Here is a 121174-nt window from a genome sequence, read left to right as displayed (position 1 = left end):
TCTACCAATCCAAATAGATATCAGAACTTTTCTTTCCTCTGACTTGAGCACATTCCAACAACAAATATACAGCACCTGTTTTTAATACACATTTCGTGTGAATATCCTTTTTCCCCCACAGCACCTTATAAGCAGTGGTGGGATTCAGCAGGTTCGCACCACTTCGGCAGAACTGGTTGTTAAAATGGTGCTTGCAAGTTAAATTATTTTAATCCCACCACTGCTTATAAGCCCTTAGCTCCGTGGTGGCGAACCTTTGGCACTCCAGATGTTATGGACTACAATTCCCATCAGCCCCATGCCAGCATGGCCAATAACATCTGGAGTGCCAAAGGTTCGCCACCATAGTATTAAGCTGCAAATCAGATCCTTTCATGACAACTATTTATGAAGAAAAATTTGGCTGGAACTCTCAGTGTCTTTTCTGGTTTGGCCTTGCGAGTCCCCCAATTCATGTGTATTTTGCACAGTGACATGAAAGGGTGAAATGCATTGATGTAAATCTGCTCACATATTTGACTCTGTGTCCCCTTGTGCTTCCAGGTAAGCAGTGGGCTCAAGTGGTCTTTTCAGCTCCATAAAAATTTCTGTCTGCAAAATGCTCTTTCTGGAAAGAATTGGAAAACTTCAAACGGAGATCTGCTGAAGCTTTCCCTTCTAGACTCACCTGAAGATGCTATTTGCATGTATCTTTCTGTACTCATCAAAAACAGACCGATGAAGCAATAAACAGAAGGAGAGCAACAGTCAAAATACTTGAAGAAAATATTTGGGGAAACAGGGTGTTGGGTGACATAATAACCATCATCTCTACCTTTGGAACATTAAAGTGGTTTATTAGTATTTAGTTTGTACACAGAGCTGTGTGCATTCTCTGATTCCGTTCAAAAGGTGGGCAAGACATCACACCACCCTTCAAACCTCAATTTAATTTTTGATGCAAGTTTCTAGTCCTTGAAGGAAATGCCAGGAATTAGAGGTGTGGCTGAATATTGTTGATGTTGCCAGGCATTGATTTGGTGTCCCATATGTTTTCCTTCCTCCCAATGACTAGCAGGCAATGAATAAAACATGCAAAGTTGAAATATGCTAATCTTCTCAATTTGCATAATTTATACAGGTTATAGCATTCAGATTTTCTTTGCTCAGAATACTGAATACCTCTTTTTAAAAACCCAGGTTGCTCACAGTCCTGTTTATAAAGAAGGCCATAGAACTGGAAGTAAGGAGATTTTGAACCTCTTTTTTTTTTTAAATTAAATTTATCCCCTGCTCTAGTTTTCATAGTATGCTACCTTGGGCTGGTCTTTGGGGGCCCAGGATTACGTCAGAAAAGGAAATTTAACCAAATGAGATGAAATCATATTCTGTTATCTGAAAACATGAAGTTGCTTCACTCAGAGTCAGACGATGATTGTGTCTGGTTTACACCATAACTCCTTTAAGCCCTATGGAGGGTTTTCCTTCATTGTGTGTGTGCGGGGGGGGGGGGGGGGGAGTTTTTGCTCCCCGTGTCACCAGAAAGCCCTCTTGGAGGAAGCAGAGCAGTGCTGCATCCTGCTTCCAAGAGCTTTGAATGGGGCTGTTAGTATTGTCTGCTCTGACTGGCAGCAGTTCTCCAGGGTGTCTGGGAGAGAAAGCCTTTCTCAACACCTCCAACTAGAGATACTTTTAATGAAGACGACAGGGTTTGAATTTGGGACTTTCTGCCTATAACATTTGTTGTCTTTTGCGGAGTTACAGCTTTGTACACACGTTTAAATGGTTGGTACTAGGCTTGAGCAAAAATCAAAAAAAGTCTGTAACATTCAGGTTTAGGTTATTTTAGCTTTAAACTGATCAGTGAAGCCGAAAAACCCAAATGCCTTTATCAGGAAACCTGAAATATTCAAGTTTCCCAATCCGTCCTCCACAAACAAATTCAGTTCCATTTGACTCTATGGGTTGGTGGTCTACTAAGATTTACATTGACCAGTTTTATAATGCTCTGACAATCCTTCCCTCTCGAGGTATACTGAATGATGCCAGAAAACCTTATGTGAAGCCGGAACCCAATTGGCTGATCTTTATGGTGTTCGGTAAATTCCGCGCTTAAATTGGCTCAGCCGTGCCATCAAACACCACAAACTTGGCTGGCTTCAGCATTCTGAATCTCTATTGCACTAAGAGTCAATTAAGGGAGAGTTTCTGGGATGCTTCTGCATGGATTTTTTTTTCCTTCCAATTTTGCGCCTAAACTGGAACAGTGGGTTTTCACCTAGCTTTCCATTTGTATGTTGTAAATTATAAGAATTGATTGTTTTAATGCTGAATTGTTTAGTCATGATCTGGGTTTATAATAGTTTGTTTTAACTCTGACTTTACTGTATTTATTATATGCTGGAAGCTGCCCTGAGCCATTAAGGGGAAGGGCAGCATACAAATTGAATTTAAAAACCTCCCAAACCTAGTTTGGTATGATCTTTTGGGGGGAAATCCACTCAAAGTTCCTTGGAACACTGTGTGAACAGGAAGGTGCACATTTTGGCCTCATCAGCACCATTTGGCCACATCAGCACCATGAGAGCCAGCATGGTGTAGTGGTTAAGAGTAACTGGATTTTAATCTGGAGAACTGGGTTTGATTTCCCACTCCTCCACCTGTGGCAGAGGCTTATCTGGTGAACCAGATGTATTTCCGCACTCCTACATTCCTGCTGGGTGACCTTCGGCTAGTCACAGTTCTTCGGAACTCTCTCATCCCCACCTACCTCACAAGGTGTTTGTTGTGGGGAGAGGAAGGGAAAGGAGCTGGTAAGCCACCTTGAGTCTCCTTATAGGAGAGAAAAGTGGGATAAAAATCCAAACTCCTCCTCTTCCTCCTCCTCCATTATTTTACTAGCCTTGGTCCCCACAGCCAACATTTCCCCCTGTACCATGCCATCATAAGCAGTGGTGTACAAAGTGACACCTGAGACAAACCCCAGGTGCTGTGCCCAGCTCCTGCTGAATTCCCCCCACTGACCTTCCGCATGACTGTCCCCGCCCTGGCAACCTCCCCCCCGCAAAAAAAACTTTTCTTCTGTTCCAGCAGAACTGTGCCAGCTGGTAACACACTGGGAGAGGGCCTTATCCCTGCTGCCCAGTGTGTTGCTGGCCAATGAAGCTCAGAGGAAGAAAAAATTGGGGGGGGGGTTGTGGTTGCTGCAGTGGTACAGCGGCAGGGGGGTGGCAGGGGGGTGGCAGGGACTGGAGGAGGGCTGACTGGGGGAAGGGGGCCAAAATGTACCCCCTGTGTGACCCAGGCACATGGTCAAATGACTCCCCTCCCCCTGCATAAATATGCCCATAAGACTTTGAGGGGCTTTTCAAAACTTGGTAGTTGAGACATTGAAACGGTGGCTGGAAAGTGCTACGATCCCATAGGGTTTTCAAGGCAAGAAATAAGTAGAAGTCACATGGTCTGCTTCTGGATGGCAACCCTGGATTTCCCTGGTGGTCTCCCGTTTAAAAGTCAACAAGGATTGATCCTGCCTAGTTTCTGAGAGCTGATGAGATCAGGCTAGCTTGCACTGTTCCAGCCAGGGCAATATATTGCTATCACTTAGCACTAGAGAGATCTGTCCATTAGTGTGTTTTTTTAAAAGCCTGAAAAAGTCCTCCAGTGGCAAGGGGGATGCTGGATCAGGGAAAGTGCAGGGAAAACAGCTGTGCAAATGCTCTGTGGCTCAGCAATAAAAGTAGCACAGAAAAACGTTGCTTTCCAGGGAAAGACCTCCACAGCGTTGAAATGAGTGATGGAGGAAGAGGCCGAAGACTGGAATTCTCCACTTCTCCCTCTCCTCCCTCTTTGGACACCAGTTTGAGAGAAAGCTTTATGTTATGGATGCTGTCCAGAGCTGAACTTAATCCTGCTCTCAACAGGGTGACAGAGAGTGCTTTTAACTCTTTTCTCTTCATAATGTGAGGAACGATTTAGCTCCCACTGAAGACTTTCCCATTCTCTCTTTTATGAAATATGCACTGCAAGATGTATACGTCGGTTGGAAAATAGTGCAATGTGAAAGCTGCACTTGAACAATAGGTACTGTTATCAAGTGAAATCCCCCCCCCACCACCACCAACTTCATCTGATAGCTTTGTTTTCTTAGGTCAACACTTGACCAAGATAGCAGTAGCTGAATCATTATACTAGTGAATCTGCAATTTCAGCAACAAGACAGTACCAATAATAACTGCTATTTTAACACCCTGGGCTGCTTCAGTGCAGAGACAATTCTCCATGTAGCCTCATTGCCACTGAGACCGCAGAGGCATTCAACGGCACATTCACATTATAGCAGTCTATTGTAATGATGTAATCATCCCCAACTTAAAAAAAAAATCAAGGACCTAGCAGGTTTTTTTAGTGGAGTTGCAAGAAAAAAACATGCAGTCAATACCTTTTCCCTTATAGCTCTGCAACAAAAAGGTTAGAGAGTTAATTTTTTAAAAGACAAAGCTGGGAACTAATAAATACATTGTTGCACTAGATCATTATAATGTTATCATGATTTAGCAATTCCTTATTTTTTAAAAAAAGTTCAAAAGTTGCTTTTGTATTTTTTGTTTTTGTATTTTTTTGGTATTTTTTGTATTTTTTTTTAAAGTTCAAAAATAGTTCCCAATTTGTGGGAACATCATGATGCCCGCAGAGGCCAAGGCGAAAATGACACAAATTTTGGCAAGACATTTTTAAAAATGCCCACGTTCTCAAACACACAGTACCCAAAGGCACTTTGACTGCAGTCTTTCACAAAAAAGATTGTACCAAACTAGGTTTGGGAAACATTGGAACAAAGGAGGGGAAATTGTGGCAGATGGACAAGCAGAAGACATCATTGTGCCAATGATCCTGAAAACAGCACTGCTCAAAGAAAGCCAAAGTGAAAAGAAACACCTAGGTGGAAATAGACCTGGACAGAATCTAGATGAGAAAAACTGAGAGTCGTAAGAATGAGATCTTTTGGGGTCCAAAATCAGATGGGGTGTTGGGAGACCCATAGCCAGAGTGCGGTGGATCCTCCTCCACCTTACCACTCCACTGAGCAAAGTTAGAAGCCTTCTTCCAACACAAAGAAAATTTCCTTGAATTAAATAGCTCTCTTGTTAAAGGAAGGGTTTCTTAAGTTGGAGGAGATTGAAGAATGGTTGGATCCAGCCCGCAGAGGAACTGATTCTGCCGCAAGAACAGGTCAAGATTTGCCCTTTCCCCAATTTTCCTGATCTCAGCTGGGCATCTGCATGCTTGAGAATTGCACTTTTTAAAAAGTCTGGGAGATCGGGCCATGTTGCTCCCAGCATCTGGTCTGGCTTGGCTTCCAGAAAAAAAGATGATCAGGGTTGATTTGTGTGCATGTGTAAAGTGCCGTCAAGTCACAGCTGTCTTATTGCAACTTCTGCAAAAGGCTTTCAAGTCAAGCGAGAAGCAGAAGCGATCGGCTGTTGCCTTCCTCTGCAGCGTCTTCCTTGATGGTCTGCTGTCCAAATTTAACAACCCTGCTCAGTTTCCAAGATCTGATGTGATAGGTTGTACCATGCTGTGTTACCTCCCCATTATTGGTTAGCCTCACTGAGAAAAAAAATGCACAGCTCCTTTTGTTTGCTCAAGATGAGTGAGTGACCACTGACACCAATTTCCCCTTTATGGTAAATGTGTTTTGCCGAGTTTAGCATACCTTGATACAAATGTTAACCAAAGATGGCGCTGGAACAAAATGATTCATTGGAAGTGATGCTTCTTTCAAACTACTTTCAATTGTGTGTAAAAAAAAAATCACTACTAGTTGGCCGATTAGGCAGGAGGCCCCCACGGCGTCTTGGCAACTGAACCCCAGTGCGGCAAACTTCCTTGTACCAACGTAAAAGGAAGTTGCCGTGGGGCCTACTGCTCTTGCTCTGGGCTTTCCCCACGGAAAACAAGAGCACTTCAGGTGCACGCCTGATGCCGTGGCGGGGCAGTGAAGAGGTCAGCTCCCCCATCCATAATCGGCCAAAGATGGATAAGCCATGTTGATCTGCTGTAAATAACGAGATTCCAATCAGTAATACCTTAGAGACCATCAGGTTTTTTGAGATATGCTCTTTCGAGGGTTGTATCTGACAAAAGGAACTTTGACTCTCCAGAGCTCATTCCCCAAAATCTTGTGGGTCTCTAAGGTCCTGCTGGACTTGAATCCACCTCACAGTGTTGCCAACTTTCAGGTGAACCCCAGAGATATTGTGGAATTACAACCAATCTCCAGATGGCAGAGACTAGCTCCCCTGGAGAAAATGGCTGCTTTGGAAGGTAGACTTTATGGCACTACGACCTGCTGGGCTCCTTCCCCAAACCCTGTCCTCCCCAGGGTCTACTCCCCAAAATCTCTAGGAATTTCCAAACCTGGAGTTAGTAAGGTTGTTTCCAGGTGCTGGTTTTAGGAATTCAGTGTGTGAGAAACACAAAAAGTCAGCAAGTTGAATGTTCTTAAATGTGCCATGTCATTGGAATTTTGAATGAAGGGTCCGGCCAGACAGCTGCTGGGAGACCAGCTTTTGTAAAGCTGATGGCTTGCTAATAATCAGAAATGACAGGCTGGAATTATCTCAGTGGGAGCTAATGGTTAGGAGGGTTTTTTGTTTTGAGGGGTGCTCCCTTGATGGGTCAACTAACTGCTAGTGATGGCATCTGAGAACCTTGCATAAGCAGAGGTGTTGGGAGGTTCAGGCAGTTTGGCTTTTACCGAGAGACAGGGCTGAGTGTTTCTAGTTGGCTGAAACTGGGCCAGAGCCTAGGGCCTTTGTACGAGCTGCAAACATGTAAAGGGATACAAGATTACGCACTGTGCTATCTCCATGCACAAGTACGCTGGCCTCTGTAACATTTCCTACCCGAGCATCTATCAGGCTGTGCTCACTCCCAGCTCATGCAACCAGACAAGCAGGCAAGCGGACCCCGTAACTTCGCTCAGAAGCCAGGGGGGAACCTGTTTTGCCAGAGGAAACCCTCTGCTCAAATCCACAGACTTATCTGATGTAACTCCGTCGGTCCTGACTTTTATTTCTATACGAAGCCTACTGCTTGGAAAGTCGCTCCCTGCCCATCCATTTTGTTGGGCCCTCTGAATGAGAATGAAGGAAGGGCATAATAGCTTGTATCGACCTTACACTGCACATTGTTTATGGCATTTCCATAACCCAGTTGCATAATTTGTGCCATAATGCACTATTGAGAAGGGACTGAGTCTCAACAAGAAAGGTGGACTCTAAACAAAGTGCGTAAATAAATGCATGGGGATTTCTTCAGTGAGCAGGAAATAGAATTGGGGTAGCTCTGTAGCCCACATCCAAACTCTCTGGAAAACTGGTCTAACTCTTATGGCTTCCTGTTCAACAACTGTAGGCATTAGCATTTTTGGAAGGCATCTCAGAAGACTTTGTGAATGCCTTGAGGTCCTTTGCAAAACAACTGCCTGCATGGGGGACTGTGCTCGTTTAACTAGTCTGGAACTAGCATAAGTTTGTATTGCAAGCATGCCCCTAGATACTTTGCAATAAATTGCTTTTTCTATATATCTAATTGCTTTGCTCTGGAAGATCCAGGCTAACCGATCTCAGAAGCTAGGCAGAGTCAGCCCTGGTTAATACTTGGACAATAAACTTCTGGATCTGATGTTTGACTAGTAGATTGGGTGCCCTGTCAGAGCATTATGGATATGGACAGAAATATAAGGGAACAGTTGCTGGACTCATCCAGAAAGATAGTAGAGAAAAGTGCGGCACACATAAACAGGGCAAACCTGACCTCTCAGGAAAGCATGCTAAGAAAGGAGTCTAGAGACCCAGTAGAATGGCCTTGAAGAGCAGTAAGAAGAGAACAAAGCAGTAACATGATTATGTGGCCTCATATAGATTAAAACTCATTATCAATAGATAGATATTGAGGACCAGGTGCAGAAGCATCTGTGAATTACAAGAATATCTAGTTTCAGTAAAGTGAAGATATATGTTTCAATGATGGGGTATTGGTTGAGGGCCAAAAGATATTAATATATATGAGAAACTTGTAATCATACTTTTAAAACAGACTTTGATAAGATAAACATTTGCAAGATTGAACTAAGATTTCTAATACATTCTAAGAAGATATTCTAAGTATAGATAATGTTATACAGTGTTGAAGTTATAAGATAACGAGTTACCCAAAATGTGTACCATTTTCAAGTGGGACAGTTAATTATTGTTAGGAGATTATTATTAGGAGATTATTTTAAAATTCTATAAATATGGGAAATTTTATTGAGCGAGAAATTATTTTCAAAAGTGTCTCCTTGCCTGTGATCTGCTTACTTTTGGAGTAAGGAACGTTTATGGACTCATGGAATTCCTCTTCTTTAGTTGTCTCTGTAACAATGATGGATAGGTGATACAATATTCTGTGGGTTTAGTTTATGTTAAGAACCCAGAATGAATTTGTAGCATTACTGAGGTGCACCCAGTGTGGCATTGTGGTTAAGAGCAGGTAAACTCTAATGTGGAGACCTGGATTTGATTCCCCACTCCTCCACATGAGCGACCCCTATTATTGGCAGGAGAAAGAGAATTTGCCCACCAAACTCTATAGCCGGCATGGTATAGTGCTTAAGGACAGTGGACTCTAATCTGGAGAACCTGGTTTGTTTCCCCACTCCTCCACATGAAGTCTGCTGGGTAACCTTGCGCTAGACACAGTTCTCTCAGAACTCTCTCAGCCCCACGTACCTCACAAGGTGTCTGTTGAGGGAAGGGAAAAGAGCTTGTTAGCCCCTTTAAGTCTCCTTATGAGAGAGAAATCCAAATCCAAACTCCACCTCTTTTTCTCTGGCTAGGAGTTAAATAAGTGCATGCCTATATTTGAATCAGTCCTGACCAGACTCATCCACAACAGGAGTGCCTCTGCGTTCTACTTATAAGTTTGTAAATATGACAGAAAAATAAGTCTCCAGTCCCTCTTCCAAAAGGAAATAAACCAGGTGAGCACCATCCAGTGGCGAAGCCCCAAGGGGGCCGGGGAGAGGGGGCGCCGTGCACCAGGAGCATGCCTGGGGGTGCGCAGAAATCGCCCCCAGGCCCCTCCCCCTTTCTCCCTCCCCCCTCTGCGCCCCCCACGGTGCGCCACCGCCCCCCTTCCCCCCCTTACCTTAGTTCCTTTCCTTTTTGAGAACTTTTTCAGGCTGCAAAAGGCCTGTTCGCAGTAAAAACATCCTGAGGAACTACATGTAACCTACTTATCCTTGGCCAAATAAATGTTCATTGGAGACCTAGGAAATAATATATGACAGCACCCTGTGGCTTAACAAACAAATATGAAATTGCTTGAACAAATCAACAAACCTTTAATCTTTAACACAACTTTCTATCATTTAAGGATAAATAATAGTGAACATATAGTGAACATATATATATGCAGCACAACTCAATTGAACAAAATCTTCAGAACAGTTGCCACCACTAACAGTGTCCAATAATGAAAGAATAGCAAGAAAGTCCAAACTATTAATCAAGCAGGACTTCTTTCTCTCATCTGGCCTTCTGCATCTGATGTAGCTGCTGCAGGTCTTTCCTCAATTTGGGCCTGTAAAAATATAAGCAATTCTCTCAATTGAGCTGTAGACCTTAGTTCTACTGCAGGCCAGATCAACTGAGGAGGGTGGACATCTTGCAGTTGGTAATAAGCAAGCTTACCAACTGCACATGCTCAGTGAGCTCTTATCCCCGGGGCCTAAGATCCAAACAAAACAAAAAGACTAAAATGGCATGGGTTACATACAGTTCCCAGGAGACTTTGGGGCTCACAAGGTCTCTTGGGAAGTATAGTTCCCATCAGGCCGTCTTTGCTGAGAACAGGCCTTTGCAGCCTGAAAAAGTTCTCAAAAAGGAAAGGAACTAAGGTAAGTGTGGGAAGGGGGCGCTGCAGGGAGGGGGGCGGAAAATATAAAATGTGCACCAGGCGCAGTTTGGCCCATCTACACCTCTGGCACCAGCCCCTGGAACTTCTTTCTGCTTGCACATAGCTATAATGATCCTTAACAATTTATCATGACAAAGAAAGTCAGCACAGTGTTGTGGTTAGAGTGCCTCATTAGGATCTAGAATCCCAATTCTGCCATGGAATCTTGCTGGGTAACTTTAGACATGTCCCACACTCACAACCTACCTCACAGGGTTGTTGTGAGGATAAAATAGAGGAAAGCTATAGGTCCCCATCTGTGGTTTGTGAATGAAGCAAATAATTTTTCCTGACCTAAGCTCAGCCAGCAGGTTATTTTGAACTAAGGTCATATTGGAAATGAGTCAGCTTTATATCGTAATACTATACACTGATATTTAACACAGATCTATATATGACATGATCAGTCTTGGATGATGACACAGAAGGAGCCAGCTCTGCAGAATGTTACATGAGGGACATAAATAAAACCTCCAAAATAATACATCACCTTGCCATGTTCCAAAACGACTCCTTCTCCCCTATGCAAATTCTCTATCCCTCGTTCTCTGCTTGCCTTTTGCACAAATCCCTGACACGTTCAGTCAGTCTGGAGGCCTCTCTACCCTTCCTTCTGTTCCTCTCAGAACTAGTAGGACTTCCACAATGGAGCAATACCATTCTAGGTTTTTCCTGACCTTGGTCAGGAAATTGTGGGAGATAAATCGGAAGAAAAGAAATAAGGTGATGCAAATCTTTTCATGCCTCTGATCTGATGCTGGTTTTTCTAACTGCCAGAGTCCTATTTACGCTTGTCCAGCAAAGCTACACAGCATGGTATAGTGGTTGAGAGCAAGTGGACTCTAATAAGGAGAACCGGGTTTTAGTCCCCACTCCTCCAACTGAGCATTGGTCTCTTATCTGGTGAACTGGATTTGTTTCCCCACTCCTATACATGAAGCCTGCTGCGTGTCCTTGGGCCAGTGACAGTTCTCTCAGAACTCTCTCAGCCTCACCTACCTCACAAGGTGTCTGTGGTGGGGAAAGAAAGGGAAAGGAGTTTGTAAGCCCCTTTGAGTCTCCTTCTTCTTTTAACGCTGGACTTAAAAAAATCTTATCTAAGGCCTGAGATTCCATTGCAGAACTGAAAACTGCATCTCCCCAATCAATTTATTTTCTATTCTCTCTCACTCACAAAGTGCATTTTACAAAGCATGATGCTGCACTTTGCTGGAAGTTTGGTTTGTATTTCCATATTTCATAATACATTTCAATATTTTATTAAAAGCACTTCTGCCTAAGTGTTATGACACAGTGCCAGATCCATTCTTGCTATACCTTCGTTAATACCATATTGGCTCTGGGAATATACCTTTTCAAGTTTTTGGATTGCCAAATAAGGTAATACTCCTAGAGCTACTGAAGTGGTTTGGCAGAGGCTGGCAATGAGTGCAGGGTGAGAAGAGTTTCATTCAGGGTAGCTTGGTAAACTTGCTAGAATTGCCTGAACATTAATGTTAAAACTCTGAAGAAAGAGGAAGGACATGGACCCTATTGGAATAGTGGAGGGAATAGCTCAGTGGCAAAACACTTTTTTTTGCATGCAGAAAGTCACAAATTCTGTCTCTGGCATCTCCAATTGAAAGAATCAGGTAGTAGTTGTGATGTGAATTTCCCCTCATCTGAGGCCCTTTCCCCACTTACCTTAAGCCCCGCGCTACTCTCCTAAAGTAGCGCGGGGTCCAGCTGTACTCCCCACTTCAGGGGTGGCGAGAACGCAGCAGCCCCGACGCTGCCTCTCTCACGCCCCCTCAGCGCGCGTAATTCCTGGTGCCTTTTCAAATGGCGCCTTTTGATGACCCTGCGCAGAAGCCGGGGCGCACGCCAGGAATTGCGTGTGCTGGGAATTGCGCGCAGCAACCCTCCGACAAGGGTAAGTGGGGAAAGGGCCTGAGACTCTAGAAAGCCACTGCCAGTGGGAAATACTGACCTTGATAGACCTATGGTCTGGCTGAGCAGAAGACAGCTTGTTAGTTCATGTAGGTTTAGTGGTGCCCTTGCAACACCTGCTGCCCCACCAATAACAGTTGCCCCAATCATATATTGCCACTTTCAAAATTTGCTACTGGCAGCGGGGCTGGAAGATGGAGACTGAAAATCCACCCTCCATGGGATAGAAATGCAACCTAAACAGATTATCACTACCCAGGAGTAAGTGCAGTTGAAATGGGTTGATTTACTTTTGAGTAAACGTGGAATTGGTTTATACAGCACTTCATCAAGTTTGCAGAGAAAGAGAAAGAGTGGGTATAGGGAGGAACCCTTCTCAACTGTGAGAATCAAATTGCAATTTCACCTGCCTCTTGCTCCAGGGCAGGATTTGGGCCCTCTGTTCTCTAGCGATCCTTGTCAGTTGGCGTGGGACGAATCTCAGCTTGCCTGACTCCCGGCTACATCACTGTTCCAGTGCCCCTGGCTTGGGTTGCAACTGCATTTCCCAACACCGCATGACCACATGAAAATAATAGCCGATGCATTTTCTTTGCTGTTTGTTAGCATGCTTGAGAAAATGCAGAGATCAACCCACACAAAATGGAATTATAGCAGTCATTAGAAAGAAACAATTAAGAAGAACGACAAGATGAGTGAGGATGGAATGATGCAACATCAGTGAAGATAAACTTTTCAGTTTGGTTACGGCATTCAAAAGGTAGACAAAAGAAAACCAGAGAGCAATCCCTAGCAGGTCTCTCTTGGATGGAAATCCAATTATATTCAATGGAACTTACTGCTAGGAAAGTGTCCTTCGAATTGCAGGCTTAAGCTGGTTCAGCACAAATTCTTTATGTGGTTTCCATCACTGCAGCACTATCAGCACAGAGGCACTGGTGATAGAGCTCCCACACAACACCTTCTGGCATACCTGCCTCCAACTTAAAAACACAAACAACCTTTCCATCTACACTTGCTCCACAATGACTCTGAATTGGCTCAAGTGGCATAATCACAATGGCTACCATGGTGATGAGATACCCTTATGAGATACATTATAGTGCAGTACTGAGACGAGATACACTATAGTGCAGTACTGGCATACAAATAGTATGCCCTCTTGCTGTCTTGCAGTTTCCCCCTCTCTGTTCCTTTGCAGGGACTTGTGGGAAAGTGCCTGCACCTTTCCCCTTACGTCTCTGCACTGAAAAGACAGACTTTATATTAAAAAAAACCCAAAGTCTTGGAATTCATATGAATTCAAATTTGAAATTGTGATAGATTTTTATTGTTTGCAATAGCAAATACTTAAAAAAAATTTAATCCTGCAAAAAGCCCTTATGGTGGCACGACAAGAGGGGGGAAGTATTTGGGAAATGACACATGTGAGTGGTCGACAGCACGGAAATAGCACTTATGCAGCAGGAGAATGCACACCATTTCTCCCACATAACATGCTGATAGGCTTGGAGTGCATTCTTTCTTTAACAAATAAGAATAAAGGCAGGTTTGATAAAATATCAAAATCAGGAAAAACTTGGAGAGAACTTGGTGTTCCTCCCCCCCTCAAAAAAAACCCCTCCAGCCGGATGCAATTTTATTGTTCCTTTCATAGTTGTGGGTGGTTATCTTCATGCAACACATGAGTGGGGGGAAGCTGGCTTCATATAAAGAAGCAACCAAATCCTTTTGACTTGCTATTATCGTCTAGTTTTATTGTCTGTTTTAGATAGCAGTGAATTCAATGTGAATGGCACTTTAGACAGCCCAAGCTGCAAAAAAATAGCAAATGCAATTGTAGGTTGTATTGACGGGTACATAATATCCAAGTCAGGATTCCACTCTACACTAGTCAGTCCTTTTCTCAAGTTCTGTCTCTTGTTTTGGGTGCCACACTTTAAGGAAGGTGACCAATTGCAGCTGTGATCTGGATGGCTCAGGCTAGCTAGCTCAATCTTGAAAGCTAAGCAAGGTTGGCTCTTGTTAAGAAGAAAAGTTTGGATTTATACCCCCACCTTTCTCTTCTTACAAGTTCTTTTTCTCTTCCTCTCCCCACAATAGACACCTTGTGAGGTAGGTGGGGCTGAGAGAGTTCTGAGAGAAGGTCATCCAGCAGGCTTCATGCATGGGAACAGGGAAAAATTCCAGTTCACCAGATAAGAGTGGAGGAGTGGGGAATCAAATCTGGTTCTTCAGATCTGAGTACCTGCTCTTTACGCTACATTGGCTCTCCACACTGGTTAGCATTTGGATGGGAGACCACTAAGAAAATCAAGGGTTGCTAAGTAGAGGCAGGCAAAGGCAAACTATCTGAACGTTTCTTCCCTTGAAAACCCAATGAGGCCACCACAAATCAGCTGCGACTTGATGTTACTTTCCACCACAGTCACCAGACCAACTGGAATGGGTTCACAGGGGTAAGGTGATACTTGAAGAGCTATTCATTGAAAGAAGCCAAAGTTTAGTTCTCTGCTGCTCTGTGGGGTAAGCTACAGGTAGATGTACTTGGTTGAACAGCCCCATCCAAAGTGGGAGGCAGGGCCGAATCCGCTGCTGGAGGTGGCACAGGGCTATACCAGCAGATGTTCTCTCTCCAGGGCACTTGCCCTGGTAGAGAAGTGGACCCATCAGTGGTCGAACAGTGCAAAGCACCACACCAGCATCTCTGCACCCCCCCACCACCACTGGTGTAGCAGAAATGGCCTGGAGGCGTAGCTGGGAGAAGAGCCAATGATACTTGGCTTCTATCTGGCCTTTGCTTCAACAATGCCCAGGGTTTTGGACTTACACCACATTTTGGGTGGTGTAAATCCATTAAGCCCAATTGGGGTTTTCTGGCACCAGGGTAGCTTTTTGGTGTATTTTGCCTCCCCACGCTGCTGGAAAGTCCTCTTGGCAACAGTGGGGTGGAGCAGCTGTGGCACTGTGTCCAGGCGCCCAGCCCTTTGGATGGCGATGTAAGAGAGATTTCCTAATAGTGAGAGCAGTTCAGCAATGGAACAAGCCACCTAGATGTGTGGTGGGCTCTTCCTTTTTGGAGGCTTTCAAACAGAGGCTGAACCACCATCTGTTGGGGACAGTCTAGCTTGAGACCTTCTACACTGAGCAGGGGTTGGACTAGATGGCCTCCAAGGTTCCTCTTGATTCGTATTAAAACAGACAATTGGATAATTTTGGTCTGAAGATGAAAAAAGCACTGCACTGATAGGAAACTACCTCCACAATATATGTGAATATCTAATTATTCCTCCTTTGGGTTTTAATTTTTAACTTCCTTGTTAACCTGGCCTTTTCAAGGAAACTTGCTGGGAGAGCAGGGAATGTATTTTGGCATGGAATGGTACTGTAAGTCCAGGACATGGTTCGGTGAATGCAGATATATAACATGAGTCAGCAGTGTGATGCGGCGGCCAAAAAACCCAATGTGATTATAGGCTGTATCAATAGGAGTATAGTGTCAAGATCAAGAGATGTAATTGTACCTCTCTATTCTGCATTGGTTAGATCTCACCTGGAATATTGTGTACAGTTCTGGGTACCTCAATTCAAGAAGGATATTGACAAGCTGGAACAAGTCCAGAGGAGGGCAACAAAAATGGTAAAAGGTCTGGAGTCCATGCCCTACAAAGAGAGGCTTAGGGAGCTGGGGATGTTTAGTCTAGAGAAGTGAAGGTTAAGGGGGGACATGAAAGCTATGTTTAAATATTTGAAGGGATGCCATATCAAAGAGGGAGCAAGCTTGTTTTCTGCTGCCTCACAGACTAGGACATGGAGTAATGGATTCAAGGTGAAGGAAAAGACATTCCACCTGAAGATTAGGAAGAACTTCCTGACTGTCAGGGCGGTTCAACACTAGAATTCACTGCCTTGGAGAGTTGTGGAGTCTTCTTCTTTGGAGGTTTTTAAACAGAGGCTGGATGAACATATGTCGGGAGTGCTTTGATTGTGTGTTCCTGCATGGCGAGGGGTTGTCCTTGATGGCTCTTGTGGTCTCTTCCAACTCTATGATTCTATGAATTTGACCTCCCCCCAAAAAAGTGGAGCTGTGGCTCTCTGGTACAACATCTGCTTTGCATGCAGAAGGCCCCAAGTTAAATCCCCGAGATCTCCAATTAAAAGAACCAGGTGGCAGGGGATGGCCTAGGCTAGCTCTGTTTCATCAGCTCTCAGAAGATAAGCAGGGTCAGCTCTAGTTAATACTTGAGTGGGAGACCACCAAGGAAGTCCAAGGTCATACAAAGTGTCAGGCAATGGCAAACTGCAACTTGACAGCATTTTCCACCATCACCAGCATGGTGTCTGAAACCCCAGAGAGATGCTATTCAGAGTAGACAAAGCCGACTTTGCTGGACTGGTGATCTTACTGAGCATAAGGCAACTTCATATGTTCAACCATAATGGTCCTTTAACAGCTGTGGACAGTTTCTAAAATAAGCAGAAAAAATTTTTTTTTTCTGTTGTCTGTGTATGAGAAACCAGACTTGAAGCCCAGGTGGAGATGGACTCAGGAATTCTAGCTGGAGAACTACAGGCTAAGCCTTGTGCCGTGTGCCTGTTGTGGATATGCCACCTATGATAGGAGTGCCAGCTTGCCATTGCTTTTGCATTGTTTACATATTTGCAAATAAAATATTTTCAAAGACACTATAAACAAAGGAAACAAAACAGGCTGGAAGTAACTGGAATTTCTCACCAGTGGGGGAAGTGCATAACATGATAATCAGCTCTGAATTATTACAAGCATGGTTGGAATTATAAATGCCATAAATGCAGTAGCTGACTAGTCTCATGCATGGTGTTATACAGGGTAAATAAGACAGGTCTCAGCCCTGAGGAGCATACAGCCTAGATTTTGAAAACTGTGGAGACAGCAGAGCAGGGGCAGAGGAAAGAACTATAAGCAAGAGTCACAAGGGATGGGTGTGAATGAATACACATGGGCTTTAGCTTTGTTCAGCTGGAACTGAGCTGAGAGCTCCAAAGGATTACAACCATAAACTTTGCTGCTGCAGACAGCAGAGCATAAACCGCTGTCCAGGCACTTCCCAAAATCTCTTCCGTTCCTGCCTGCATAAAACAGGAGCACTTGCTGTACGGGTTTTCTTTTTCCACAGACACTCCACCTCAGCCCCTTTGTGTTTCAGAGAGGCATGAATAATAGATACACAACTGTCTCTGGCAGACTCCCAAAGGAGGAGGGATGAAGAGAGAAAATCATGCTGGTGTGTTGGGAGCAAACTGTTGGCTCATTAAAAAAAAAAGGAGAGAGAAATCTCCTAGTGCTGTAAAGATATCAACTTATATTAGCACGTGGGCCATTTATTGTCACAACTCTTGGATGCCTTGGCAAGCTGTAGTAACACCAATGATTATTTACTTTGGAGTTGTTACAGAGGCAGCTGTTGCCAGCCTACTATGCCAAATCCATCATCACTCGGGAAGCAGGAAGGAAGCGTGGGAGCTGCAGCCATTTAAGCCTAGCTGGACTTCAAGTGGGGAATAAGTCCTTGCAGCTTTGTTTCTTTACCATGCGACTTTTATACCGCCCTTCCCTTTTCAGGCTCTGGGCAGTTTCCAGCATTCATAAAATAGTATAATAAACACAGCATGAATAATTTAAAACCTTAAGGTTAAAATCTAATTAAAAATGAATTTTAAAATCTAGCAGCGTTTCTTGAATTTGTCTGAACTCAATCATCTCATCTTCCTGATGGTAGCTGCAATTTAATTCGGATGGGGCATTTGCGGAGGAAGACAGTAGGAAGGGAACAGGACCATGGGTAGGGAAGAGCTGAGGGGAAAGGGGGGGAATGGAATGGAAAACAGAAAAGGGAAAGGAATCAGGGAGCAGGAAGAGTGAGGGAGAAAGGGGGAAAAGAGGGGACGGGTGAGGGGCCTGATTATATGTATTGTCGAAGGCTTTCACGGCTGGATTCAACTGAGGTGGTGGGAGTTCTAGGCCAGGCTGTAGTCAGAATAGACCTATTTTCTAATTCGCTATGCATCTGTGGTTGGTATCTTGGGAGGTGGCCCACAGAGAGAAGTCTGTGATACTTCTCTCTGTGATACACCTCTGAAAATGCCAGCCACAGATGCAGGCGAAACATTAGGAACAAGGTCTACCAAACCATGGCTGGGCCACACAGCTCCAGAAAAGCCCAAGCAAACAAACCGGGCTTTGATGTGGTGCAATTCCGATTATCATAGCCGCCCTCCAACTCGCTTCTCTTTGGTGGAACAGCTCTGTCTTACAGGCCCTGTGGAATTGCACTAAATTGAAGTTAGCAGGATCTCTCTCAGGCCAAAGGTGTTTGTTTTTTTCTGATGAAGTTTTTCTAGTCACCTGTAGACTGAAAAAGAGGTGTGAAGACTGCCTTTCTCATTGGACCATTTAAGGACACCTGACCCACAAAAGTTTTCATCTCAATAAATCAGCCAGCCTTTAAGGGGCCAGGATTCTTTGCTGTCTTATTTTATTTTATTTGCTTTATTTATAATTGGACTTTCTCATCAGACTTTCTCACTCAAGGCAGATTACAAGGTGTAAGTCAATGCAGTCAATAGAATGAAACTCCTAATAAACTATGCTGTTGGACAAGAAATCTATAAATAAACCCATAATAGTGACTAGCCCTCACCTTTTCTCCTAGGCTGCCTGGCTACATATATCTCCTGTAGTACGAATTTGCAGCTCACCAATGACCTCAGAGAATAATAAGAGGTGGATTTTGTACTCTGTGTTTTCTTCTACCTTTTAAGGAGGCTCAGAGTGGCTTATGGTCGCTTTCCCTCCCCCTCCACATAATAGATCCTTTATGAGGTAGATGGGGCTGAGAGAGTTCTGAGAGAACTGTGACTAGCCCAAGGTCACCCAGTAGGCTTAATGTGGAGGAGTGGGGAATCAAACTCAGTTCTCCAGATTAGAGTCCACCACTCTTAACTATGACGCCCCCTCTGACTCTCAGCTCTCTTCAAATTCATGAAAATTTCTTCTCCAGGTCACCTGGTGGGTGATTTTTACTTGCCGTAGGTGACCAGGTAAATGCCTGTTTAGAAGTCTAGATGGGCTCCTTTAATTTTTTTTGTTATTTTCTTTAGATTGTGGCATTCATCTTAAATCTGCAGAGGCATCCTTGTTTGAAACTGTCAGTGCAGACTAAAACTTGATGTCACTGGTACATAGTAGACTCACTGGGTTGTGTGGATTTCTTCTACAGGAAGGAATGTTCCACAGAAACATTGTTATAGTGGAGCAAGACATAATACTGGAAAGAAAACGACCACGTTCCTTTCTACACATGAAGTACTACTGTTTTCCAACTAGAAGGTTATTTGTTCACAAGTGATCTGTCACCCAAATAACTGGAGATTTTTTTAAATTTAAGGAACTGAAGCTTAGAACAAGCAGGGAACCTATAAACGCTCCCAAATGCTCATTTCCCGTTCCACTTCCTCTCCATCTTTAGCTTCCTCCTTTTTACCTTTTTTTGCTCCCCCCACTTTTACCTTTCCTCCTATCTTTTATCTATTTTACTCTGTCTCTCTTCCTTCCCTCCCCTGTCTGCCGCTGACTTGGAATTCTCAACAATGTTGTCTGGAAGTTTCCTGGCTGCCCCTCACAGATGCCTGCAGGATTTCACAATAGTCTCAAAAGATCTTGTCAATATACTTCAATTCAAGAAGCAGATATTGTGTCTATGATTTTAGAGGGTTAAAAAGTACAGTGTATTTTTTTTACAGTTCATATTTTTCCCCTGCGAACACCCTGTCTGTGCATGATTCCGCTGTGTTGATTTTTTCGACCCACGCTATAACATCATTGTTTGGAATTAGATATAATATCATGGATTAGGAACTGAACCATCCATTTTGAGGGTTGATTCACACATGCAAGAGAATGAGGTTCTGGAATGCTGAAACAGAAGAATGAACTGCATTTCAAACCGTAGGTAGGGAATTCCAGCTTCGAATGTTCCTTGCATTAAATAATTAATTGAAATAGAAAAACAGTGGGAAGACAAGTTCTATCCTTTGTCTTAATTATCCATTTCCAGGTAGTTTATAAAATATGACAGCACCCCAGCTTATGATTTTCAATCACCTTTCACCTGTAGTCTGAAGTGGCACAGTTCCTTTCTACCACACCAGGTTTGGGCCACCTCTTCCTGTGTCATTTGGGTCAAAGAGCATGCCAGTGAGGTTAACAAAGTTAAGGAGGCAGGGTAGCAAACCAAAGAAAGAATGTTTCCTTCCCCAAATGAAAACAACAGGAAGAATTACAGGCTCTGGCAAACAAAAACAAGGTAACAATAAGGCAAGTGGACCGGAATGTAAGGGAAATATTGTAAAAAAAAGAGGAAGACAAACAATAAACATGTATTTAAATGTATTAGAAATAGGAACCTGCTGGGATCATTAGACAACAAAGGTGAGAAAGGATTGGTAAGGGAGGATAGGGAGACTGCAGAGGTGATTGATGGATTTACATTGATCTTCACTGTGAAAAATGTTGGATAAACTCCAGGGAGTTTGAAAGTATTGAGAAGAGGAAGAGTTTGGATTTATACTCCACTTTTTTCAACCATAAGGAGTCTCAAAGTGGCTTACAATCACGTTCTCTTACTCTCCCCTTGTGAGGTAGATTGACAGGGTTCTCAGAGAACTTTGACTAGCCCAAGGTCACCCAGCAGGCTTCATGTGGAGGAGCAGGGAAGCAAACTTGGTTCACCGGATTAGAGTCCACTGCTCATTTGGAGGAGCAGGGAATCAAACCCTTTTCTCCAGATTAGAGTCCACTGCCCCCCGCCTCTACACCCCAGCCACTAAATCAGCTAAAGGGGGAAAGAGATTAATAGCTAACTGATATATCAGAAACAAAAAAGTTTCCAGGACTGCATACGCCCAATGTGGGAATTGTTGAGCACCTAACAAAAATATGTAGCTTGTGAGCCTCTTTACCAGGGAGGATTAGAAAAAAGCAAACATAAATGCCGATTGTTTAACACATCAGGAAATTACAAATGATTGTCTGACATCTGTCTGAAGAACATTAGTGAAAACAGTTACAATTGTTAAGCAACTAAAGTTTGCGAATAATGCACCATTTTTTCAGATAGGTAAGAACAAACTTGATTGTGAAGAGCTCCAAGAGGAACTCTCCAAACTGGGTGAGTGAAGTTCAGGCTGATTCCGCACGGGCCAAAAAAAGCAGTGTGAAACCGGTGTGAAAATGGTGTAAAAGGGTTTAAAACGGTGTAAAAGGGTTTATACTGTTTTCACACCGTTTTCACACTGCTGTTTTTGGCCCATGCGGAATCAGCCTCAGTGAACTAAATGTAAAATAAGACACCTGAACCTGACTTTACACTGATAGGATTCATTCTGGTGACTAACCAGGAAGGAACTCCTGAGATCATGGTAAACAGTACTATGAAACCAGTGACTCAGTGTTGTTCAGGAGGGCATTATTGTAGGAACAAACTGTGGAGTAAACATTTACCTCAGGAGATTATTTTAGTAGGATTAAGTCTTTTCTGCACTGATTATCTTTATTTTAACACATTCTGTCCCCACCCCCATTCTACAGTCCCAGCCCAAATGCATTATTTTGTCTTACTTGGAATATTTGCTGTTAGATTCAAATTTTATTACAACTTGTTATATCTTATTATCTGCCATTCAATCTTATAATCTTGTTATGTCTGCCACTCAAAAGATCTGACCCTCTTTGCTCTCCCTTTCAACTAAACCTCTTGTTTATTCCTACATTTGAAATCAAAGGCCGTTTCTGCACGGGCATTTAATGGCGGCCTGGAGACGGCAAAAACGCCGTCTCCAGGCCGCCATTCGCACAGGGGGCGCAGCTGCATCGCAGCCCGCCCGTCGCGAAGCCGGCGTTTCCCCAGAGCGCTTGGAAGCGCTCTTTTTGGGGAAACGCCGCCTCGAAGCCGCTGCCGAGCGAACGGCAGCAGCTTCGCGACGCCTCCCCCACCTGGCACTTACCTTGTCCCCGGGCCTCCGGCGACGTGCCGGAGGCCCGGGGACACGCCGGGTTGGCCGGGCGCCCGGCTCTTTCCAGGACTGTCCGTGCGGACGGTCCCAGCGTCGTCGGGTCGGTGCGAAATGCACCGACCTAGCCGCTTCCGCCTCCGTGTGGAAACGGCCAAATGCATTTTCGTGATCATTTCTATTTCTATATTTGGTACGACTGCACTCACTGTTCCAAACTGGCTCAACTTTTGTATCTTGTTGCTGGTCCTGGGCACCACTAAGTACTACCTAATAGTGCCATCCTAAACAGAGTTGTATCCTTCTAAGCCCATTATAATGCTGCTTAGGATTTCACCCAGTCCATCTTCCTCCTGTTGGGCTCCATCCCTGTGTCATGGCACTGTCATTCATCATACCTGATCCAACCATGGTTTAATCAATTCAGTATAAAGACAGTAGAAGTCCCTCTTTATTATAAGCCTTTTCCCTTTAGGTATTTATATTTGCTTCATTTATAGTATACCATGCCTTTCTTCCCAGTGGGGACCAAAAATGGCTTACATTGCTCCTCTCCTCCGTTTTACCCTCATAAGAGCCCTGTGAGGTGGTTAAGCTGAGTGTGTGTGATTGGTACAGGATCACCCAACAAGCTTCCATGGGAGAATGGGGATCCAGATCTTGGCCTCACATATCCTAGTTGGAAATCCTAACGACTACTAGAGATGTGCCAAACTGAAAAAAGGCAATAATCTGGAGAGAACTGAAAAGCTGGATTTTTTTTTGCTTTTCCATAGCCTATAGTAAGGGCTTGGGGGGGGGGGGGGGGGGGGGGGGGGGGAAGTAGAAGTAGATAGAAATGAAAAGCCTTAGACATATAGATATATAAAAAAGAAAAGGAAATAAAGATAAAATAGTATAGAAAGAGCCCCACCCCCCCCCCCCCCCACCCCCCCCCCCCCCCACCCCCCCCCCCCCCCACCCCCCCCCCCCCCCACCCCCCCCCCCCCCCACCCCCCCCCCCCCCCAATAGATAGATAGATAGATAGATAGATAGATAGATAGATAGATAGATAAAGCCCAATTCATGAGGCTGGCTATTGGGTTTTAAATTTTAACTCCCCTTTAAACTTCCCTTAGTTGGTGCTCTCCTGGGCTTCCAGGTGGGTTCTGCTGGTTTGGCAAAGTTGTCCCTCACCTTTTTGCTGGATCACTATTGAAATATCCTGTTGCTCTTTTCCTCCCCTTTGGCTGGTTGCCAGGGCAATATGAGGGAGGGCAAAGGCATCTTCTAGGGACAAACGGGAGGCTCACTGGAGTTTTCTTAATTTTAGCTACCTTTTGCTAGGCTCCCGCAGTCCTAATGTGGATTACAACAACCTATAGAGAGGGAAGGGTGAAACTGGGGAGGGGGTATAAAGTTAAGAGTGGCCAGTAGGATTTTAGGTTAGGGACAACACTACTCTTTGGCTAATCGCATAAGGGTTTTTTGCCTGGATTTCTTTGAAATTTTTCTGTGCATGGCCAAAGAGCATAAAAGGGAGGCCTGCAAAGCTTGGCTTTAGCTGCTACTCCTTCCTCTGAGTTTTTGGTGCTTTGACTGCTGCATCCCTTGAATTACTGTCTGCCTGCATCACTGCCTTGAATTACTGTCTGCCTTCTGCCTGCCTGCTGCTTGGAGCAGAAGATGTTGAACAGTTTGAAATAACTGGATTATTTTTAAATAATTTGGGGTTTTTTTGTGAAGTGCAAGTGTTGTACCTTTTAGGCTTTGGCCTGTTGGTGAGTTGGAGGGGGGGTGTCACTCAAGTTTGGTTAAGTTTGGCTAAGAGGGTCCAATTCTCTGAGCCTCCATATGGAGGAAAACAGGGTGTCCATAGAATTGGACCACCTGACCAGCAATATATCCTTCCTTTCTTTTGCTGTAGCAGTTATATAACCCATATCCCACTGATTTCCCCCATTCCATTAGGTTTCTGAAATATTCATAGGTGTGCTCTTGTGTAGCACTAAGCATTCCTGTTCATCTGTCCTAACTCAGACACTTCTAGCATTTGCATACTATCTCCCATCTTATTTCCTTCTTCAAGAGTCATTGGCAGAGGCATTTCCCCCATGTTGTTTTTGTCTTCTTCAAATGCCTATCATTTCCCTCCAATCTTTTCCAAGCTGCAGCCTGTCCTTGTTTAGATCACCTGAAACAACCTTATCACAAAACTCTTCAAACCATCCTGAACCAAGTGGTTCTCCAGCTTCTGTCAGCTTTTCCTTAAAGGTTTAAAATGCTGCTTTGTCATCTTTTTGCTACTAAGTGCCAGCCGTAGTTCCAGTGTGGTTCTGAGAGGAGACCATCTCTTTGGTACCGGGTGGCCTTGCCCCAAAGCATTCCCCAAAGGTGAGTCCAACAAATCTTCCTTCCTTCCTTCCGCTGCTGCTATCTCATTAATTCACTTTCTGTGCCATCCCAAATAGTGCTACACTCTTCTAAGCCCACTGAAGTCAACAGGCTTAGAAGGGCTGACCTCTGTCTTATGAAGACACCAGAAGATGGAAATGTGTTTACCTGGGGCTTAGAACAGAATGTACTCTTTCGGAAGTGTGAAAACAAGTGTCTAGTAAACTGGGATTATCAACCACTTACATGAATGGCAAATGGAATTGTAATATCAACTCTGCTGCGTTCTTTTCTCTATTGCAATGAGTCCTCAAAACTAGGAGGTCTAATAACATAGGAGGTCTAACAACATAACTAGACACACAAGCAAATGTATTTGGAATGGAAAAGCAGGATAATGCACAACACTATGATTGGAACATTGAAATGACTCTACAGTTGCTAGGTATGGCCTACAGGCAAGAATTTGCAATTCTAAGCACCGAGACTATGGTTCATTAAATTTTTTGCTGCCTTTTAAAAAAAGAGTTACGGGCAAAGATTGTTCTCTCCATCCATGACAAATTTCCAGCTCATTCAGATAAGGCTTCTTTAGAAAAAAATGTTAGATGATGAAAACCTCAATATCTCGAGGCATGTGACAAATTTCTGCGCCTCTGTAATTAAAACTTGCAGCAACCTTGGTCATGTTTTATTGGTCAACTGTTTTATTGTTTTAATCCATCTATTGGAATTTTACATATATTATCTTGTTGTTGTGGCCGCCCAGAGCCTCTCGGGGAACGGGCGGGGTAAAAATAAATAAATAAATATTGCATTTTAAAACAAAATATTATACTTTTTTTTGGATTTGAATAATACTACCCTTACATTTTAATGCCTAATTACATTTACTGTTTTATTTTATAACAAATTATAATTTGTGAATGATTTCATTGGCTTTCTTGAATGGTCCTTTATTTGGTTATTCTGGAACCTGAATTGTTTTATTCTATGTTTTATTTTTGAACCGTGACCATAAAATAAATAAATCAAATCCTAAGATATGTACTTAGGAGTATCCCATCAGGTTCAATGTCCTATGTGTTCAAGTAACCATGCATAAAGTGCACAGGTGTGTTCCTCAATGTACTTGTTGGGGAGTAAGGTCCAGCTAGTTTTTTTCAATTACACTGGTTTGGATTCTCCCTTTTCAGGACCAGTTCTACACAAGTTCTGAATCTACTTATTCCAGACTGGTCCCTCTAGGGCTAATGACATCTTTTTAGTTGTTAGCTGCCTTAAGGTTTCCAACTGGGTAGAGGGGTGGAATAAAAATGTCATAAAGTGAATGAAAATAAATAAATGAAAGACTGGACGATCCCAAGTTCAGTTCAGATTTTAAACTGATATACTGAAGGACCAGATGCCTTTAAAAATTGTCAAGAGAATTTCAGCAAGCTCTTCCTATCATGAAAAGGAGAGAGCTGGCCAAAAGTCACTCTTCTTTGTGGAGACGACCTAGCAGTCCTGTCTTTTAACTGAGACATTCACTGCTCTATCCGATGGCTTAAAATAGAGAGGTCTAGTTTAAACTTGCTCCTAGTCAGCATAACCTGAACGGCAGTCAGTTCTTGAAGCAGAAAAAGAGATTGCCCATATGAGTATTACATCAAAGCACTGATGCTAAATATATATAGGTGGACTGTACTTCCAAGAAAACAGGCTTGGCTTATATGGTATCTTCTTTTTTATCCTGTCTAAATAGGCTCCCTGAGCCACTCAAGTCACATGTTTTATGATTCACATGGCATTTTGCTTTACCCAAAGTAAGCCTAAACTCTTCCTAGAAGCTGAAATGACTAAACTGAGGCTTTTGTACTTTGGCCACAGTATGAGAGAACAAGAGTCACTAGAAAAGACAACAATGCTAGGAAAAGTTGAAGGCAGCAGGAAATGATGAAGATTCAGCATGAGAAGGATTAAGATAGCCACGGCACTCAGTTTGTAAGGCCTGAACGATAGGATATCTTGAAGTTCATTAAGTCATATGGTCACTATAGTTGGAGGCAACTTGGCGTCACTTAACTCACATACTATATAAGCATACTAATTCAGAGGGAGGACAGAAGAGGTGAACAGAGACACTGCTAGTGAAGGATATCCTTTCAGTTACACAATTACTTCACACAGGTATGAGACAAACCCTCAGCAGATGTTATACAGGCATTCTGGAAGTCTGCCAGCCATGCAGATTGGGAACATGCAGGTTATAAAGGATAGTCCTGCTGGATCAGACCAGAGGTCCATCTAATTCAATGGCCATCCAGGTAGTCTGGAGGGCCAGTTACAGGGAACAGGGGTGAAGACCTTTCCCTGATGTTTCCTCCTGGGATTGGTATTCAGAGATTTACTGCCTCTAAACGTGGTGGCTCCCTTAGTTACCATGGCCAGTAGCCATTGAGAGACCTATCTTTCATGAATTTATCTGATCCTCTTTTAAAGCCATCTGTGCCTGTGGCCACCACTACATCTTCTGGCAGTGATTTCCACATTTTAATCAGCCAGCATGGTGTAATAGTTAAGAGTGGTGGCCTCTAATCTGGAGAATTGGGTTTGATTCCACATGAGCAGCGGACTCGAATCTGGTGAACCAAATTTGTTTCCCCACTCTTCCACATGGAGTCTGCTGGGTGACCTTGGGCTAGTCAAACTTCTCTCAGAACTATCTCAGTCCCACCTACCACAGGCATCTATTGTTGTGTGTGTGGGGGGTGGGGGTGTCGGTCACTGTAAGCTGCTTTGAGACTCCTTAAAGGTAGAAAAAAGTGGGGTATAAAAACCAATTCTTAATTCTTCTTCATTGTGTAAAGTATTTCTTTCTTCCCTTCCTGAATTTACGGCACATTCACGTCATCGGTTGCCCTCAAGTTTGCATCAATTTGGTCCTGGTGAGGAACCCAGTACAGTGATTTCTGTGAACTGGGCAATGCATGGATTTTCCATGAGTGTACAGCTTCCACTCAAGGAGCAGCAGTGGCGTAGGAGGTTAAGAGCTCGTGTATCTAATCTGGAGGAACTGGGTTTGATTCCCAGCTCTGCCACCTGAGCCGTGGAGGCTTATCTGGGGAATTCAGATTAGCCTGTACACTCCCACACACACCAGGTGGGTGACCTTGGGCTAGTCACAGCTTCTTGGAGCTCTCAGCCCCACCTACCTCACAGGGTGTTTGTTGTGAGGGGGTAGGGCAAGGAGATTGTAAGCCCCTTTGAGTCTCCTGCAGGAGAGAAAGGGGGGATATAAATCCAAACTCTTCTTCTTCTTCTTCTTCTTCTTCTTCTTCTTCTTTCTTCTTCTTTCTTTCTTCTCTCTTCTTCAGCTAGCTAGCCTGGCCCTGGCTAGCTGTGCTTCTGTGAAGCAGAATGGGAATTTCTGCAGGCCGGGGGTGAGCAGGAAGCTCAACTGGCTGTACAACCTAAAGCTACAGATGGGGTCACTCCCCAAGCAACAAAAAGTAGCTCTCCGTCTCTCCTCCGGTGCCAATGGACTTGATTTCTTATCCTTCCTTTTAAAGCTACTGCAGCAGCTTCTCTCTTTCATGAGGAGGCACATGCATGCACTCAAGTACCATTGCTCTGGAGGGAAAAATAACCCCATCAGCACTGTTTCCCCATTTCCATCCACCTCTCCTCCAGCTTCATGCATGCACACACATATACCCTTGCTCTAGATGGGAAAGGAACATGCTATCGACTCTTTCCCACTGTGTGAAAACTGTTTTTTCACCTCTTCCAGGGAATCCACAGAGCAGTTAACAGGATCTGGTAGTAGGTGATGTAAGAGCTTTGCCCAAGACCTTGGGAGCCCCTGCCAGTCTGAGTCACTGATGCTAATGTCTGACTCAGTGTCCTGACTCAGCAGAAAGGTAACTTCTTATTTTGTGACTAATAGCTCTTGAGTAGCTCCCAGGAAGTCTTGAGTTATAGCCCATTCACACAACACAGTGTAAATCTTTCTTCCCAGTTACCTCCCTGGTCCTTTGTGTGCTGTGAGTGGATGGAGAGGCTTTAAGGTGTGGATCTGACTCCAGAGTTCCATCTTCTCTCCCCATTGCTTTGGGTCTACCAAGCACATTTTGCATGTTTCAAGGGACCCAACTGCTCTTCGCCCAAAATCATTTTTGTACATTCTTTCCTCCCCATAGACAGATGGGGTTTTTGGGAAGAGTTAAAGGTGATTTGAAAGAGGGGACCTCCTGCTTGGGCACATTCATCCAGCATCACCTCTGGCAAACAGGTCTGGTTAGCTGCTGTACTTATTCAAAAATCTATTTGAAATCCCAACATTGTGTTTATTTACTTCATTTATATCTTGCTTTTCCCCTCAACGGGGACCCAAAGCAGTTTATAGCACACTCTTCAACTCCATTTTATCCTCCCAGCAACACTGTGAGGTAGGTTAATTGGTTGCAAGGTTGAATGGCAATTTGAACCAGGATCTCCCAGATTCTGGTCCAACACTGTAACCAATACACCACACTGGTTCTCATAGTGTCTGTGTGTGTACTTGAAGAATGGAAATATTTGCCATGCACAGGGGCAGGGGTTACTTGAAAACAGGGTGAATAAACATCAACTCTCTCCTCTTATCAATTAGGATTTTCCCTTCAGATCAGAGGATGTTGCTAACAAATCAGCTTAAACTCCTGGCTCCAGGCTACTGAAACTGAGGATTTCCCAAAATGTGACCTCTTCTGAGTTCAAGGTTATGATCTTGTTCTTGCTTATTCTCAGAGCTACTCCATTTTTCCTTAGTGTCTTCCAGGGCTGAATTGTGCCATCAAATCATAGCTGACTGATGGCAACCTTGTAGGGTTTTCAAGGCAGGAGAAATCCAGGGGAGGTTCACCATTGCCTGCCACCACATCTTACCTCTTCAGTTCCTTGAAAGTCTCCCGGCAAGTACTTGCCAGGGTCAAGGCTGAGTGTGACAGGCCCAAGGTCACCCAGCAAGTTCCCATGGCAGAGTGTGGATTTGAACCTGGGTTTCCCAGATCCTAGTCTGACACTTTAACTACTACACCATGCTGTCTCTCCTAATCACTATACAAGATACAGTTACATAGTCAGTGGGGATTCAAACCTGAGATGCCCAGGACCTAGTCCAGCACTTTAAACCCTACACCACACTGGCTCAATAAAATAAGCTTAGGCTCACATTAAGGCTTTTCCATTTCTTTGAAATTTCATGTTCAACCAGCAGAAAGATTATTGTTCATTCACACATGCAAGCTTTTAAAGTTAGAATTGAATAGTGGACAATGTGCTGTGCAGTGGCTAAAGTGACAGAACCAGGAAGATCTGGGTTCAAATCCCAGCTTGCCCTGAAACCCTCCAGGATGACCATGGGCCAGAATAAAAGGAAGGTGGGCCAAACTGCGTACAAAGACTGGGATTTTAAAAACTGAACAACTAATTATAAGTTACCTGCCAGGCCATTTTCTCTGACCTCTGATGTGCACCCAACACTCTCTTCCCTAAACCTACCAGAATTCCATAAGTGACAACCTTAGTTTAAGGGGCCCTGGGTTTGGGGGATGCAGCCAGTGTTGGATTTAGATGGAGGGAGGCCCCAGACTATTGCACTTGTGAGCCCCTCCCAATCCCCACCCCAGAGGAAGATGCAAAATTGAGTGACGTTTAAAATTCTGCAATTCACAGTCAATACAGAAATCAATGCTAGTGTCGAGTTATAGACTTTAGCCAGCAATATTCTGAAGTGGAATGCAAGGAAAATTACCGAAGGGTTGTTTAGAGACAACAGGGCGTTATAATAGTGTGTGTCAGAAAGGCCTAGGTAAGTGTCAAAAATACACACCTTGGCCAGAGGAGACCCCCTAGATATTTAGGCCCTGGGCTTCAGCCTGCCAAGCCTATAGGTAAATCCGGCACGGGATGCAGCTATTCAAGGGGAAGGGGCAATAGAGAGAAACGTCTTTGCGCGTGGCTTCCATTCATTTCAATGGCGCTTGAGTCGTACCGGTACTTATCCATTTCCTCAAGGACTGAAATCCTGAGGAGCCGGCAGACGCACCCAGGAGTATTCTCCTCCGCATTGAAAAGGGCGGGCTCTCAAGAAGCTTATCTGTGGCGGGATCGAGACCCCGGGAAGACCCCCTTCCTCCGGGAATCGGCTGCCGCAGAAAGAACTCCCTTCCCGCCCTCTCCAATCCAGCAAACGCGGCCTTTCAAGGTCTCCCTCCAGCACAGCGGACAAGGGGCATGCCGGGCGAAACGGGGCGAGCCCAGGTCAGGGCGGGGGTCCTCGGGCGGCGGCGACTGCTCGGGCCCCGGGGAAGCGAGGCGGCCTCCAGGCTGGCGCGCCCTCCCCTGCTCCAAGGGCGGCTCCGGCCCGGCGTGCGTTTCCGTGCGAGGGGGCGGCGTCACCGCGGCCGTCTCGGCCACGCCTGTGCGAGGGAGAGCGCCGGCGCCGCCTCCTCCGCGGACTGGGAGCGACTGCCCGGGAGGAGCGGGCGAGGACGAGGATGCTCCGCCGGGCGCGGCAAAGGCGAAGGCGCAGGAGACGGGACCTGCCCGCGGCAGCCATGCCTTTCTGCAGCCTCGCTTAGCAGGAGGAGGCCAGCCGCGGCTCCCTCCATGGCGAGCGAGGCGCCCGAGCCCCTGGCGACGATTGCGCGGCCCGGCCCGGCTTGCAGGAGGCAGCCCGGCGGCAGCGGTCCCCGGGCGCCTCCTCCTGCTTCTGGCTTGCGCGCGCCCTAGGGCCGGCGGCGGCGCCATGGCCGAGACGGAGCGCCCCGAAGAGGCGGCCCGGTTGTGGCGAGACGCCGCCCTGCGCGCCAGGAAGCTGCGGGGCAGCCCGCTGGAGCCGGACGCTCAGGAGGGGAGCGGCCCGGAGGCTGAGCCGGAGCCGAAGTCGCCGCCGCCGCCGCCGCCGCCCACCCCCATCGCGCCGCTGGAGACGCTGAACCTGAGCGGGCGCGGCCTGGAGGAGCTGCCCGAGGGGCTGTGTGCCGCGGTGGGCGCCAGCCTGCGCGTGCTCTCGGTGCGCAGGAACCGGCTGGCGCGGCTGCCCTCGGCCGCCGCCCTCCGCCACCTGGGCCGCCTGGCCGAGCTGGACCTCAGCCGCAACCGGCTGCGCTGCCTCCGCGACGACGGCCAGGCGCTGGCGCTGCTCCGCGGGCTCCGCAAGCTCAACCTCAGCCACAACCAGCTGGGCGCCGACGGCGGCGGGACGCTCCCTGCCGGCCTGGCCGAGCAGCGGCAGCTGGAGGAGCTGGACTTGAGCTTCAACCGCCTCAGCCGCCTGCCCGAGCAGGCCCTGGCCGGCCTGCAGCAGCTGCGCGCCCTGGACGTGGACCACAACCAGCTGCCCGCCTTCCCGCCGGTGCTGCTGGAGCTGGGTGCCCTGGAGGAGCTGGACTGCTCCGGCAACCGGCTCCTGCAGGCCGTGCCCGAGGGTATCGCTTCCCTGCAGCGCCTGAAGATCCTCTGGCTCAGCGGCACGGGCCTGACCTCCCTGCCGGAGGGCTTGTGCCAGCTGGGCACCTTGGAGAACCTTATGGTGGATGGGAACGGCCTGCGAGCCCTGCCTGCCGGCTTCGGTCGGCTGCAGCACCTCAAGATGCTGAACCTCTCCTCCAACCTGCTGGCCGACTTCCCCGTGGCTGTGCTGGCCCTGCCTGGCTTGGAGGAGCTGTACTTGAGCCGCAATCAGCTGACCCTGCTGCCCAAAGACCTGTGCCACCTCAGCCGCCTCCGCACCCTCTGGCTGGACAACAATCGCATCCGCTACCTGCCGGACTCCATCGTTCAGCTTTGCCACCTGGAGGAATTGGTGTTGCAGGGCAACCAGATTGCCATCCTGCCCGAGGGCTTTGGTCAGCTCAGCCGCATCAGCCTCTGGAAGATCAAGGACAATCCGCTGATCCAGCCCCCTTACGAGGTCTGCATGAAGGGCATCCCGTACATTGCGGCCTACCAGCAGGAGCTGGCCCATTCCCAGCCTGCTCTGAAACCCCGGCTCAAGCTGGTCCTCATGGGCCTGAAAAACGCAGGCAAAACTCTTCTAAGGAAGTGCCTCATGGAGGAAGAGGAAGATGAACTGGGACAGAGAGAATCCTCTTCAGCTGCAGTCCACAAGGACTCTGGGAAGATCCAACTGAAAGGGTGCTGCATGCAGCCTCTGAGCGAGTTGCCTCGGCCCCAGTCCCTGAAAGCACACCGAAATCATCTCCCTATCGTTGAGCAACCAGAAGCTTCGTCCCTTAAATGTTCCCGTGTAGGAAGCACCTCATGGGAGCGGCAATGTGTCCTCCTCAATCTGTCCTCCAAAGCTGCTGGGCAGACCCAGCTTGGATATTCTGCTGCTGAGCCGCAGGATGACACCCTGTTGGTTCCACCCCTGAAAGCAAATGGGGAGATGCGCTTAGGGTGCTATTCCCCGCCACAGGACGCCGTGCTACTAGCTGCAACCGCTGCAGGATTGCCATGCAGCAGTAGAGGCATAGAGGTGGCAGACTGGACTGCTGATGCAGAGAGGAGCTTAACTTTCATTGTGTATGAGCTGGCAGGTGACCCGAGCTACGACGTGATCCAGCCCTTCTTCCTTTCTCCTGGAGCCCTCTACGTACTGGTGGTGAACCTGAGCACCTACTTGCCGCAATATTTCTACTCCTCTGTGGGACACTTCCTTCATTGGCTGGGGGCGAAAGTGCCACACGCTGTGGTGTGCATGGTAGGCACCCATGCAGACCTGTGTGCCGAGTGGGAGGTGGAGGAGAAGTGCTTAGACATCCATCGGCAGATTGCCTGGCAGGAGAAACGGGACTACGAAGGCCTCCAGAACTTGGCTCAGCAAGTCGATGAAGCCCTGGGGCAAGATTTTGACCTGCGGTGCTCCAGCCCGCACGTCACTTTCTATGGCGTGTCAGATAAGAACCTGCGGCGCAAGAAAGCTCAGTTTCAGTATCTACTCAACCACCGGCTGCAAATTCTCTCTCCAGTCTTGCCGATCAGCTGCTGGGATTGTTGCCAGGTCCACCGGTTGAGAGAGAAGCTGCTCTCGGTGGCCGAGCACAGAGACATCTTCCCAAACTTGCACCGCGTGCTACCCAGGTCCTGGCAGGTCCTGGAGGAATTACACTTCCAGCCGCAGGCTCGGCAGCTGTGGCTCAGCTGGTGGGACTCCGCTCGGCTAGGCCTGCAGGCGGGACTGACTGAGGATCGTCTCCAGAGCGCCCTTTCCTACTTGCACGAAAGTGGCAAGCTGCTGTACTTTGAGGAGCACCTGACTCTGCGTGAATACGTTTTCCACAACCTGCCCAGGCTCATTGACATCCTCAATGTCTTCTGCCAGCGGGACACGGCGGTCTTGCTCCAGAAACTACTTGGAAACGGACCTGCCGACGAGCTGAAGGTCACACAGCTCCACCACTATGTGGAAGGGTTCTTGCTGCACGGGCTTCTCCCCACTCACATTATCCGCCTGCTCCTCAAGCCCCATGTCCAGAGCCGAGAGGACTTGCAGCTCATCTTAGAGCTGTTGGAAAAGATAGGACTCTGCTACTGCGTCAATAAACCCAAATCCAAACCCTTGAATGGGGCCACTGCTTGGTACAAGTTTCCCTGCTACGTGAAGAATGAGATGCCCCATGCAGAAGCATGGATCAATGGGACCAACGTGGGCGGACAGTCCTTTGTTGCCGAGCAGCTGCAGATTGAGTACAGCTTCCCCTTTATTTTTCCGCCTGGCCTGTTTGCCCGCTACAGCGTCCAGATTAACAGCCATGTGGTCCAAAGGTCGGACGGGAAATATCAGATCTACGCCTATAGAGGGAAGGTTCCTGTAGTCATCAGTTACAGGCCTGCCAAAGGTGCCCAGCAACCAGATACTCTGTCCATTGCTAGTCACGCATCCCTACCAAATATATGGACGGCTTGGCAAGCCATAACCCCGCTTGTGGAAGAACTGAATGTACTGCTTCAAGAATGGCCAGGCTTGTACTACACTGTGCATGTCCTCTGTTCCAAGTGCCTTAAAAGAGGGTCGCCCCACCCGCATACATTTCCAGGTAAGAGATTGCCAGTTGAGCATAGCTCCTTGTGATAGTGTGTGAATGTTGATGGCCAGTTGTAAAGTTTGAACGTGCTGCTTGGTAACCTGATTGGGTGGCTGAATGTAGGTGACAGTTTGCCACACATCTGATGGGTGATAAATCCTGCATACTCCTTTGTAGAATGAAGTGGATAAGCAGATGGCCCAGTGGCGGGAGACAGTTTGTCCCATGGCAAGGCTGGGCATCTGTGTAGGCTCAGAAGAAAATGTCCTCAAATGCAAAAAAGGTTAAAACAACCATCCAGGCTGTGACAGTCATGAGGTCCCCCCCCCCCTTTCCCCAGAGAACCAAAGGCAGTTTGAATTGTCCCATTCTAAGTGGTAAGAATTTTAGTGCTGCCCTGTTGCCTCCCTTGATTTCTGAACAGCCGGCTGAAAAACGTGATAGGAATTTCAAATGGCTGTTTTATCACACACCACCAACTGATTTGTGAGGTGAAATGGTCACTTGATAAGTTGGCACATGTGAACCCATGTATGCTACCAGTCTACTTCAGAGTGAACTCCTCTGCACTCTAGTGTAGCTTGGGTGTCTCTATTGTCTTGTCAAATGGTAAGGAGGCATCTTCCTCGTTTCAGGCATGGACACGTTGGTTAAGTGTGTGGTAAGACTGGGGGACTTGCATCTTCTCTGAATGGCCAAGATTTCTCAACATATTTTGGTTGTCTTCCATGAGCTCCCTCAGCCAAGCTTGTTGTGCTGCTGTATGCCCACTGTGTTTTGTTGCTATTACTCTTCATAGCCATAAGGCTGCTGAGTTCTGAGAGAATTCCCCTCTTTGTAGCATATGATGTTGACATCCTTGTGACTCCTGTATGGTTTGCCTGTGCAGTGAATTTCACTCAGTGTACGAAAGCTCTGCTTCTTCCTCTTATCCCCCTTTCTTCACGCAATCTGTTCTGTGCTGAGATACACAGTTGCTCTGAATCTGGTTCAGCTTATGTAGCCCAGCAGTGGTGTGTTGTGGGTTGCTGGGTTCTTGATAATTCCCTGCCCCCTACACACACGTTTGGTGTGGACTTGAGAGCCCTCCCTTTCAAAAAAAGAATGGTGGGTTGTGGAGCTATTGGCAGATTGCAGTATACCAGTCTGCGTGTCCTTAGTTTAGGGAGTTGCAAATTTTGATGAGTCATGTGTAAAAGTATTTTCATGCTTTGCCATAACGGTCTTCACAAAGGAAAAAAAATACTCTTAAGTGGAAAATACTGAAACCATTATAGGGACTGGAGACAGACGATAGGACTGCTTTTTTTTCCTCAGAGAGCTGGAGGTAGGTTGGAATGAAGACAGCAACTGGTTGTGTGTACACTTACCCTGCTTTTGCCTCTGGTAAACTGGTTTTGCATGGTATCAGTACAAATGTAGGCCAGAGGTGACTGGAACAGAATAAAGAAAGGTGTGCTGTGGGGAGAATTGCATCTGTATATAGTCTTGATAGCTGTTTTTGGGGTTCATATGGTGTCAGCACAAATATAGGCCATAGGTGATTATGGAACAGAATAAAAAGGGATGTGCTGTGGGGAGAAATTGCATCTCTAAATGATTTTCAGGTTTTGACTAGCAATCCTTGAGCTGTGTAGTCAGATGGAGTCGCACTTCTGTTAGTAGAGGGGCACTGTATTTAAATGGCATTAGGGTTTCTGTACTCAAATTATGAAATGCAGGGTGCTCTTCTCAAACACAGATAGAGAGAGTTCTTAATTCTCTGGACAGAAGCTTCAGGAGGGATTCTCCCATCCTTGCACAAATTGTACTTGTGTACTGGCCTAAAAACTATCCTGAGGCCTGAACAGGAGCAGTCCAGTTAACTGGGTTCAAATCCAGACCAGTCTTTCTCTGTCCATCTACTGACATTGATTCAGGGGGAACAGGTCTGGAAAAAGGACCCCACTTCCAGGTCACCCTTGCCCTGCCCCTCGAGCAGGAAGGGATAGCATGGCCAGCCAGCCTTGAGCAGGCCATACCTGTCATTGTGTCAAGGCCAGGGCTAGGCCCTCGCTGGGCAGGTAATGTCGAAGCTGGGTGCCTCCTTTCTGCGGCCCCATCTTGCAGCAGAGGGAACTCATGGCCATCCTTGTTTTTGGGCTGGGTTGACCCCAGCAGTAGGGAAGATTGACCTACCTAGAATTTTCCTGGCAATTTTAATGGTCAATTTGCCCTTCCTGTCTGCCTCCAAGTGTAAAATGTTTTGAGGTTAAAGTGGGGAGTAGAGAGCCACATATGCTGCATCGGGGAAGTAAATACCAGGATAAAAACATGATAGCAGAAAGAGATAGCACACCTTTTCCTTATCTTGAAGTTATGTGGCTACCCACATAACTTAATTGTCCTACCAGTAGGTGCCTTAATTGTCCTACCAGTAGGTAGAATTTTTCAGGTCTGGATGGGTAGGTGTAATGCTCATCGGTGTGGGCAATTTGTGTGTGGAATTGCACCAGTTTATTCTGTCAGCTAAACTAAAGTTTGTGGCCACTCCCTTGGGAATAAAGACAGACATTCACATATATGGAAGAAAGTGTAACGGAGAAGTGTGTTCTGATAAACTGTTGAGTGGGGTCTGAACCAGTTCTTTGTCTCTCTTGATCCTTGAACAGCAGATTTGGGTTTTCGAGGGAGCTACTGGGAAACTTAGCTGTGCTTCTTGACACAACCCTGCCTGTTCCTGGTGCGATGCTAAGCTGCACAGCTAGAGTTGTGGTGAACGTTTGGGGATTATATAAATTCGCAAATGTTCCATAGAAAAGGAAAGAGTGCAATTAAAAAAACCAAAACAAATAACAGTGATTAGTTGAATTCTGCTGACCTCGTTTCATCATAACATCAGTAACGCCAATAACATAGGCCCTTCTCTGTAATGCTTAAGTGTGATTCAAAGTCACTGCTATGGAGACCTTCAAATTACAGTTGAGGAAGGAAAAACCCATTTCTCCCCCTCCAGAAGGTCAGGTGTATGGGAAAGAACAAACGACCAAGCCCAGATGTTGGTTGCGGGGCTGACTCACTTTAGGTGGATTGCTCAAGACTATTCTGATAACGGTTTGTTTTGGATTCTTCGCTGGCATGCAGCTGCTTGATGCTTTCCTGCCTTGCTGATGCCGACTTGAGTCAGAACGCCAGATGAATATTTTTGGCAAGCAGAACATACGCTGGCATAAAATCAAGTCAAACTCCTGACCTTAATAAGCAGTGCGTTATGGGACTTTTCTTCCAACCATCAAAGTACTTCGGTGTATGTTTATAAAGATGATTGTGGGGGGACGGGGAGGGAAGGCGAGGGCAGATTTTATTTCAGTTCGAATGCCATATTAATGCTTGGCTCATTAGACCTTTCCATGGATGGTGGTCTTCTGGCTCCTCTGCTTACCACAGCTTTTTTATTCATCTAATGGTGCAATCCTAAACATCTGTCATGATGAAAAGTGCCATAAAGTCACAGCCAACTCCTGGAGACCACTCTGGGTTTTCAAGGCAAGGGAGGTTCAGAGGTGGTTTGTCCTCGCTGACCTCTGTGTATCAATCCTGGACTTCCCTGGTGGTCTCCAATCAAAGTAATAACCCTGCTTAGCTTCCAAATTCTCATGAGATCAGCTAGTCTGGACCCTCCAGGTCATGGCATGTATACTCTGAATCCACTGGATTCAGTAAGCCTTAATCCTGGGAAAATATTCTTAGGATTGTACTGGAAATTAGTTAAATGTCATATAAGAATATTGGCAGGAGGGGCAATTGTGAAAGGCCAAAAGGTGGTATATATTAATCGGCCTTGTTATTTGTCAAACCAGAATGAGATTCTTGCTTGATGTTTTCTGCTGTAGACATGAATGGTAGTATTTCTTGGAGGTAGCTGATATTCCTGTTTTTATAGATGCGGAGGCCTTTCCTTACAGTAGGCCCCAGGGTCATTACTGATCCATTGTATGATGTCACATAACAATTCCTAGGCAGATGGGGTGGTTTGCCATTGCCTTCCCCAGTCATCTACACTTCCCCCCCCCCCCCAGCAAGGTGGGTATTCATTTGCTGACCTTGGAAGGATGCAAGGCTGAGTCAACTTTAAGCTGGTTACCTGAAATCAACTTCCATTGGGATTGAACTCAGATCGTGAGCAGAACCTTTGAGTTCAACACTGCAGCATATCACTCCGTACCGCGGGGCACCTTTTCCTTTACTGTAGGGTTTTCCGTTTGTTCAAAGGAGATCTTTCTGCCTGGTAGTTGCATAAGCTACAGCTAAGGGTTTGTAATTTTTGGTATGAGATGATTTTTTTAAAGAGTGGAATTGGGATATTTCCCAGTTCCCTCAACTATTTGGCAGTTTCACAACTCTAGGCACTTAATGAACATTTATTACTCAGGGGAACTCAAGGTGGCTTGCAAAATTCTCCCCTCCTCCATTTTATCGGCCTTGTAGGCTAGGCTGATCGTGTGCCCGGCCCAAGGTCACCCAGCAGGTTTCCATGGCAAAGCGGGGGGGGGACTGAACCTAGGCCTCTGGGATCCTAGTTCATCTAATCATGATACCAAATCTGTGTTAAGTGTACAAAAATGGAGAAGGGGGAGATATGGTAAAGCCAGTTCAGGTTCCCCACCAGGGAAAAAAGAGAGGCATAAATGAAGAAAATATCTGAAACTGAATTACAAACTGTATTTTATAAGAGAGAAATCACTGCAGGAGTGGTGCTGGAGAGAGCTCCCAGTACCTATGACGTTTACTTGCTTTTCTCTGGGCCTTTAATTGTAAGAATAAGTAACTGTTCATTGGTGCCCAGCACTATCTGTGTTATGCTTCTCATCATAACATGAAAAAAAGAGACAGATCCTTGTCCCAAGGAGCTTACAGTGAAGAAGACAGAAAAAAAGAAGCGAGAGGAAAATGCTGTTCCACATACACACAGCCCAGTCCCTGCTCCATAACATTTGATCAGAGAGGCCATTGTGTCCTGAATCCAGCCACTCCTTAGAACTGTCAGTTTCAAAATCATCTGGCCTCGAAGAGCCCATTTCAGACAGGTTTGTTCATTGAGTAAGTGTGTGTGTGTGGGTTGCCCATGTAATTCCATCCCAAGTTGCAAAGATGTCTGGGACAAGCTCTAAGATATAATTCCTATTGTGCAGGGCTCCTCCTGAGCATACCTGTTCTTTGACGCTATTTCTCTGAGGGAATGTAGAACACAGACACCATTTTCTAGCTGTTGAACATTGCGAGCAAAAAGTTAGAAATATTGACCAAGTTATCCTGGGGTTGGTTGGCCACTAATAATTCGTCTAAAGAATGCTGATAAATGTCTGAGAATCCCCTGTGGCGTTCTTAGAGTGTGGGGTTTTTTTTAAAGTAGAAGCCTATTTTTAAAGAGTTGCTGCTGTTTATTTCTGCGCATTATTTTGATGATGCTGGGGCAATTTATTTCATTTGAATGGGCCTTTTCATTTTGAGTGGTGAAGCAAAACATGACTTGTGACGCTAATATGTTCTTCTACTACTGAAACCAGTGCTGGAGGTAATGTAAAAACGAGGCTTGTGTGAGTAATCCTGGCATACTATTTATTTTATTCGCTTTTATTTTATGCAGTGCTGCATTTGTTTATCCTTTGCTTAGATAATTAGTTCTGGTCTTGAGTTTGCTTTCTCTGCCACAAGAAAAAAGTGTTGGAGGGAATGGGAGCCTAGGCCTCATTCCTGAGAAGGGAATATCAGAAGAAACTTTTACTTAATTTATTATTGTGTTTCTGTTCTCTTCTTCCTTCCAGGGGCTCAGAATGAAGTTTGGGGCTTGAGATTTCTCATATCCAACTCCAGATCTTTGATTGCTATCATGAGAAGGAGTTGTTGGTTGAATTTATCCCCCATCTTTCTCTCCCCTTTAAGGAGATGCAATGTGGTTTATAAACTTCTTTCCCTTCCTCTCCCCACAACAGACACCTTTTATTTATTTATTAATTTTTGAGACTTTTAGACCGCCCCATCCCCGGAGGGCTCTGAGCGGTGTACAACAGATAAAAACAACAATACAGAGTTATTAAAACATTAAAAGCAGCAACAGTTAAATAATAGTTATCAAAAAAAATAAGGATATGAGTGGGTCCAGCATCCTAATTTTAAAATTCCCTCCCCTCCCCCCCAGAGGGAGGCATGGTGGCCTCGTTAGCTGACAGATGCCCCAGATGTCGGGGTCAGATGAGGACCAAACCGGGAGGGGGCACCACATCACCACATCAGGCCCGGCTGAACAGCTCCGCACTTTACAGGCCCTGCGTGAATCACCTCCTGCGTCCCTGAGGGGCTCCAGTCAGCTGGAGGAAGAGCTGCTCTACGAAAGCCGGGAAAGCCAGGAGTTTCCGTGAAAGCTGCCCTGGCCCGTCTGCGAGGCCAGCTCGCATTCTCATTGAGGTAGTTGGGGCTGAGAGAGTTCTGAGAGAACTGTGTCTGGCCCAAGGTCACCCAGCAGGCTTCATGTGTAGGAGCTGGGAAACAAATCCAGTTCACCAGATTATTAGAGCTGGCCGGTCATTTTGAGGAGAGAAATGGGAAAATCAAACCTGTTCTCCGTGGGCATTTGAGTCTACCACTCTTAAATTACCTATATCATGGACAATGCTGGCTCTTCTGAGCACCATTCCCCAGTGAGGCACTGACCTCAAGCTTTAGGGAAGTAAAGAAGGGCCTTGTTTGGTGAGACTTGTGGTTGGCAGGGGGTTCCCATCTTGAACCAGCCACTGCCAGATGAATGGGTAAGCTACGAGTCTTCCTGGGGTACAGCAGGCCTCCTTATACCTGGCATGGAAGTAAATGTGGCTCTTCTGGTTGATGGTATTTGTAGATATGGCTCTCTGAACTGTGAAGAGAATACCACTTCTGTAATGTATTTCTGTTTATGCACTCTCCCATTTGACTGCCCAGCTGTGGCTAATGTGTAATTGGTATAGATCACATTCACATAAAGCAGTTCAGTTTCCTTGTCCAGGTTTTTGATCTCATTTACTTCTTAGGTGTCTTGTTAATTCCATTTGAAGTAATATTTTACATATACGCTGTTCGAAGATTGTAGCCAGAGTCCTTCTTTGTATTTTAGACTCTTTTATAAATAATTAGGATTGAACCCCATGCTGTTCATTCAAGCTGTAGCAAATTAATTATCATCATTTGAATTCCTCCTAAAAGATAGCAAGTGAGATCTTGCGGGGGGAGGGGGAGCTACTTCATAATTCAGGCAGAATTACACACGACAAAGATGTGGCAGCTTCCAGATGTCTTGTTGACAGACAGGTCCTGGGAGTTTTATGCCTGGAACTTAACTCCAAGGCATGTGGAGTATGACTTGTATCAGAACAGTAATGGATGGGAAGAGAGGCAGGCCTTCATCTTTATCCAGTGTCATCTTCCCAATCCAAAACAGACTTGGGGAGCTGTTATTAGCTTCCTTTACTAACAGGGCAAATAGCGAGTTGTTGGGTCTGTTCCGCACTGGGAGAACAGCGTAAGAGTCACAGCCCCATTCCAAATCTTGCTCCTTGGAATCAAGTTCTGCAGCTTGAACTCCCGGAGCACCGGTGATCAACATGATCAGGAGGGATGTGGAGTTGTTGTGCATGAATCACGCATGCAAAACATGTTCCGTGGCATCATGTAATGGCTGTTCTGCTTTAATAGCACCGCCCTCTCTTCGCTCAGCTGCACATGTCCTGAATTTGAACCTGGGATCTCTTACACTTCAAATATGAATCATACCTCTGTCCTTGCTAGGCAGGGTTGAAAGCACAAGGCAATAAATTAAGCCCCTGATGGAGAGCCTTGGGGCTTAGAGGGTTTTGCAGTTGCCCTTTGGCTGCAATTTATTTTTTAATGAAAAAAAATCTTTGAACGGTGCACGTATGCCACGTGCTTGTGTGTGTAATTTGAGCAATACAGTAGATATACATATGTATGAGTCTTCCCGAGGACAGCTTGGGTGAACTCTACTTCTAGCAATATAACAATCAGCATTTAATCATTGTCGTCAGTGTTTGAAAGCCTCCTGCAGATGTTTTTTTTGGTAATCCTTGCAAAGGCAGGCAAGAGGGGCTCGGAGGACAGTAGCTTTCCTAAGGACACGTGAAGCTGCTCTGTACTAAATCATACCATCGGTCCCTCAAGGTCAGTACTATGTATTGTGAAGGCTTTGATAGCTGGAATCACTAGGATGTTGTGGGTTTTCTGCCAGCCACTGATGCAGGTCAAATGTCAGGAGAAAATACTACTGGAACACGGCCGTACAACCAAGAAAACCCACAACGTCCAAGGTTAGTACTGTCTGCTTGGCGGCTCTCTCACACATCACCTCATGCCTGACCCTCTAACTAGAGACTCTGGGAATTGAACCAGGGGTCTTCTACATGCCAAGTAGGGTCTCTCCCTCTGACCCACAGCCCCTAGGACAGGGATCTGCAACCTGCGGCTCTCCAGATGTTCATGGACTACAATTCCCATCAGCCCCTGCCAATTTGCCATGAACATATGGAGAGCCACAGGTTGCAGACATCTGCCCTAGGAGGTTTTCACAAAGGGTCTTCCTGCCTTCCAGTTTATCCCAGGAGCCTCACAAGAGACAGTGTCGTACATGTGTAGGCATACAGGTTGTGTCTGTCCGCTTAGACCTGTTGACATGGTGGTGTGGGACTACATCACAAGTTAAGAGCTGAGAGGGTGAAGTGCAGCAGCCTTTGCCAAGCCCAACCCCAGCTATCATGGCCATCAGTTGTCTTCCTTTCCCACCTCGCAAGCTATGAAGTCGTCTTAAGGGACGAGCAGGTCACGTGCCCTCATTCCTTCTCTCCCTCCCGCAGCTCATTTTATCCTTTTCTCAGCATGGTGGCAGGGTCTGGGCTACCCGTGTGAGGTGAGCACTGCAATGGAAGGCAGGCTGAATGAAGGTGGTGAACCACACAGGCTTCTGTGCACTTGAGGAGGAATGCCCATTGCATGCCAGCAACAAGTCTAGGACTAGCCAAACACACAGGACACTTATAAGAAACCAGCAAAACCACACCTGATTAGCTCCTCAGGCGCTACTACTTTTCAGGTAAAGGTAGTCCCCTTTGCAACCACAGAGTTGTTGCTGACCTGTGGGGTGCCATCACATTACTAGACAGACAGATGGGTGGTTTGCCCTTGCCTTCCCCAGTTGTCTACACTTTACCCCCTGTAAGCTGGGTTCTCCTTTTTCCGATGGAAAGCTGAGTCAACTCTGAGCTTGCTATCTGAAACTGACTTCTGCTGGGATTGAACTCAGGTTGTGAGTAGAGTTTTGATTGCAGTTCTTTAGCTTACCCCTCTGTATTCATGGGGCTCATGACTAATACTTTCTAATACACTTTTTATCTTGCACTTGCTTCTAAAGAAGTCAAGGTTACATACATGGTTCTCCTTTCCCTGCTCGAGCCTTCATAGTGGAGCAGGGATGTGGGTATACCAGCTCCTGATGTTTCTCCCCAACCACTCTGGGCTCTCCAGACCAACTCTCGCAAACAGTCATCCGTGTGCCATTGATGCAACTGCAGAAGCATGTGTCTGTTACAGAGAATGAATTTACGGGAGTATGTAAATGTTCTTATGAGGAATTTTCATACGGTGTGAATCTGTGCGGAAGAAGGCAAGAGGAAGAAAGTAGAAAGAAATGATCAAGTGTGGCAGCTGGCAGACATCCCTGCTTGAAGTCCTTTCTCCTGTTCCAGTGTTTGTACTGTATTCCCATTCAAGGCACTAGCCAGAAGGAAATGATTAATTGTTTGTAAGCAAAGTCAGTAGTGCTCTCAAAGTTAATGTTAGGAATTGAGGCCCTGTCTTATTTATTTTGCACTCGCATTTAAAATCTGAATCTGAGACATTCTTATTTTGCACCTGACTTATCAGCAGATTTTGGGAGGAAGTTCAGTATAAAGAAACTGCCTGGGGAAAAAGTGCAGAAGGGATGTGGAGTGAGCTGTGATACCTTTCAAGGTCAAAGTAAACCTTCAGGATACTGATTAAAGGTGCTGCTATTTTCAGGCTGCCTTCATCACTGGATTACAGAAAGGGAGAATTCCCTGTTAGTAAGAGATTCGTAGAGTCCTATAAAAATCATTACAGGTATGTTGTGGTCCCAGACTGAATGGCTTTGCTGTTGATAACTGTAAACAAAGAAGAGAAGGAGTGGATTTCAGGGCACGTTGGGACAGGGCTGGATCCAGCTCAAAGGCACACCATACATTATGTGGCAGGGACTCTGTAACAAATCTTATTAGCTGTTTTGTTTTTCAAGTGTCACTTTAGTACTTGGGCACTTTGGAGTGGCAGTGGGTTGTGGGTACTTGACACTCATGTGTCTGGGGCTATTGTTGTTAATACATACACGTGCAGTGTTTCCCTCCCACACGGTTCCGTCTGTTTTGCAAATATACAACTGGAACCCTGACCAGAAAGTTTTCAAGAGAGACAAGGTAACAGAACAGTGGTGGGTGAAAAATGGTTGAACCCCCTTCCCCCCCCCCCACACTCATGTCATTTCAGCCTCTTGACATTTCCTCTTGATAAGGTCCTCTTTGTTTTAAATATGACCATTGTGGCCTGACTTCACACATCTGCATGTAGTGTACAAGGAGTCCCATATATGCGCACAAGAATGTGCGCATATATATGCACATGAATGTGATTGTACAACATTGCCTTTTTAATTTTATTTTTGTCACTGGCGTTATGGAACGATAAGCAATTTGTAAGCACATTTTGGAACATGCACCACTCTCCTGTTCTCGCTCCCTGTTTCTAATATTAGACAGGGTTTCACATTAGACATGCATTAAAAGCAAAGCAGGTTCTCTAGAAGTGTGAACCAAAAGCATGAACCTCTTCAAGGTGTAACTCTTTTAGAAGAAAATTAGTTTGTATTAATTGTCTTTGCTCTGGTGTACATTGGCTTATGGGGGGGGCGGGGACTGGCCAGGAGAGAGTGTGCAGTTCTCACGTTGGCTTCTGCTGTGAGAAGCTGGGACAACTTGATGTGGGAAATCCTTCCCATCCTTATTATTGGATGTTTCTAGAGATACACATAGGCAGATCTGGAATGAAAAACCAGCACACTGGGAACAGACTTAATCAGGTCTGATCAGAAGCCTCGGAGGGGCTTGTTCTCAGGAAATGGCCCTTAGAACTTCAGCCGCAGTTGCATATGTCTGCAGTGTGTGGGAAGATCATGTATGGTTTGGAATTTTAACATACTTGTGCCAGAGCGTGAGCCTGAACATGATAAAGGCCACAAAATGAATTTGACTCAAGGCTGTGTGGGGATTTGTGCAGAATTCTAAATCTTGATTATGCATGTACATTGTTAGTTTAGCTGGTTTAACTGGTTTGACTTGAAATGCCTGATATCTTCAGGTCCCTGCTCCAAGTGCCCCGCCATCTGTGGGGAGACGGGTACATCCCAAGGACAGTTTTTTTCTCACCAATGGCACAAAACTCTCCATTGGGTGAAAACTTTTCCATTTCATGTGGCATTTTCTCACGGACCCTTCTTCCCGTTCTGTGTGTTTTTGTTTCATTGTTTATAATTGATGTATGGATTCATTTTTAAAGTTGCCTTGAATGTTTTTGATCCTTTGCTGCCGTGGCTGAGGGATAAAGCGCCTGCTTGGCCCGTGGAAGGTCCCAGGTTCAATCCCCAGAGTCTCCAGTTAAACGGACCGGGTAGTGGGTGATGCAAAAGACCTTCAGGTTGAGACTCAGGGGGGAGCTGCTGCCAGTCAGAGTAGAGAACACTGACCTTGATGGACCGAGGTTCTGATTCGGTAGAAGGCAGCTTCACGTGCTTCCCCAGGTGAATCGGAGTGTGGCCTACTTCAAAGAGTCTCTTGCAAAAAATACAGATTAATGAAAAACGTTCAGCATGCTATACCCACTTTTGTATGCTGAGCACAGGGGTGGAGGGAATCCCCAAGTCTGTTTCCTCCCCCGCCTTGCCCGTATGAAGACTGCTGCGAAGGCTGTGTCCTTGCACCAGTTCTTTTTAATCTTTATTTAAATGACCTAGCAAGCAAACTTAAATCTGTAAACTCACACTGTCCAAACTTAGATGGACATCCAATCCCCCTATTGCTATATGCCGACGACGCAGTTTTGCTGTCGTACACCAAAATCGGCATGAAGCGACTCCTAGCAACCTGCAACGAATACTGTACAACCAATGGCCTGACACTCAACTCTCAAAAATCGAAGGTTGTAGTGTTTTCAAAATCCTGGAAGCCATCTCGTTGGGTACTAGGAAGATACAAATTGGAACAGGTCAAATGTTTTAAATATTTAGGAGTGCACCTCCATTATAGAGGGGGTTGGGCCAGCCACAGAGACCATGCTGTTACAAACTCCATGGTCAGTGTATCAGCAATCCTACGTTTTTTCCATAACAAGGGCCATCAATTTGTGCCTGCAGCATTAAAAGTCTTTAACACCAAGGTGGCCCAGCAACTATTATATGGAGTCCCACTTTGGATAGGCTCCTGGTCCACAGTAGCTGAGCGAGTACAATCTCGCTTCTTATTTAAACTTTTGGCATGCCTCACTGCGTGCCTTACGCCACCCTGTGCCTCGAAACCGGCAACATCTCTTAGGAGACAAGAGCATGGCTTGCCACGCTCAAATATTGGCTATCTGTTTCAACCGCGATGCAGCCTCCTTGTCATATAAAGCCCTCAAGACTTCTTGTCACTCGGAATGGTGGGGCATTATAGAAACAAAAAATCAACAAATTAGGCTACTCTTTGGATTATCTGGCCATGCTACCTTCTAAAGAGACTTTCCAGCTTCTGAGGAGAAGGTTGTTTGACCAGGAACGTCAGACCCTATTCGAAAAGGCTTCCAGGACTTGCTCTCCTTTAGCTCTAGGCATCACCTACACTGGTAATAAGGGGGCTCAATACCTGCACCAGATAACCGTGCCCAGGCTCCGTAGAGCAATGATGCTGGCCCGTTGCAATGCCCTTCCATCAGCCGTATCGACAGGGAGATACATTAAAACCCCTTACCACCTAAGGCTATGCATATGCAATGGGAACTGTGTAGACTCTATAGATCATATTCTACTTTATTGTCCACTTTACACAGGACCTAGAGTCAAACACCTGTCACCTCTGCTACTCAAAAAAGAGTATGCATCTGACTTGCAAAAGATCACCTTTCTGTTGGACAGCTCCAGTAGTGATGTAAACGATGCAGTCACCAAATTTTTGGACCTGTATATAAAACAACGCTTTAGGAGCAGATCCTGAACATCAGCCTTCTCTACCTGTCCATTTATTTTAGCTTCCCTCTATTGGGTTAAGTGGATCTATGTATATAATGTTGTAATGCCATTAAAGGTTCTTTGCCTTGCTTTGACTGCTGCGCTTAAGGAATTCATTCTAGTGAGTTGCATAGTTTTGGGAAAGTTCCTTCCACTTTATAGTCTCATTGAATGAGAGATGAAACAAAACTGAGGGGTAATTGGTACTCAATGTACTGATTTGGGTTCATGTCATGTGACCTTGCTGAATGACCCCTTGGAAATGCACAGCCCAAGAACCACCAGTTCTGCATGCGTGCAAGAATTCCATCAGGGAGGAGTTGTGGCTCATTGGGAGAGCATCCGTTTGGCATGCCAAAGGTCCCCGGTTCTGTCCCCATCATCTCTAGCTAAAATGATCAGTAGGTGATATAAAAGACCTCTGCCTGAGACAATAGAGAGCTGCTGCCAGTCTGAATAAACCAGGGGTCTGCAACCTGTGGCTCTCCAGATGTTCATGGACTACAATTTCCATCAGCCCCTGCCAGCATGGCAGACCCCTGGAATAGACAATACTGACAATACTGAATAGACAATACTGATAAACCAATGGACTGATTTCGTATGTGCGTTCATAGCAATATTATCATTCCTTTGAGGGTGTACCTCTCGATTGCAGATGGCGGGGAGAGAGTCTATGTTGATGTCCTCTCCTATATAAACATTTCTTTAAAAACTCCGCAATTATCAAAACAGGTCATAGTTTGGGCTACTTAGTACTATTTTTTCACAAGGATGTTGATAATTCAGAGCCCAAAGTCCCTGATGGTGACTGTGATGTTTCAGAATCACAGCTCTGTGCTCATCAAGCTCTGGACAATAGTAGTTTTTGTGAAGCTGCTTTATTTGTTAGATTTTTCCCCTTTTCAAAATGAGCTGCATCTTTATGGGAAGCTCCTTTCTGTTCCGTTCTCAACAATGCGATAAATCAGGGATGTTTGTTTATGGGTTTTGTACTAAGAGCTCATCTCATCTTGATGGAGCTAATTATGAAATGGAATAAAAACATATCCTTCGAAAAGTTTTGTTCCTGCTCGTGGAAGGCACATCTGAGGGGTGGTGATGGAAGAACAGAATCACTTATAAAGGCTTGCATAATGAGCAATTGGTCATTATGAACTAAAGGAGAAAAACCCCAGTGGTACATAATCTATTCAGCTGGCAGATGGGATATTCTAAAATAAAAATGATGCTGAGTCAGTCCATTATGTTAAGGATGCTCACAGAGTGGCCCTTTCAGAAGGCTTTGCCAAAGCACAGATATAGCATTTAGTTTTCAAGGCTCTCGTCTTCCAAATGTAGCTGATAGATTGCTTGATTGAGTGCTCCCATATTAAGGGAAAAGAAACAACCCCCCATCTAATTGTAGGTATACTCTGTCTCAGATAAAGATGTTATGCAGTGCCTTTGTCAAAATCATTATTTTGTGTGTTACTGAACATGGTACTTTGATACAAGAGCCTTTGTAGTTCATTGAATGGCTATCAAACTTTCAAATGGATGGTGCGGAGTGGGGGGGGGGGAAGCAGGGCTAGGTAGGCACTAGGACCCAGGCGGAGCATTCTACAACAAAGAAGGCCCGGCATGTTGAGTTCTGTGGCGGAGGAATATACAATCTACTAACATCTTCTTGTGAGACAGATGTGGGAATGTATCTTGTTAGGGCACTCTTCTATCTCTTTAGTGCTGTTCCAGCTTAAAAATCCAAGAAAGGGATAAGCTTTCAAGAGTCAAAGCATTCTTCATCAGATATCTGACAAAGGGAGCATTGATTTTTTGAAAGCTTATACCCTGAAAATCTTGCTGGTTTTTAAGGGAGAACTGGACTCGAATTCTGTTCTTCTGCTTCAGAACAACTCTGCTACCCACCTGAAGCTTTTTTGTGAGTGTTAAATTATCAATTTTTAAGCAATGTCAATGTCTGCCAATTGGCTGGATGCTGTTGCCAAACCCCAGAAGAGTGACACTTTTGTCTCTGTGGATCTCTAGCTCTGGAGGATTTACCCTATCAAATCTTTGATTGTCAACTGTACGTGGAACCCAGGGCTATTTTTTTTTGTTGGGATAGTCTCTGGTTTAAACCTCAAGTCTGACAGTGAGAAATTAATATTTTTTGTTATCAGATTCCAAACAAGTACGTTTATTTTGTATGCCCTGGCAGCAAAGAAAATAAGGTCCAATATGGTTACTAAGAGAGTAGTTTTTTAGAGTTGATTTTATTGGTTATGTTGTATGGATATATTGTATATTTTACTGAATGTTGTATATTTTATTTTGCTATGTACTCTTATAATACTTTTGATATAATTGTTGATGTTTTTGTAATGATCTGTGGCTACATAACACATAAATTTATTCATTTGTGTTAAATTGTCATAATTGTGCTGTGGAAAAGCACACAGTGACATTCATGGGATTGAGAGCATCTACGTCCCGTTTTTGAAGCTAGTTCTGCAGAGATGCCAAACTTCAGCACAACAGACGAAAGTGGGCAAGAATTTTGACCAGCTACTCATCATCTCAGCTATATTTCTGTCCCCTTAGGATGTGCAAATATAAAATAGGCTGCGAGTAAACACCAAAGGCTGGCCTATAGCTGGTAGCCTGTGGCTACTGGGTGAGCTAGTTGCTGCTTTTAAAAACAAAACATTTTTGTGGTTTATTCACTGTATGTTCCTTCTCTATATATTGTTGTTTATTTACATTGGGTGTTTTGGGGAGTGTGTTGTGTTTATTTATTTATATCTGATATTTTCTCCCAACTTGGGAATCAAATCTGCATAAAACATCTTCCTCCCCTCCTTCATTTTGTCACAATGGCAACCCTGTGAGGTGGCCAGGCTGAGAGTTTGTGACGGGCCCAAGGTCACTTTGTGAGCTTCCATGATAGAAATGAGGACTCGAACCTGGGTCTCCTGGGACCCTGGTCCTCTATGGCACGCCATGCTTTAGGTCCCATAGGACTGTTACAATCTGGTGAAATGAATTCTTCGGTGCTCAAAACCTTACAAAGGGATTTGTCATAATTATTCCAGATCCTCATATCTTGTCTTTTGGGGTCTGTGTAAGGCTTTTGTTCACAGCACGAACAGCCCTTTAGAAATGAATAATTTGGCCTCCACCAGCCTCTCCTTTCATGGCATATATCCCACCCTGAGTTTAAAGCTTTTCTCTGGCTTTAAGTGGCTCTTCTGGCAGTGGAAGAACCACTTTCATGAGAAGAAGCCTCCTTAGGCCAAAAGACGGCTACCAGCTTTGCTAAGTAGAGTGGGTAAAAAGACATGTCAAGGAATTCCTTTGCATATTTGCATAACTTAATGAGCTCCTATTAGCTTTCCTACCGCAGAAATATCGAATGGGGAGCTGTGCAATGCGTCCAGTGACAGAACAGCATCTGTTCTGGGCTGGTGGCTGGTTACAGTAACCTTGTTGACAGATTGTGATTTGGAACAGGATCCAGAAAGACCCCCCAATTTCAGTGTTAATTCCCTCTGGGTAGCTTTTCTGGCGAGGGCTTCAGCCTCCCCCTCCTCCCTTGGTTGCTGAAGCATTTCATTTTCTGGGCTGTAAGCAAAGGCAACAGAAAGTGTTGGCACTGATTAAATGTACAAAGGATAGTGGCAGAGAGGTAGCCCTGTCAAAGAGCAAGATTCAAGTCCAATAGCTCCTTAGGAACTAACAAGATTTTCAGGGCATAAGCTTTCGAGAGTCAAATCTGCCTTAGTAAGGAGTTCTTTTTGGATGTTGTGGCATTTTTATTTTGGGTTCCCCCCACCCCCCTCGTCTTTATATGATTAGATAATCCTGTTGCGAGGTATGAACTCTGATCATTCAACTATTTAGCAATACCTTCCATCTATTTGCTGAGAGAGAGAGAGAGAGAGATTCTTCACTAGTAATAGAAGGAGAATTCCATAATTCTTACGTTCCATAATTCGGTCTCTTTACAGCCCAGTCCTATGTTAAGCTACTCTACTCTATGCCTATTTATATGAATGGTTTTAGACTGGGGTAATTCTGCATAGGATTGTACTATTGTTCTGCTTGCTATGCATGGTGGAATTTGCTTTTTAAAAGAAAAGCTTAGGCTTTTAGGGAGGTGAATTATGTGGCCACAGAAACTTTCTGAGTATAGTGTCTAGTATTCTACTTCTAGTGGAACCACAAAAGATGTACAGCTTTGAATATAAGGAACCAAGGATTCTGAGGTCATAGTTCCCTACATCTCTTCCTGATGTTTTCCTGTTCCTGTCAGGGCAAATGAAAGTGGATTGGAAGTTTACTTTCAGAATTTTTTCCACGTCAGGCAGGTAAAAGTACGAAGTTTGGTAGTTCTCCCTGTTAGGGAGACCATGCATTGTTTTGACTATGGTGTGTCCAGGATGTCAACCCTTGTACTAGATGGTCTGTGGTCATAATGTACTTAATATCAACCAGATCTTGTACTGTATCCAGGTCTTGTTACTGATGAGGCAAGTTAATTCAACTGCAAAAAAAGACACTGAACCAGTTTCTTGTAAAAGATGCACCCTCTTGTCTCTTGACTTAGAGAACCTGGCCAACTGGATCCATGCTAAGGTTATCTCAAGAGAAGATTATTGTAATGCACTGTATATTAATCTGCTCTTAAAGACAACTTGGAAAGTCCAGTGAGTGCAGAACACTGCAGCCCAGTTACTGTCAGGCACCCATTACATGTCAGACCTATTGTGCAGTTTCTCCCATTAGTTAACAGTCAATTAATGAGTTCAATTCAAGGTTCTGGTTGATACTTTGAAAGCCCTGAATGGCCTTGGACTCACATGCCTGCTTATCTAGCTATGCTCTGCTGCAAGTTTTGCTCCCTTGAAGATGTTGTCCTGCACATAAGGTGATGCTGCCCACGGCTTGTTTATATGCATTCTCAGAGGTGGTTCCCACCTTGTCAAACGGCCTGCTTGAGGAGGCCAGGAAGGCTCTCCCACTTCGGTCATTCTTCAGAATGTGCAAAACAGTTATGTTCAAGCGGGCATTTTAAAAAAGAAACCTGTCACAGAATGGAATGACCCAGGTGAACACCTTCCTCGTGCAATAGGACTCTAATGACAATTGCAGGTATTGCTGCCTTTGTTTCATGTCTTCTACCTTGTAACCCATTTTCAGCATTGTTTACAATATGTAGTTGCCGTCAAGTCACAGCCGACTCACCGTGACCACATAGAGCTTTCAAGACTAAAGGTGTTCAGAAGTGGTATGGCATTGCCTGCCTCTGTGCAGCCATCTTGGGCTTCATCTGTTGTCTAAAAATTTATGAATGGAAACGTGTGTCTCAAAGAGAGTGTCAAAAAACGGACCGACATCCATTAAGAGTGTAACAAGATTTAGAATGACAAGGATAATGGCAAATATGGAGCACTGAAGAAGGCATCGAAAAGCTTTAGTTACTCGACTAGCTTCTGCTTGCTGAATTTTTTGCTTGCTGAATCTTTCTCCGCATTGCAACAAGGCTCCTTTAAATGGACTCCAGAAGGAGATCACGTAAGATTTCAGCCACGTATCCAGAATAACAACATACTCTTGAAGAACAAGAACTTTGTAAATGTCAGGATAATATCCTATGACTATGGTTTTGGATACAAATATATGAAGAGCAGGACTAATACGTTGGACTGGTTTGAGTGTGCACTAAACTGAGAGTGAACTGTTTGAGCACGCGTGAGAAAATCACTGCGCTCCTTCCAAGGAAGTCTATTTGGAATAGAAATACAAATAAGCATTGTTGCACTTTTATTTTATGTATGATTAGAAATATAAGAGGATAATACATTGAATGCCACTTTAGCAGCATACGTGTGTCTTGTATAATTCGCTTCATCTGTTGTCTCCCGTCAGAGTGCTAACCAAGCTGACCCTGCTGAGCTTCTGAGATCTGGCAAGACTGAACTAGCCCAGGCCATCAAGATCAGGGCTTTTATAGTGTATCTTGCCTTAAATAGCTTGTTCTCTAATTCTGTAATCTTAGTTTTATCACATTGTTCATTAATTATCTTATGCTGTTTGATTGCTTGGTTTCCTGTCATGTGTCTTGAGTCTCAGTGGGAAAGGCAGATTAAAAAGTAAATCAATAAATAACCATGCACTCATATTATTGTGTTACTCACCTAAAAGAGTTATGCAGCAGTTACAATAGCAGTAAGAGCGTTAGGACTGTAGTACACTCTACTCACCCATTCCGTTTGCCACTGAACTTCCCTCAAGGAAGAATTCCTTTTGTGGAACGGGACCGTTCTCCCACAGCTCTCTTTTCCAAGGAAGAAGTTTGAATATTCCAACTTCCTCTAAATCTGTGACTCAGCAGCCAGACTTTTCCCCCTGGAATGTGCAGGGCTAGCTGACAAATACCACAACTCTCAGCTCTGTAGCTGGGATTTTAAAAAGCCGTACAAGTAAAGGCAAGGATAAGTATTTATCATGTATCGATGCCTTAGGGCCCCACTGTTGTGCAAACTAATTGAGAGAACAGGGAGGTCCTTTTAAAAGGACTAGCGTGTGAGGGATCGATTGTGATTTGGTTGTGATTTGATGGCACTTTCCATTCCCACCAGTGAAATATGTTCACTCCTCACAGTGAAATGTGTTCTCTCCTCACGGTGGAGCACGATGTGGCCATCCTTTTCTAATTTACACAGAAGTTGACAAAATGCTTGCTAATAAGCCTCAAGGTTTTACTGTTTACTTGTTAACTCCTCGTTATTTCATTTAAAAGAAATGCTTACGATCCTACCAGGGCAGATCCAGAATTGGTGAAGAGAGTTCTAGAAGACTTAAAGGGTAATTCGTAATGGTTGCTCTGTTAAGCATATTTCAGATTCATTAAAAACTGTAATGGGTTACTTGATATTTTGTTATTAAACTGAGATCTGTTTTCTAAATGGGAATTAATAAAATATGGTGATAGATCACAAGTAATTTAAAATTGGAGCTAGCACCACAGGGCTTCTGCCTCTTGATGTTTGCTTTGTTGAAAAGTAAGGCTTTAGTACTTGACAGAATTGGTGAGTGAGGATATTTAGGGAAGATAGGGGAGGTAGAAATACTGATTGCACAAGGATATACCAAGTTCACCTGGGGAATTAAAATTGAGCGGTTGACTTCTAGGGATACCTTGTATGATTCCAATTAAGTGCCTCCTTTATATCTGTGGACCTGTCATCAGGTTTAACTGCTGTGACATAGGTGCACAATTACTGCCTTTTCAAGATCAGACATATTGTGTAAAAGGTGCTTTTCAGATGTTTGGGCTATTTGAAGGAAAAGCAGTCAGAGGCTGATTGTCATCTTGAAACAGCTTTTGATTCAGTTTCTGTTCTGCTGCAATTGTGCAGTGCATGACATCATTAATTCAGTTATTGTTACCATCAATTCAATACACATGTAATTGAATGAATTTTAAACCAGTTTTCTCTTTCTGCGGAGCATCTCTTCCTTGCTTTCCTCCACAAAACATCTCAGAGAGGCGATCTGGGAGTGGTGAGGGTGAACTGATTGCTTGCTTCATGTGTGAAATAACCAGTCATTGATTTGAGCGACAGGTTGGCATCCTAGATTTCCTGGTTTGGTGTCCTAACTTGTAATACTAGAAACTACAAATGTCTAGAGGAATATTTTTGTGCAAGGTGATTGATGGCTGTTTGCAAAACTATGTGGAAGTGGTTTGGGTTCTGTTTATACCTGTTAGGAGAAATGGGAAGTTTGCTCATTCAGTATCATTCCTCTTTGGTCCAGTTTATTATTTATATCATATCTTGGTGGGAAGAGCCCCGTGACGCAGACTGGTAAATTGCAGTGCTGTTGTCAAAGCTGTTCTCCCAACCTGAGTTCAATCCTCACGGAAGTCAGTTTCAGGTATCCAGCTCAATGTTGACTCAGCCTTCCATTCTTCTGAGGCTGGTAAAACAAGTACCCAGCTTGATGAGGATAAAATGCAGGTGACTGGGGAAAGCCATGGCAAACCACCCTGTAAACACAGTCTGCCTGGTAAACATCGTGATGTGACATCACCCCATGGGCCTGGTGCTTCCACAGGGGACTGTCTCTATCTTTATATTTTGGTATGCACATTGTTGCACTCTGTCGCTCTGGTATGACGCTCCTGTGAGGATGCAAAACATTGGTGTGGACATTGACTGCAATGCAATGCCTAGGATAGCGGCAATACAAAGCTCTGACCCAACATACAGAAGAAACTTGTCTCCTCCCATCTTTACTGCTGTGACCGCTTCAGCCTGCCGAGGGCTCCTTCCAGGAAGGTGCCCTTGATGGATTCAGCAAAAATTATTGAGAGTACATCAGGGTTCTTAGCAACTGCAATGTAGCTTTTGACTCCCTTTCTCTGGAAGTTAGCCAAAGTCTGGTCTTGCCATTTTCTGGAAATGATGTAAAGCTTTTTAATTTTAGCCAGCCTTTTAGTAGCACAGGAATAAGGATGTTGTATATGAGAGAACCTGTATTTTAAAATGGCTGCTGCTCACCTTGTCTCTAACGGACAGCGTCAGAAATCTAGTAAAGATACAGATAATAGTAACAGAATTATGAAGAGTCAGATTACCAATATGAATCATTTGTAAAGTGCATTTTAAGCATTCAAATACCTTCCTGAACAGGAAGTCAGTACTGTTTACAACAAAACCCAAGGCTAGCTCCTATATTCAGCAAAACACAAAATTGCCTTATACACAATCACACCATTGGTTCATCAAGGTCAGTAGTGTTTAGTTAGACTGGCGGTAGCTTAGATAGAGGTCTTTCACACCACCTGTTGCCTGATCCTTTAAACTGGAGATAGAGGGGGTTGCACTTGAAACCTTCTGCATCCAAAGCAGATACTCTGCCACTGAAACCACAGCCCCTAGCCATATTGCAGCAGGTGTTAAAAAGTGGGAACCAACTATACTCTGTCTTACAAAAAGGTGTTTGTAGATTGTATATTCTTCTACTACAGAACTCAACGTGCTGGACCTTCTTTGTTGCAGAATGCTTTTCCTGGGTCATACTGCCTATCTAGCCCTTCTACCCCCATCCGTTTGGAAGTTTGATTATAGTTGTTCAATGAACTATAAATGCTCTTGTATCAAAATACCATGTTCAGTAACACACAAAATAATGGTTTTGACAAAGACAGTGTGTAAAAATGAATGATAATTCTCATATTTGTTCTGGATTGTATTTTCATGAGGGAGCATACCATTTTCTCAACTGCTACACTTCAACTGACCGTACTAACATGTTTATCTGAGACAGGGTATACCACCCACAACCATTAATGGGTAATAATAACCTTGTTCCATTTCATGAAACATCGGGTGGGTGCCACATTGGGGAAGAGCCATGGATAACATGTCAAAATCTACATGTGGCACTCAAGCCAATGCGTATCACTGGTTAATATTTTAATGTGTTTTAGGGTTGGTTTTTTGCATTGGGTTATTGTCTTTGCAAGATAGTTGCTACATTGTGCACTACCTTAAACCCAGGGAGGTAAGGTGTTCTAAATGAAAGAAAGAAGCATTACCGTTGGGAATGGGAGTGAGTCCAGAGTCTGGAGAGGTTGAAGACCACTGGGATAAATGACTCGGTGGATGGACATGGGAGACTTTTCTCTGAATTAGGTTCATAAGGAATATTGTTGTTGTTTTTTTACAGCAGCATGATGCTAAGATTCTCCACAGCCACATGCGCATTGTGCTTTGGGAAAATATAATGTGCCAGCGCTCAGTTTTGTTCCATTTAGTGTCATTTCAGGAACTCTTGCTACTGAGCATTCTTCCAATGTAAACAGACCTAATCTTTTTAAATCTCTCTTAAACCTCTGTGTTTCCAATCATTTTACTGTCATGTTTAGACTCTCCCCCCCCCCCCCATTTTCATTACTTTTGCTAGTAGGGAGGGGGTTAGCACAGTATCCAAGCCAGTGATGCATCTCATTACTGAGAGATTGTAATATTTGTTTCGATGCCTCACATACTCTAATATTGCAGGGTTTTTTTTATTTTTCATTCGTCTCGTCTGCTCCTCTTTAATACCGTCTTCTTCTTCTTCTTCTTCTGGCTGTGGCTTCCTTGAGCCCATCTGTGGAAGCATCAGCAGCATATAAAATTATTGTTCCATGTCTTATCATAAAGGCAGAAATAAAACACCTGATTAAGTTGCATATTCAAGTGAGAATCCCACTTTTGAGGGGTTCCTAATCCATTGTGGGGCATTGCTTTGTTTTTGCATGTCCTCTATTTATTCATGTCTGCCCTGCTGTTCCCTTTGAATGGCTCAGAGTACTGGGCATATTGATCTGGGTGGTATCTCATCCAGACAAGTTAATGGATCAGGCCTGCTTAGCTTCAGCAGCAAAACTGCGTTTAGATGTCTTTGCATGTTCCCTGGGCCTCTCTGCCGCTTTTAATGTCCCCTGACAGATACTGAGATCCGCAAATAACAATCTACTTGTGGCCCCTGGGCTGAAAGTTGTCTGGCTGCCCTTTCCCAATCCTAGCCTCTACCTTGTGTAACACTAGGTCTAGTGAGACTTTGGGCCCTGATGAAATTCGGCAGGGGCTGTGAGACAGAGCTGTTCCACCAGGCTTATGATTGAGGCAACTACGGTTCTACCATCTGAATGGCCTCCCTCTTCCCCTCTACTATTTTTATTGGCTGAGTTATTTAACTGTGTTATTTTAATGGAATCTGATTTTATTTCCCATCTGGATTTTAATTGTTATTATTCAAAGTTTTATGCTTTGCTTGTATTTTAAATGTTGGAAGCTGCCTTGAGCCCACAAAGAAAAGGGTGACATATAAATATAGTAAAATAAAATTTATAGGAGAATCCCAAAACAGTCTCCCATCACCAGAATTTAAAAGCTACAAACAATAAAGCTATGCAGGTATTAACTGGAATTTTGGGAATCTTCTGTCATAATAAACTGGGTATAGTTCTGTCAGATTTCATGGCCCAGTTGGAAGGATGTGAGCAAAGGGCTTACTGGGCAGCATGGATGTCAGATTCATCCCCTCTCACTTTACAAATCAATCGTTTGAGTCTCCTCCTATGGCAGGGCCAGAATAGGTTGGTGGTATTAAACAATGAGTGCCTGCACTAAGTAGTGAATGTCTCTCCTTCCTATTAACTGTGGGGTTTTTGGCGTCAGTTTACAGCTGACTTATAGTAACCCCACTGTTAACCAGGATGGAGACGCAATCTCAATAATGTGGGGAAAATTAGCTCAGAGCAGATTGCTTATTAATATTACAAGAGGCTGCGTAGGGAATCTTTAATACCAATGTATACAAAGATCAGCTCTTGAAGGAAAATCCACAGAGAGGAATATAATGCAAATTTGACAATCTTGATTGTAGGGATAAGAGGTTTACAAGCACTTGATTTAATGCAATAAACACACACAGAGTTCCTAAGATATAAATAGGAATAGGTTTGGAATAGAAAGGGGTATGGGATATATATATCAGGTCGTATTACCCATATATATATATAAGCAGGCTTGACCCCTATGTTGCTCACCATTCAGTGTTGCTTGCATAGACAATGGATTCCATTATGGGAAATAGTATTGACTTTTTGCTTGGATGTTGCCGACTGGAGACAGATAATCATTTTGAGAGAGTTGAGAGTGGTTTGGCCAAAATGTTGCTTCTTCCCACAATGGGTACATACATTAGTCTTACTCCACAGTCAGTTTCAGTCAACACTTGCATTGAAGTGATTAAAAAACCCTGCCCATTGTGTTTACTGGAAAGGAAGGTGGGATGAATGCACACATCATAGGCAGACGTCATCCTTTCGAGCTGCTTTCAGATGTTTATGGCGGGGGGGGGGTGGCGGAAGTGGGGGATCTTGTTTCCTTTCAATTTTGAGTAGAAATCGGGGAGAAAAAGCATTCAGGATCAAAGTTTTTTGCTGCATCCTTCTACAAAGTTTTAAATATCAATAAGAGAAATCTGTGGCTTTAATCTGAAGCCAGCTCATAAAGATTTGCTGCACTGTTCTGCTTTAAGAAACATGAAATGAATTAAGTAGCCAATGTAATAAAATATTTATAACCAAGTATTATACCAATCTAGTTTATCCAAATTCATAAAAGCAGAATGGGGGTTAAACTGCTCTGTTTTGCTTCCTGTGAACATTACTGCCCACCCTCGCCACCCCCTGGAAGCATGCATTTTGTATGATTGTGTAGCCAATATCCCCGAGATCCACATTTTAATGCAATTTGTCAATTATTGTAGTGGCTTTTTTATTACAAAAATTTGAGCTTCAGGGAATGCTTTCCATACTGACTTACCTGCCAAAGAACTCATGATATGAAACCCCTTGAGTGTTTCCCTTAATTTGGAGGATTCTGGGGTGGATCCTAGGAGCAGCACATGGCACAGCTCAAACCTGTGGCAACATTGAATGGTGAGGAAGTTTTAGAGGATGCTAGTCATGGTGTCTTTTGGAGAAACTTGCCTGACAGTATTTTTCTCACAGACACACCTTTGGTTGGCTTCCTAGATAAACCGAATTTTTTCAGAAAAGTTGGAGAATGTATCCCACCTCTTGTCTTGTATCTAATAGTAGCCAGCATAGTTGAGAGCCAAAAGATCTCCATGCTGTAGGTGTTATCTATAGGCAGTGTGAAATGAGTGTGTCAGAATAGTATTGCTTTCATGGCAGCTTCTCAAAAGAGAAGATCTTAAAGACTGTGCCAGCTTCTATAAAAAGTTTATTTAAACTTACCCTTAAAAAAAAAACCTGACCCATAAAACCTTTGTAGCTTCAACAATACTCATAAAATGGATGAATAATGGAAGCAATTAAGCATCACAGCTTAAAATATGCTCTGAGTATATTTAAAAGCTTATTTGAAACAAAAATGTTTCCTGTCATCTCTAACAAGCAAGGGAAAGCAATAATAAGCTTCTCTGAGAAGGGGAGTTTTACAGCTGGGGTCACCACTGTAAAGATCCTGGCCCTCCTGCCCTCCCCTGGCAGGTGGAGGGATTTTTTGTCAGCAGTGCAGGAGTTCCTCATGTTTCTCCCTCCTGCTGCATCCCCAAATTCCCCCTGAAATACTACTTCTGTGGAGGAAAGGGGGCCTCTGAGAATAACATAAAGGGAGTATTCAGTGGAAATCACCCCCAACATTTCCCACTGAATGCAAACCTGTATTCATTGAACTGTACATTCTTAAATGTAAGCCTTTTGTTTAAAAAATTACATGTAAAAGAGAAATTATGCCCATGGTAACACCCTCACAACCTCCCTGTGCCTGACCTCCATGCATTGGTGGGAACGTCTGCTTTAGGGTGCTTCTGTCTAGGCAGATTCCAGCTGTGAATTTTGTACCCCATTCAGAAAGGAAAGAAAGTAATGTAAAAATCATTTTACTTGAAGCTGTGCACAAGAACCACAAAGCAGATGTTCTGATCAATGCAAGGAGGAAATGGGCCTGCCGCCGTAATTGCAGTTCCTTCCCTTTGCATGTGCAGTACAGTGACGGTCACTGGAAAAACTATTGCCTCTGCAGTGATGTGAAAGATCTATTTCTGGCTATTGATCTGCGACTCATTTATGTTTGGAAGTTTTCTGTTGGTGCAACAGGGACCAAGTGCTGAATGGGCATCTGTGATCCAGGCCAAGAGGCCAGCCATGGATCTATAGCTCTTTCCCAGTTTGCGTATTTATAGTTGAGTCACTTCTCTTGCCTGGAGGCTCCTAAGGTGACACACAGTGGTTGAAAAGGAACACTGCAGTTAAATTTTTTCTTGTTTCAGTCAGCTCCTCCTGTTTGTTTTAGAACAAAACATTTCCTGGGAAAGCTTTCTTGTCTCTTGTCCTTATTTTCGTACAAGGCTTTGCCGTCAAGAGGGGGGAGAGTTTCCCATCATATGCATGACATGCCTCTGAAGGAATGTACTGTCTAAACACAGACAGGTTGCAAAAGGCCTAGCCATTCAGTAAAAGACAGAGAGTGGCTGGTTTCTCCTGTCCTCTTTCTCCCCGTTGTTTTAGGGTGAGGAGGAGGAGCCAGGAGCAACCTGGATTTAGATTTGTAAATCTGTTACCAACTCTTGGGTTGGGAAATACCGGGAGAGTTTAGAGGTAGAGCCTAGGGAGGGAGGGTTTGAGAAAGGGTAGGGCTTCAGTTGGGGACAATGCCAGAGTCCATCCTCCAAAGCAGCCCCCCCCCCCCCGGGAACTGATCTCAAAGTATTAGCTGCCTGAAAATTTTTTTGATCTGAGTGCAGAATGAGCAAGCAGTGAGCAGCCTGAGGCTCTGTACCGGATAAAGCAAGCGTGAGAGAGAAGCCGCCCTGGGATAACAGCCTCCTAGACGGTCAATTTTTAATGATGGTAGAAAGTGGCTGCTTGTGGTTTATCCAAAAGGTGCGTTTCTCTTGCATTCTTGCCACTAGATTTTCATCGACCCTTTTCACAGGGGGATAATTTTTGCACCTTAAGCGTTTTCCATTTGAGGAAACCGACATCCTTACAGCGGGAGGAATGTGGAGTATGCAGCCTTATCAAAAGTTGCCAGCAACTATGTGGAAAGCTGTTCCCAGGATCATAGTGTACGGAGAGTTTGCGAGGAATATCGTGCAATGCTTCGTGAGGATCTGTTCAGGCTTCTCAACTGGTCAGCGTCTCCTTTAATCCATAAATGATGATGTGATTCTCATATCTGCAAATGGCACAAAGTTGAAATGAAGGGTGAATGTTGCAAAAGATGAGAGGCATGTTTTAAACAACTACCGCAATACACTAACATTTAGCATCCATGCCTGTGACTTGCTGCACAGTCTAAAGAAAACAAGGAGAAATCTGGAATGGGTAGGGATGGGTAAGGAGCCCCATGGTGCAGAGTGGACGCCTGCAGTACTGCAGTCTAAGGTCTGCTCATGCCGTGAGTTGGATCCTGGCTGAGGAATTTCCAGATAGCCAGCTCAAGGTGTCTCAGCCTTCCAAGGTCGGTAAAATGAGTACCCAGCTTGCTGGGGGTGAAACGTAGACAACTGGGAAAAGGAGTCGGTAATGATCCGGTGCTTACACAAGAGACTACCTTTACCATTACCTTTAAGGATGTGAAACAAGCCTGGTTGCATCACTTCCAAGATCCTGTATCCTGGTTCTAAGAATGGCAAGGTGGATGTCTCTGGAAAGTCCACAAAGTGGGCACAAGAGCTGCACCCCATTGTTAGTCCCATTCTGATTGTGATGGGTTCTCTGCTCCAAGAGTTGGCTTCTGCATGTTTTGGAGAATCAAAAATGGCACAACAGCAGTTGTCAGAGGACAAGTTGGACACAGAATTTGGAAGCTGATGTGCAAGGGCAACCTATAGATGGAGAATATATTTAAGACTGATGTTTGGGAAGTATCTTCACACCTCTGAAATGGGTGCTGCAAAGGAGAGAGCAGTTATGGACATGGCCAAACTTTGGAGAAACTTCTTCTGTTGGTTATTGTGGGTTTCCTGGGTTGTGGGGCCATGGTCTGGTAGTGTGCCATGATCACACAGCCCCATGAAAATCTTTGACAAGACATCCTCCTTCTGAGCATGGCCCTTTAGCAAAGCCTGCTTCCCTAATTGAAACTACAGAGTGTGTGTGCGTGCGTGTTATCGCACTGCAGTTGCCCACATCAAACTTACTTTATTAGATTTCTTATCCCATTCTTCCTCCACAAAACTCACAGCAGTGCTTTGTGGTCCTTTTCTCCCACCTCATTCTCACTATTATCCTCAAACAAGTCCTGTATACTTGGGGAAACAGTGTGGTGGTGCCTGATGCAAGGTCACCAAATGCATTTCATGGCATGGGATTGTGCATCCCTCCCTCCCCTCTGATCTTCCCACACTAATGAAATTTAAGTGTCTTGAGGCAAGGATTTATAATCTGGGATCTAGGCTGAAAATAAAATTGGCTGGGCAAGGGGGACCTTTCCTTCTGTGGCAGGTTTTAATGGAGCATTGCCTGTATTTAGAGCATTACGCCATAGGAGAGGGTGAGATGAGGTGACCCCGCAAAGGGGCCTCTCCTCCCCCACCTTCCCCATTTGGTTTAAGCTAATAAATACTGCCGTGTATCTAGACGGCTCCTGCCAGTGCCCTTAATGGTAGCTATAGTTCAAATCATTTATGGGGGCCTTTGTTGAAAGGCCACTAGGATAAATCTCCAGCTGCATTGGCCCCTGAATCCTAATTACAAAGGCTCGCCTTCTCTGCCCTTTTCCTTATTAGACTCTGGGAGCGTACATGTTAATCTTGATAAAGATCTCTAGAGCCTGTCTGTGATGATGTAGGAGGAGGGGGGATGCTGTGACAGATGTTTGCTTTTGTCAAGGGCGGTTTATAATCCTTTAGCTGTTGAGTTTGTACAAATGAGAATTGTGTTGAGTAACAGACTCGGCATAATGTTATGTCTCTCCAAATGCATGATGGAGACTTGAGTTGCAGCTGTCTCCTGTCTTTGAGGAAACCGTCTTATCTTGTGAATTTAAGGATGTGTCACTGTCTCTCCAATCTGACCAACCTTTAACCTGTTTCTCCCAGGAGAACTGCTGAGTCAGCCCAGGCCAGAGGGAGTGACTGAGATCATCTGCCCCAAGAATGGAAATGAGAGAGTGAACGTGGCTTTGGTATATCCACCCACACCAACAGTGATCAGCCCTTGCTCCAAGTGACCTCCGGAAATCGCCTGTTTCTGCCCCTATATAAAGACACCCCAATACCCCTTAATCAAATAACCCCTTGCTAAGCCTTTTTGGAGACACGCAGCCCAGAGATGATTCTGATTTGTTTCAGGGGGCCTGGACATCGCAGCTTGGGAACTAAAGGTACAGTGAAATCAATATGTCCTCTTGTGAGTAGAGAATGTTTGCACTGGTGGTCTTGTGCTGTCCAGCACTGAAGCTAAATGTTTCTGGATTGGCAGCATTTCCTGAAGGTTCTTCTCTTTTAAAGACACTTCAAGGTAGGTTGTCTCTCTAAGGGCTACAAATGTATGCTTGTACTTTTTGTGACAAAACATCTGTGCCCAACGTAATCGCAAATGCTTTGGAATCTGTCTGCAACAGCTGTTCTGGGCAAACAGTGACAGCGTGGCATGACCCCAAATGACCACTAGTTCAAAAGTTTCACGCATGTCATAGCCAACATACATTGGTATTCTAAGCAGAGTTGTGCCCTTCTAAACACATTTACTTCAGGAGACTTAAAAGGTGCAGCTTTGCTTAGGACGGCTCATATTGTGTCCTCATACATATCTTAGTAGAATGCCTCAGAAAAAAAGATTAACTGAGAATGTGTACATAAAGGAACCACGGCTGTAATAACCTGAACTGTGATGTAGAATCACTAAATGAACAATGCACGGTGTTCCCTTGTAACGTTTGCCTTAGAACACTGAACAAATAGCTTGCAAATAGCCTCAAAAGTATATGTAGTTTTTTCAATCTACCTATATATAGGAAGTACTTATTCATTTCCGTGAAATACCTCGTTTCTTTAAATTGAACTTAGTGTTGATGTTGTCATTTTCCCCAGTCACTAGATCTGACCCATTCCAGCACTCAGTAACAAAAGAAAAGTTCTGTCTGGTTATCAGCAGTTGGGGGATTGAGTCTGGATGAAAGAGTCTGGATGACGTAATGGGAATCAATGGTTCATACACTGGAAGTAATTAAAGCAGCTCCAAATGAACTAGGGATTCTTCTGCATAAGAAGATGTGATGAAAATCAAATAAGTATCTTCTATCACTGAAGAAAAAGGACTGTTCTAACCTAACACTGTCTAGAAATTTTTTAGGATATTGAGCCATTAAGGAAAGACTTCATTGCAAGCTTGGCCTAATATATATAAAGTCACAGAGCTCTCCTGATTTTCTTTTGTTCTTTTACAGCTTTCACCAAAATTTATAGAACTGTATTAGCCACAATAGACATAAACAGAGGCTGAATACAAGTAGAGCATCACCATCATGCCCTTATATGGCATTGCTCTGGGGCCATTTATGCATACGCCGTTTACCCTGTGACTGTTTGTCTTGTAGTGGGTTTTTGCTAGGTTTTTTTGTTTGCACAGGAATTCTCCTCCTGTGAAGTGTCTCTAGCCGAGCTGATCCACCATTTTGCACACACACCCCAACTTCCTCATTGTTTTCATGCAACCTCAATTTGGGGAGGTTGCCTAACACCCCCTCCCCCGGTTTTCTTTGGTCTAGCGCTAGTTTGCTAAATGGTGGCCCAGAGTGTGGGAGAAATTGCTTTGGTGTGGGGAGGGGAAGGCAAGGAGAAGTGAGAAAATCCTAAGAAGGCTAGATGCTTTAAAATAGCTCCACTTTCCCTGTAAAGGGAGAGAAAAAGTCACATTTTCAGAGCTTTTGTACACTGTGGGGATTCTCTGATCTGAAGGCGAGGCGAATGCTGCAGAGGGGGTAATGAACATGTAACCAAAATCAAATCCATGCTCCATGCAAAGAAGACCCAAGTGCGTAAATAGCCTAGGACATCCATCTGGCTACCATAAAACCCAGAATGCTGAACTGTGGTCTGTTTCAGCAAGACAGTGGTTCTTGTGACAAGCATGCATTTTTGGCTTAGTTCTACATACTTTTGTTTAGAGTTGTTTTTGTTCAGGGCAGAGGGGAGATAATGTAATGCATATTCAGTATAACCCTTGTAAACCTTGAGAATTTCCCCCCTTCTCCTTTTTATGTACAGGTTAAAGGGAGCAGGGCGTGCTGAAGGCTACACATTAGACTGGGCACAGATCTACAGTCTGGCTGAACTGATCCTTAACACCAGTCATGGGTTGGAGTTGTGCATTTGCAAGAACTCTCTGTAGAAGTTTGCTGAAGCAGGCAGTGCAGTGAAGCGTCCCCATCCTAAACTTCCGTTGACCTTTTGTGTTCACTTTGCTCTGAAACTTCTGGATGGTTGCAGTCATCTAACCATGGTGATTCTCCGATACTGAGAAATCTACAGACCTGTATTGTGCACTTGCTTGGACCTGTTGATGAATGTAAGATTGTTCTGTCATCATTCAGATGTACCCGAAGGAATGTCTGCTGCAAAGGAAATATTGGGAACTTCCTATGGCTATTCCCATGCAGGTAAGTTTTTTAAATTGATGATAAGATTCCTTGGGGCTAGCTCCTGGTTTCCATGGGATTCTTGCCCTATTCTGGACAAGTGATGAGATCTCAATCCTCAGTGTATTCTTTCATAGTGGTTTCTTGAGAAGCTGGGAAGGTAGACTGGAGATAGCATTCAGTACAATCTGTGCTGTTGTGGGCCCCAGTTTTGTGTGGTATGATGCCAACATCTAGTGGTCTTTCCAAAAGGGTATTCGTTCAAGGCCTGTTTGAAGAGTCTTTTCCCACATACGTACTCAGCACTCACTGACCAGTATGTGTTAACGAGCCATTGTAGAAAGAGGTGGCTTCACCTTTTCAAATGGTCCAGTGCCAATCCAAATAATAATTTTCAGTGGAGGTGGTTCACACTTTCAGCTCAGAGTTTTTAAGTGTTTGGTAAAAGTGAGGATGTGTGAACAAGCTCAAAAGGAGAGTGGAGTGGAATGGAATCAAAGTTAAGAGCAGTTAAATTAGGATGTCCAATTAAAACTTCTTCAAGCAAAGTTAACTTTTTGTTTTGTTTGCAGGATCCTATTTTTTGTCCCTTGAAGAGGCATACTAAAAGGCTTTCAGGCAGTAACAGAAAAAAAAAGTCTCAACTTATTTTTCCTAAGTAGAGCAAGTATATACTCGTGTATAAGTCGACCCGCATATAAGTCAAGGCACCTAATTTTACCACAAAAAACCTGGAAAACTTATTGACTCGCATATAAGTCGCGGGTGGGAAATTTCAAAAATAAAAATAGATACCAATAAAATTACATTAATTGAGGCATCAGTATGTTAAATGTTTTTGAATATTTATTTCAAAGAAAAACAGTAAACTAGCTCTGTAAGTCCTGATGCTCCCTTTAAATTCACTCAGAAAGCGGGGAGGTGATTTAAAGGGAGAATCTGGGGAAAATTTGAGGGTTCCTGTTAGGAGAGGAATGTTTATGTTGGCAGTACCAACATTTCAGAGTATCTTTAGGAGACCCTCCTGATGATACCACCCAGGTTTGGTGAAGTTTGGTTTGGAAATTTCACCAAACCTGGCTGGTATCATAAAGAGAGTATCCTGATGATACCACCCAGATAAGTATATATGGTATGTTGGAGTGTGTTGCTGTTTAAAATTTCATGAGAAATACAAGTGTTTCTCCAGGAAACATTTTATTTTTGTGAATAGTTAAATTTAAATCTCAGCCATATCATTAGGGCTATCAGCAGAGTCCAGAATCTTTAGTTGCTTGATAATCTTCCTTCTAATGGGTTATCTGATCAATTAATCAAGTTCATCACCATTGCTGCCATCTTAATTTATAGGACATGATGCAAAATGACAGTCTGTCTAAAGGCTTATAACACATAACTTTAAAGCAGCCTATTATTAAAATATCCAATATAGGTAACAATCCCAAGTTTACCGTGATGCTGGCAGGGGATGATTGAAACTGTAGTCTATAACAGTGGTGGCGAACCTTTGGCACTCCAGATGTTATGGACTACAATTCCCATCAGCCCCTACAATTGACCATGATGGCAGGGGCTGATGGGAATTGTAGTCCATAACATCTGGAGTGCCAAAGGTTTGTCACCACGGGTCTATAACATCTGGAGGGCCACAAGTTTGACACCTGTGGTTAACTGGTGGGTGTATTTCACATGCAGGGAGATGGAGTAAGTACAGGTCTTGGAGGAGTGGGGGGAGTTCTTGATTTTTTCCAGAAGGAGTTAGTGAAGAATCTTGCTTTTCAGAGACGGTGCTCCTGAATTAATAATGCTGGTTGGAGAAGATTTTTGACTTGCTGTTTCTTTTCTGTGAGCATACTCTTTTTTTTTAAAGTTTTCCCATAGGAAGAAGCTAACAATGTTGGGGCTGTGATGCACTGTGGAAAGGGACATGGAATCAAAACTGGAAGATACCTCTTCTTCTGGAGGACACTTTCCCAGGGACTGAACATGTAAACTTAACAGACCCAAAACTGAAATGATTTTTAAAGTAATATATTAACTTGCAGAAGGAAGATGGACTTGGAGGATTTATCACTCGACACTCGGCCTCAGGATCATCCTCTAACAAAGAGCTGCTTGCCAACAGAATGGGTGGAATTGCTTCTCAGGGATTATGTTCATTGTGTAGTTGAAAAAGCAACAACTGCAGTCACAATCTGGGGTACTCCGTTTTCAAGTCTGTCTAATGTGAAAGAGAGGTCACTTTCCTAAGTTCATTGCTGTTTGGTAATTTGTGAATGTTTGGGTTTTTTAAAAGCATCAATCTTTATTTTTGTAATATGCAAGTTTTTAATTATCTATGCAGTTTAAAGTTCACACTGGTGCAAAGTGGAGCATGGAGACTGTGCTAGACAAGCTGCTGGGTTCTTAACTTTGTTGTCAAAATAACGCATGTATGTATCATCACTGTTAAAATATCACACATCCTTCCACAAGTTTTCACTGCATTTATTGTACAAACTGCTTCACCAACAGTACACAGAGTTGTCTGAGATTGCCCTTGTCTTCCCAGTGGGAAAACCTTGGTTCGCAAGGGCTGGGATATCAAATTTTGTACGGCAGCCTGTGACAGCATCATAGTGGTAAATTGGAGGATGTCCCATTGTTTCAGAACCATGATACAATGGGAAGGAGAAGGGTGATACCACAAATTAAAAATTAATTTAGAGCAAATCCATAGAGTAGAGAACAGCAGAGCAACCCTGAAATAATTCATTCTAGAAGGTCCCCCTGGAAAAAAATGGGCTCCGGAACAAAACTGAGCCAGCAACAAAACTGAAGCACTACAGCTGCTGGAATCTTTAAGGACTGTAAGAACCAGAGGCTATTTTCATGTAATGGGTGGCCCTGAATCTGGGGGTTACTGCGGTAAAGTGCAACAAGGAGTGGACTTTCTCCTTAAATGGACTGGGTTTTCTATCAGTATGTTAAAATGAGGAACCAGAAAGCTAGCAAGGTCATCAATTCCTATCTCAACAGATTTTACCCTCTCTGGTTGTTCTTGACCACACAGCACATCAACATGTCAACTGATTTGAATCATCCCAGGGTTTTTTTTTTAAGTTGAGTAAATAGCAAAGCATAGCCTTTATTGGCATAAAGAAAACAACAACAACAACACAGTTAACAGCGGTGATAGTAAAACACACAAAAGGATGTCAAATAAATATAAATCGTTACAAACTCTGAATTATTTCCATGAGAAAACCTGCTACCTCTTCAAGGTTGACGATCCATCTTTTGTAGAAACCTGTGGTTTAGTTTCAAAAGAAGAAAGTGGTCAGGTACCTGAGTAGTGGAATTGCTGATCTTTTACTATGGTTTTACACTGCTCTAGTGACTTTAATGACTTTTGCCCATGTGGTTCTGGCAAATTGTATTAACATTTCTTGGACAGGAAAGATGGAGCTGTGATACCTAATGCTGCTGTTCTTTGTAATAACATACTTGGAAGTATTTAACATTCATGGATTGGTTTGGAAGCAACTATAGGACAGCGACAATCTTATAGCATCACCCTCAAAATTCTAGGCACATTTTAAGATGTTACTCTGATACCCAATACAGCCATTCAATGTTATGTTTGGTTTACTGAGATCAAAAAAATGAAACATACATCATTTACAAACATGTCTTAAGTTAGCAGTGAGATTTTAAATCCTAGTAGTTAATTTTTGGTTGCTGAAATCTGGAACTTTCTCTGGGGGAGTCCAGTTGGCAGCTCTGTAAAAGATGAGCTAGCTATTTCTAATTGCAGTTTTCTGTCTGTTGGATCTTGTGAATGTGAATTGAAGGGGAGTATTCTGAGAGACTGGTTGCTTTTCAGTTTGCATTTTCAATTGTCAGTTAGTATTAAGGACTGAGAAGACTTTCACAATTAGATATCAGTGAACTTCACATTAATGAAATTGAACAAGCTTCTGAAATACATTGTTTTAGATTTGCCTTAAATTGGAGCCAGCCAGATTTGGCAATACTCTGGTAAAGTGCCAAAACAGCAATACTAACCAGTGGCGGTTACCATTTCCAGATATTGAACTTCTGCCAGGAAGTTGAAGGGGCAAAGCATGAATAAGGTACAAATGAGATGAAATGGCCCAGTATGATACAGTTTTCCAGATAAGATTAAGATCACCCTCAGTTTCTCCCTGAAACCATGTCACCCAAACTTTGGGCCACTGGTAAAAGCCATTTTACCTGTGATTAGAGAGTGATGCATTCTGGAATTCCAGAACTTTGGTTCCTGTCTGTTTGGGGGCCGTTAACTATTAACGTTCAGCATCCTTGTATGGCAGGGGCTGAGGCTAAGCTCTTGTTTCCATACACGAAAACATTTACAAAAACACAGTCACAAAAATCATTCTTGGCTGTGCACCCAGCTGGAGAGCGTGCATTTGGCTAGGTCACAATGGGATCCTGCTGGGATGGCATCAGCCTTTGTCAGTTTTCCTGGAAAGGGGATAAGGTTTTTGCTCCGTGAAGCACAAAAATCATTTAAGTGGTTTCTCTTAAAATGGCTGGAGAACTGCCCTTGGAATTTTCTGTTCCTAGAATTAGTGACAGGAAAAGTAGTCTCCTGTCTGCGTTTAGCTCGTCAAAAGGCTTGACCAGTTCTTTCTAATTCACTTGGGAAAGGCCAGGAAAGGGGTGTTGGTGTAACACAGATGAGGTTTCAGCCAGCAAAGGCTGTGGGGATTTCCTTGTGGCTGTCTGTTAATTCTCCATATAATAGACATTTTTTTTACAACCCCCCCCCCCTTCTCACCAAACACAAACCTGAGAATAAAATTAATCTTTAAACTTGTCTATTCTCTTTCAGTTCCTTGATATCATAACTATAATTTTCTTTCTATTTGTTCTCCATTTCCCCAATTATTTTGGCATTAGAAGAGGAGTCATTGGGTACCGGAGGGTCTTCCTTCTCATCCTTCACCCACAAATTCAGAAATAACACACCACATTTTCCCTGCTCTTGTTCTCACTATCAGTCACAAGGTGAAAAAGGTTGTGCCTCTGGATTCTACAATAGTTAAATCTGAGTCAAAGGACTTTAAAAAATTAACTATCCCAGCTTGGCCTAACAGAAAGGATTCCCCCCTCCACCCACTTAGCTACTTTTTGGAAAAAAATAAGGTGTATTATGCTACACATTGTTGAAGGCTTTCACAGTCGGCAGCAACTGGCTGTTGTGGCTTTTCTGGGCTGTATGCTTGTTGGTCTGTTACTTTTGGATAAGGGTGAAACATTAGGAGCTAAAACTACCGGACCACAACCACACAGCCTGGGAAAACCCCCAACAGCCAGTATTATGCTACCCTACCCTTTGAAGTCTTGATCCAAATACCCATCCACATAACAGTTTTTTCTCTCAGATTCCTCAAATCAACTTGCAGTGGCTTTCTGTATTTCCTGGCCAATTTTACAGTACAAAACATGAGGCAAAAATAGCATCAATACCCTTCATGGGACCAGCTACAGTCAAGCTACAGCAAGAATACTTCAGGCTTTGTTGTTAGTGGGAGGTGGGATAGGCAGAAGAGAAAAGTTGCTGGATATAATGAGAAAGCTCTAATTAGATTTAAAACTCACGTTCCTCCAGATGTTATGGACTATAGTTCCCATCATGATGGGAACCTGACAACCCTCACCAGGGTACCAACTCTTGCTATAATGTTTTTACATAGGGCATGGATTAGTAATATATCAAGGTAGAATCCTCTGGGTCTCCAAATAATTGGATTCCAAAAAGCACTATTTCCAATGCTACAGTCTTGTCAGGGGGATTTCCAGAGGTGCTCCTGGCTGCTTTTCCAGGCTTGTCAGGGGAGGGGGCAGGGTAAGCACAACTACATATAACCAACCTTGCCAGTTTGGGTAGGAAAGAGTACATTTAATTCCTCTGGTGTCACAAAGTCTTATCTGTAAACAGGAGGTGGTGAGAGATGAACCATTCCTCCAACTAGGGGGAAGAAAGATTAATAAAACATGCATGCATACAAGCCCTGTGTGTAATTTCAAAGCCTGGCATCCCAGAATGCCTAAGAAATGTAATGCATGATAGCATATGGCCTACAAAAACATAATTTTTTTACTACTCCAACCTACAATATTCCCTGAGAGCTTCAGTCATTATACCTGACTGCAGGGGATGCCTATATCATACCAGCATTAGGAATAAATAACACTTATTAAACAACATACTACATTCTTAAGAAATGCTTCTTTCAGCAAACACCACCAGTTTTCTAAGATGTCTCGGCAACATAAAAACATGTTGCTAGGGAAACCAGGAATGGAATTCTTCAAAAAGCTGCCTTTTCAACATCGACTTGCCACTCTGTAGTAGTAGTTTCTGGCACCAAGTAAAAACCATTGCAAAGGCCAATACAGAGGGGTGGGCAGATAGAGGATACTTTGGCCCCTTCTGAACATGCAGAATAATGAACTTTCAATCCACTTTCAATGGACTTTGCAGCTGGATTTTACTGTGCGGAATAGCAAAATTCACTTGCAAACCATTGTGAAAGTGGATTGAAAGTGCATTATTCTGCATGTGCGGAAGGGGCCTTTGTGGAATCCCCAAGCCCCATTCCTTCACCTGTTTTTAGGTCTCAATTACAACAGATTACCTCCTGGTCTTTTGCGGCCCTAGAGATAATATGCGTTCATCATAACAGGAACAGTAAAAACTGGACCCCTTTCCCCTTCCTCATCCCATTTTAGCACAACTGGAGGCCAGTTTATTGTACAATCAACAAGATTGGACAGTAAAGTTTTTTCGTCATTTCAAACCCCAGGTGAGAGACTGCATAGGTAAATACTGGAACATCAAAAGCCTCCCTATTTATAGACAAAGGCAGTAGGAATTAAGATGGCATGTTCCACGCAACAACTTCTACTCACTCAGACTTTTCTCATCATAGTTCTAACTTTTTGGAACGGACTTCCAGGGATGCTTGGTTCCTCTCAGCCTTTCAGAATGCTTGGAAGTTAATTTTCCCCCCTGACAGAACTGTTTGCTGAGGACCCTAAGCTCCCTTCCCATCCAGAGAGGAATGGTGATTTCTGCCATCTGACTGCAGCATCCCTCTTTCCCCACCCCTGGTGATGTACGTGGGGGGTCCAGAAATTTTCCGGGCCACAATTTGTGCTGCCTAAGATTGAGGCCTCCCATTTTAATTGTTATCATTTATTTACTTCATTTGCACTCTATTTCTCTAATGGAGATCCAATGTGGATTATACCATTCTCCTTGCCTCCATTTTATCCTGCAACAACCTCATAAGGTAAGGTAGGCTGAGAGTGTGTGACTGATCCAATGTCACCCAGTTGTCTTCCAAGCACACGAAGGATTCGTATCTGGGTATATTGAGATCCAGAGGATTCATATCTGGATTTCCCAGCTCCTAGTGTGACATACTGATGTACTAGCTCTCTCATAGGTCCTTTCCGCATGGCCCCGCTGCAGGGGTGCATCGGCGTAAACGACGCAGACGCACCCCCTTGGGACTGTTTGCATGGACGGTCCCGGTAGGGGTGGGGAAGACGGCGCATCCTGCACAGAGGCTGCGCCGTCCCCCAAACGCCTTACCATCCCTCTGGCCTTCTGGTGGTGGAATCCAAAAATTTTAATAACAGGTTCTGATGGTGGTGGGATTCAAACAGTGGCGCCGCCACACACACGCACCTCCAGTCCCTATTGGGCAGGGAGGTTGCTTTAGTAACTCCTTCTTGGCACTCAGAAAAAATTAGTAACTACTTCTAGAGAAGTGGTGAGAACTGGTTGGATCCCACCTCTGCTTCTGGCGCATCGCACAGGCCAGGGGACACGGTCCCCTGCCCTGTGTGACAGCTCTGGAGTCGCAGGGCGGGGGGGCAAGTCCCTTGGCCTGTGCGATGCACCAGAAGGCCGGAGGGATGGTAAGGCGTTCAGGAAGGGGGGAAAATGGTGCCTTCCAGCCGCTGCGTTGGAAGCCACTGTTTCTGAAAAACCTCGTTTGGAAACAGCAGCTTTGTGCCGCTCAGGAGTTGCGAGGCCATGTGAATGGTCTCCCAGGGACACTGTTTTTAGCGTCCCTAGGTCGCTGTATTTGGCCCGTGCGGAAAGGACCTTAATCTCATCATGAGATCTTTTGCTGGCAATTGCTGGCAATATCATAGAATATTTCTAACTCCAATGTATTGCAAGTTGCTCTCAGCTATCTGGACAAATGAAATGAAAATAAATATTTTAATCAGTATTAGGAAGAAGGTTAATCCACGCCTTCTTACCATGTGATTTTCAGGGATGAGAAAAATATAAACTCCCCCTACATTAAACTGGAATTGATGGTTTTAAATTATATGTTTTATATTTGTATGTTATCATTGCTGGATGTTTCCCTGAGCTCATCCTTGCCAGAAAAGGGCAGGGTACAAGTAAAATAAAAATAAAATAAATAAAAATAGACACCTGCAGAATTACTACAGCAAAGGAAAAAAACGACCCATTGGTTACTTACGTGAAGGGGTCTTCTGCTGGATGATGGGAGACCGTCTTGATTGGGTTTTCATCACCTTCTCTCAAAGAGGCAGGGACAATTTCCGTTGGCCACGCCCACTAGCCTTGCTGACGTCGTCAAGCCCCAGTGTCTGACTGCTGCAGAAGGACTTGCACAAACAATAGTACAAACGACACAAACATACCAACAAGGCCGTAACCTGGGACACTGACATCCAACTCACCCAGTGGCCAACTAACTATAAGATCAAAAAAAGTAGGCTCAAGGTAACGAAGTATAACTAAGAACAAGAACAAGAACCGGAGCACATTGACGGGAGAGACCCAAACCAGGGTGGGTCAAGACGGTCTCCCATCATCCAGCAGAAGACCCCTTCACGTATAAGTAACCAATGGAGTGCGCTCTTCTACTGGATGTTGGGAGACCGTCTTGCTTGGGACTTCCCGAAGCAGTGCTCAAATATAGGGATTGGAGGCCCAATTAGTCCCCTGTTGGCAGCAATGTGCTCCAGGAATACGCCTTCTTACCGAGAGACGCCTGGACTGCATCAATGGAGGATAGGCTTATAGTGACGGACAAAAGAGGAAGGAGATCAAGTAGGCGGCTCGGGCAAATCTCCTCAATGGGTACATTGCTTCACCAAGGCTGCATTAGCCCACTTGGCGCTTCTGGTTGAATGAGCGGTAATGGCTCCCAGAACGGGAAGGTGGCTAGCCTTATGGGCTTCTATGATACAAGTTTTGATGTTAGAAACTTAGTAGCCGCCGTGGACATAGCTTCCCCAACCTAGGGGGGGGGGAGCCACACATTAATAAACAGGCATTCTGATTTCTGAGATGGTTCAGATCGAATAAGGAAAGCTTTAAGGGAACGGCGAACAGTCCGCGTGGTGCTGCAGTGAGGCCTTGGATTTCCTCTAAGAGGGGTGCTTTGGATCAGGGCTGAAATTGGTGGAGCACTCACCTCTCTGCATCTAAGGTGGAATCTTGGGAATCTACCTTTGGGCCGGAAGGATCGGATCCAGTTTAAGGACCACTTTCTCCGGAAAAATTGACAAAATTGAGGGTTGACAGAAAGTGCTCCTGATCCTCCGAAACCCGTCTGGCCGAAGTTATCGCTACTAAGAAGAGAGAAGTTTCAAGTTCTTAGCCACCTAAAAGGTGGATGGACTGGACAGAGTTCGGAAGGGAGATCTAGTGATGGCGGTCCAATACCGGTGGTAATGCTCCAAGTTGGGGAACCCATGGACTACGGGAGGCTGGGACAACTTAACCCCCTTCAGGAAACTGACCACATCAGGATGTCTAGTGAGGGGACTACCTTGTAATTTTTTAGGGATATAACCGTGAGCCAATGCTGCTAACTGCCTCCTAAGGGTGGCGCTACGGAGTCCACTCTTGAGAAGTCAAATCCGGCCTGGAGGAAGTGTAAAATGTCAGCCAATGTGAGAGGTGCCATCGGGTCCAGCTTCTTGCGTGCACACCATGCCGGTAGCTTAAGGCCTTCCAGGATGAGTTATAAACCCTAATCGTGGACCCTGTGTCTAGTCAGCCAACATGGTGTCCACTACCTCCCTCGGAGTAAATCCTTTGCTTGTTAGCCTGCTCCCCTCAATAGCCAATGTGGGCAGATTGAGATCTGACCTGGGTCTGGGTGTACTATGGGGCCCTGCATTAGGAGATCTGTCATTACAGGAAGTACCAGGGAGGAGCGGTAGCCAGCTCCCCTGGATCACTGAGTACCAAGGGGCAACGAGGCCAATTGGTGCCACCAGAATCCTGGGAATGACGCTTCGCTCCCTCTGGAACTCGGTTTGCAGCAGTCTGGACACAGTGAGTGGGAAGCGGAGGGAAGGCGTACAGGAAGACCGTTCTGACCAATGGTGCTGACAGCGCGTTGGTGTCCAGCCTGAGGATGGAAAAATCTGGACAGGAATGATGGAACCTTGTGCGCTAGTCCTGAGACGCAATAAAAGGTTCATGTCGTCGGCATTCAATTTCTTGGTGATCGAAAAGAAACACCGAAGCTGTTTCAGACTCCACTCCCGTCTCCCTGATCTTGGATCTGCTGGAGCCAAGTCTGCTTCGGACATTCCAACACACCCTCGAATATGCTCCACCCGAAGTGCCAGGGCCAGATTCGCCTCTGCCCCAAATAAGAATGCTAGAATGCCTTCTCTGCGAAGGTCCGGAATGCATCTGGAGCCTCCCTTGATGGTTGATGTAACACCTCGCTGGAGATGTTGTCCATTGATGGATGATGACATGTCAGTCGGGCTAGGAGATCTCCTGGCCGAAAGTAAGTTTCCAGGAAGGCTAAGAAGATCGCTCCTGACTTCTAAGATGTTGATTGGCGTCTGAAGACGGTGTTGTGGCCAGGACCCCCCCCCATGCGCGTAGAGGGGGGGCCCCAGGGTGGCTCCCCCAACCTTAGGAGACTTGCATCTGTGAAGATGTGACACGGCTCCAGAATGGAGAACACCTTCCTCGACGTTAGCTGCCGAGGGAGCAACCACCACTTCAAACTGATCCTGAGCTTGCCGAGGGAAGGCGGATCTGCCCTGTCCAACACTGAGGATTATGCTGGGTGGCGAAAGGAATGGGAGCAGACCCTGTATGGGCCAGCCTGGCATTTGGCCCCTGCCCCACACCTTGTATTTACATGTCCATCGAAATTGGAAAGTAGGAGGCCCCAGTAGACCTCAGCCAGCTGGAAGAGAGGAATTGCCATTTGAAATTAAGGCCTCAAGAGTCCTGCAGAACTGCCCTGACGCACCACTTTCCTAGAGCTTTTTGTCCTCTGGCACTCTATAGCGTGCAGGTGGAGGAGTTTATCCACGCACCTAGGTGCTCCATTTGATCGGGATGGGATGCGTGGAGCTCTTTTTCCTGATTGATCCACGAACCCGTGATTGGAAAGAGTTTGTTGTACCTGGGAGTGACATCTTGTCTTGCTTCCAAGCTACAGGCCTTGAGTCAGAATCCCAAGATGTCGCCCAGGTACGGGTGTAAGTGAATGCCCTGACTCCCTGAGGAAGGGCTATGGGGGCACCACTAAAGGCACCTTTGTGAGACTTACCCGAGGGCTGTAGCTAACCCAAAGGGGAGGGCAACAAATTGAAAATGAGTCGTGGCCTCATGGCAAACCCTAAGGAGGCACTGTTGGTGGGCTGGGTGGATTGGCACATGTAAGTAGCCTCGGACAAGTCCAAGGAGAGGGTTAAGAAATCTCCTGCGTTGGATTGCTTCCACTGTGGAGCGGAGCGTTTCAATCTCGAAATTTGAACCGGGTCTGAGGTGTCTGTTTGAGCCTCTTTTCAAATTCAAGATGGCCCTGGTATCCCCGTTCTTCTTGGGTACTGTGAAATGGAGAATAAGTCCCTCTGAACCGCTGGTGTTCCTGGGACCAGGCTTGGAATGGCATGGATGACCAAAAGGTGCCTTTGGACTGCTAATCTCAACTGGGAAGCCTTGATAGGGGTTGGAGCTGATGGGGAGGGAATGAAACGGCATTCATGGCCAAAGCTTGAATGGGTCTAACGAAGTACCCTACCGAGACGCATCACCTCCCCGACCCAGGCGGTCCACGTGATCTCCTAGGCCACCTGTGGCTGAAGGCCAAAAGACGCCTTATAGGGGATGTCTTGGTAGTCAGAGCCTTGTTACACCGACTCGGGACGGAAACCCTTGTTGGGTTTACTCCTGGGACCTTAGTTGAAGTCCTGTCTCTTGCCCGGAATAGACGACTGATCTTGCTTTTGCCAAGGTTGCCTTCTCCCTTCCCTACTTGAAACGGGGGGGAGGACGAGTAGGATCGAAAAGGGCTGTCTTGGCTGGAGATCTGGGCTTATCTGCACGCTTTGAGCATGGCATTGACTTTTTTGTGATCTTTTGTCTCTACTTCAGAAATACAGGCCTAATTCTGTGTCAAAAAGTATGCCCGCCTGAAAGTTGAAGCTAGAAACCACTGACTTTGACAAAACATCAGCCTGCCACGGCTTAAGCCAAATAAGACGGCGCACCACCGAAGCAGTAGCCATAGTCCGCCCTGGTGCTCTCCGCTATGGTAAAGCACGGCTTCAGGCGGGGAAAATGGCCAGCCGACGCCATGACGGGAAGAACTCCCGCTCTTTCTCTTCTCCTCAACTCTCCTCACAGACCACAGAGGGAACGAGGGGAGAGGGAGGATGTGAGGTAAATTTGGCAACACGAGGAAAGGTAAAGCACAAACACACACAAATCCTCTGTCTTTCTTTCTTTCTTTCTCTCTCTCTCTCTTTTTTTTTTTTGAAGAGCCTACAAAAAAGCCTGCACTCCCTGTTCAAGGCAGGAAGATACTAGAGCTTGACGACGTCAGCAAGGCTAGTGGGCGTGGCCAACAGAAATTGTCCCTGCCTCCTTGAGAGAAGGTGATGAAAACCCAAGCAAGACGGTCTCCCAACATCCAGTAGAATTATTGTTTGACTACTGCCTGTGAAAATTGACCCCTAACACTTGTTTCTGAAGGAAGATGGGATTTGCTGGCTATGGAGTTAAAGTAATGGAGTTTGCTCAGATTTGCTGCTTGTGGGTACTGTTATCAAATTCCATTCCTCCTGTAACATAAAGAGTTTGCCTTCTTTCCAACTTCTATTCCTCAATCACATGCAGATGCTGGGAGAGAAGTCTTACACTGCTCCAGGCATGCAAGTGCTGTGGAATGCCTTGTTCTGATGGACATGCAGAAACAGCCCTAACCATACTTAGATTCCTATGTAATTGATACAGGAAGCTGAAAGACCAAGCTCAGTGTTCCTTCCGAGCTGTAGATGGTGAGGAGTCAGTGTCAATTCTTTAAGAGCTCCAACTTTCTGGTTTGAGATATGCTTGCTGGGGTTTTCTAGTGTGTACGTGCGAGTGTGCTTTGCCACTGCTTCCATGACTACCACAACAAACAAGTTCAGACACATTCAGTGGGACCAGAGGGAAGAGAATCCTTACCTGGTCAGTCCCTTGTGGAGCCAGAAGGCAAAAGCAGTTGGAAGGGAAGGTGAAAAACCCTAAAGTGATCCGGCAAGGATGGATTTAATGGATAGCCTCTTGTGCTGCTGTGTCCCATTGAGGAAGTGATGCCAATTTCTTCAGGAGCTAAAGGACATGCTGGGGTTGGAGTGGACACATCCATCAAATGGTTCCCTGAAGGAGGAAAGAAACTGTATAAGCCACTGACTATCAAGGTCAACTCCTATCTCCAAAGGTACGACTGTGGTTAAAAACAGAACTACAGAGAAATAGCCAGTAATTGTTCTTTCTGATTTGAGAAACATATGCCTGTGGATTATTATTCCTAAAATTACATTACATTTACAACTACAGTGAAAACTGCACTAGAAATTTACTTCTGCTTGGTCCTGCCAAGAATTTCTGTGCCAAAAGGAAGGGGTGATTCTCATACTCCCACGTAGCTCCTGTGGGACAGGGGACCCCTAAGAACAACTTAAGTGGAATTAGAAATTTTGGGGAGGGGGAAATTCTAGGTGAGATCTAAGTAGGGTTGCCAATCTCCAGGTGATGGCTGGTGATTTCCACTATTACAACTGATCTCCTGGTGACAGAGATCAGTTTACTTGGAGAAATTGGCTGCTTTGGAATGCGGACTCTATGGCATTATACCCTATTGAAGACCCTCCCCAAACTCTGTCTTCCTCAGGTTCAACCCCAAAATCTCCATTATTTCCCATCTGGAGCTGGAAACTCTAATCAGGGGTCGGCAACCTGCGGCTCCAGAACCACATGCGACTCTTTCATCCTCGTCTGGCGCCTGGGAAGGAGAGGGAGGGAGGGAGGGAGGGAGGGAGGGAGGGAGGGAGGGAGGGAGGGAGGGAGGAAGGAAGGAAGGAAGGAAGGAAGGAAGGAAGGAAGGAAGGAAGGAAGGAAGGAAGGAAGGAAGGAAGGAAGGAAGGAAGGAAGGAAGGAAGGAAGGAAGGAAGGAAGGAAGGAAGGAAGGAGGCTTGCTCACTGCGTCTCAACTGCAACTTGCCATTGTTGGTATTGCGGCTGCTGTCTATCCCACCCACTTGGCTGAAGCCAGGGCTTGGGGAGGCTGGGGCGGGACTTGGGGAGGCGGGGCCAAATGGCTCTTTGGGTGCTAAAGGTTGCCGACCCCTGCTCTAGATCTAAGTTACTGTCTATATCAACATTGTTTTCTAAGAAGCACTGGTCTCACTGAGGGGCAATTTCTCATGACGTTCTTATAGCAACTAAAAATCCTTTACACACAGTTTATAGAGTTCTTGCTACAAGGCACCCAACAACAGGACACAAAGTGTCCTTTCTCTGGCCTTGATACAATCTCATTAAATCCTGTTCTCTCTCTTCTGTGATCCCAATCCCATCTCTGATTAGTCATGAAGGAAAAGCTTCATTTTATTTCTGAAGAAACAGATGGTATCAAATAAGGGTTTTGTGGCTTGCCGCTTTGGACTCTGCCAAAGCTTACCCATTCTTCCCTTTTCCCACTTTTGGATTCTGGCTAATGATAACCGAGACAATAAAACACTGCATTGTAGGTCAAATCTAAAACAAGGGTATGTGTTTTCTTTTTCTACAGATACTTAGACTGCCACCCAGAAGTCAAAAAAAGGTGTCTTGCTGAGCTGTCAGGTGTAAGTGGCACTGTAAGGAGCACAATAATCGCACATTTTTGGGCAGTCTTTTAGTGTGAGAGCTCCTTTCTATGCACTCTGCTGTTTCTCCACAAGCAGAAGAAAGTGTATTACTTGGCCCCTGGTGGCAAGGTGGGGGAAAGCACAAGAAATGGAAAACATCCCCTGACAACATAAGCATAAACAAATAAATTCTGCTTCAGGAAAATCCTGGTCTAACCTAGCTCAATAATCTCCTTTGGGGGTAAGTGTGTAACTATGCCACTGCGTGCATTCAGCTGCTCCATGCAAGAATACATGGGTTAGAGCAAAGGGAAATTAAAGATTCCCCATTCTTAAGTGGAGCCTAGCCTGGCTCACATGAAAGAGTCCGACATTCCTCCAATTCTAGAGGTCAGAAGGTCCATTTGGCTGCTCTGGGTATTGACCTGAAAGGCAGGAACAAGTCACTGCCCTTCCAGATGACACTTCCTGAGTCCCCATCCCTTTCAAGCAATGAGCCCGATGGAATCTGCACTCTGGTTAGTTTCACTCACATATCATTTTCCTGGAACTTGGCCTTTTCCCCCCAGCTGCTACATTAATAGCTAGTTGGTTAGCATGAAAATGGCCAGAACCTGACAGGATTTCTCTCATGGCAGCCTTACATGACACCAAACTGGCAGTTGGCTCCTGTACCGTGAAAACTCTGGTTATGGAGAGCACCTGAAAGAATATCCACTGGCTAATATACTTAATCTATTATATAATTTCAAATGATCTCATTTGTGCTTTAATGTTTCTTATCCATAATGGGTAGGGTGCTAATAAATACTTAACGGGATAATACTTCTTAGAGACAATGCCATCAGTACAATACCTAGTACTTTTCAGTAGTCAAAGCAATTCACATAGTTAAGGCTTGCTTCCTTAACTTTTCCAGGCCTGCTCTAGTCACCTGTCGTTCTGCATAGGCTGTTTTGTAATAGTTTACAATCTGTTTTGTTTCATTTCGTAATCTTTTACAAACAAGCCTGTAAGGTGTTATTGCAGATGGGGGAGTGCTTAGACTTTTCTAAGGGCAAGCCATGATTCAAACTAAGTGATCAATCAGAAAGTGCCTGGTCTCTTCAGAAGCAAATCCCACAATATTCTGTTGAGTTTAAGCCCAGGTAAATTTGCATAGAACTGCAATGGAATGGTGCAATCTCATTTAGCACTGCTGCATTCTAAGCACATTGATTTCATCAGATTTAGACTACAGTAACTCTGCTCAGGATTGCATTGTGAGTCACTTTGCTACATTGCTTTGGTTCATTATTACAACTTTCATTCCTGGGTCTTTAATAATTTCCTTACCCGGTTGTACAAATTACGTAATACATAGATTTTTTTAAAAAAAGGTCTAATTTATGTCATCTTTGTTTCTTTTATCTAAGAAGTTTCCAGACATAGGAAGAAAGATACATCCTGCCCAAAGAAAATTAAATTTTCCAAAGGAAAAATGTATAGTAGGTAAGCAGCATTCTCGATTGTTGCAAGCAGAATTAGTAGCTATGATATCTACCATTTGAAGTACCCAGTTGTTCTAATAATATTTCCGAGACCATGACAGGGCAATCTTATACAGAGTTGCACTCTTTTAAGCCTACTGACCTCAATGAACTTAGAAAGGCATAACACTGTTTTGGTTGCAATGTTAATCTGCACCTTCACAAAAATTCCAAGGCAATATATGCAAGCATGCATATACAGCATGGGACCCGAGCAGAATGGAGTAAATCTACTGCTACCAGTTCAGATTCTGATATGACTACAACAGGATAATGCACAGCCAGTAAGAATGAAGGTACTTCCAAGGCTCATCAAACAAAATATTAATTACCTCCAACTTAGATTGCCACATCTTAATAAGAAGTGTTTGATAAAACTATGCCTGGTGTTGCCTAGGACTTTCAAGGTTTTGAGGCTGTTCTTGAAAGAGTGCTGATTTACCACTTTAGGGAAATGTTATGGGATATGACAGCCAAGGAATCCTCTCATTTGCATTATAGGCAGGAATGGACAGTTGAACTTTTTCTTGGCATAGAGCTAAAAGGTGTCATCTGATAACTGTAGCAGATCAAATTGATATTAGATGGACCAGTTTAAACGTTAGCAACCCTATCTGCCTTAAAACAAAGCCATGCATTTGCATATCTGGTAAACCAGCAACATCTCTGAGAACAATATCAAACCCCTTGAATTCCAAAACAAAACCAGGGATAATTTTTTCCAAAATTTGTCATGTAAAAAATAGTTATACCCAACCCCCCCCCCAAAAAAAACCTTACAGAAAACAAAACATTACCTTCAACTAGGGAAAAAAACTGTTAATGGCAAAGCATAGACTTCTTTGGACTTGCAATCAAACTGAGATACAGCAGCTTCCTCATAGCCTTGTATTAACAATCACAATTTCATAGCTCAGATTCACAGAGGTGCAGTGTGTGTGTGTGTGTGTGTGTGTGTGTGTGTGTGTGTGTGTGTGTGTGTGTGAGAGAGAGAGAGAGAGAGAGAGAGAGAGAGAGAGAGAGAGAGAGAGAGAGAGTTATCCATTTTAGGCAAAAAAAAGCAGGCACTATATCATCTCTCAACGTTGTAACTATCTATTCGCCAGTCTGAAATTGTCAGATATTAAGAAAATGAGATAACATTTAAAGTGGAGATTTCTCTACTGAAGATACAGGAGTGTTCTTGCAATTAAAACAGTTATTAATACTTTTAAGATCATAAATCCTAGAAGCAGCATTTAATATTTAATACTAATATACTAATAATTATACCAATTACTGGTAGTAGTATATGAATCAATAAGCTTATGATGATTAATTAGAGGGGGCATTTTTAAGAGGGAGATTCTGAATTAATAAGAGCCTGGCTGGATCAGACCAGTGGTCATCTAATCAGGATCTTGATAGACTCTTCCATCAATCTGTCTAATTCCCTTTAAAAGCCAGATATGGTAGTAGCCATCACTACCTTCATTGGCAGTGAATTCCATAATTTACCTATGTTTATTTCTTAAAGCTAGAAAGTAACCCAAAAAGCAAAACAGGGTGTAGTGGAGCAAGCAGCTAGGACTAAGGAAACTAAGGGAATCTACTGCATCCAGACTACTAGCAAACAAAACACCAATCAATATATGTAAGTGCTCAATGTAATGGTGTCCAATAACCAAGTGCAAAAGTGCAGTCCTGAAGCAGTATACAAAATATATGAAACAATGAAACAAGACATGACAACGTCATGTATGTGCAAGCACAAAAATCCCCCAAAAGGGTAAACGGAAAACATAAAAACAGATATGTCCCAAGCTTATCTGTGAAGGGATATGTAAATCAAGTCATAAGTGAACAACTATCCTTCTTATTCTGTCAGTTAATTCTTAAAGCTGAGGCCTGGTGCTACTGTAACAGGGAATGAAAAGGTAAATATTAAATATGACTTTTCCTTCTAGCAAGGACTGATGGCTCTTTTTTTATTAAATTGTGAACTATTGCACTTCATTTAGCATTTCAGAAAAGCAGTTATACTGAACTTCTGATAATGTGCAAATATTAGCAAACGCAGTCTCCTAACGAATAAATTTGTCAACAGATGGAAATCCAATGGAGAAAGGTCAGCAAGATGCTGTGCTGCCCCCAAACAGAAATGGGTCAACGGTTCAAGCTACCGATAGCATGAGACTTGCTGATGCAAAGATTGAAAACAAAGATTCCAGACACAAAGCTGCTGCATCCAAATCCTCTCTCTGTACCCTCTTATAACATTCCTGTTTTATCAGAACAGAGCTCCATCCAATCAGAAATAAGGATTTGAAAAGTAACAGGTACTCTACCCGTTAAAGCCCTGACCACTGGTAGTAGGGGAGGATGTGAATTTTAGGAGGGTTGGCACATGACAATGAATTGTACAATGGTCTTTTGAGAGATATGGTGGCTGGATGTTATAGTTTTCTGAGTAAAATGGCAGCCAATGTATTTCTGCAACAGAGTGGTTGATGAGAACCAAAACCAGGGAGATAATTTTTTTTAAAGCAGCAGTGGTGTGGAATTTGTTCTTTCCAGTCCCTCATACTTTTACTGGCATGCTCTGGAAGAAATAATGGGACTTGAAAAGGCAAGCATGTCTGCACAGTTCCCTCCTCCAGCCTTCCCCACCTGACATATGAACAAACAAAAGCAAACTTTCCCTTTTTTAACTCTAGGACTTAAGAGAAAGAAAGACCAATTTAGAACTCTCTCCCTTCCTGTCAAGAGAGTATCCATCCTGATGGAATTTTCCAGCCATAGCTAGCTCATTGCCTTTGCAGGTGCAAAGTGCACTTCCCCTCCCCCCACCCATCACTGTTTATCTCAATGACAAGTTCCCAGGCAAGCTTAAATAGATTACACATTGTGGTTGAGAATCTCTGTTGGAAAGGGGCCATTCACTCATTCCCTGGAAGATTCCATGAGCACAGCCCTATAATTGGTTGTGAGGGGTCAGCAGGTTACGGTCAGTGTTTTCCGTAAGAGTAGCTATTGCAGAGAATTGCTAGTCCCTTCTTTTCATTCTCCCCTCCTTGTTGCCAGAAAGAAACTTATAATAAATTCTGGAAACTTTAGGTCTCAAGAACCAATTATGCTGCGATGGGACTTCAATAAGTAGTTAGCAAGTGAGCATCCTGTCATTGCCAAATTGTATTCCTTCGTGGTTTTTAAACTTCTAATTTTCTCTGATAAAGCTTTATTTTGCTTATATTGGTGTGGATTTACTGATCAACCCAGAAGCACTTGGTTGTGTTACTATACAGCAGCTGACCTGCTACATGGGGGCAAAGTATGTATGCTGGACAGATGTCCAGTATAGTCAGGAGTAATTATCTTGGCTCCATCATCAACCAAAAGGGAGACTGCAACTGGGAAGGGCAGCCATGAAAAATTAAGAAAAGATTCTTACATGTAAGGCTGTGTCACTGGCAAACCAGTTAATTCATGTCGTAGTATTCCTTATTATTATGTACAGGTATGAAAGTTGGATAATGAAGAAATCTGACATGAAGCAGATTCCTCTGAAATGTGGTGTTGGAAGACAGTTATAGAAATACCTTGGACCACCAAAGAGACAAATTAGTGGGGTCTAAATCAAATCAAGTCTGAGTTCTCCCTAAAAGCAGTGTGACTTAGTTCAGTCACACTGCTTTTAGGGAGAACTCAGACTTGATTGATATTTGTATTGTATTTTGGCCACATTATGAGATGACAAGAATCACTGGAAAAGACAATAATGTGAGGAAAAGTTTAAGGCAGCAGGAAAAGAGGAAGACTCAACATGAGACTGATTGACTCTATCAAGAAACCACAGCCCTCAGTTTGGATGACTTGAGCAAGATTGTTAACAATACGATTTTTTGCGTGGATGTGGGGGAAGGGGGGTCATCAAACTGTTAAACAAAATATTTTCCTGAGCCAGGTTACCTGACTACACTACCATGCTTGGTTTCTGGAAGGCATTATTATTATTAGTTCCTCAGGAGACTCCATAAGGTTCACCAAGAACGTACATGTATGGTGTGCCAATGTTATATGGTTCCCCTCTTGCTTATGCCCTTTTAAGATGTATTAAGCCCCTCTTTGGTTGAATTTATGATGTGCCCGCTGTTTAGGATTTTAGTTTGACTAAGTTCTCCAGTTAGTTTAAGGTTTTGTTATTGTTAATTTAGGAAAGTCTTGCCTATAAGTATATGTGTTTATCCCTTAAGGTTTCCCTAATGTTTAAGTTTAGAAATGTCATTTTTGAAATTTGTGTCTGTTAGCAAAAGCAGTAGCCTGTAGAGGCTGATATTAAGGGACAAGGAAGTTGGCTCTGGAATGCAGCTTAGACCAACACTTGACCAACTCCATAGCAGAGAGACAAAGACCCCCTTTGGATTTACCGTCAAATCATTGCCAGCACCCAGAGGTCCCCAGCCGTTGGAAGGCGTGCAGGGACCACCATTGAACAACCTAGACCTTTCTTTGTTGCAAAGATGAGGCCGGGAGCCTCAGGGAGCATTATTGAAGGAAACAGCCATCTGATAAAGAAGATAGCTGGAGTGCGGTGATGTAGGCCACCTGGATTTCCTGAATGGACTGTTATCTGCTCTCCCTTCAGCACCATTGAGAGATCCCGTGAGAAGACGTTTGACAGCGGGATTTTGTAATCCCATTCAGAAGTTGTAACTGTATCTTGCTTTTGTAGTTGTTTTCTTATTGGTGTTTGGTGAGGGACTTGCCCCCTCCCCTCCCCTTTTACCTGCCCCTTTTCCCCTTTGAAGTTTGGGAATAAAAGTTCTTGCACTGGGTTGCAAGAGCGCGATTCTCTTGCCCGAACTGTGACCATCACCTGCAAATAAAATCCTTTTGCTTTGAAGAACGTCGGCTTCCTGCGCCTCATTAAGTTGCTGAGCTGAAATCACTTATTGTTACCCGAGCAGCAGCGATAACAAAACCACAGTTGACTTATGACAACCCTAAAGGGTTTTCAAGGCAAGAGACATGTAGAGGTGGATTGTCACTGCCTGCCTCCATGTCACAGCCTTGGTATTCCTTGGTGTTCTCCCATCCAAATATTGACCAGTGTTGACCCTGCTTAGCTTCTGACATGATTGGGCTAGCCTGGCTACCCAAGTCAGGATGTTTTGGATACTGTCAATTCATAGAATGATCATAAGTCAGAAGGGACTTCACAGTACTTATGTACACCGATCGTTACATGAGAAATACCATTTTTAAAATTTTCACTTAGTTTTTACCCTGCTTTTTCTTCCCAATAGGGGGCCAAAGCAGATGACAACATTCTCCACTTCCGTTTACTAAAGCACGAGACTGGGAAAAAAAGTTTATAGTATAGTTATTCCTTCCACATCATGACTTTCCCCATCATGGTTTTGATATATCGTGGGTTGGCATAAGAAATTACATGGGAATTTTGGGAGAGTTTTGCGGAGGCCACAAACGATATGTGAAGGCCAGCAGACAACACAGAAAAGGTTTAGAAACTCAGAAATGCATAAAATGTACATACAGTATTGTAAAATATCAACAAAATTTATCTTTTAATACCATAAATACACATTTTTTCCAAAAAAAAATAAAATAGAAGAAAAATCAGTTTTATTCTCTGGTACAAAGGAAAGGCCAAAAAATGTTTGCAGATTTCTAGATTCCTGGGGGGAGGGGCGTGCCCCTAACCCCAGCAATATGGAAGGGATAACTGTACATGGTCCATAACGCTGGCCAAATACTTATCTTGGGGAAAAGGTATGTTTCATCAAGAAAACAGCCTTCAAAACTGACGTTCTGTGAAGGAGAGGGTCATACGGCCAGCACATCCCCCCAGATTAGTACGTGAGGAAACCAAATGGGAAGGGAGTCCACTTTTATTTAATCAGTACTTGTTTTAATATTTTATCTCATTTATGTTTGTTTTTCTATTTGTTTTGCTATGTGCATGCCAATAAAGGTATCTGACTTTGACTATTTGATCAAGAAATGTAACACTGGCTAATTTTCTATAACAAACTTTCCCGCCCAGAACCACGCTCTCCAGCAAGCAGGAACAAAAGCAGAACCAACCGCAAGCGCCACATACCGGGCACGAATCAACAGCCTTCGTGTCGCACTGCGCATGCGCCCGCTTTTTCTCACGGGCGCTCTCTCCGCAAAGAAACTCCTACGCCCTTCTTTACGTCCTGCCTCCTCCAGTAACCAATCGTCCACGAGAGAGGGGGTGGAGCTATACGGGTCTCCCTTTCGGGTTCGTCGTCTCAGGTCCTCCGCTTCTATCTTAAAGGTTTTTTTCCCCCTCTTTCTCCCCTTCGCCGTTTAATTGTTTGGTGCCCGCCCGCTCTGGGTTTTCGTGCTTTGGCAACGATGGTGGACCAAAAAGAGAACGTCCCACAGTCGCCACCGACCGAAAGAGAAGAAAAAACGGCCGGCCGCACTTCGAGCCTACCAGTAAGTCTTTGCGGGGAACTACTTTCCCTCCCTCTCTCTCCCTCCCAGCCACCCATCCCGGAATAACATCTCACGGATCAAGCCTGCCGGTACTATCCTGTGGTGGTGCCCTGTTTGTGTCACGTGAGCCGGCAGGAGCCGTTGGGCGGTAACCGCCGATTGAAGAGGGGAGGGGTTTGAAACGCGTGCGCGCGCTTTTTTTCTTCGCGCGCCTTTTTCTTCCCCGCGGCCCGGTTTTTTTTTAAGCGTAATTAAATATATATATAAATATATATATTGCATATTATATGTATACCCTGCCCAGGCTACGGCCTGGCTCGGGGCGGCTTATAAACCAATAAAGTATATTCAAAAATACAAAATAGAATACTACACAAAGTATAACATTAAAATACAACTGAAATATTAAGGTCTAAATTACTTTCCAGATGGCAGTAAACATCAATTCAGCCTCATGGTCTAGGTCACAGAAGATGAGTGGCGAGAAGAAGATAGGCCCAGTAATGTGTGAATTCGTGCGAGCTTCTGATTCCCGAGTTGGGTGGAGTGGCGGTGTCAATTTATCTTAAATAGCCTGAGAGGCTGTCATTTTCGGTGAGCTTGCAGTATTAGTATCCCACGTTGTGAGGAGAATCTTTTTCCCTCCTCCCTAAGCGAGATCCTGGTGCGATAGCAGAATAAACTAAACACAGATGTGTTCCTGAAGTTTCCAGACACGTGTCTTAATGCCAGAAGGGTGGCTGAGTTAGCCTGAAGCAGCAACGCAAAATGAGACCCCTTAAAGAGGAGGTGTACTTATTTATTTTATTTATTTATTATTAAATTTATATACCGCCCCTCCCCCGAAGGGCTTTGGACAGTGCACATCTTAAATGACAAAACAAGTGGAGCACATAAACTGTCTGTGTGGTCTGACTCCTGCAAATTTATGCTGGAATCAATTTTGTTAGCTGGCAAAGTGACACTGGACTTTTTTTTTTACAGATTCACTCTGTGTGTGTGTGTATGTACGTATTTGCAGGACAGGGAGACTTAGTTTACATCCAAAAACAATAGCATGGGAAGAGGCCCAAAATCTGGAAATGAGTGGATGATAAAACTACTGTTGGACATGTGTTTTAGTTATTGTATATAAGTAGATTAGTTGAGGGACATATTCATGTTTCTTGTGTGGTGTGAGTGAGGAGAGCTGTTGGAAAAAGCTCCATAGTACAGTTGCCAGTTCTGGATTAGGAAACGCTTGGTTATTTAGGTTTGGAATCTGGTTGGGCAAGACCTCAAAAAGAGTACGATGCCATACAGTCCACCCTCCAGAGGTGGCGTTTTCTCCAGGCTGACTGATTTTTGTCATCTGGTGATCAGTTATAATTCTGGGAGGTCTTTGGGACTCACCTGGAGGTTGACAACCCTGCTTATTGGACCTTATTGTAACCACCAGCCCCTATTCTGGTCACAGAGCAGGTAACAGGACCTGAGCAAAAATACATCTGAGCAAAAATCATTTTCATGTCTGCCATAACGCTGTAAGCTGCCAACACGAAATCATTACTAAGCAGAATAAAAGAGAACTCCATTGTATTCAGTTATAGAAGTAACATAACAAAGGTCTTTCTCTAACCCACTTCTTTGGCAATATTAGTTTGCAAGATAGGAGCCTGTTAGAAGTGTGTGTTCTTATTGTTTGAGAATAACGAAGATTCTGACATGTTGAAAGTATCCATGAATGTTCTGACTTAGTAGGCATTTTTACTCTTGGCTCCCATCTTGAAAAATGCTTTAAGAAGCTCTGATAATTGTCATTCAGTGTGATTTTCTCTTGGTGCTGGTCAGACCCTTTTTGATCTGAATAAAATTAATTCTTTAATTTTAATTTGTTTTGATTTTTTAAATTGATTACAATTTGATATCTTAGCTTTACCAAATTCCTGTCTTCGATAGAGGCTAATTAGGAACCTAGCTCCTGTCTCTTATTAAGACTGATTGGGATCTGAAAGCAAGTTTTAAATAAAAGGACAGATTTCATTGTCTTCCATTGAGACTGGGTGAAATCTTAATTGGGATAAATTAAAAGGAAAGATTCCTGTCTTCCATTGAGAAGTTTGGAATCTAGGGTCTGTGCTGACACTATGGTATAAGGAAACAAAAGTCTGCTTCTTGCGTTCTGAGGTGTACTAATGGTCAGCAGCAACCCTGGGATTCTTCATGGAAGATCATATGTGAAGTGAAGCGTTAGCATGATAATCCTATGCATGTTTCTTTGTGTATATCTGTCTTGCTCCTGGAATGCTGCCCTGTCTGACCTTTTGGGCAAGTCTGCCTAAATGACCCCCCTCCCCATGCCTTGCACGTACTCAGGAAACAGCATTTGAATATGAACAACCGCATACTTGGGCAGAAACAGTTCTCTTTTTGTCTATATCACTTAACTCAAGAGTCTTCCTCTGACCCACCCTTCTCCCAACCATCTATGTTGTAAGCCCCATTAATGGTCATTACCTGTTCATTGACCAACAGCCTGCAAAACCCATCAAGATAATGGGTCAGCCATCAGGTCAATGGTCTGACACTCAAGACCATTGCCTCACCTGGAACAGCAGGAAAAATCCTTTGTTAAAGGATTTCCTTTGCCCCAAGACATGTTTTTCCCTATAAAAGCATGCCTCAAGACCCCAGTTAGATGTTCAACATTGTCACACACTACCTTGCTGTTTGATAATATTGTTCCATCGGCATTGATCATCCAGAGCTAGTACTGGTCATTAGGACTCTGTCTTGGTGCTCCAGCCATGTATAAGACTGAGCCTGTGCAGGTAGGGTGTGGGAACAGCTCCAATTCATAGTATTGACCATTGGGAAGTATCCAGTAATAATGGGCAAGACCTGGCTATCCTGAATCCTAACCTACTTCACAGAGTTGCTGTGAGGATAAAATGGAAAAGGGGAGAATGTTGTTAGCCTCTTTGGGTCCTTGTTGGTGGGAAAGCATGAGAGGTTTAAATGAAGTAAATACATATTACTGACCTAAATTTAGCCAGCAGATTATTTTAGAATGGATTACATTGGAAATGAGTAGACCTTTTATATTATAATATTATACATTGATATTACATCTAGGGCCATATTTGACATGATCATTCACTGAGGATGATGCATACTTAAGATCTGAAGCAAAACCTATAGGGCACTTTGTGCCATCAGCGATTGGCAGACAGACCTGGCCGTGTTAAATGGACCATGCACCAAATTTTAATTCAGGTGTAGTCCTGTATTGTCCCATAGTTTCACATGTGACAAACTTAATTTCAAAACTCTCATGCAAGTTGAATATGTGAAGGTAAGAAAGATCTCGTACTTTGATGCTGCATCTTGGATGACCATATGGTTTTCTGAACCCCTGTCTCATGTTAATTTCTTTGTAAATCAATAAGCCATCAATTCAGTGTATCATTTTTCAGATTTGTGGGGGGCAAAGAGGAGAATGTTGATCTTAAATAATGTAATCTTTCATATCCCTATCTTCCAGGGGAAGCAGCGCTGTAGATTTGATGGTCAAGAAGATAATAAAACAAAATCCACATCTAGTTCAAGTGACTTCAGTGACCCAGTATACAAAGAAATTTCTTTGACAAATGGCTTTATCAATCGGATGAGTAGAGATGAACTTAGAGCTAAACTCGTTGAATTTAAGCTGGACACTAGGTAAGCATTTTTGTTTGTGTACTATGTATATAATGTGTATAGAGGCCCTGATGTGGATGACCAAGGCTGGCCCGATCTCCTCAGAACTCAGCAACTAAGCAGAGTTGTCCTTGGTTAGTACTTGGATGAGAGACCACCAAGGCAATCCAGAGTTGCTATGCAGAGGCAGGCAATGGAAAAAAAACCTCTGTTCGTCTCTTGCCTGGAAAACCCTGTGGGTTGCCATAAACTGGCTGTGATTTTATGGTATTTTATACACACAGAGAGATCTGTTACGGATCTCTATTCTATGGGGACCTTCACAGTCTGAAGAAGAAAGAGAGAACATGGGGATGTTACTGCTGCTGCTCAGGTAACATTAAGTGATTTCAGCTCAGGCAGCGTAGTGAGGCGCAGGAAACCAGTGTTCTCCAAAACAGAATATTTTATTCGAAAGTGGTGGCTACAGCTCAGGCAGGGGAATTGCGCTCTCGTAGCCAAGCGCAGCAACTTTTATACACACAGATTAAAAGAGGGTAAGGGGGCAGGTCCCTTAACTTGCAACAATAAAGAAAACATCAACACATAAAAAGAAAGGTACAACTACAACTTTGTGAATGGGACCATGAGTTCTCACTGTCAGGCGTCTTCCCGCGAGACTTTACAACAGTTCCAGAGCAGGGAGCGAAGAGTGTCCATTCATAAAATTGGGTGACGATGCACCCAGGCATCTGGTTATCAGATGGGCTGTTTCCTTGAATTATGTCCTGAAGCTCCTGCCCCTCAGTCCCGCAACAAAAGAAAGTTCAAATGGTCCAATGGTGATCTTGGCACGTTCTTCAACTGCTGAGATATCTGGGGTGCCGTCATCAGATTCAATTTGTATTTCCAAAGGGTCTTTGTTTTCGCTAAAGAGATCTACCGGGTGTTGGCCCAAACTGAGTTCTAAGACTAACTTCCTTGGGTCTTAATATCAGCTGTTACAAACTAATGCTTTTACTCCTAAGTGGTGAATTTCATCAGAAAATGTAAAGTGGAACTGAAAAGTCTGAATGCAAGTTTTTCTTCAAATGAATGGAAGATCATTAGTGATCTGAGTTCAGTTTCCCATTTATAAACTGGAAGTAATAGCATCTCATTTAGTAGGAGAGCTATGAGAAAGCCAGGCAGGTATAAAGGTTAGTGTCATAGTAGAATCTGGGAGACCCAGGTTCAAATCCCTACTCTTCTGGCCATAAGTACAGATGACTTTTGAAGGAGGTTAGATTAATTCTTGGAGGATAGGTCCATCAGTAGCTACTAGCCAGCAGTGGCTACTAGTCACATTCCAAGACAGTATACTTTTGAATACTAGTGCCAGAAGATAACACTGGGAGAGAAGCTTCATCTTGACCTCTAGGGCCTGTTTTTTAGCCCTCCAGGGCAGCTGTTTGGCCTCCTTGTGCGATAGGATTCTCAACTAGATGGACCACTGGTCTGATCCAGCAAGCTTCTTATGCATGGATAAACAGGAAGATAAAAAACTGTGAATGCTGCCCTGAGCACCTTAGAGGAGGGATAGAATAAAAATGTAGTAAAAATAAGGCTTTTAAGTAGGTGGAACAAAGATTACAGAGTGTTTTGCAAAATCAATATGTTACATAAATGATGCTGTCAATGGCTAATGGGGTTTATATAGCTGATATTTCTGTTCTGTCATCTTATTTTATTCCACTATTCAGACGCTGTGTGATGCATTGAGGCAAACTTGAAGAAGTCAGTCTTTCTTTAGAGAGAAGATATTCTGAGTGTTGTGGGAGTATTTTAGGCATGTTTGAAGTGTCTTCTGTTTTGCAAATGCACAGCGGGAGCAATTTCCTTGTTTGGTTTCTGGCCCAAGAGGTACAGGAACTGATACTTCTGAGGGTTAAACTGGCACACTCTGGGATGGCTAGTGAACATTCCCACAGCTAGGGCAGCAAAAGGCTTGGGGGGTAGACTTTGGTGCTCATTGCTCCTTCTACCACCTTGCTGCTTTCAGGAGGAAAAAGAGATGTTCTGTGAATAAGAACAGTTGTTTCAATTTTGTAGAATTGTTGATTTGAGTTGGAAGTGACTTTTGGGAGTCCACATATCTGAAAAGTAGAGTATGAGTGTGATAAATTAGTGATTCAAAAGAATTGCGTGGTTTCCTTTTGCTTTGGCAGGGGAGTGAAAGATGTCTTGAAGAAGAGGCTGAAAAACTACTATAAGAGAGAGAAGTTGATGCACAAACAGCCCACTGATGGAGAGAATTACTATGATTACATCTGCATTATTGACTTTGAAGCAACCTGTGAGGAAGGCAACCAGGCTGAATTTACACACGAGATCATAGAATTTCCTATTGTCTTATTAAATACTCGGACTCTAGAAACAGTAAGTGGCTCTGTCGTTTCAGGAAATAACATCTGCTTTAAATATAACGTGAGACACAAAATTGGTGTGTGGTGGTATAGTCTCTTCAGAAGTGATTTTCTTACTCAGATTTGTTTATAATGTGGGCATTAAGGCACTGTTCCAAGCCAGACGACCATGTTTGTGTCTTAAAAGCAGGATTGCTTTTCATTTGGGGGAAAAGGACACTTCTGGAGTTTTGTTTGCCTCTGAGGACATGCAGAATCACACCCTGTTTGCATGCTATCACACAGAATAACTGGAAGAATCCCAGACTCTAAAAGCATTTATGCTTCATAATGATATGTAATGATGTTATGATTTTATTTTTAAATGTCAGTATTTTCTGATTAGATTGCTAGTTTTTTATTTCTTTAGTGTACTAAAATGCTACAACAAGAACAAATATTATTTGTTTCTCCAGGTTGTTGCTAAATTACTTTTTCTTTTAACTTTATTTTGTAGGAGGACACATTTCAACGATACGTGAAACCAGAGATTAATCCTCAGCTTTCAGATTTCTGCATTAATTTGACAGGAATCTCTCAGGTGACTTCTTCCATGACAGTTCACAATCATGGGTGTGATTATAACAGGCTGAGGCTACTGAATTAGATTATGCTTTCTGCAGTTTCCTGTTCCTGATGATATTACTTAGTTCCCAATTTTAGAGTTCACTATAATTCATTTGCCAAGGTAACATGGCTTGCTTTAAGTGTCAGACCCTCCAGGCACCACTGAACAGCAGTAATGTTGGTGGTAGCCTAATTTTCCTGGTGATGTAATGTGGCAAAATGTTAAATAATTGAGATCACGCCTTTGAATTCACAGCTTTGGTTCTCTGTCCCATAGTCCTTTGTGAATATACTGCTGTGAGCTACAGGAATGCTATACCTTGGAGTTAATCTTTGGTTAAGTTATTGCAGACATTCCAGATCCTGGTTGTACTATCCTTGATGTCTAAACATCCAAGAGACACTGGTATCAGATATTAATCTGAATGGTGACCCAGCAGGGTCCTCTTTGAGATAGGGCAGGGGGCTTGGACATAATTCTCATGTGATATGTATACTCCCTGTGCCACATTCTTTCTGAATGTCTGGAGATTGTACATTTTAAATTTACATTTGGTCCTCAATGGACTGCAAAGGGTATATATTCTGACTGCTTTCTCTGTTCAGATTACATACCAATCCCACAAGTGCTTTGCTCATGCCTGGCATGGAGACAGAAATATATTCTGTATAATATTTTGCATTAATATATTTTTATGCTAGTTTCTTTCCAGTTTGCTTTATGATAAACAGCTATTAAATACTATTGTTATTAAGTTTTAGTGTTATATGTCTCGCTCTCCTGGCAAATCTGGATATAGAGTCACTCCACCCAGGCATGAACCAGAACTTGTAAATGTGCCCTTGTTCTTCCTTTTTTCATGCTCAGTGCCAAATGAACTTGTGTTAAAAATTAAGATAACGCTATAGCAGGCTGTAGAGATACTGTTAAAATAGTCACTTTTCTCTGCATGTTGTAAGAAACTCAGAACCATTGGTGTGTGTCGCCAGCTTTATTTTCAGCCAAACTTTTTGGCAAACAGTCCCAGTTGGTCTCACTTCTTAGTGTTTACCATTGAGTCTTTCTTTAATGTTTAGTGTACAATATTTGGATATTCATAAGCTGCTGGTATTTTATCTTTCCAGGACCTTGTAGACAAAGCAGATGAATTTCCAGTGGTCCTCCAACAAGCTGTTGATTGGATGAAACAGAAGGAACTGGGAAGCACATACAGTTATTCCATATTAACCGATGGGTCAGTAAAGCGTTATGCATGTGTATTTACTCTGAAGAGACAGATTTTGCCAAAATTAAGCAACCTTGGAGGTGTTAACACAAGGTTAAGGTGGGAACCAAAGGTTTTCCTGTAATTTTGACCTGATTAGGATGTTGTGATTAATAGTTAAATGCCCAAACACTCCCTACTTTTCACTCATGTAGTGCTTGAGCAGAACATTGTGCCTACAATAAAGATAATTCCATATCTGAGAGCACTTAGAGAAGTAATTTTCTGAAGACAGTACATAAACACATAACTTAAATACAGTTTTGCACTGAGGTCCTTACAGCCAGTGGAACTCAGTGATTCTGTAAAGCATCTCTGCTTGTTTCTGTCCCATGCATACTTATAGTTGGGTTTCTTTTTACTCCCAAATTATGTATCTTTTCTTTCTGAAGGTCTTGGGATATGAGCAAATTTTTGAATATCCAGTGTCGTGTCAGCCGTCTTAGATATCCTTCTTTTGCGAAGAAGTGGATCAATATCCGCAAATCCTATGGGAATTTTTACAAGGTCTGTGTTGGGATCTCTTACCTTTATCCAAAAAATTCAATGTTGCAGTAAAGTAAAAGCCTGGCAGTCTGTTTTTCTGTGTGAGGGCAGTTCAAGGATTTTAGAAGGTATGCATTGAGACTAACAGAAAGCCTCTTTGCAGAGGAACCTCTAGAGGAGCTTAGGTGAGGGTGCATTGGTTAAGAGCAGGTGGACTCTTAATCTGCAGAACTGAGTTCGGTTCCCCACTCCTCCACATGAAGCTTGTTGGGTGACCTTGAGCTAGTCACAGTTCTCTCAGAAGTCTCTCAGCCCCGCCTACTTCACAAAGTGTGTGTTGTGGGGAGAGGAAGGGAAAGGAGTTAGTAGGCCACCTTGAGTCTCCTTACAGAGATCCATACTCTTTTTCTTCTATGTGCTGCCATCTGCCACTGAAATTGGTACAGCATGCTAGGTATAGTGCACTTCTGAAATTCAGAAGCCTCTGTTTTGTTGTTTGCTTAAAACTGAAAGATTTATGGCCAGAAAGGTTATGCTGGCAGGTAACAGAGTTAGGCATGTAACTTGACAAACCTGAGGGTGGGATGAGCAGTGCAACTTGTGGCTCCATTGACTCTCTTACCCATGTCCTCCTAGAGTGTCAAATAAATAATTCACCCTTTATTAGTGGCGAGGAAAATTTCTAACCCTACTGTTGTCATACGTTTTCTTCTTGGAGATTACAATGCTCATATAACACTTATGGTAGCTCTATACTTGACAACCATTTTAAAGTGCTAATTTATTCCCATTTTATTACTTTTAACTGTATTTTATATACTTCTGGTATTATACTATATATTATACTATTATATACTATATATATAATACCAGTACTACCAGAGTATATATATATAATACCAGTACACTAAACCAAATTGGTTCTTTATTATTTGGCACAAAATCAAATTTTTAAATATAAAATATGATACATAAAACAAACGTAGAACTTCTTATAAAAGATAGGTATCTTCTCCAATCTGTCTAATATTCTGCATGGTAGGATACCTATTGCTGTATTATTTTGCTTTTTAACACTTGCGGCAGATCTATTTTTTTTATTGCAACTTATTTACCTTGGTAGTGGTGGCTTGTGTTTTGTTTTTGAATAACTTTTTCCCTCAGTGTATTCTAGGGATCACTGTAGCTCTGTTTGATCCTCCAGAGTGTAGCACAGATGTACTACTGTTTGCTAATGTGCATGCTGATTTTTGGTACTCTGTATATCCTTCTGTGGTGATTTGCAATTATAGAAACAATTTTAGAAATTGGAAAATCATAAATGCAAAGGACAAAATAAAAACTCACTGACCTCTTTCTTCAACCACCTGTTCTAAATTTATCTCCCAAGTTAATAGAAGTATTTTTTGTACTGTGGCCCCAAAAAGGAATTTTCGTTCCTTCTGGCACAGAGAGATATTAGAATCATTTGTTGGAATTTTTGTTTTTTAAGGATTCTAACCATTTTATTGCTTCTTACTCAAAGAATCTAGAAGAATTTGAAACAGATCTGCATTTAACATACAACACAGACCAGATTAGAATTTAACACTGCCTGTTGAAGCAATAAAATGGTTATAATCCTTGTTTGTGCTAAGTAAAGACATGAATACTTTTTTCCAACTCTAGCTATCGCTCTCATCTGTCCAACATGGAGACTAATCCCCATCCCCCAGCCATAACATAAAATAAAATTTAAAAATCAGTAGTACTTTCAGACAGGACAATCAAGTAATACAAATATACATATCTGTTCTGTTATCGCTGTATATGCCATAGGATCCTTTGTTTCTTGACAGGTTCCCAGATGTCAGACCAAACTGGCAACCATGCTTGAAAAGTTGGGGATGGACTTTTCTGGTGTGACCTCACAGTGGACTCGATTAGTTCAAAGAAGAATACTCCCTTTGGATAGCTCTTGGGATTGTTCGCGATGGATGTGAGAGTAGCGGGTAGATGAGAGGCTGCAAGGGGGGCTCCTGCTGACAGTCTCAGCCTCTGTCCCACTAGAGGGAGCTCCTGTCCCACAGATGCCCAAGCCCAGATAAAGCCAAGACCAAGTGGAACTTCAGAAGGCCATTGCAGTGAACGCCAGGGCTTGTTTCCCACCCTTGCGACTCACTGTCAGCTGTGATTTATTGCAGCACTGCTCATGTAATTAATAAGGTTTGTGAATTTTATGTCCTCGTTTGATGATAGGTAGCAGGTTTGGTTTATAAACTCTTGGGGTATTGTGTAAGATGGCTTGCTATGAAATAAAGCAACAACCTCGGTCAACAGGTGAAGTTACTCAGTGAAGTAAATAAAACTTTTTCCTTCACCTAATCAGTAGCAAATGGGTGGCTATATCAGTATTGATATAGTTGCATGGTATGAGGCATTTTAACTACTTGTCCCTCCCCCCAAAAAATTGCTTCGTGCAGTAATCACAAGATGTCTTTTTCCACCAGTGTTTTTGGAGTTCATCCAACTGGGGGTGAGGTACTTAGAATTCCTTTATGATCTCCAAATTCATTCCTGTGACCAAAGACAAACTTACTACTTCCACGTATATAAATAATGTGCCAAACTGTCAGGAAAGTCTCAACACAGGTCCTTTTAAATGGGACAAGTCTCAAAATCAATATAAGATTTGCCTTAAAGAATACAACTCCAATTTGTATTAGCATGTAAAATAGGAAATGTTTTTGATATCTGTATTAATGTAGAACTTGTGTAATTCGCAGAGTGATGGGGGAATGGAAACTTCTGCCTTTCGACCTGGTTTGTTTGTTTTATCGCATGCTTATCCTGGCCTTCCTGCAAGTAGATTTTGACAGCTTTCTTTCCTGTTTTCTCTTAACAATAGCTTTGTGAGGCTGAGACACAGGCCTTTTCCGCACACAACTTGTAAAATATTGCTGGGCAGGAAATTAAACTTTTCTTCCGTGGAGTTCTGCACTGTTTTTTTCCCCGTTTGGTTTTGACAACCTTTTATTTCCAGCTTGAAAACTTTTTTCCTGAAAGCCCTTTTATAATGATTCATTTGTTTGACATGTTTTCAAGCCGCCTTCTCTCCTTGTGTGATCATTTTTAAAACATTCTATCTTTCCCACTGCACCACACGGCATAAACTATCGTTTCCCTGTGACGCCATTTGTGACATTCACAGGGCTGATCTTTTGCGCTTGCCAGCACAGCATTCGGTGCGTTTAATGGCACGCCTCTTAACCTCTCACATTTTCTACTACTGGCGCCGTCGGTTTATGTACTGGTAAAACTCGGTGCAAAGTAGTAGTTTTCACCGCAGAGTTTTGCTTGGCGGGCGGTGATTTTTACTTGCAAGTAAACTCATGATTACATTAGAGAATCTAAGGCCCTTTCCGCGCAGACCAGTAGCAACTACCTAGGGGTTGGCAAAAACGGCGACCCTAAGGAGCTATTCGCATCAGAGGGGAGCACAGCAGCTTAATCGCAGTTCCGCGCTGCCCTCGCTCCCAACTGGCAGCTTAAAGCCGCTGCTTCCCAACCTCGCTTCCCGAGCAAGGCTTTTGGGAAATAGCGGCTTCCAACCGGGGTTTTGAGAACGGCGACTGGCTGGCAGGTACCGTACACCCCTTTCACAAGCGCCTTGCCATGTCATCCGGCCTCTGGCGTAACAGCGCAATGGGGACCAGCCCTGCTGCCCTGTGACTTCCGGGCTGTCGCTCAGGGCAGGGGGGAAGTATCCCCTAACCTGTGCGACGTGCTGGCGGCGGGGAGTCACTGTCGGGACATTTAAAGAGAATGGCGCATAACCTGCACGGAGGCTGCGCCCTCTTCCCCACGGCAAGCAGGACCGTTTAATGTGAGCGTTCCCGGGGGGGAAGGTTGGAAGTCAGCGTCATGCCGCTGACCCAGCCCCAAAGCATTAGCCGTGCTTTGAGCTTCGGCCCTAAGACAAAATGGCCGTGCGGGCGACTTCGCCGTGGCCGCGACGCTGCCGTTAATTAGTAATGATTAGTTTTACGTCAAAATGCCAGTCCGGCTCAATCTGAAGGCTGGGATTCAGCCATCCATCTCTCCTGGGGTGAATTGCGAAAATTAAGATTGGGATATTGTTGCTATTATTACGGCAATTCGCTGTTTTACAGGGACTTTAATAATTTATTTACTCGGTGCCAAACATGTTTTATGCCGGACGCGTCCGGAAGCCCCTAGGAGCGGAGGTCCGGAACCAACAGAAACCGGGCCGCAAACGGCTCTGTGGCTCTTGCGGTGCGGCGTTGAAACCGGTGTGGCGGCCCCTTTCTGCACGGGAGGGGAGAGAGAGAAACGGCTCCGGCCGGGCCAGCATCTGCGCAGCCTCCCGCTTCTCAGCGGGGAGGGCAGGATCCCCTCCCCTGCAGGGGAGGGGAGAGAGAGAAAGAGGCGCCCGGCTCCGGCCGGGTCGCCGCTGCGCGCTCCCCGCTTCTGCGGGGAGCTTGTGGGATCCCCTCCCCTGTAGGGGAGGGGAGAGAGAGAAAGAGGCGCCCGGCTCCGGCCGGGTCGCCGCTGCGCGCTCCCAGAATCCCCTCCCCTGCAGGGGAGGGGAGAGAGAGAAAGAGGCGCCCGGCTCCGGCCGGGTCGCCGCTGCGCGCTCCCCGCTTCTGCGGGGAGCTTGTGGAATCCCCTCCCCTGCAGGGGAGGGGGGAGAGAGAAAGAGGCGCCCGACCCCTGCTCTAGTGCGCCCAGGGGCGCAAAGAGGCAGGACCCATCTGTTGGGTGCAGCTACGGCGCCAAAAATATGGCAAGAGCTTTTACACACATAATTCATTGAAGGAACTTTGCATTTTAACCCCGAGCCGAGGTGAAACCACAGACCAATGAGGAGCAGAAGAGGAAGTTAAGATAGTATTCTCTCTCAGGAGACGAAACAGCAAAGAACAAAGCTTAATCTGGATTGTACTGCAGCCAATAGGAAGGGAGATGGAAAGGATTGAGTTTACGAAACGTTCCGAGGTGGCTGGAGAAGATCTGAAGGAGGCTATGCGCTGAGTTTGCTTTTGTGGAATCCCCTCCCCTGCAGGGGAGGGGAGAGAGAGAAAGAGGCGCCCGGCTCCGGGATCCCAAGAAAGAAAGAGGCGCCCGGCTGTGGGATCCCCTCCCCTGCAGGGGAGGGGAGAGAAAGAAAGAAAGAGGCACCCGGCTGTGGGATCCCCTCCCCTGCAGGGGAGGGGAGAGAAAGAAAGAGGCACCCGGCTCAGACTGGGTCGCCGCTGCGCGCTCCCCGCTTCTGCGGGGAGCTTGTGGGATCCCCTCCCCCGCAGGGGAGGTGAGAGAAAGAAAGAGGCGCCCGGCCGGGGGCAGGTCGTATAGGTTGGAGGGGAGAGAAAAGTGGTGCTGGCTCATGGATTCTTCAAGCAACACACTATAAGCTATTTTCCCAGCCTACAAAGCGTAAAGGAGTAAAAAAAGGCTCCGGAAATAAAACCCACTTCTTATCTTCATTTTAAATCTTCAATTTTAAAACCATGGCTTGCCGGCAGGAAGGCCGTGTGATGTCTTTGGTGTCAAATGGGTCCAAATGACTGCTTTACAAGAGTTTAGGAAAAAGTGCCGGTTTGACGTAGGCAATGACGCAGGCTATTGTGCACTTTAAACAATAAACAAACAAACATAAATAAATAAATACACCCCCCCCCCCCCAAAAAGAAGAAACCACACATGAGCTGCGTAGAAACATTTGAAGGAGGTGAAATTGCAGTGACCTCATGGTAAAATGAGGGATCAAAAAGGTATTGCCAAATGTTTTATGTGACTTGAGGGGAAAGGGAGAAGCCATCTTTTTTCTGTATAGTTTTACATATATCTGGTTTAGCCATGCACTTTCTGGATAGTTCTCTACATGGCCTTCTTAAGCCTATTATATGCATACATAGTTGGGTTATGTCCAGTGGAGCCAAATGACACCATTATTTCCAGGAGACGTAATGACCAACACTCTCAAGTATTCTACCCTGCCACCTCCCTCCCTCCCTCCAGTCTCAGAAGTAAATATAATTTGAGATCACCCTCGACAGTAGAGGGGCTATCAACATTATTTCTTTTTATTTTTATAGAACTGACTGTTAACAGCCATTTCCAGTGGGCCTTCAATTATAGTAGGGCATTAAAGCTCAGCAAATACTACTGTTACTGGGGGGCAGTTCGGAAGCTGGTATGATTCCTAACTAAGATATCTAGTAACTTGGGCAGAAGTAAGGTTTGAAGTGGGCTGTTCCAAACCATATCTCAGGATCTTGCCCTTCTCCATTTCTGCACCATTTAAATGCTAGTTTTGGGACCTGCACCATTCTAACATCAAAGGGGGGGGGGGGGAGAACTCAACCACAAGAATATAGGGAGCCTTAAAGGTTGAGTTGGAAACTGTAAAATCTGTAACAAAGCAATTTATATGTATTGTATAGTGTTCACTTAAACATTCATTAAAAATACAAGCTATACCTGAAATACAGGTTGTACCTTAAAAATAATACAAACTGTTACACAAAACTGAAATACAATTGATGACACAGTCATATAAATGACCAACAAGGGGCCATACACGATTCTGGATGGTGTAACCTCAAGTAGTGATTACTGTTATGTTTTATCACTGGTTGATGACAAACACATCCAGAAACCTTGGGCTCAGATAGATAATAGATTCAGGTTGATACGGTTTCAGTAAGCGAAGAGACCCCTCGTTGTATTATTAGGCAGCTTATCAAGCCACACAGGAGAGTTTTTCATCTTAAGGTAAAAATACATGGTAGGTGTCTTCTTGGATGTGTTGTCTTTAATATTCTTGTTTGTATGTATGACCACTGAGGAAGGGCAAAATGGGAATCCAAAACATGCCTGTCTCCCTTCCTGGTTACCGTATGCCTGAATCAGCAGCAGTGATCGCCAGCACGGGATGTAACGGTTGGTACTATTGGCGCAGGGTGCACCCTGTATTTCCAGGCCTTGCAGCTTTAACAGCAGCGTTCCCCAATATTACACAATATGCTCAATTATTTTACTGTAAGATTTTACAAATTTTATATCAACTTTTGAGACTACACTGTGGCAGACTCTGAGTCGTGCCCATTTTACAAAGCAATTTTCCGTACTTGGTGTGCGGCGGTGTTACGGCATGGTGGTGACGCGGCTACTGGGCTTCAGTTTGGACCACCTAGCCATGAATGGGATGACCCTGCCACTGGGACAGTGAAGGCTACAGAAGGTGATTCGCCAACACCACTCTGGCCGTTCTTGCATTTACAAGCAACTTTCCATACTCGGTTTGTAGCAGTGTTCTGTTGTAATGGTATTCCGGCTGCCGGACTTCGGAGCAGGACCACCTAGCCGTGAACGGGATGACCCTGCCACTGGGACAGCGGAGAAGGTGATTCACCAACACCAAGGGCAGGCACAGCCCATGAAATGGGTATTGTGTTCTAAATCCATCGCTCTGCGAGGGAATGATTTCTCTTATTCTGGCAAGTCCTTATCTCAGAATACGCAATCTCTTTTGGACTAGTTAATGTTTGTCGTGTTTATCTTAAGGTGATGCTTCAGCCGTTTACTTAGTTACAAATAGCGCTAGAGTGAAGAGTTCATGCTTGAGGCCACTTCTTTGGAAGGAAGACCGACCTTTTTTTAAACATTAAAGGCCAAAGTCCGCTATGTGTATCTCCAAAATGGGATCAGGCCATTTGGCTGGATAAATAGCCGAGCCCCATTGTTGCTGCTTCACGTGTTTTGGAAGGAGGGACTTTCTTACTGTTCTGACATCTGTTTGCAGTTTATTTTCCTGCCATCTGATCTGAAGAACTGCACCAGGACACAGCTGGCTACTGTTGTGCTGCCACCATCTTGAGCTTGATTTGCTGAATTTCTAGGGAAACAGAAAGGTGCAGCAGGTACTTACGTATTTTAAAGTCAGCTCTCATTGCATAACATTTTAATCTAAAAATGATGATTCAGGGGCCACAAGACCCACAGTGCCTTGAAGAATTTGTCTCCATTTTTAATTCAGCCTACTATTCTGTGCTCTTCAGAGCACTGCAGCTCTGATCTTCACCATGGCGGTACATTGTTCCAGCAGTTGGGATGAGATTCACTAGACTAGCATGCCTGGAGCAAATTCGACTCAGGCTAGTCTGATCTCAGAAGCTAAGCAGCATCCAAACTGGTAGGTGTTTGGATGGGAGGCCACCAAGGAATACCAAGGTCCATACACAGATACAATGACAAACCACCTCTGAACCTCTCTTGCCTTGAAAATGCAATGGGGTCACCATAAGTCAGTTGCAACTTGACAGCAGGTAGAAAGAAAAGGAAATGAATACTCATTCAGTGGCTTGGGAGCCATGTGTGGCTCTTCCCCAATGGGACACTGGCCCAATGTTTCAGGAAAGTAGCAAGGCCTTTGCTTAGTGGAGCTTCTATTTGTCAGGTGGCTCCTACCTTGAAACAGTCAGCACTGGAGGAACAGGCAAACTGTGGGCTTCTCTGTGGCGCAGGCCTCAAGGCAGAGGTGACAGTAAAATGGTTTGTTTTTATGGTGGCAATGGTGTATGTGGCTCTGCTGCCCTAGGATCTCCTGACAGCCTACCATGCTATTGTGGACAGGTACATAGGAATTCCAGAAGAGTAATCATTGTCCCTAGGAAGTCCCAACTGACTCAAGTAAGGGTCCGATATTGGAGGAGGTTGGTTCAGTGGGTGCTCTGCAGGTTTTCGGGATACCCACCCCACCTGCTATTTGAGAAACTAAAGAATTTAGAGGAAAACCAATTTTTGAAATCTTCCTTTTTTGGTAATGAAGGTATCCAAACAGGGAAAAAAGCTGACTCAGCCAGTTTGGGGACTGTGGTCATTCAGTTTGTCCATGCCAGATACAATTTAGATCAAGTATCACACAGAGCAAAATAATCTTCTGTGACTTCACAAATAAACTAGAGGTTTTCCAATCTTCTGGTTGTTTTTTGTGAAAACATCTGCCACCAAACCCCTGAGATTTGTAGAAATGCATACTTGGTTCAGGCAAGATTCAGGAAATACCTAGTGTGGCATAGAGGATATTTTTTTTTTCTGATTCAGCTCACTATTGTGATCTTCACTGGAGGTCTATGAGTTGGTCACAGTCCCTCGACCTAATCTCCTTTACAGTGTTGCAAGGATAAACTGAGATGACCTCATGTAGACTGCTCTGAGTTCCTTGGAGGAAGATGGGCAGGCTGCTAACAGTGGGCCAGCCACCTTTCTGCTGGTTTCACTATTGATTTTTGCACTCAGGCCCCTCTGGGTAAGGATTCCCCAGAGCACTATGTTCTTGCATGGAGGGAGGCTTGGCTTGGCAGGCAGGAGCATGGCAGCACACTGTGTGACTTGGGAAAAGCAGCCAAGTGAGAATAAGCAGAAGAGTCCTCAGCGCCTTCTCATGCACAGGGTCAGCACGGGGTTATCAGGCTTCAGTAAACAAGGTGATAAGTTGCCACTGGACACTTGTCTGCTGAATGCTGTGTAGGACAAAGGCTATAAAAAGAACTCCTGCACCAGGGGTAGCCTCAGTTTAGCTCTTTGCTTTGTTGCAAAATCCTTATTACCTAGAGGGTGCAGTCCAGCCAAAGGGATTTTTTTTTTTACAATCCTGTTGATTTCAGTGAAAGGAGAGAGATTCCCATGTTTATTGAAATTGAAACAGGTTATGTGAGAAAAAAAACCAGAATTGTTTTTTATACCCCACCTTACACTCTCTTCCTTTAAGGAGTTTCAAAGCACCTTAAAATCACCTTTCCCTCCCCACATCAGACACTTTCTGAGGCTGATGGACTGAAAGAGTTCTGAAAGAACTGTGACTAGCCTAAGGTCACCCAGTAGACTTCATGTGGAGGAGTGGGGAAACAAACCCAGTTCTCCAAATTAGAATCCGCTCTCCTTAAGCATTATACCATGCTGGCTGTAGAGTATGGTGGGCAAATTCTCACCCTGCTTCCAATAAGAGGGGTATGCAATTATTGCCTTTGCAAATGGGCCCCTCTGAACTCTATAGAATGCCCCGGATCCTCTTTTGATGTTAATTGGTATATGCATCTGGTACCATTGACTGCCTACAACTACAGCTTGGTAGGCTTTTCCATCTAATTTCCAAGCTATTTTCTGTTACTGGGAGTCCTATTCCACCCCTTTATACAATCTCTAACAAGTGTGACAGCTGTAATTCACTTTGCTAGGGCTTGTTTTGCACTATTCCCTTTAGGTACCCTTGACTGAGATTTTTGCCACTTTTATTAGCATTCTGCTGAAGGAAGAGTTCAGTGAAACTCCAAAGTTTGACTAGTACCTTATAAATCCTGGTTGGTCCTGGTTTGGTGTCTCTCTTCTAATTCCTACTTGGGGATTTTTAATGGATCCAACACCTAAGAACATAAGAACTAGCCTGCTGGATCAGACCAGAGTCCATCTAGTCCAGCATTCTGCTACTCGCAGTGGCCCACCAGGTGCCTTTGGGAGCTTACATGCAGGAGGTGACAGCAATGGCCTGCTGCTGCTGCTGCTGCTCCTGAGCACCTGGCCTGCTAAGGCATTTGCAATCTGAGATCAAGGAGGATCAAGATTGGTAGCCATAGATTGACTTCTCCTCCATAAATCTGTCCAAGCCCTTTGCCAGAAGCTACTCCAGGTTGAGTGGCCATTATCCTGCCCACACCTCCTGTGGCAGCATATTCAAAACACCAATCTACCGCGTTCGTGAAGAAGTGTAACTTTTCCTTTTATTGAGTCCTAGATTCTTCCCCCCAGGCATTTTCAATGAATGCCCCCTGGTTCTAAGTATTATTGCTTAGAGAAGAAAAAATTTCTCTCTGTCCAATGGCATTCTCTACCCATGCATAATTTTATAGACTGTCAATCATATCCCCCTCAACAGGCGTCTCCTCCTCCAGAACTAAAAGGAGTCCCAAATGCTGCAGCCTCTCCCTCCATAAGGAAGGTGCTTCCAATCCTTCAATCATCCTCGTTGCCCTTCTCTGCACTTTTTATCTATAGCATTCTTTGATATCCTTTTTTGAGATGTAGGTAGACAGGAGCTGGACACAGTACTCCAAGTGTGAAGTCGCAGTCCACTTTTGCTTTATATAAAAGGAGCAAGACAATCCTTGCAGTTTATTATCAAGCTCCTTTCCCTAATGATCCCCAGCACATAGAGTTTGCCTTTTTCACAGCTGCCATGCATTGAGTTGACATTCCCGTGGAACTGTATCCACTCAGGACGCTTAAAATCCCTTTTTTTCCTGGTCTGTGACTTGATACGTGCACTGACCCTGCTGTAGCATGTATGTGAAGTTTGGATTTTTTGCCCCTATATTGCATCACTTTTACATTTAGCTACATTCAGAACTGCATTTGTACCATTTCTTAGCCCACTCACCTAATTTATCAAGGTCCCAGCTTGGAGCTCTTCACAATCACTTTGTAGTTCACTTACCACCCCTACATAATTTGGTACTCATCTGCAAAGAGGCTTGGCCACCACACTACCCCACCCCTACTTCCAGGTCTGGGCTTTATGAATAAGTTAAAGAGCACTGGTCCCCAAAAAAGCGGATCCTTAGGGGACACCACTCCCTACATCTCTCCATTTGTGAGAACTTCCCATTTTATACCCACCCCTTTGTTTCCTGTTTCCTCCAACCAGGTTTTTTAATCCATAGGAGGACTTCCCCTCTTATTCTTCATTTGTTGCTGAGTTTTCTCAACAGGTCTCTTGCTTGTGAGGAGCTTTGTCTCAAAAGCTTCTTTTGGAAATCCAAAAGTAGACAATGTCCACTGGTTCCCCGCTTATCCACATGTCTGTTTACACCCCTCAAAAGGAGACTCTAAAGTAATGGATTTGTAAGACCAGGACTTGCCTCTACAAAAGCCATGCTGACTCTTCCTCAGCGAGTCTTGCTTTTCTACATGTTTTATAATTTTATCTTTAATGATAGATTCTACTAATTTACCAGGAACAGATGTCAAACTGAGCTGGCCCCTGTAATTACCTGGGTCCCCTAGACCCTTTCTTAAAGATTGGTGTGACATTGTGCCATCTTCCAGTCTTCAGGGATGGAAGGCCTGATTTCAGGGATAAGTTGGCATATTAATGTGAGAACATCAGTAATTTCATGCTTGAGAATAACTCTTTAAGAACTCTTGGATGAATGCAATCATGGGCCAGGATTTGGTAGTATTCAGTTTATAAATGGCTGCCAGAACTTCTTACTTGTCTACCACTATCTTTGCTAGTTCCTCGGATTCACCTCCTAAGAAGCTTGGTTCAGGTGCAGGAATTTTCCTCATCTCCTCTTGGGTGAAGACAGATGCAAAGAATTCATTCAGCTTCTCTGCAATCTCCCTGTCATCTTTTAGCACACCCTTTGTTCCTTAAATCATCTAATGGGCCCTACCGTTTCCCTAGCTGGCTTCCTGCTTTTTGAGTGTAGCTTGAAGAGACTGTTTTGTTGCCTAGTCTTGATGTTAAGCATGCCATCGCGTTCCTCATAATCCTTTTGCCTCCTTTACGAAGACTAACTTGCTTCTCTTTTGCCACCATTTTGTGTTTCTCCTGGTATTCTTCATCAGTTAAGTTATGGACTTCCATTTTCTAAAAGACATCTTTTTTTTCTAATAGATTTCCTCATGGCCTCCCTTGATAACCATGGTGGCTTAATCTTTTGGACTGTCAAGCTGCCTTCTTCTAACCTACCGGAACACATTCCGGCTGAGCTTTTAAAGGCTTGATTGTTTTCACAAATAACCTCCAAGCACCTTGGACATTTTTGACTCTCTTGATTTTCCCTTTCAGCTTCCTGCACACTATCCCGCTTCTCATCTTTGAGAAATTTCCACCACCTTTCTGAGAGCCAATGATGTAACTGCGGTAGTAGTTGTCACTTGTTCGCATGCAGAGATACTGAATCTGACAGCATTGTGGTCGTGTTCCCTATCAGCTCAACAACACTGACTTCCCGCACCAGGTCCTGGGTCCCACATAGAATTAGATCTAGGACCGTGGTGGCGAACCTTTGGCACTCCAGATGTTATGGACTACAATTCCCATCAGCCCCTTTCAGCATGGCCAATTGGCCATGCTGGCAGGGGTTGATGGGAATTGTAGTCCATAACATCTGGAGTGCCAAAGGTTCGCCACCACTGATCTAGGATCACATCTCCCCTGGTTGGTTCTACAACCATCTGCTCTAAGCCACAGTCATTTAGCATATCCAGGAATGTTCTCTCCTTACTATGACCTGAACATGCATTTTTCCGGAGTTTATGCCATGGGGATAGATTAAAATGAAAGCCCATTACCACGACATTTTGCTTTTGTTGGCCTCTCTAATTTCTTTTTTTCCATCTCAAGGAATCCTCTTGTGCACTTTGGTCCCAGGGGGACGATAATATATTCCCTATTATGTTAAACTACTGATTCCACCCCTGGTGGCCAATTGATATCCACAGTGCTTCTGTAGAGGAATCAGCTCCCCTGCATTGTCTATTTTATGTGTGACACTATGCTCTCTTTGATGTAGAGGGTACCCCACCCCCAATAAGCCCTGTCCTATCCTTCCTGTAGAGCCTGTAACCTGGGATAACAGCTTATCCCACTGGACTTCTCCTCATTCCCCATTCATGTCTCTGTGATGCCCACTATATCAATGTCCTCCTTCAAAACTCTGTACTCCAGCTCTCCATTTTAGATCCCGAGGCAGCTTCTACTATTAGCATAGAGACACTTGTATACTCTGTCTCTGTCCCTAACCTGGGATTTATGTGGCTTTTGCCCTCCTAGCCTTTTGTAGACACTATCACTTATCACATTGCTATGCTCCTCGCTTGTATGTGGTTGATTTGGGAAACCTCCCTCTCTGTCTGCATTCCATGGACTCTAGCCAATTCCGAACCGAAGTCACCTCAGCTCCTGTCGGCTTTCCCCAGGGATCAGTTTAAAAGGCTGTTCTGCCACCTTTGCCTTTTTTTTAATGTTGAAGCCAGCAACCCTGGTTCCTCTTTGGTTAAGATGAAGCCCGTCCCTTTTGTACAGACCTGCCTTATCCCAAAAGGTTCCCCAGTTCCTGACAAAAGGCTGAAACCCTCTGCCTTACACCGCACCTTCTCATCCACGCATTGAGACCACCTGTATCTCCACTTACCTAGCTTCGCCTTTCTCGCAGCGTCGGAGACAGAGTAGCATTTAGGAGGCATACCACCTTGGGGGGGGTCCTGGTTTAACCTTTTCCCTAGCTTGGCCTAAATTTAGCTTCCAGAACCTCCAGGCTACATTTCTGGCAATGTCATTGGGTACCAATGCTGGACCACAACACTGCTGACTCCACCCCAGCACTGTCAACAACAGCCTATCTAGGAAGCGTGACATCCGCAACCTTCGCACCAGGCAGGCAAGTCACCATGCAGTCATCACGCCTCTCACAAACCCAACTCTCTATATTCCTAATGATCGAATCACCCACTACAAGGAGCCCCCCACCTCCCCAAGGGGTATCCTCAGTGCGAGAGGATATCTGACCACCAGCTAAGGAAGGGGTCCCATCTAAGGGAGCATCTCCTTTGGACTAACTACCCTTTTTAAGAAAATTAGATGCTACTCTGGTCTTCATTAAAATTAAAAAATGAGTATAGAAAGGGCAGCTAGAATAACTATGTGGGTTATACATTTCTTGGATAAAGAAAGCTTTTAAGAAATTGCAGGGTTTTGGTATTTGAAATCAAGGATATTAGTACAATCTGAGGAACACTTTCCCAGGAGGAAGTCCCAAAGAACAGATCTATATAGGATTGCTCTCAGAGGAGTCCCAGTAGTGGTTTGCAAAATGATTTCCTCCATCATTCACCAGATTAGAATTTGGAGTCATCCAGTTGGGAGGCATCCTTAGGATTGCCTACAATGAAAACAAACTGGAGGTGTTTTGGGTTTTTTTGCAAACTGGAGTTTGGTTTGTTTCCATTAATTTTGTAAATGTAGGGGGGAATTAGACACCTACTTTGGTAGGAAGTGTGCAAAAGACAGCTTGGAAGCGGAATGATCCCTTCTGCATTTTGAGGAAATGATGTCTGATTTCTGTCGGCTTTTCAGAACAGAGACACAGTTTTCATAGGAAAAGAAATTCCATAAAAAATGGAATTGAGAAAAATGCCCCAGCCAATGCTTGATAATTCAGTGTTTCGTCTTGCTGCTCAGCCTAAGGAGAGCAGTGAAGATGGCAAAGTTTTAATTCTCACACTTGAGGTGGAGGGCATCTTGATCTTAGTTTCCCTCCAGCTGTTCAGGGAAGCAGGACTAATTTATCACTTCCTGTCTCCTTGGCAGGAATCTCATGAGCCCAATTAACTTCCTGCCTCACTCAGGGAGAGCAACTGGGATGAACCTCTCTGCAGCAGCTATATCTTTTCTAACAATTCTACCAAATTCTTTTGTTTGTCCTTACTAAAAATCCTCAGTCTTTCGATCTCTCCTGTGTGTTCTTTGCACCTGCCCTTTTCCTTCTTTGTTCTTCTTTCCCTTTCCCTGGCTTATGGCAGAGTTCAAGGCTTGGCTTGGGGCCAATGAGGAAAATGGCCCAATGGTTACCAGTTCATCTCTGAGTGGCTTTAATGGTAGATCCAATGCTCTGGAGCCTAACTCCATGAACCAGGTGGCAGAGATGGAAGGGAATTCAAGGGATAATGTATTTTCACACACACACCGTAAGGTGGTTGAGGGTAGTCAGGAGGGCTCTTAAGAGAAGAACTGCAGCATATTCAGATGTTTTCCCCTCCCCCCTCATCCATGGTATCTCATCGCCCCTCCCAAGATTCCTCTGCATGTTCCCATTGATCAGTATAGGCCTGGGGAGGGACAAGCTGCCCACTACAGGGAGAACCTCTGCAGAGACCCACTAATGCAACTAGGAAAACCTTTTTTGGTACCTGCCCTAGCTATTCACCAGGAAACATTACTCCTCGGTCAGACAATGAAAAGGAGGAAGGAGAGTTTTCATTTGAGGAGGAAACTACAATGGAAGAGCAACCTATTAGACTAAAAGATTACCAGTCCCTACTGGCAAAAGCCATCACGGCACTGGATCTATATGAGGATCCTGATCATGGAGAAGTAAAAGGAGACAAATCTAGCCCCAAGGGGATCAAAGAGGTTTTTTTCCCAAAATGGCCATCTTCAGATAGATCTGTTGCCTTCCCCAAGTACTTTGAAAGACTAGTCAAGGCAGAATGGTTAACTGTTGGTTAACAGGCAGTTTCTTAATGCTGCCAAGGAACTCCTTAACACTGCATGCTTTGAAAATACTGCATATCCCATTAGTAGATGTCCCCATTGCAAACCATAGATCTGCTATTGGCGGGTGGAATGGGATCCATACAAGATTCCCTAGATGGAAAAGCCTGTTATGCCTCCAGAAAATCCCACAAGACCTCAGTATTGGTATCTCTCAGGCCTCAATTGTCTGGGCCCAAAAACTGAGTGAGTTAATACCTAGTGACTGTGAAAGAGCATTAGAAGAAGCAAGTCACATCCTCAAAGCCGTCACCTTCTCAGCAGAGACATCACTTGACACCAGAACCTTTGCAGCTTGCTCAATGGCTGCAGCAGCTAATGTGAGACTTGGTCTGTCATTGAGAGTGTGGCAAGCTGATCTACACTTCAAGTTGATAATGATGACCTACTCCTTTGAAGGTGGCAGACTTTTTGAAGATAAGCTAGACAAGAGCCTAGTGGAGAGCAGAGACAAGAAGCGGCCTATACTCAGAGATTTACAGAAGCAGGACAAGGGCAATAGAGTACTCCCTGCAAGCTTTGCTCAGGAGCCTATTCCATATTTTTAATGGTTCCCAAGAAAGTATGCTGTTTTTGACCTAAAATACTATTAACAGGGTTGTGCGCTGAATCACCAAAGCCCTCTTCCCTTCATCACCTCCATAGATCTCACAGAAGCATACCTGCACATCCATATCTATGCCAATCATTAGGCTTCTCAGTTTCTACTCCTAAGACCAACAATTCTAATTCTGAGCACTACCTTTTGGATTGGCCTCGGCTGCTCGTATGTTCATCAAGGTGTTGGTGACACTTGTGGATCTTGCTTGGAGACAAGGAACCCAGATTCATCTGTACCATGATGGGATTCTGCTTTATTCCCCTACAGGGAGCAGGCTGTCGAGGATCATACAGGTATTGGAGACTCACAGATATTTGTTGAATAGAGAGAAAAGTAATTTCATCCCAACTCCAAAACTATAGCACCTGGGAGCCATCAACACTCAGAAGAATATGCTTTAAACTGAGTGAAGTGGGGGAGGGAAACCATGTTCAAGTGGGAAGGAGTTCATTTAGTACATATTACCCATGCTTTGTGTATTAGTGCAGAGACATGTGAGACTTTGGCTCATGCCCCATGAGTGCTTAATTAAGGTGTTATCCCCCTCAGTGCTGGGTTTTTTTTTAACTATTTGCTCAGTTCTTTCTATAACCTTCAGCCTATTCTCTGTGGAACTAGGTGAACTCCTTCCCACTTGAACATTGTCTCCCTCCCCCATTTCACTCAGTTTAAAGCCCTCCTGATAAGGTTTGTTAATCTCCTAGCAAAAATACTCCTCCCTACAGCCACGAGGCGTAACCCATTCCTTGCCAGTAGTCCCTCTTCATGAAACCACAGACCACGGTCCAAGAAGCCAAAATGTTCCTGGTGGCACCACCCGCAAAGCCAGTTATTCATCTCCACTATTCTTTCCTGCCTGAGCCCATGTCCTTGAAGTAGAGATGAATTGACAAGGTGTGCATCCAGTTACTTCACTTTCTGCTGCATCTAAATGCCTTCTTTTTGGGTGGGAGGGAGTTGGTCTATTAAAAATTCAAGGGATTTCACTCGTCTGTTGATTTTTTGAACAACCAGCAGCCTGAAAAAACAAAGAGTAGCAGGGCTGAAAGGGCATTGGGCGGATGGAGGAAGGTACAGGAGAGCAAAAATCTTGAGAAAAGAGTAACACTGTTAAGCTTCAGGAGGAAAGCGAAGCAGCAGGAAATGTTGCATTTTGCCTGCATTTGAAAGCTGCGTGGCTTCTCTGATCTTTGGAAGAGGTGAAAAATATTGCATAATGGAATCCACAGCGAAGGGAAGGTGTGCTCACTGAGAGTCAGAACGCAAGTATGTAAATAGCCTTAGCTTGGTAGGTACTTCAGCTGGGCTCAGGAGATTCCCAGCTAGGAGACAGGAAGTGATAAATTAGCCCTGCCTCCCTGAACAGCCAATGAGAATCATCACATTCAAGATGTTCTCACCACAGAGCAGAAGGAACCCTTGCAGTAAGTATCCAAGGTTCCATTCTACTGGGGTAGTAAAGGCCCTGCATTGAATGATGTTGATTGGCAGCAGGTAAAAGTATTAGATAAATGTATAGCAGCAGCATAACTGCATTGTCCATGCTGCTGGAGCATATTGTACCCTGCCTGGGAGCTAGCTGGGGCATCCAGCCAGCTGGAAAGGGAGTGCATGAGAAGTGGACATTTGGCCTGGTCCAGCATCTCAGACCCACCTCTGTCCACACCCACTCATTGATTTTCCCTCTAAAGGACAAACTGTTTCATTGCCTTAGGGGGTATATTGTTTTTGGCAGGACGGATCATTCCGTTGTATCTTTCATAGCCATCTTTCCCCACTGTTCTTTTAGAAATTTATTGGGGTGTGTGTGTGTTATTTTACCATTTTGTTATTTTCTATTTCTTCCTGTTATTATAAACAGCTCTCTAAAGGAAGGATTGTCACTTTTTGTCCTGGGGGACGTCCTGCTTTTTAGATAGTCGTTTAGTGACCAGAAAAGTAAGTTTGTACCTTCTAGCAACAGGGATGTAACAGTTTTTGAGCATATGTACTAAGTACCCTGCAAGATCAATGAAAGGAAGGATGTCTTAGGGTCAGTTTTGCCCTGTATGCCAAAGACAGTGCAGAGGTCCACAAACCAGAAGATTTGAGAGGAAAAAACCCTCCGTTGACTTGCTATAGGTGGCAACGTGTGTGTAAAACCCTGCCAAGTTGCAACTGACTTAGGATGACCCCTGCAAGGGATTCTCAAGGCAAGTGAGAAACAGAAGTGTTTTTGCCATTGCCTCCCTCTGCAGAGTCTTCCTTGGAGGCCTCCCAAGTACCGACCCTACTTAGCTTTTGACTTGATTGAGCTATGCCATGCTGCCTTCCTGCCTATGAGTGGAGATACCATGCCTCCAAAGAATCTCCAAACACTGGCATTTCTGGTCACTCTCCTGATCTGAGAGTCCTGTTGAGAGGGAGGGGAGAAAATCAGCTAAAGGAGAAAGCATTCTAGTACTTTGTGTCTAAACACTGACTGGCGAGTGCATGTTCAGAGCCTAGTAAACAGACCACTGTTTCTTGATACTATGAATGATTGTGCCATTGAACAATTCGTCATGGAACCAACTGGGGAGGGAATCCTCACCATAAGAAATATGAGTAATTGGACCAGTTAGGACCAGTTGCCACAATGTTATGAAACTCAGCCTACGCAAGGTGAAAGTTGCCCAGAAATACTGCCCATGGTCACATTTCATTTTAAGAGAGAATATTTCTCAATAGGTTAGTTAGAAATGGAGTCAATGCTTTCCTGAATACTTTGGAAGTCCTTTCAGTTCACTTTATTATCTGATGATTAATATATGTACCATAAATTAGGGAAGATAGGAGGATGTTTGAGACTGTGCCCAGAAGACAAGAAGACAGCTTTTAAATAGTGGTACTGTAAGTTTTGCTCAAACAAATGAGAAGAGAAAGCTGTGCTAATTCTGTCAGCCCAAATGTAGGTTAATATTAAGGCAAAGACACAAAAATTCCCAAAAACATTAAGGTGAAAAATATCCTTAAATACTCAAAAGCAGAAAATCAGGTGGTGGTCACACTGCTAAATGATGAAAGAATCCAGGCAACATTAAAGAAAGTTTAGGAGATTGCAGAGAAACTATGCTCATCCTTTTATTTTTTTAGTCTCCATAGAAGGAAGATCTTGTCTGAACTGCTCTCTTCAAGAAGGGCACTTCCGAAGAAGTGTGTCAAATAGAAGTGAGAAGAGCTGAGGTTCTAGGGCTAATTGGTAAACTAATGCTTATCAAGTAACCGAGTTCAGATGGCATACTCCCAAGAGTTGTTCATTCAAATGTGAAAGGGTTGATCTCACTAAAACCAGATTCCTTACCAGACATATGGGCAACATAACGTCAGTTCTTTAAAAAGGGTTGAATGTGAGGTGGATCTTAGGTAAGTTAGTCTGATGTTGGTTTCAGGTAAATTGATGTAAAGCATAATTCAAGCATAGTTATTAAGTGTATGCAGAAGTCTGTGATTTGATGAGGAAGAATCATCACAAGACCTGCCTTGCCAGCTTTTCGGAAAGAATACTAATAACCATGTGGACACAGTAATCTGGTTGGCATTGCCTGCTTGGGTTTCCAAAACCTTTTGCTAAAGTTGCCCACCAAGAGCACTGGATAAAGCTTAGTATTTGCGGGATAAGATGACCTGTGATGTCCAAGTAGTAATCAGGCTGACCCTCTTTGACCTCAGAGACTGTCCCCCTTGTCTATCCTTGTGCAGGAATTGGGGGAGGGGTTGGATTCTGTTATTTTGAATTCAGATGTAGCACAGAACTCTTTGCCAGGGTTCACCAGCAATAACTTTTCCCCTCCTTGTTAATGACTGCTGTGTCACCTTTTGGTAGCTCTGCTGAGATAGTCATGCAGAAATCTGTGGATGACCCATAGCCTGGGGCATGGATATCAGTCTGTATTGCCAGTTTTGTATTCTGCAGCTTCTAGACTCAGCTGTGATGCAAATACGGATAATTTCTTTAAAAGGAGGCCTCTGGGTTAGAGGAAACTGAAGTGCAACGGAGAATCTGAGCAAAGGAAAACTTCCAGCTCCACTATTTGCCAGGCAGCAACCAGCTGAACAGGTTGGACAGTCTGTGCGCAAATTTCTCTTCTGTTTGCCTGACAAGCAGTGACTGAGGATGGTATTGGCTGCCAGCTCTAGCTTTTGTGTGCACTGGCAGCCCTGTTTACTTTGCGGCTTGCAGAGACGTTGGCAGAGACTAGCTCAAATAGGGCTTTTCTTCTCTGTCACAAAAGTGACAGCCAGCCTTTCTGTAGGTAGGGGCACATTGACCCCCTCCTTCAAAATCTGGACTCCAAGGGTTGTCCTATTAATAGTGTGTGGTATGCAGGGTGGTTCAACAAATAGCTCAACCCTGCAACCTGCCCCTTGTCCAGCCTTTTCCTTTCCTAGCTTGTTCCTTTTTCTTCCTCACAGCTCATCGCCAGGTCTCTACTCTTCTCCTTCTCCTATCTGTCCTCTTCTTCCGCATCTTCTTTTTCATTCTCCATCCCCCACTAGCCAGCCCCCTTCTAGTCTCTCCATTATACCTCCTTCAGTCTATGCCTCTCTCCCTTGCTCCTCCCATGTCACCTTCTTTCGCCCTCTCAGCCTTGTCCACCATTCCCTTTGCCATGCCGCCTCTTACTTTCCAGATTGTGTGCCTCAGGCTCATCACTCAGCATTAGTCCTTTGGCTCCCTCTCACCCTGGATAAGGACGTGGTCCTGAGGAGCAAGGCACACAGTTACAGTATTATGAAAGGTGTAGCAATATATCTTGAATGCCATCAGATGTTGGCAGCATGGGAAAGAGTTCTGACCCGTGAGGCCTAATCTGCTGGAAATGTAAGCAAGTCCTCTGTAACGGTTGGAAGCTGTGCAAGGATATGACCGGGGAGGGGGGGGGGGGGGCTGACTTATTTTTGCTTGTCCAAGGGATGAAGGAATCAGAATGTCTGCATGGAATTCATTGGCTCATTATGCATTACCCACTTACCCTGGGCTTTTTGGAGTGGATTTCCCCACAGCTTTCTGTGCAAAGTGCCCAGCAAAGCTGAACTGATCTGCCTTGCTTTTCCTGAGCATGCCCTTTACAAACCCAGCTGCTAAGGATCACTCCCCACAGGATCTCCTGCAAAGAAGTCCCTTCCTCAATTCCCCCCCCCCCCAATTCTCACCCTCCCGCAAGTGCCTTGATTCTGCTGCCTGCCGTATCCTTGTGTGTGTGTGTGTGTCTGCACATATGTGTTTTCTTCAGTGTTGCTTTGTTGCTTGATTTGTATGTCAAAATAATCAATAGGATGCTGGCATCAAAACAAAACCCTTTGGTTGCTGTGCGGGGAAAAATAGGAAAGCGTGGAGGAGTGAGAAGAGCCGAGAGTGTAACACAGTGCCATCTCCTCCACTTTCCCTTTGGAGCAAGGGGAAAATGAGAGTTTTCCCTGCTCTTTAGAAATGCAGGGCTTTTCGGATCTGCAGCATTTTGACTGTGGGGGCATGCAAAACCTGCGTGCAACCGGAAATCAGCCCTGAAGGAAATGTACGGGGCATAATAGGCCAGTTGTGGTTCTGTTCCTGGAGAAGATGCATGCAGTAAATTGTAGCATGGAATCAAAACAACTCACCATTCTGGCAAAATATTTCTTGTGGTGCTCATTTATATTGTCACCTATCTCAGTTGCCTTCATTTGCACCTCCCAGTGTTGTCATCGGCCCAGCCAAATCAGATTGGCTA

General features: G+C 44.3%; 2 protein-coding genes and 1 long non-coding RNA gene across 3 annotated transcripts; 2 read left to right on the top strand and 1 right to left on the bottom strand.

Moving 5' to 3' along the window:
• The first annotated feature begins 30766 nt into the window (after window positions 1-30766).
• On the top strand, window positions 30767-71680 carry MFHAS1 (multifunctional ROCO family signaling regulator 1). Its single transcript, XM_048504670.1, has 4 exons — window positions 30767-34407; window positions 64361-64644; window positions 66530-66921; window positions 68771-71680. Exons 1-2 carry the CDS (start codon window positions 31113-31115, stop codon window positions 64489-64491), a joined length of 3426 nt encoding a protein of 1141 aa, XP_048360627.1. The 5' UTR covers window positions 30767-31112; the 3' UTR covers window positions 64492-64644; window positions 66530-66921; window positions 68771-71680.
• Window positions 70058-89874, bottom strand: LOC125437229. The gene is made up of 3 exons (XR_007245152.1): window positions 89719-89874; window positions 80420-80614; window positions 70058-70189 (listed from the first exon to the last, which is right to left on the bottom strand). It is a non-coding gene; the product is annotated as an uncharacterized LOC125437229 (long non-coding RNA).
• Window positions 89875-89951: 77 nt separating this feature from the next.
• On the top strand, window positions 89952-101473 carry ERI1 (exoribonuclease 1). The gene is made up of 7 exons (XM_048504671.1): window positions 89952-90083; window positions 93607-93782; window positions 95948-96158; window positions 96642-96725; window positions 97877-97986; window positions 98409-98523; window positions 100341-101473. The coding sequence occupies exons 1-7, from the start codon at window positions 90000-90002 to the stop codon at window positions 100482-100484; spliced, it is 924 nt and encodes a 307-aa protein (XP_048360628.1). The 5' UTR covers window positions 89952-89999; the 3' UTR covers window positions 100485-101473.
• The last annotated feature ends 19701 nt before the right edge of the window (window positions 101474-121174 follow it).

Source organism: Sphaerodactylus townsendi, linkage group LG07, assembly GCF_021028975.2.
Source record: "Sphaerodactylus townsendi isolate TG3544 linkage group LG07, MPM_Stown_v2.3, whole genome shotgun sequence".
NCBI classification, from domain to species: domain Eukaryota; kingdom Metazoa; phylum Chordata; class Lepidosauria; order Squamata; family Sphaerodactylidae; genus Sphaerodactylus; species Sphaerodactylus townsendi.
The sequence above is the reverse complement of the archived record's forward strand: the minus strand, read 5'-3'. Positions and strand labels throughout refer to the sequence as shown.

What these genes read in the sequence shown, in the direction of transcription:
- MFHAS1 (XM_048504670.1), top strand. Translation starts at nt 31,113, where the DNA reads ATGGCCGAGACGGAGCGCCCCGAAGAGGCGGCCCGGTTGTGGCGAGAC. An exon ending in CCACCCGCATACATTTCCAG is followed by an intron (nt 34,408 to 64,360) that starts GTAAGAGATTGC and finishes TGTTTCTCCCAG; the next exon opens with GAGAACTGCTGAGTCAGCCC.
- ERI1 (XM_048504671.1), top strand. Translation starts at nt 90,000, where the DNA reads ATGGTGGACCAAAAAGAGAACGTCCCACAGTCGCCACCGACCGAAAGA. An exon ending in GCCGCACTTCGAGCCTACCA is followed by an intron (nt 90,084 to 93,606) that starts GTAAGTCTTTGC and finishes CCTATCTTCCAG; the next exon opens with GGGAAGCAGCGCTGTAGATT. An exon ending in GAATTTAAGCTGGACACTAG is followed by an intron (nt 93,783 to 95,947) that starts GTAAGCATTTTT and finishes TTGCTTTGGCAG; the next exon opens with GGGAGTGAAAGATGTCTTGA.